The following is a 144,179-nucleotide window of genomic DNA, read 5'->3' as shown; positions in this document are numbered from 1 at the left end:
CTGTTAGATAGTACCCAAGGATGACCATTATGCATAAAGGTTCTAGCAGCCCCCTGTGACATTCTCAAAGAAGCTGAAGAACTTTACCTTAGGACAACCCCCCACTGTGCACACACCACACTATGTACTGCCATTGTTAGAACAAAAAGGTGGATATTGGCTCACTGCTGGATGGTTAGGTAAATATCAAGCTATTCTACTAGATAATGCTAACATCACTCCAAAAGCATCTACTTTAAACCAGGCTACCTTACTTCCAAGAAAGGAAGGGGAACCTGTGCATGACTGTCTACAAATAACTGATGAAATCTATTTTAGCTGCCCAGATTTAGTTGCTCAATCTTTAGGATATCCAGACTTTGAGATGTATACTGATGGAAACAGCTTCATGGAGAGAGGACTTCAAAAAGCCAGTTATACAATGGTAAATCTACAAACAGTACTGCAGAGTGGGGCCCTTTCACCTAGTATGTCCTTACAATAGGCAGAACTTATTGCACTCACCAGAGCTCTACATCTGGGAAAAGAACAGCAGATACACATATATACAGACTCTCTAAATATGCTTTAATATAGTTCATGCTCATGGAACCATCTGGAAAGAAAGAGGACCCTTAACATCTGGTAAAAAAGATATTAAACATGCAGACATAATCTCAGCTTTATTAGAAAAGTGGTGTTGCCTAAACACGTTGCTATAATACATTGCCAAAGTCATCAGAAAGAGAAATGGACTATATAATAGGCAATAGAATAGCAGATCTAGAAGCAAGAGCAGCAGCCAAACTGAACCCTCCATCCTTTTCATGGTACTTTTTTAGATAGTAGATACAAACTAAAAACCGTTTCTCCTCAGTATTCCGCCCATGATGTGTTGAGAGCAAAAGAGTGAGGCTTTGACTTAGAAGAAACAGATGTTAATTCTCAATCAAACATTCCACACAAAAGAGTGGAAGAAGGATGTATTTATAAGGAAGATGGAATAATTCTTCTTCCTGAACACTTAATGGCAAGAGTTCTTATTTATTTACATCAAAGCACTCATTATGGGAGAAATGTCATGTATCAGTGGCTGAAAAAATATAGGACCTAAGATGCAAAAAACCATTCAGAAAATAACACAAAACTGTTAGGCTTATGCTAAGAAAAAAAAAAAAAGACAAAAAACAAAAAACATGGGCCTCCGCCCCCTATAAAAGGAATGTTAGCGAAAGGCACAGCACCAGGTAAGAACTGGTAAATAGATTTTACTGCTGTAGTGAAAGCATATGGAAATTGCAAGTATCTTCTTGTTTTTGTAGATGCTTTTACAGGATGGGAGAGGCCTTTCCATGTACGTCAGAATGAGCCTCAGAAGTAACTAAGGCACTCCTGAAGGAAATAATCCCACAGCTTGGACTCCCATTTTCAATACAAAGTGAAAATTGGGGGAATGGGCTTCTAATAAAAAATTTAACAGGAACTCTCAGAAGCACTGAACATACATTGAAAATTACATGTGTCTTGGAGACCACAGTCTACTGGAAAAGCAGAAAAGATAAATTATACCCTGAAGATGATAGTGAAACTGCCAAGAATCTAATCTGTCAAGGGAAAAGGTATTTCTGGTGACTCTGATGTGGGTAAGGGCAGTATCTAGAAGTAGATTCATTTTGAGCCCATTTGAAATGGTACATGGGAGACGATTCCTAAAACAAAGTGGTATGGATAACTGGACTGAACAAGTCCAAGAATGAGAAATTAAGAGATGTATTCAGTCCCTGGGAGCCAAATTAGAGACAATTCACTGCTATGCCTCAAGACAGCTCTTTTCCTACATATGTTCCCTTACAGCACTTTAAGCCCAGAGACCAAGTTCCTTTTTAAAAATGGAAGAATCAACATCTAACAGACCTGTTGGAACCAAAATGGGAAGGCCCCTATGAAATTTTATTAACAAGTCACTCTTCTATCAAATTGATGGGAAGTGAGACCATTGGTACACCATAGTCAAGTAAAAATAGTACCCTCTTCTCTCTTAGACTCCTTTGCAGATGAAATATTGAGAAGAAAACTGTCAGGAAATCCAAAGAAGGAGAGGAAAACAACAGGCAGATATCAATGCAAACCCTTAGGAGACTTAATATACATCTTCAGGAAAACAGATAAGAGGTGCTAAATATTAGAATATTTATTTTATCTGAATACCATTAAGTACATGTGGCCAAGCAGATGGATTACTTTCTAAATTACCAGACTCCTCCTAAGACATGCATTTTTGGCTTGTTTTGTATCTCTGCTGTAGTGTAGCCCAAGGAACTGGTGTATTATCAAATACTAATGTTCTTTATTACAATGGATGCATTCCTATGCATCTTCTATGAATCAATCAGATTGTTGGGTATGTGGTCAATTACCCATGTCTAGTGTTTCTCGGTTACCCTGGTGGATATAATCCCTCCAGGGAGCTATCTGGAAGAAACTAAGAAAATTAATCAAAAAGATGCAAGAACAAAAAGGGATTCTAGATAACATAAACGTAACTATTGCAGATTTGAAGAAATGGCCAACTAATTTAGAAACCCCAGGGCACTGAATTTCTTTTTCTTATACTATGACAATGGAGAGAGCCATCTGATACATAAAACAGTTAGACAGTAAGGCAGCACATTCAATTATTGGAGAAAAATAGGGGCATTTACAACTCTGCAACTGCATGGTATGGCTAACACCTGGATATGGTAGATTAAGCCAGACAGCCCCTCCCTGTGGGGAATGGAACCACTCCCAGAAACATGGTCCCTTCAATTAAAGGAAAATGGGATGGCTGCCTCCAGAACAATGTCTCCAAACCATTATATTACAGGAGAGTGACTGGTTCGGGACAGATTGGGTTAATAGAGCTGATGTTGCTGGGTAGCTCCAAAGGGAACTCAGTGGTTATACAACTCTGCAACTGCATGGTATGGCTAACACCTGGATATGGTAGATTAAGCCAGACAGCCCCTCCCTGTGGGGAATGGAACCACTCCCAGAAACATGGTCCCTTCAATTAAAGGAAAATGGGATGGCTGCCTCCAGAACAATGTCTCCAAACCATTATATTACAGGAGAGTGACTGGTTCGGGACAGATTGGGTTAATAGAGCTGATGTTGCTGGGTAGCTCCAAAGGGAACTCAGTGGTTATATGGCACCAATTTATGGCCCTGGTTGCCCCCAGATTGGATAGACAGATGCACTTTGGGATTACCCTGGGCTCAAGGAAGTATTCAGAAAACTCTACCATCAGGAGCAAATCAACCATTGTTAAAAGCTTCATGGGCCAGATCAGTATTTCACTGGTATGATCACCTAGCCACTATATTTTTGCTTTCATTAGGCATTGAAGACATTATAGTTGGGATAGAGGCACTAAACAATTTTACACAATAAGCTTTAACTGATAGCCTCAATAGTATACCTTTGGTGAGGTCACATTTCATGATTTTTCCATGTGAGTATCCCATTATGACAACACCATTTGTTAAATTTTTGTTTGTTTGTTTTTGCTTGTTTGCTTATTTTGGGGGGGGGGAATCCATGGACTGGGAATTGAACCCAAGTCTCCTGCAAGGCAGGTGAGAATTCTACCACTGAACTACTCTTGCATCCCCAATAGAATATCTTTTTTAAATGCTGAAGTGACCCTAATGTGTAAAGCAGTACTGTAAAATCAAAGGGCTTTAGATGTCTTAACAGCTTCACAGGGAGAGACATGTGCTATAACAAAAACTGAATGTTGTTCCTATATACCTGATGCATCTGATAATGTAACTAAAGCATTAGAAAATATGAAAAATCAAATTAATACAATAGACACTGTACCTACTTAAGCATATTCAATTTATTTAGTTGGCTTCCTATACAAATTTGATTTTGGTTTCATTCAGTATTATAAGCAGGATTTATGATATTACTACTAATCATACTTATCTTTAATACATGTTTCTCTCTTATCCCAGCCCTGCCGTATCTAAAATACTGTAAAAGCCTTAATACTCCAGGAAAAAACTGAAGTTACAGAACTAAGAAGTTCCATTCCCTCAACCCCTAGGGTCAACATTCTTTCCCAGCTTGAAGAAGTCAGAGTGGTTGTCACTCAGATATCCCTCAAGATTGGAGAATTATCGAATGACAGGGAGAAATTGTATCTGAGGAATTAGGGTTCAACGAATGATTATGATTACTGAATTATCACAAATATATCCCTTTTTTCTTTCTGATATACTACAGTAGGCATAGGTGAAATCCCTGAAATTTCTAAACAGTAATCCAGTTTGCCCTGATCCCTGAGAATGACTGTAAAAGTCCTTATCTTGTGCCTTTGTCCATTTTTTTTTTTTAAATTTAGAAATCTGTAAGGGCAAATGCTCTAAAATAAATGAAAGAACTTGAGTCAGCCATTCATTGGTTCCAGCCCCAGTTTCACTCCTTTACATTTATAAATTGTTTCAGTTTATATTTTGCCATTGAAAAAATAATTCTGTCTCCCTTCCTTTCAGCTTAGACTTGCTACTTGAAATTGTAATGAGTTCATCACTCCTTGTTAGAACCCATAAAAACCATGAACCCCTTTGACTGGGGGAGACAGATTTTGGGCTGCTAGACCATCTGCTCTCCAGTTTCATGCCTAGCAGTAAACTCTTTCTGTCTTTGAAACCCCAGTGTCTCAGGAATTGGTCATTTGAATGCAGTGGGTGCAGAATTTACCGCCTTTGTCCCATATCACCAGCCACTATGTAAGAGATCCATGTAGCTGAGCTCATGCTGTGAGGAAGCCCAAGATAGTAATGAGTCTACACAGAGCACTAAGCTCAGCTGTTCCATCCATCCCAGTCGAGGCACCGAGCATGTGAGTGAAGAAAACACTTGGTACCCCCAACATATGTGATGTAGAGAAGAACTGAGGAACCTGACTAACCGTTCCATATGGTTCTAGTTGAGCCATCCTAGCCATCTAACAAGATATGACTTTAGACAGACCATTCAACCCATCTGTGCTACAGTTTAGTTATCAGTGGAATGAGAAAATGATGGCTATCCTTCTTAGGTCTCCATGTATACTGGAATGAAGAAAATATCGCGTATAGAAAAGAGTTAACATAGCAGGTCTGAGACCGATATCCTTAGAAAAACCTGCTTGTAAGATTGGTCCCTGGCTGACATCTGGGAGCTTGGCTGACATCTGGGAACTTGGCTGGTAAAATGTTCCCTACATAGATATAAAACTCCCTAAATGAGAAGGGTGACTCGTTATTGCCAAACTGTTTGTGCAAATAGCATGGTTTATGCTGAACACCTGTTTTCCTTCTGGGAGTTTGGAATTTTGGTACGCGGTAGGTAGAAGGTGTATTTGTGACCTAACCCCAATAAAAAACTTGCACTGAGTTTCTAATGAGCTATCTTAGTAGACAATACTTTGTATGTGTTGTCACAATTCACAGTTGGAGGAATTAACATACTCCTCTCTGAGAGGACTCTTCTATGCTCATGCCTTGGTTTCCCCCTCACTTTGGCCCATATACCTTTCCCCTTTTCTGATTTTGCTTTATATCTTTGCTGTAACAAATTTTAGTTCAGAGAAAAACTATATGCTGAGTGCTTTTATTTTTATTTATTTTTTATTATCAAACCAAAACAACATACAAACATGAACATCCTTAACATACAAACATTCCATGAATGGTGTACAATCAATGGCTCACAATAATCACATAGTAGTATATTCATCACCATGATAATTTTTTAGAGCATTTGCATCACTCCAGAAAAAGCGATAAAAAGAAAAAAGGAAAAACTTATACATACCACACCCCATACCCCTCCCTGTCATTGACCGCTAGTATTTCCATCTACTCAGTATATATTAACTTTTGTTCCCCCTATTTTTTCTATACCCCTTACCACTCCCTTTCATTGTTCATACTATTTCAATGTACTCAGTTTATTTTAACATTTGTTCCTCCTATTATTTATTTATTTTTAACCTATATATTTTTACTCATCTGTCAATATTGTAGATAAAAGGAGCATCAGACACAAGCTTTTCACACTCACATAGTCACATTGTGAAAGTTATCATTATACATTCATCTTCAAGAAACATGGCTACTGGAACACAGCTCTACAGTTTCAGGCACTTCCCTGTAGCCTCTCAAATACACCTTAAATTGAAAAGGAGATATCTATAAAATGCATAAGAATAACCTCCAGGATAACCTCTCCACTCTGGTTGACATCTCTCAACCACTGACACTTTATTTTGCCTCATTTCTCTCTTCCCCCCTTTTGGTTGAGAAGGCTTTCTCAATCCCTAGATGCTGAGTCCCAGCTCATTCTAGGATTTCTGTCCCACATCATCAGAGAAATTTACAGCCCTGGGAGTCATGTCCCATGCAGAGAGGGGGAGGGCGGTGAGTTTGCTTGCTTGTTGGCTGAGAGAGAGAGAGGCCATATCTGAACAACAAAAGAGGTTCTCTGGGGGTGATCCTTAGTATGCTCAGTGCTTTTAGCCCTGTTAGTAAATCACTGACCCTGGGAGTGATCTTGGAGACCCCAGTTACACCATGTTTTAAAAACTGAGAGAGAAAAATTTTGAGAGAGGAGATTACTCTTTAACTTTCTGTTTATAAAAGGAGGTACACCTCCCCGATTTCGCACCTCTTCCTCTCTTCTTCCTCCTTCTCAAAATATACATACTGAACTTCCCCATTCATTCCAAGTCATTTCATGATGACATAATTGTCAGAGATAACACTGTTTATTCCTCAACACTAGAGAAGCTGTATAACTATATATGTTCTGCATATAAGTAAGTGCAACAGTGTGTGCCTGCTTTTTACTTTTCATCCAGTTATATTTGCATTGTGTGGGTGTAGCGGCAGGGCTTTTGTATTACTGAGCTGCAGATATCATTGAGATTTTCTTTTAAAATATTTACCCAATGACTAAACTGGTAATAAAAGCATTTTCTTTACAATTACATGGCAGGACTTCATAAATTTATGGTTAGTCACTAAGTAACCTGGCACCAGGATGTCATCATGAATTTATATACACCACATAAAATCTTTGCCCATATCCTGTCTCACACTGTTTGATCTGCGTGAGTCACTTTCAGATGGTTTTCTTGATAAGGTTTGTGATTATATTTTGACAGTTCTGAATATCATTTATTTAACTTTGTTGGAGAATGACAAGAGCTTAAACACCATGATGAGCAAAGTTCTTGGATTTAGCTCTAGAAATCAACCATGCATAATATGTTTTAAAAATTCACATAAAGCCAGTAACCACTGAGTATTATTATGTGCAGTGACTCCGATAAGCACTGTAAGTCATACTGTAGACATATGACTGAAAGTTATGCGACCCAGTTCTATTCTGGTCTATTTCCTAAAGATATGGCCATTGCAAATAATTTATCCTTACTAGGCCTCTGTTACATCAGCTCTAAAATCAGAAGGTACAAGTGTACTTAAAAGTTCTATGATCCAATGAAATATGAAGTCTAAGATAAGTGCCAATTGAGACGGAATAAATGTATCTCCCACAAAAAAGTGGGAAAATTTAATTGACCAGAAAAGAAAGAAAAAAGGCACTTCTATCAGGGAAATGGCTCGGGGCACGGTATAGAGATAGAATCCATTCTGAACAATCCTGGGAATATTTTAATATGAAATAATGATAATAGTTAATCTTTGTTGAACATTTACTAAGATCAATTTGTATTATCTCATTTAATTCATATAATAACCCTAGGTGTTATTACTTCTACTTCATAGAAGAGGAAACTGAGGCATTGAAGAATTCAGAATTTGCACTAGGTCACACAGCAAGTCATAGAACCCAGATTTGAATCCAAGCCATCTGATACTGCTAAGAATAGCTTTAGCCATTGCTACAGCCATCACACATGAAAGTCAGGGGTAAAATACTCCACAGAAGTACCAATTTAGGTATAATTGACTAGAAAACTAGTATAAATAGAAAATGGTAGGCCATCATCAAGATTAAGAACCATATTTACCTTTATAAAGTGCCAATTGTATGCTTTTCAGACATTAGCTCTAAGCTTCACAGATGTTTTATTTTTGTTTTAAATTACCATGTTACAGATAAAATCATCTGAAACTCAGTAGGTTCATCTTGTCCAATGTCAAAAGTTGGTAGGAGATTTGGGACTCAACCTTTGGTTTATCTGACTTCAGAGACCCTATTTATTCCACTATATCATGCTGGACTCTTGGCAAAAAAAGAAACCAAACCAAACAAAACTATTAGCAAATATTAAAAACAGCTGTATCCTACTGTATGATTTCATTTATGTGAAATTTGAGAACAGGGAAAACTAATCTGTATGACAGAAAGCAGATCAGTGGTTGCTTGGTGAGGAGGGGATGAGGGAACTGACCACAAAGGGACACAAAGGAGCGTTTTGAATGATAAAGATTTTATATCTTAATTATGGTGACTATCACATTTACATTATATTTGTCAAGACTCATTGAACTGTATATTTAAATATGTACATTTAATTGTGGGTAAATTATTCCTTAATAAAGTTGTTTTAAAAACACCAGCAGGGGGTGGGCCATGGTGGCTCAGCAGGCAGTGTTCTCACCTGCCATGCCAGAGACCCGGATTCGATTCCCAGTGCCTGTCCTTGCAAAAAAAAAACACCAGCAGAATCCAATATTTGATTCTCTAGATGTTGGTTGGGGATACTGGTATAATGTGTTTTTTCATATGCTTGGAATCATCATGGTGGATAAGAAACACTGGTTCTTACCCATTCCAACCACATTCTATGGTTCCTTCCTGTACAAGAGAGGCCAAAAAGTTCAAAGTTATAATTTCTCTGACTCCCTTTATAGTTAACATTCTGGTTGCAAGTTAAGTATTACCTTCAACTGAATAAATACACTTGAGAGATTTGAAAGGCAGATGCCTGACCAGGGCTTTCTGCTTGATCTGATGTTGGTTCCTGCTGTCAAGTGGGGTCAGGCAGGCACTTGAGGTTTTTGACAACACCATTCCTATGTCCAGGTCCAGCTCCATGCCTGCTATGAGTTATTTGCTGCCACGATGATAGTGGTTTCCTGAACCCAGATTGTAACTATGGCAGTGTGTTCTTGAATTTTCACATATTTTCTTGGCAGCCTTTTGATTTCATATATCTCTGTAACAGAAGCTACAGCTCCCCTGGCTAATCAGTTTTATGGTTCTCTCCTGGGAATTATTTCTGGAGGCTCAGTTTAGAGGCCTGATCACCAATGATTTTGCAAGCACCTTTATTAAATCCTGTGGTGATTTGGGACTATGTACCCCAGAAAATAGGTTTTTAAACTTCATCTATTCCTATGGGTGTGGACCCATTGTAAATAAGGTTTCTTTGAGATGTTATTTCAGTTAACAAATGAATCAGGTTAGGTTTTTATCTGGATTGCTGGAGCCCTTTATAAGCAGAGTGAAAGTCAGAGACAGAAAATCCAAAGGAAGCAGCTAAAAGCTGAAAGTCAAGGGAAACTGGAAGACAAGGGAAAGGCCAGGAAAGGCTGCCATGTGCATTATCATGCGACAAAAAGTCAAGACCAAGGTCCCTGAAAACTAGCCCCAGAAAGCGAGTCTTCAGGAAGTAAGCATAACCTTGATTTGGACCTCTCCTAGCCTCAAAACCATGGGTCAATAAAGTCCCATTGTTTAAGCCAACCCACTACATTGTATTTGCGTTAGCAATAAGGAAACAAAAATAAATCCCTTTCAACATATAATTACTGGAGTGATTTCTGTTGCCCTGGGATTATATACTGGCATCACCATGAAAAATGATGTGAGTTTCTTCAATCATAATGACAAGGAAAATGATTACCAGCATCATCATATTAATAGGAATTTTACCAAATACTGACTTTCTTCCAGTCTGAACTCAATAAGGTGTGTGCAGAGACAGTTTAATTCTTCTTTCCATTTCCCTCAGACTCTATGGGTAGATTTGACCTCCACTCCATGAACAAAATGAAGCAGGTCTTACTTTTTTCAGTCTTTTTAGATCATAAAAAGTCCTCCAATTCACTTCATTCCCAAGAATGATCTCATTTCAGTCATTAAAATGTCCAGTTCAAGGTCGTTATCAATCACATAGCCCTATGTTCAAGTTTAAAGCTTATTTGCACCCCCATCTTGAGCATCCTTTAAGATGGAAAGCCTGGCATGATTGGCTAATACTCCTGTTTATCTGTAAGATCATTCTCAATTCCCCTTCCGTCTCTTGCAGCCTCCTCCTCCATAGGCTGCTTCTCAATACCTCTGGGGTTGGGGTGTGGTTGAGAAGAGATAAAACAAGGGAAAAAAGTCTTTAAGCTTGTCTGCCTGTATCTGAGCATCAAAACCTCTGAGTATAGCAATTTCCAAGGCCAAGCCCCTCCCTGCAGCCTTCCGACTGCAGTTCCTTTCTGGGCTGGCTAATAATAAATACTTCCATAGTTTCTGACTCTGGTATACTCCAGCTTCTTTTTGGAGGCCTTGACAGGAAGCCCCCTTGGGCAGTCTTTGCAAAATGGCTCCTGGATAGTTCTGACATGCAGGCCTAAAACTTTGTGTCTTCATTGCTCTGCTGCCAATGGGAGGGAATCAGGGCCCCTAAAGCCACCAAGCAAGAAACTTCAGCCACAGCTTCCACCTTTAGTTTCTTTGGTGTAAGTCAAAAACCAGTTCCTACGTCTTTTAAGCTTTTAGAGGTCTTTTAAGTTCCTCACAGACTTGAGGCAAGGGAGAAGCACTCCCCTCCTCTCCAGCATGGGGAACAGGAAAAACAACTCTCTCTAAAAAAAGTCCTCTCTTCTGGCCTCATCAGCCTTTACTCCTTTATTGGTAGATAGGTGATTGCTAAAGCCGGCCCCAACAATTTCATACTCTTTAAGAAAGTCTTGCAGAGGTGGCTAGCAACTCACCTTAGAATGTGGTGGTTCTTTGTATTTAATTATATTGGTCTTTGAGGCCATGGACAAAATTGAAAGAATCCCACTCTAGTTTTGTGTTATACATATGCTATTTAATCATTGCAACAACCCTACAAGGTAATGGTTATTGACCCCACTTTAGAAATAAGGAAACTTAGGTTCAAATAGCAGTGTATTAATCAGGGTTCTCCAGAAAAAAGAGCCATCAGGAGATAGATAGATAGATTAGATAGGTAGATAGATAGATAGTTAGATAGATAGATAGAAATATTAAGAGATATATTATAGGAATTGGCTCACAACCCTGGAGATTGGCATGTCTAAATTCCATACAACCTTGGAACTACAATAAAGATTTTAATGAATTCCCCAAGTGAGGTTGGCTGGGCTGGCGCTGAAGTAGAAATAGAAATCCTTCTTTCTGACTGCTGGAATTCTCAGTTCTACTGTTAAGGCCTCTAACTTATTAGTTGAGGAGATTCTTTTCATTGCTGAAGGGAATCTCCTTTGTTGATTGTAGATGTAATCAACCATTGATGCAAACAACTGACTCATGATTTAAATACACAAAATACAGTCACAGTAACAATCAGGCCAGTACTTGCTTGACTAGACAACTGGACACCATAACCTAGCCAAGCTGACCTACGAACTTAATCATCACAGACAAGAAACTGGATTCCAAAATAAATGAGCATGACTCGAAGGCCTCTGCTAACCATTGTATGTATATATTTGACGCTGCAGATATGGACATCTGTGTGATGGAAATAGGACTGAAATTTCAAGAAATATGCACTGTGTGAAAGAGCACCTTTACTGTTCAGAGAGAAGGAAAGGTAAAGGAGCATCCAGAGCAGGGCCTGGTATTTGTCCAAGTTGAATGACAGAAAATTGGGTTGGTCATTAGGGACCTTTGGTCAAACTGTTAAGTATGAAGCTTCTAAATTAATTCCACTTCCTTTGCAACAGAGAAGGAATGCTGAACTTATTTTGAAAGACTTTTAAAAAAAAAAGCCAGAATTATAAATATTTGCTTCTGGGAAGGACTGGAGGAATTTAGAAATGGTACACATAGGAAGTTGTACCTATATCCGAATGTACAGAACTAGGAATAACTGAAAAGGTAACAAAGTAAAGACATATTTAATATTTAATATTCTTAGGCTTTGAGAATAGGAGTGATAAGATACTAGAATGCTTTTATTGGAATTCACCTATACATCCATGGAACCTCCAAACATATAAACATGTATAAATATTTTCAAATTGTAATTTATCCAGAGTATGGAGATATTTGCATGTTCTAAGCCAGATATACATGCACACACATATGCAAGTTGTTGTTGAGATTTTAGGTTTGCTTGATTTCCAAAAATTTGGCTCAAATTATATGCAATTAAATATTAATGCTATTTGCTATTATCTCAAAAAGTCTCAGTGGTTTATCACAATAAACATTTATTTCTTGCTTACATCACAGTTCCATGTGGGTCAGATGGGCCTTCAGCAGCTTGTAGTTCTGCCATCTGGAGCGCTTGGGCTCTGAGGTCATTGCTGCAGGGGAAGGAAGAGATAGAGAATTACCTCAGTCCAGAAGAGACACACGTTATTTCTGCTCACAGTTCACTGACCAGAACAAGTCACATGGCCCCAACCTAACTGCCAGTGAAGCTGGGTAATGTAAGAGAATACTTGGAATATATGGGGAGCATTAAGTGTCTTTGCCATAAAAACGTATTTCCATACACAGAATAAATGTAATAAAATACACAACCCCAAAAGGTTAACTGTTTGTAAGATGATAAATCCAGTGGGAATCTGATCTCATTAATTTAATGAGGGGGCACCTTGTTGTCCATTTATCTATATGAACATTATTATAGCATGGCTTAATTTCTAAAATTTAGTCCTGCTTAACTGTTCTCCATTATTTCTGGGAGTTCCCCCAAAAAAGTGTCTCATGTGTGTCTCCTAAAAGCTAAGTTGCTCTACTTATTAAACATAAATTGGGGGTTTTAAGGGGCAGCCTGGGAGTAAGGAGGCAGCAGTAAGAGTCCCAGGACTTGGAAGAGAAATAAAAAGATAGAGAAGAGGGTCTCCACAGAGGGAGGGAACAGTGGCCAGGCTACAGCCCCTGTGTCAGGCCAGTGATGTCTAATATTCAGTTTTGAGCTCACTGTCTATTCCTTCCTGAGCTATAATCCTGTCTATCACCCTTGACAATAGCAGAAGTTTGCTACCCCAGAGAAAGGGCCTGGCCTTCAAGGTTAGAGAGGTTTAGAACAGCTGCAGAGAACTTAATCCCATATTTTCCAGGGCAGGCTCATGATCTGGTACTATAATTTAAAAAACAATCTACTTGTACTGCTTGGACCTTGTGTTCCAATTTTTTTTTCAAAAAAAATATTGTCCCTGTAGAAATCATCCCTATGGGAAAGTAGAAAAGAAATTTTTTCTGTGCAACAGGGAAGGTCCCACAGGGAGCAGACAGCACAGATTTGAAAATGGGCCCAGGTAGCATATTATGTTCAACACTAGAAAAAAATTTTTTTTTATATTTCCATTTAATTATATTTGCATGAATAAATCCTGGAGGGGTTCCAAAGAAGCTAATAAACTACATACTTAGGGTGGGGGAATGGGGAAAATAGGGAAGAGGAGGGTAGGCTTGGAGTGAGAATTTTTGCTTTATATCTTTTTACATTGATTTTTTGCTTTATATCCTTTTACATTGATTTTTGAACCATGTGAAAACATTGTCTATTCAAAACTTCAGAAAATAGTCTACCAGCCATACCAAGCTGTGTTGAAGCTAGTTTGAGATTATAAAAGGACAGGGGCGGAGCTGACCACCAGCAAAGCAGTATAAATGTGGACATCACCATGGGCAGAATGACAATGCCAGCACAGCGGGAATGGGGAGCAGGAGGTGACAAAGAGAACTGAGAGCCTTGACTCAACAACCCCTTCCTTGAAGCTCCAAGGTCAGCAGGGAATAAGGATCAGAAGGGCAATGTTGAATGATTTCCAGGCAATGTTGAATGATGGCTGGAGGTTTTTTAAAAGTTTGTATAGTGTGCACGGGCGGTTCAGTGGTAGAATGCTCACCTTCCATTCGAGAGACCCAAGTTCAATTCCCAGACCATGCAACCCCCCCACCCAAAAAAAAGTTTGTATATTAGAGGAAAGGGTGACTTGAGGAGTCTGGGGGACTTGGGGACATCCAGGAGGCAGACTTAGATCATACTAACTTGGCATTCAATACTCTTGGCAATTTGTCCTGACCCTTTCTGAATCTCACTTCTCTCCTTTCCTGCAGCATTTTTCTCATTAAGAAACAGCCAGGTTAAATGCTGGGGTCATGGGATAAATAAACAATTAAGGAGCCCAAAATCTGGTTGATGAAAACTGACCTAGAAACAACAAAGTGTTACTAATGCCTTCGTAGGAATGTGTACAGTTTTAGTGGGGGCACAAGTGCAGAGTGGTCAACTGTGACTGAGGGAGAATAGGAAATGTAGCTTTGTAGTCAAAGTAAAGCTTGAGCTAAGAATTGGAGGATGAGCAGATGTGCTACGAGTTGGGAGAGGCAAGGAGGGCTGAGGGGTCAGTACAGAGGCATGGAGGGGTGATACCAGAAGGGTGTAGGGAGCTGCAAGTGATTCCACGAGGTCACAAGGTAAGTAAAGGAGGTGCTGAGAGATGTGGCTGGAGAAGCAAGAAGGGAGGCCTTGTATGTCATGGGCTTTATCCTATAGACAGTGGAGTTTTATGAAGCGGTATGCTGTAGGTGAGTCCAAGATCCCATACACATTTTATAGCACTGGCTATTAGTAGGGAGGATTGATTAGATCTACTGAAAGGATACAAGACTGTAATTAGTGAGATGAGTTAGAAGACTATGGCTATAGAGAGAATAAACTTGAAGAAAACCTTAATGAGACATCAGGGTTACACTTTACCATTCTGTTGTGACTCTTACTACCTGTGAAGGCTGGAACTAGTTGCTTACCATGTCCGATGTTTAGCTTTCTCATCTGCCAAGTTACCTATCTTACAGGATTTTCATGAGTATAAAACAAAAATCTATGTGAAGTGTCAAGCACATATAGAGCACTTGATTGATGGTAAAAATTATTATTCCCCAAGCATGCTATAAACCAAAGACCTGAATATCCTTGCTTCTTCTGGGAAGCAAAGGTACATAATGGGTGTTTCAATTATCTATCACTTATGCAACAGATTACTGCAGAACACAGTGGTATAAAACAATAGCCCTAAGTCTGTGGGTTGTCTGGGTGGTTCTGCTGGTTTTTCTGGACTCCCTCATGGGGCTGCTTTCAGCCAGTGACTAGGCTGGACTAGAAGGTGGTGGTGGGTCTTGTACATGTCTGGGGCTTTGGCAAGGATGGACGGAAGCTGGGACCACACTGTCTTCACATGGTCCTTCGTCATTGCATTATCTGCGCTTTTTGACCTGGGCTGGCTTCTAAGAGCACGGAAATGGGAGCAGGAAGTCCTCTTATGTTCCAGGTACCTATTGCTGTGAAACAAACCACCCCAAAATTTAGTGGTTTAAAACAACTCAGCAAGTTATGTGCTGTGATTCTGCAATTTGGGCAGGAATTGGAATGGACAACCTGCCTCTGTTGCATGAGGACAGCTGGATAAAGGCTGCAGGATCCAAGATGGCTCACTCACATGCCATACACCCCAGCTGCATGACTGAAATGGCTGGGGTCTGGCTGCGTTCCTCTTTCTTCACTTGGTCTCTTCTCATTCAGTAGTTAAGCCTCAGTCTTTTTGCGTGGAAGCTGTCTCCAAGACACCAACAAAGGAATCTGCAAGACCTCTCAAGGCGTAGGCCTGCAAGTCATACAGCATCATTTTCACCACATTCTAGTGGTCAAAGCAAGAGGCACAGGGTCAAAAGGCACAAGAAATAGACTCTGCCTCTTGAAAGGAGGAATACAGAAGTCACATTGCAAAAGGGTAAGTGGAATGGGTGGGATTGCTGTAGCCATCTTTAAAAATTATCTACTCTAGTGGGAAAACACTAGTCTGGGAGATCCACACACTTAGCTACAGATTCTCACTCTACTACCCATTAAAAGATTTTCTCTAAAAATTTCTGGACTGCCTTTCTAAGTATGGGGAATCTCCCCTTATTAGCACTATCTTTTATAATGCACCATATCCCTCCTATCCAGAGTTTAGCATGATGCTTGGCACTTAGTAACAGAGTAAAGCTCTCAGCAGTGTATGTTGAACTAAATAAATGATTATATGAGTTGTTTACTGGGCACCTCCTATGTACCAGGGACTGTTCTAAGCAGTTTATACGTACTGATTGATTCCAATTTTTTTTAAGCTAGAACCAAGTTTATTAATGACAACCTTTATTACAACCACTCTCAGTGTAAAAAATAAAGGGCAATTGAAATTTAAAATTCATTTGTACTTGCTGGTTCGACTTTCCCTGGATATGCCAAAGGGTGGAGTTATCATCTGATTCTGAATCACTGGAGAATGAAGTAAAAAACAAAAAAAGATGAAAGTGCCCATTGGAGAGCTCAAGTCTTCTCCACGTTGGAATGACATTACAAAATGACAACTGTAGTGGGGGCAGAGATGAAATAAGATAATTTTACAGCTGGAATATGGATTAAACATCTATAACTATACATTGATACACACACATATATGCACCGTCAGACCCACACACAAACTGTGGAGACTAGATTTTAAAAGAATTGTTATCCTTTATCTGAACACAGTGACACAGTCATCAGCTACCAGGATGCCACATAGGGCTGAAATGGAAAACTGCTGAATTTCCGCAAGTATGCCCCTAGCTCCTTAGCTTTGTGTCGTAAAATATGCTGTGGTTTTCCCCTTTCCACAAACTAACATCTGCTCCCCTGGTAAGCAATATCTGGGTAGACGTATTCAGGGATACCAGTTAGAGGAAAATGTGGGGGCAAATCAGGTCTTTCCCACTGTGTGGGGACAGTTGGAGCAGCACCAGTGCCAGTACCAACAAGTGGTTTCCCACCTCACGTCGCAGACATTTGCCCTGGTTTAATGCACTCCCCTCCAAAATGTTTGTGTTTGTTTCTAATCTGATGGTTAGTCTGTGATAGGAAAACAGAAGCAGCTGGGGTCATGTGGTCTTTTCTTTAATAAAAGCAAACTAAAACAGGAAAGAAAAACGAAAGAAGTGTTCTGATGATTCATTTAATTTTTACAACCCTATGAGGAAGGCACTATTATTCTCAATTTTCAGATTAGGAATCTGAGGCACAAAGGACTACATAGGTTGTTCAAGATTACACACCAAGGATATGGTAACCAGGATCTGAATCTAGTTGGCCCAGCTCCAGAGCCTGTGCCCAAAACCCGCAGGCTTGGCTACTTTAGAGAAAGGATAAATAACTGCAGTGAAGATAGGCTTGAACACTGAAGTTAGAAAGGGTTAATTTTCCAAACCATGAATATATACAAGTGTTATAGTGTACTGGTTAACAGTAGAGACTCTCAAGTCAGAAAGATACTGGTTTGAATTTTGTGTCTGTCAAGTACTACTCTATTACCTCAGATGGGATGTTCTTCAAGATTCAGTTTTCTCATCCGAAGCATAAGTATAAGGAAAGTACCCATGTCATAGGACTTTACGGAGGCTCAAGTGAGAGAGTGTGAGTACTATCCTTCTCTTAATGCCTCATGCATAATGAATGTTAGTGAATAGTTACTATTAATCACACAAGTAAGGCTTAGGGAAATGCAATGCTTTTTTTCTATTAAGGCAATGCTTAATAGAAAAAAAAGTACATTTACACTGCACATGGTAAAATTTCCCCATGAAAATATACTTTTTGCATTTTTTTAAATACAAAGAAACCTGAGAAGTTGGAAAAGGAAAAACAAGCTAGAAAGACAAGAGAAGAATGAACATTGAAAGTGGCACTTGAGCAATTTTCTCTCTTGTCAAGAATGCTGTGTTAAACTTTTTTGAAGAAGCAGAGCCTATCAAAAAAAAGTTTATAAAGGGCTATTACAGGGAGAAAAAGTCTAGGTAAAATACTAAAGCATGGTATAAAATACTAAAGCATTATATGTCTCCAATCAGGAGGACCACCCAATGAGCAAAAACCAGAAAATGATTGCTCTCTGTAAGAGAGAGAGAAAGAAAAAATACCAGCATGCTAAAAAAAGTTAATGTCAGTTTTGAAATTACAGTTCAAAACACTATAAAGAATCACTATGTAATAACTAAATAATGAAAGGTTAGAAACCAATTACAACATTTTTATTAAAAGAAGATCCTGCCTGATAAGTTGAATAAGCCTGTTATTGATATCTGATGAAAGAAAAGTCACAGACACAGTCACTGTGGTTGTCTATTTAGACAATTATTTAATTAACTTTTTTTTGGCACACCAATGAAGGCTTTACTTGAAAATTAACAATAACTGCTGTAGACAGAAAAGGATGCATCTCAGATTTCATGGGTAAAGATGACAGTTGAAAGTTTCTGCCTGTTTTCTTTCCTCACTCTACTTTGACTTGTTCTTCTCCTTTGTCCTTCCCTTCTCTCCCTTAGGAGATGGTGGGGGGGTAAAAGAAGAATTTGACTAATAGCAGTGGCGAGGAGAGGAGGTAGTATAAGCTTCTGACGTTACTACTTCCTTATTCTATCACATGTGCCAACAAATAAAAAATGGCTTGTTTTTCCATGTAGAAACTGGACTCTTTTTTTTTTTTTTTTTGCTTCAAATTGAAAGAGACTTTAAAATACATACCTCTTTCATAAGATGGGCTTTCATAAAATAAATGGTTCTACAAGGCTCTGTAAGACTGGAGACTACAAGGTTTACAGTGTTCCTTCTGTACTCACATATTCATTATGCATAATGGTAAAATATAAATGATGCAGCACTCTAAGAACTTTTTAGAAAAGAGGCAGAAAAGGAGGATGGTATAAGGCAATATCTATTTTAGGGATAACAGTATTTTTAGAAAGGCAAGATAAAATTATACACAAGTCAAGCTTAATTTTACTGACTAAAACAATGGGATTCATTCTCTCATTCATTCAGCAAATACTTGAGAAATGTAAAATATGTGCCAGGCACTGTTCTAGACACTTAGAGACAGCAGAAAAGTTTCTGCTCTCTTGGGCCTTGAATTATAATGGAGAGAAACAGACTAAACAGAATGTCAGGTGGTGTGCTTAGGTATTATGAAGAAAGATAACAGGATAAATAGCAGATGGGAGAAGTTATAAACCTCTTTGAGTAGGGTGTTCAGGGAAGGCCTTCTGCTGAGGTAACATTTGAGCAGAGACCTGAATAATGTGAAGGAATCCGATAGCCGTCTGAGGAGAGCGCGTCCAGACAGATAATATGCCAAGTTCAAAGGCCATGAGACAGGGCAATTTCATGGGGTCTACAGCCTGTGAAGTCACACAAGGTCCCATGCTAAGAGCTTTAATACTCTGCAGGCCAGAGGCCCCAACTTGTCGTTTTGCAATGGACCCTGAAAATTATGTAGCCAATCTTGCCATGGGGTGGGAGTAGAGTTGGCATGTTTGAATAGTAAAGAAGCAGCCTGGATAGAGATGAGTGAGCATATGAAGAGTGGGGGAATGGAGGAGTGGGCAGATATGATACTAGAATAATACTGGCAATTCATAATCTAACAAAATTCCAGATGGTTATCTTGGTGTTGATAAGATACTCAAAAGATATGTTGCCTGGTAAATAGATCACTGATTTTAGATCCATAAATTCCTTGGCTTCTGCTACAAATTACACCACTAATGGTACAACACTGCAGATGGGATCAAACACTGAATGCCAAAGCTTCTTTCATTTCCTGGAAACAACAAATTTGGAGGCTACTTTTAGAGACACTTCTAAATTAGCTTAGTGACTGTAATGTAAAAAAGATGTCCTTGGTACAGAAGCCCCATGCCTGGCTCTCTCTTTAGTTAATCCCATAAACAGGGTGTTTTCTGGTGAGAAGGTTTATCAGTTTGCATTTTGGGTCATAAAGATGCTGCCCCCACTTCCATGAGCTGTTTTACCTGCCTGACAGGCATACCTGATGGTATCTATCTGTAAACCAATGACGAGCTATACACATTTCTATTTTCTTTCATCCAAAAATCTCCCTTTTTTCTCCCATATGTGACTCTATTGTCACCTGTGACTGGGGATGTTTAGCCACATCTGCAAAAGCCAGCACTGAATCTATATTATTACCATTATATTTAAAAAATCACTTGCTTAAAAATAAGGTCATTTGCTTTCAAAATATCATGTAGCTTCATAACATAGACCCAGAGAGCTTTAACAAAATTATAGTTATTCTTCCACTGAGACAGTTACTTTACTCATTTAGCCTGATTGTTTCTTAGATGTTACAAATGACCTTTTAAGACCAACTAAAAGTTGGTCAAACATTCAAGTCTAGGTTACTCTCCAATTATGAACACTTTCCTTAATCTTATTGTCAGTTTTATTCTTGACTTCAAAGAGGACCAGTTGTAAAGATCATGTCAAAGTGTATTGTGTTGGTTCTCTCAGTAGAGGGAAGACGCTTGGCTCAGGCCTCGTGCATCATGGACCCCCAACTTTTCTTCCCTGGCCCCAGAGTTTGGCTGTTTCAGTGGGAACTCTGCACGTTGCTCTTCATGGGTGTCATGCGCTGGACGACGGCTATTATAGGCAGTAGTTCACATCTTCATTCTGGTTTAGCCCATGCTCTCAGATCCTTTTAGATTTCTCACCACTCCTGAGCTGGGATTCTGCATAAGTTGCTGACTAATAATTGCAAAGAGTTTCTCTCCTCCCCTTTAATTATATTCAGCATTATTTTTGTTTAGGTCCTCAGGCATTTGGAGCAGCTCTGATGAAAACTGAGATTGCAACAAGTTGTATGTTTGTAATTAAGAGTTTCTCATAGGAATTATTTGAACTTTATTAAAGTATTTGATTTTACTAAAGCAGTTTTGTTATCAGACAGGTGCCCTTTCCCTGCTATTCTCCATCTGATGTATAATGATGTACCCTATTCTGCCCCCAAAGTCCCCTGGAATGACAGGAAGAACTTTGTCCATTCACACAGCTTTAAATATCATCTATTTGCTGGTGATTCCCAATTTATGTTTCTAGCACAAGCTTACCCCTGAACTTTAGACTTAAAAATTCAACTACCTATTTGACATCATCCACTGCCTGTCTAATAGCCGCCTCAACCTAACATGCCCTAAAACAAACTTCTAAGTTTCACCCAAATGGGCTCCTCCCTCAGTTTCCCATCCCAAGAATGAAATCTTATCCCTCCAATTATTCAGGTAAAAAACCATAGAGTCATCTTTGACTCCTCCTGCTCTTAAATACCTCACATCCAATCTATCTCCAAACCCGGATGGATTTGACTTAAAATGTGTATAGAATCCAATGACTTCTCATCACTTCCTCTGGAACCACCCTGGTGGCAAGATCACCTTACCATTTACAACAGCGCTCTAACAGAACTCCGTTTCTGTTCTTTTCCCCTTCAGAGTCATATCATGTCACTCATCATCCCCAAACCCTCCAAGTTTTCCCATCTCACTCAGAGCAAAGCCAAAGTCCTTTCCCCAGGTGCCACATCTCCTTCTAAGTGATTCCTTCCTTATTCATGTTGCCATTCCCCCCAAACATAGGACATGTTCCTACCTCAGGGCCTTTGCACTTTCTGTTCCCTCTACTAAGAATACTCATCCCTGAGACAAGCAGATTGTGCTTTGTAAACTCCTTTAGGTCTTTGCTTAGATGTTGCCTTCTCAGTCATCACCCTATTTAACACTACAAGTCCCAATCCTAGCACTCCCTATCCCCTTTCTCTGCTTTATTTTCTCCATTGCAAGGATCATCATTTGACATCCTAAACATTTTGTTTGTTTTTCAGATGATTCCCCTCTATTAAAATTTAAGCTTTTTGAAGGTGCATCTCCAGTGTCTGACACCTGGCACAGAGCAAGAACACAATAAATCTGTGTTGAATGCTCCCAGAGCTGTCAGTGATTGCTGGTGAGCATGAGTCTGCAGGGTGTTTGCTGGAGAGCATGCTAAGATGTGACAGGTAATAGGGACCAGTGGAACTGCAGAAGCACCTTTGAAGAAAACATGAAACTTCTGAGGGTCCTCCTTATGTGATACCTGAGAATTAGGGAGAGCAGAATGGCAACCCGCCTGGTAGTCATCTTCCTCTCACAAGTGACCCCACAATTGCTCAGCTGGTTGGGCTTCCTCATCTCAGCACTACACTGGGCACTGAGGCAATGCTCAGTCATAGGAGTTCTTTTCACTGGGCTCAGATTCTGACATTCCTGGACTATACGGTACTCCCAGAGTACCACCTGCTCTCCTTTGGACACTTGGGCACAAAAAGCCCCTTATGCTTCTCTGAAAACAAAATTCAACTGTCTTTACCCAAAACTTAGAAAAGCAGATGGGGATGGGGGTAAGAGGCAGAAAAAAGAGCCCAGATTTAGAGACTTTGAAGCACAAAGACCTTGAGAGCATATTGTGTTTGTGTGTTTGTGTGTGTGTGTGTGTGTGTATATACCTTTCATTCCTCTCCCAGGAGTCACCTGCCCCTCCCTTCTTCACTTTGTCACCAGCTTGCTAATCCAGTTATTTGAACACTGGGGGAAACTGAAATGGTTGGAAGACAAAGTGATATTAGCTGAATCAGGTTTTTCAATATACGACCGCAATGAGAAAAGATTTTGTTTTGGACCAAGGGCCTAAGGGATAACTAGGAAGATCATCTTTAATCAATCATAAAGTATATAACTGTGTCAGAGCAGAGTAACTAGACGGACGCTTTCAGGAACAAACATGTTATTTCTTGAAAGTTCATGTTCGTTGAATGTGACAAGATAAATGGGTTTTTACTAATTGAAGAATCAATAACTCCTGTTTCTAAAAATGGATACTATTATTAAGATGTTCATTGCACTAAAACATATTTTTAATGGGCACTTCCTCTGAGAGAAATACGGAGACAAAGTACCATCCTTATATACAAAGGGCAAAATGAGTTCACTGAATGTTATGATCAGCAAAGGTAGAACTTGGGAGAAAAGAAACAAGGTTATCTCCAGATTTAGGAAGCAATATAAAGGTAACCAAACAAACTAACTATGATATAATAAAGTCATAAAGTGAGTAAAGATTAAGTATCTACAAAAGCAATTGCTTAAGGTGGAGCAAAAAGGATCTGAGACACACCTACATGATAGCAATGTATTATTAGTTAGATAACAAAAATCTTTGCTGTTCAAATATGGCAGTAAAACATACTTGAAATCACTGTTCTGCATATCTCTGTTGCAATTTTGAACTACAATAGAAGAGAAGGAGGAAAGGAAAGATACAAATCTAAACTCATACAAATTCAAAACCTCTCCCAAAAGCACGGAGATGGGCATTATCGTATTCATATTTTATATGTAGTAAAATTATCTCAGAAACAGGCCTTGTAATAGATCCAAGATCACAAAAGAGCAAATGGCCTTACTAGGAATTTTTTTTAAGTGCATGGTCCAGGAATCGAACCGCAGCGCTAGGATTTGAACCCAGATCTATGTGATTCCAAAACTGTTGTTTATTCCTCTCCTTATGTGAGAGTTTCCTTTATGTGAGAGGGCCTGCCTGTGGAGTGGAACAGGACTGAACTTGGGCTACAAAGATAAGAGCCACAGGATATCAAGTAACAGTAACAATATATGCTGGATACTAAGCCAGAATAAATAGCCAAGAAGACGTTTAAAAAGTTATCAAAAGGACGTCAATCAAGATATGTGGGCCCTATTCAAATGCCCTCATTTAACAAACACCATTCTTTTAAAAAAAAAAAAAAAACCTGAAACACAGAGTGGAATCTTTGCTACCCAGAGGGGCAAGGTGGTACAGAAGAAAAAGCACCCATCAACTATAAATGGATGAGATTAGACAATGGTGAAGCCATTGTTCAAATATATATGGGAAGCCAGCATCAGAACTGGGGCCTTCTCATCTGTCTCATGAGATAATAAGAACAGCAGCATTTACATTTACATTTATTCAGGTCTGTCAATAACTATGTTAAGTACATTGCATGCATTATGTAATTAGATGCACTGATTCTCACAATATCCCACCAAGGTGGGCATTTTTGTGATTCCTCTTTTAGAGAAAGAAAACTGAGGCTTGTGGAACATTTTAGCTCCCTACCCTCAGTAGGGAAATTCTTACTTTTACCACAAATTTTACTCCATCTCTTGACAAATACCCAGGTTTTGCTATGCTGAGACCTTGTCTCTTTCTTGCCACGAATTACATAACCAAATATTTTACACTGATTTGATAATAAAGAAATCCAGGCCCAAATCACTTCTCCTTAGTCCTTAGGAAGATAAGGAGAAGAGTCTCAATTCAGTCGAACTGAATTTGCTTAAGTTCTCAGAGCATTCTATGAGAGGAGAATTTTAAGTAACCACCTTAAGCAAAGCCATATAGGGAAACGCCAGAACAAAGTGGCAGCAGAAAGAACACAGGGGTGAAGAGCTGAGTCTAACAGGCTGCCTAAGTCAACTCCAGCTCTTCTACTTACTAACTTTAAAACCTTCAGCAAGTTACTTATCACTCTGTGTCTCTGCTTTCTCACCTCTAAAATGGGAATATTAATAACACCATGGTAAGAACCCTCTAGTATGGCCCCCAATGATTCTCTACTTCCTGGTATTCATACCCTTTGACAATACCTTTTCCTGTGGCTCGGGCCTAGTGACTGGTTTCTAAAGAGCAGAATACAGCCAAAGCAATGAGATATCACTTCCAAGATTCCAGAAAAGACTGGCTTTCATCTTGGGCACTCTTTCTCACATTCTCTCTTAGGTCAGCAGCTGCATTGGAAGGACTGACAGCCTCTGGTGAGGCCCACAGGGCTGGAAGCCAAGGCCCTCCAGCTCACACAGGATGGGACCAGACCTTCTGAGGCCTGCTAGCAGCCACGTGAATGAGCTTGGGAGCAGATCACGGTTCCCAACAACCAGTCAAGTCTTCAGATGAGACTGCAGCCTTGGTTGACACCTTGGTTGCAGCCTTATAAGAGACTCTGAGCCAGAGGGACTCGGATAAGTTATACCTGGATTCCTAGCCCAGTGAAACTGAGATATAATAAAATGTTTGTTGTTTTAAGTTGTTAAGCTATGGGGTAGTTTGCAGTGCAGCAATAGATAACTAAGGAAAATACCTATCTCATTCAGTCTTCATAAGGAGTTAAATATGTAAAACACTTAAATTGACATTCAGCTCAAAATTACACTCGGTAAGTATAAGCTATTATTGTATCTCCTGCACTTCCCTTTTGGGTCTGTTTCAGGTTTCTTTTTACTATTTGTTCTCTTTCAATATTTACATGATTATCATTTATGTTTGCATATAGCTGGAGAAGATTCCTCTTCAGGATTTCACAATTTCAATATTCAAAAGCTTCATTCTGCTATATAAGCCAAAATACATTCAAACTTTAATTCCCCTGAATGATTGTTCATTTTATTTGTCAAATTGAATAGATTACAGTGTCAAGTTGTTTGTCCAGACACTGGCCTACATGTTCCTGCACAGGTATTCTGTGACTGGGATTAGCATCAACAAAATCAATTAAGTAAAGGAGATCACGTTCAAAACTGTGGGTGAGCATCATCCATCCTGTTGGAGGCTGTAAGAGCAAAGGACTGAAGTTTCCAGAGAGAAGAAATTCTAACTCAAGGCAGCTCCCTCTGAGAAATGTGGACTCAATATTTCAATATCACTTTTATCAGAATTTCTAGCCTCCAGCCTGTCCTACAGAATTCAGACTTGCTAGCCCCCACACTCATATGAGCCAATTCCTTAAAATAAATCTCTTAACATATATTTACAATTCATATGTATATATATACACACACACACACAGGTACACCTGTATCCTACTATATCTTATAATCTGTTGGTTCTGTTTCTCTGGGAACCCTGCTTGATACACCCCCATAGGAAAATAAAATTTTTGAAACTAAGAAGTTAGAAAATGACCAAGAAAATGTTAAAGGATCTGTAGGCAGAGAAAATCTATAGCAACATGAAACCAAGACGCAACATGAAAGATAACTTCAAGATGATCAGCCATAGCATAACATACCAACAGAGGATAGAAGTCATTTAAATAAAAGGTGGGGATCCAGGTCTTGGGAGCAGAATCTTCCTATTAGAATGGGCAAAAAAGACACAGGCCTATAAGCATTTGAAGGGCATGAAAAATGGTCTGATGCCTGAAAAATAAAAAGAAAAAAAAGGTATTGGGTCCTCAATAAAAAGAAAAAGAAAAACTTGAAAATAAAAACTATCCAACTATGTTTATAATTACAATGTCTACAATGTAATATTAACTCAATTCCAACTAAACCTTCATTTTTTACTATAAAAATCATATTTTCTGTGAGAATTGGCCACCTTTTAATATGTTTGATATGATGTGGGATGGGACCAACAAAGGAAGAAGGTGTGAGGGGCTCCACCTAATCTCTAAGATGCCAGGATGGTGCTGGTCCTTTGGCTTCCCCAGCCTTCTCCACCCTTACATAATGAACAGGAGGCTTCTCTCTTCCCCAGAGCCATCACCCATTATGGCACCTCCATCAGAGGTCTGGCCTACAAAGTCAAACATATTGGTTAACAAACTCTTCCAGTGTACCTACAACAGCTACTTTTCCCTAGACACACTGCAGTTCTCTCCCTCTCTTTCTTCCTCCAACTTTCTCCCACCCAAGGAAAAACCTATCTTAAGTAACTGCCTTCAGATTTTAGGAGGTACTAATTAGTTATAAGTGATCAGCTTGAAAAGTTTAAGATTTATTTCAACCAAATATAAAGGGAGATCATAAATGAGGGACAAACAAAAGTTAAACCATTTATAAATGACATTTGATGAATTTGCTTTTGATGAATCAAAATCATGCAATGCTCAGGGATATAAAATACAAGGTAATATTAAATTTACATTTTCATTGATATAAAATCCATTTTAAAGTTGTGTGTGTGATGTGGTTCTGTATTTATTTATAATGAATAATGCTCATGATATATTTAGTGAAAAAGGTTACAACAACGCGACTATATGATTCAATGGCTGATTGCATTTATAATCAAAAATAAAGGTGATTTTCCTCAGCAATGCTAGAGTTCTACTCATCCAATCAATTAGAGTTATTAAAATGTCAGAAGTCAGAAAGAAGACGGTCAGCCAGCTTCCTCTGGGAAATCTGGACTTAACTTCAGTATCACCTTTATCAAGTTTCCAGCTTGCAGCCTTAGAGTTTGGACTTGCCAGGCTCCATAATCACATGAGCCAATCCATTTTAATAAATCTCTTTTTATATGTATATCCAACTGGTTCTCTGGAGAACCCAGATTATTACACCATCCATCTATCCATTTGCTAAACTAGTATTTATTGGCAAGGTATTATGTGCCTGGAGCTTAGCTGAGGCTCCTCCTAGTATTTCTCAGTTGTTTGAAGCTTGTTTTCTAATAGACTGCTCAGGGAGCAATAATATACATGAGCGTTTGCATGTATACAACTGTTCTGTTTTTCTGTAGCTCTTATACTTAAAAGTAAATTTGGAGGGTGCACAGGTGGTTCAGTGGTAGAATGCTTGCCTTCCATGTGGGAGACCTGGGTTTAATTCTCAGACCATGCACCAAAAAGAAAAAACAAAAACAAAAGCAAATTTGGGTGTGTATCAAATCATTGTTTCACACTTTTTTCCTTTGCTATCTTAAATATGTCAACCTCTTTGTCTTATGCTGTGGAGAACTCAGATGAAAATATGATTCTATTTCCTATTTATTAGTGAATTGGTCTTTATGGATAGATGCCCAAACTGTGTTTCCCTTTATTATCCAGTTGTACTGAAGAATTGAGGTTTTTTATTTTTAATTTGAAGAAAATATTGTTATGGAATTTTGAATTTGGTTTGTTCCATTGCTTTGATTTTTCTCTTCCAACCTAAATTACACTTATGTTGGCTCTTCTTTTCCTGCCATCTACATCATTTTCCTCCTGAATCCTTTCTCGTTCTTTAATTTTTAAATTTTCCTCTTTTCTAAACTGTACTTCCAAAGTTCTATTTATGACAGTGTTGGATTAGGTTGTTTCAAAACAATATGAAGGTCAGCGAGAGGGACGTAAGAGGTATGGGATATATGTTATTTTTCTTTTGTCATTTTATTTGTTTTGCTGGAGTGATGCAAATATTCTAAAACTGGTCATGGTGATAAATGCTTAACTGTGTGATGATATCATGAGCCACTGACTATATACTTTGGATGACTGTTTGGTACATGAAGATATCTCAATAAAAATGTTTATTTAAAAAGATCCATCGTGATTGAGGTGGGCCCCATCTTAAACACACACACACACACACACACACACACACACACACACACACACACACACACAACAATGTGAAGGAATTGGAGAGCCACGTACATAGTGGAGATGTGTGGGGCCACGGTCAAGAAGATAAAGGAATCCCAGAGAACTGAACCTGACATTCGGTGCTGCATTTAGTCTTAAAGCATTTGCCGATTTGAAAAGAGCAGTTGAAAGGATGAGAATTTGAGCAGAAGTTCTGATAGAAAATAGGAGTTCAGGGCCATCTGGGGAGGAGGGGATCTGGCAACCACCCTAGGCTTTCAATTAGGGCCCCAAAGAGACACACTTTAAGAATAAAGGTGAACTGGAAACAGTCCAGTCCTTATAGTGACTGTCCATTTACGAATTTTATCAGTCAATCCCTGAGTTATATTTATCTATCCTGTTCTAGTTTGTAAGCTGCCAGAATGCAATATACCAGAATTGGAACAGCTTCTAAAAAGGGGAATTTATGAAGTTGCAAGTTTCCAGCTCTAAGGCCTAGAAAATATTCAAATTAAGTCAAGGGTATGAAAATGTTTAAATTAAGGTACCAACAAGAGGTTACCTTCACTAAAGAAAAGCCGATGAATTTCAGGGTTTCTCTCTCAGCTGGAAAGGCACATGGCAAACATGGCAACTTCTGCTAGCTTTCTCTCCAGGCTTGTTTCATGAAACTCCCCTGGGAACATTTTCCTTCTTCATCTCCACAGGTCTATGGTTGGGTGGATTCTAAAGCTTTTTCCAAAATAGTTTCCTCTTAAAGGGCTCCAGTAAGCAATCCCACCTTGAATGGATGGAGACACAACTTCATGGAAGCCATCTAATAAAAAATTACCACCCACAATTGAGTGGGTCACATATCCAAGGGAACGATCAAAAAGCTCCCACCCAGCAATATTGAATGAAGATTAAAGGACATGGCTTTTCTGGGGTCCACCATGATGGCATATATCCCTTTTCTGAGTTTTCTAGTTTTAATAATGCTGTTCTTTTAGAACGTGCATTATTTTATTACTTTCTTTTAGCTCAGTTTGTCAAATGACTTAGTTTTCATCTACTTTTTGATGATATTTTCTGGAATAAATTAATTATCCATTGTTTAATTATTTAATTATTTTTTCTAATAGTATATTTGCTTGGTGTTTGACCATTATCTTTTTCTATTGTTTATAGATAAATAAAATCAGGGAGTTCTTTGCTTTCAGGAAGAGGGTCCCGTGTAGGGATAGACCATGGTAGCTTTCCTAGTGTCACTACTTGAGAGTTCCCTCCTATTACCACAGAGTGTACAGATAGAGAGAGATATAGATGTAGATAGCCTCTCTGTGTAGTTACACCCACTGTCCTAACAACTGCCTCCTCTGGAGTCTTTCCTTCCCTTCTAATGTTTGAGATTTTTCTCTCCTTTACCCTCAAGAGTTCCTGTCCTGCTCAATTAGAATTCTCTTCACAGCAGCATTTTCCTCAGGAAAGGAATGTTGTTGGATATTTCTGAGTTCTTGGAGCACTTAAGCCACCCCAGTACCTTCTGATCTCTCCATGGTTCCTTAGTGTGCTGGTTTGAAAGGAAATATGCCCTCTAAAAAAAGCCATGTTTTAATATAAATCCCATTTCATAAAGGTAGAATAATCTCTATTCAACACTGTATGTTTGAAACTGTAATGAGATTATCTCCCTGGATGGTGTGATTTAGTCAAGAGTGGTTGTTAAACTGGATTAGGGGATGACATGTCTCCACCCATTTGAGTGGGTCTTGATTAGTTTCTGAAGTCCTATAAAAAAGGAAACATTTTGGAGAATGAGAGATTCAGAGAGAGCAGAGAATGCTGCAGCACCACAAAGCAGAGAGTCCACCAGCCAGCAACCTTTGGAGATGAAGAAGGAAAATGCCTCCCAGGGAGCTTCGTGAAACCAGAAGCCAGGAGAGAAAGCTAGCAGATGATGCCGTATTTACCATGTGCCCTTCCAGCTGAGAGAGGAACCCTGACTGTGTTCACCATGTGCCTTTCCAGATGAGAGAGAAACCCTGAACTTCATTGGCCTTCTTGAACCAAGGTATCTCTCCCTGGATGCCTTTGATTGGACGTTTCTATAGACTTGCTTTAATTGGAACATTTTCTCGATCTTAGAACTATAAACTAGCAACTCATTAAATTCTGCCTTTTAAAAAGCCATTCCGTTTCTGGTATATTGCATTCCAGCAGCTAGCAAACTAGAACAGATTTTGGTACCGGGAGTGGGGTGCTGCTGCGGTTTGCAAATACCAGACCTGTTGGAACAGTGTTTTGGATGGCTAAGGGGAAGACTTTGGAGGAACTGTGAAGAGATTGATGACAAAGTCCTGGAGTGTTTGAAGAGACTGTTGGTGTAAATGGAACTACTACCGATCTTGACAAAGGAGGACACAAAAGGGAAAAAATTGGAGTTTGCAGAGTGAGAACCATGGAAGCTCAGGTCTGAAGCCAAGAAACCTCGGCCAGGAGAGTGGACCCACCCATATACATGGAGAGGGTGAGTTTACCCTGAAAGGCAAGGATGAGTCTCCCCTCTCATTGCAGTGGAAGAGTTGTGCAGCCTCGGGCCTTGGAAAAGGCATGTCATGCTCCTTGGGGGACTGGGAGAAACTGGCTGCCACCATATGGAGGGGTTGAGCATGTGCCCCAGAAATGGCAGAGAGCCCAGGGGTGGCCCTGATGCCTGGAGAGAGTGGAGACCAGAGGTGGTCTCCTCAATGTTCCCTGAGGCTGATTTGGAAAGAAGCTGTCCACTGCATAGGCCCTTGTAAGGGGTGGGACTGCCACTTTCTACAGCTGAAGGATAAATGACTTTCAGACTTTGAAATCCAATGGTGTTTGCCTGCAGGTTTTCCTTCCAGTTTCTCCCTATCCTCCTTTGCATATTGGCATCAGATAATTTGTTTTGAGATTCACAGGCCCACAGCAAGAGGAGAAGTTTTTGCACCTGTTTAAGGTGATGCTTGAAGTTGCCAAGTTGACAAGGGGTGGACATGTGTTAGCTAGAGTCAGTTGTCAACTTGGCCAGGTGAGCATACCTAATCTTGTTACTGCGGACATAAGCCAACAGTACGTGAACCTCATCTGTTGCCAATTACATCTGCAGTCAGCTAGGAGGCGTGTCTGCTGCAATGAGTGACGTTTGACTTAATTGGCTGGTGCTTAAATGAGAGAGCGCAATGTAGCACAGCCTAGCAGCTCAGCATTCCTCTTCTCAGCACTCGCAGCTCAGCCCAGGCCTTTGGAGATGCAGAAAGAAGTCACCCTGGGGAAAGGTGTTGGAACCCAGGGGCCTGGAAAGACCAGCAGAGACCATCCTGTGCCTTCCACGTAAGAAAGAAACTCAGTGGAAAGTTAGCTGCCTTTCCTTTGAAGAACCAACAAAATAAATCCCCTTTTATTAAAAGCCAATCCATCTCTGCTGTGTTGCATTCCGGCAGCTAGCAAACTAGAACACTTAGTATGCAGCTATGATCTTTTTATTCTACTCACCCATTTATTCTCATAATATTCACTTGCTGAGGATTGTACTCAGATTGGGATCATCTCTCGCTCTCTTTTTTTTTTTAATGTTTCCCTCCCCCTTTTTTGAACTTTTTTTATTGTATAATATAGCATATATATATACAAAGCAAAGAATGAAAAAAGCAATAGTTTTCAAAGTACTCGTCAACAAGTAGTTACAGGACAGATCCCAGAGTTTGTCATGGGCTACCATACCATTCTCTCAGATTTTTCCTTCTAGCTGCTCCAGAATATAGGAGGCCAGAAGCAATAAATATTTTTTTATCATCACAATCAACTTTTTCTCTTTTGTGAAAAATAACATATACACAAAACAGCAATAAACCTCAAAGCACAGCGCAACAATTAGTTGTAGGACATATTTCAGAGTTTGGTATGGGTTACAATTCCACAATTTTAGGTTTTTACTTCTAGCTGCTCTAAGATGCTGGAGACTAAAAGAAATATCAATCTAATGATTCAGCAATCATATTCATTTGTAAACCCTACCTTCTCTGTATAACTGCACCATCACCTTTGATCTTTCTGGGGTCCTCTCTTTTTGAGTATATGTTGGGAATTTCTGCAACAGTGCTCTTGGGACCATCAGAACTCTCTTTATATCCCCTGAACTGCCTCTTCACATGACTAAACCTAGGCATGTCCTGAGTAAGTCTGGTTGTTGACTGTGGTTTGGGTGGGGAGTACCCACTGAGTTAGATGGAAGATAGATACTCAAAGGGATGTCTTGTCAGTTGATTTTCTGGAGGATGTTGTAAATAAAATTTTTCTTTTGCTACTCTAGTTGTTCAGTGTTTTCTTTAGGTAAGGATTTGGAGAGATTAAAAAACTATGCATCATAATTTTGCCATGACCCAAAGTCAGGGTAGGCTATTTTTAAACCATAAGCCTGTCAAGCAAGGCAATACAGGCACTGATTCTGCATTATTCCATTGCCTTGGCTGGTTTCTAAGATCACAGTAACTTCCAAAATAGTTTCTGCCCAATTTAGGTAAGTATTTATTAGCTTCCCGAAAGTGATTCTTTTGAAGTACTATCATCCTCCAACTAGAGTTGCCTACATTCTGATATTGCTATCATTTTCTCCATCAACCTCTTGTAAATTACAATCTTTTTCATTAGCTAGCTTCAGTTGGGGTATGTACATGAACAATTAGAACATTTTATTCAATCAATGAGATTACTTTCTTCAAACTTCATTTAAGAGCTGTCCTCATGCAAAATTTTTTGTATTTTCCTCCTAGGCTTGTTTCAAATTGTTCTTTTTATTTCAGGAGCCTCAGTCAGAATGCCTCTTTTAATGTTCAGAGTACTTGCTAAATCTAAAATGGTTCCCTCAAGTTAATATTACATTCACTTTGCAGTACATTCCTTCTAAATAAAAATTGGCATAATTAAGCCTGTTCCCCTCACACTGCTAGAACTGACATATTTCTCTGATGAATAAAGTAAAATTGATGTATCACTTTGCATTTTGTATAGTCCTCCCTAATCTTCAGAACTTATCAGAATGCTCCTTTCTTTTCTCTAAAGGAAAGAAATAAAATGTGGTTGGGGGTAAAGAGAAGCAGTCTCTGGTTTCCGTGATATATTGCAGGGTTCCATACTTGACTCTGTTCAATTTACTTAAATCAACATACCAGGAGTACCTCCTATTTGTGCAGTTTTGTTAACTAGAAAAGATAAATAATAAGTCATCTTCTGAGAAGGCAATTGGTGGTGGGTAGCAAATAGGCTTTGGAATTGGGTAGAATATGAGTCAGAATCTTGATTCTACTGCTAATTAGTAGGTGACTGGAGGTAGCTATTTGATCTCTCTGAGCCTCAATGTCTATATTGGAGTATAATAATTTCTATATGATGCAGCTGTTGTGAAGATGATATTTATATATATTTATATATGAAGATGTTATATATCTGAATATTTATATATATATGAATATGCACACACACACATATATAAAACTAGCATGTAAGCGGTGCTCAATAAATGTTTGTTCTCTTTAGGATAATATTTCAACTTACTTTGATAATTTGATAATATTTCTTCTCCTTTTTCTTTCCCAACCACACACACACATACAATGGACATTATATTGCCTAATAATTTTATTTTCTTAAAAAATGGACTTAAAGAATGTTAATGTAACAAAGTACAAAAAGTTCATTGATTAAGGCTTTGAATTCCACATTGCAACTAACCTTTAAGACACTCCCACTTGCCAAGTTTCAGTATTGTATTAAATATTCATAATTATCTAAAAAGGTTGTTAAAATGACTCCTCCCTACATATCTGTGTAAGACCAGATTTACTTCATAGACTTTAACTAAAACAACATAATGTCAAAGATTAAAGAAGCAGATATGAGAATTCAGCTGTCTCCTATTAAACCAGACATTAAAGAGAATATAGAAATGCAAAGCAATGCCACTCTTTTCCCCTTTCTCCTTTGGCAACTATAGTTACTTTACATCACAAAATTTATTTATATTAACATAATGGGTTTGTAGTTTTTTAATGAATTGAAGATATTTAAAAAATTCTTTGGCTTTACTTTTTAATATGGTGGATATTGATAGACATAACCCTCATAAATCAAGATCTTTTTTGACATATTCAATAATCCTTAACATTGTAAAGGATCATGGGACTAAGTGGTTTGAGAATTGTTAGATGTAGTCATTGAGCACCAATAGCTGTTACCAATAAACAGAGAAACAATCAGACAGTATATGTTTCCTGATAAAAGAACACACCACCATTCATAGTTTTATCCAAGGGATAGAATATGAGTCTGACAAGGCTTCTGAATCCACCTGCCAATTTTCTGGAAATACAAAGAAAAAAGAAACATGTTGAACTGCATGATTATGCAATCTGTAAAAGCCACATTCCAGGAAATTATATCTGTCAAATGCTCTGGGTTCTTTAGTCAATGTATTGAAATGAAATGAAAGTGACAGAGGGGAATCTGTGGATTAAGAGAAAACTAAAATACTCAAAAAAATTTTAATGGGCAAGCTATAAACTATAGTATCTATGAATGCACATTTTGGTATGAAATATTGTAAGGAAGTGATTCCTATAAGAATCAAGATAGTAATTACTTGGGGGATGGGGTTGGGATTATTATTGAGCAGGGTAAATGGAGTAGCTTCCAAAGTGGCTTGCAAAGTTCTATTTCTTGATCAGGGTGGAGGTTACACGAATGTTCACCTTAAAATGATTCATTAGGATGTGTATATGTATCCATATAAATACATATATATATTTATGTGCATGCATTCCTGTATCTTCTATGCTATTTTACAATGAAAAGGTCAAACAAAATTAAACTAAAGCTAGGCAGTTATAACTACAGAAAAAAATTTTACAAGAAAGGAAATTTAATCACAGTGTTCAACACAGGCCAGTAGTAAAAAGACATTAAGCAAAGTAAGATAAGGCTAAAGTAAGCATTAAGTGCTGATTTAATAACAACTTGTGATTCAACTATATAGAGAGAATGGAGAAGTGTATATACATATATAAAGTGGTATAAGAGACCTAATTGCCTTCTTGGAGATCACTATATACTTTCTTAGATTGATAAATAAAGAAGAGCAATACAAGATTTTTTTAAACTTTTTATTGTATAGTTTAACATTTATACAAAACAAAGACATAAAGCAATGCTTTTCAAAGCACTCTTCAACAAGTGGGTACAGAACAGATCCCAGAGTTTATCATGGGCTACCATACAATACTCTCATATTTTCCCTTTTAGCTACTCTAGAATATAGGAGGCTAGAGGGCTTAAATTTTTTTATCATCACAATTGATTTTTTTTCCTTTTTTTTGGTGAAAAATAGCATATATACAAAAAAAACTATAAATTTCAAAGCTCAGCACCACAATTAGTTGTAGAACATACTTCAGACTTTGACATGGGTTACAATTCCACAATTTTAGGTTTTTACTTCTAAGCTGCTCTATAATACTGGAGACTAAAAGAGTTATCAATTTAAAGATTCAGCATTCATATTCATTTTAAATCCTACCTTCTCTGCGTTACTCCACCATCACCTTTGATATTTCCATCCCTCTCTTTAGGAGTGTTTGGGCTATGGCCATTCTAACTTTTTTCATATTGGAAGGGTCTTTCACTAACATGAGGTAGGGAAATGGAAGTATCTGATGTTCTGGAGAGGCTGGGATAGGCTTCAAACTTATCTGGACCAGGGACCCATCTGGAGGCTGTAGGTTTCTGGAAAGTTACTTCAGTGCATGGAACACTTGTGGAATCTTATATTGCCCTAGGTGTTCTTTAGGATTGGCTGGAATGGTCCTGGTCATGGGTTGGCAGGTTATGATAGGTAGCAAGGTCTACCTGAAGCTTGTGTAAGATCAACCTCCAGAGTAGCCTTTCAACTCTATTTGAACTCTCTCTGCCACTGATACTTTATTAATTACACTTCTTTCCTCCCTTTTGGTCAGGATGGAATTGTTGATCACACAGTGTCAGGTCTGGATTCATCCCTGGGAGTCATCTGCCATATCACCAGGGAGTCTTTCACCCCTGGATGTCATGTCCCACATAGGGGGAGGGCAATGATTTCACTTGCAGAGTTGGACTTAGAGAGACTGAAGTCATATGTGAGCAACAACAGAGGCCCTCCAGAAGTAACTCTTAGGCATGCTTATAGGTAGTCTAAGCTTCTCTGCTACCTTCATAAGCTTCACAAGTAAGCCTCATGATCGAGGGCATGGCCTATTGATTTGGATGTCCCTGAAGTTTGACACCATATCAGGGGATTACCCGATGGTAAGGTTTAATAGTCCCATAAACTATTTTTCCCTCACTCAGGGGACTTTGCCAATCATTTTTGATTATCTGCTTAACATACTTTAGGATGTTTCCAGGCATTACAGTAATTTATACAGAAGTAAAGGACCTCTTTCTTATTATGGGCTCCCTGTGTTTCAATTGTTTAAATGAGCTACACAGATAGGTTGACTCAGATTACGCACTACAAAAAATTTCAGTTCCAGATCAAATAAAACTTTCTTCCATTGGCCTCAAAGAGTATGTGTGGTTCTACATTATAGACACTGTCTTCCTTGCCCCTATGTTCTGAATTACTTTAACCCCAGCCTGTTCAGCTTCATTCTTATCTCTAAACATCAGATTATATATATATATATATAACAGCCTCCTAAAATCCAGAAATAATAATCACCACTCTGGACTTATGTGTCTGCTCTAAAAGCATACAGTCTACACCCCTGTTTTCTTTTAAGCATTTTCTAAAGGTCACCATACCATTGTTGTTCTTTTGTTTCTGGCTTATTTTGCCTCATTAAAAGTCCCACATATTCATTCACATCGTTGCATGCCTCCCATCTCTGTTCCTTTTTGTAGCAGCACCACCTTTGTTCATAAGTATACACCATCATTCACCAACCTACTTCTCCATCAGTGCATCCTTCAGCCACCTGCATTCATCAGGCATCATGTAGAAGGCCCAAAGTCCACCGTCCATCAACACTCTCAATTTTAGATCATTTCATTGTTCCCAAGAGAAAGAAAACCAATAAACACACCCTTGCCAAATAGGAAATCTAAACCTCCTCTTAACTCTTGTCCCTCACCCCCTTATTTACCTCTGCTGTTGCTGTGGTAGTGCTGATGGTTTCCTTTTGAACATATCTCATAACATGCAATAGTACTTCCCCCCTATATCCTGGACTTATACATTCTTTATACAATACCATATCTTTGAAGTAATTCTTATGAGAACTAATTCATATTTCTAATGTGAATCAGTGGGACATGCAATTCCTTTCAATCTAGTTCATCATCAATATGGTAATATTACATCTAGATCCACTAGAGGATCACCATCACTCCTATCTATTCCCTTACATTGGAGTTCAACCTCATTAGCTAATGGTTCACCCATCTCTAGCTTCTATGTATCTCTAAATTCTCTATATTCTGTATTATAAGCCTCTGATTATACCTTTATGCTGGTCATAAAAGTGGAATCATACAGAATCTATCCTCTTGTTTCTGCTAATTTTGCTCAGCATTATGTCCTCAAGGCTCATCCATCTCATCAAGTGCTTTGGGACATCATTTTGTCTTACTGCTGAATAATATTCCATCATATGTATATACCACATTTTGTCGATCCAGTGGTCTGTTGATGGGCATTTGATTTATTTCCATCTTTTGGCAGTTGTGAATAATGCTGCTATGAACTTCGGTGTGCAAATGTCTGTTTGTGTCGTTGCTTTCAGCTCTTCTGGGTATATACCAAGTAGTGCTATTGCTGGGTCATAGGGCAACTTGATATTTAGTTTCCTAAGGAACTGCCAAACCATATTCCATAGTGGCTGCACCATTATACATTCCCACCAGCAGTGCATATGTGTCCCAGTTTCTCCTCATCTTCTCCAACATTTATAGTTTCCTGTTTGTTTAATAGCAGCCATTATCAGGTGTGAGGTGGTATCTTATTTTAGTCTTGATCTGTATTTCCCTGATGGCAAGCGAAAATGAGCATCTCTTCATGTGCTTTTAAGCCATCTGTATTTGCTTTTCAGAAAATGCCTATTCATATCTTTAGCCCACTTTATAATCGGATTGTTTTTTCTTTTGTCATTGAGTTGTATGATTTGTGTATACAGGAAATCAAACCTTAGTCCGATATGTGATTTCCCAATAGTTTCTCCCATTGAGTTGGCTACCTCTTCACTTTTTTGACAAAGTCTTTTGAGGTGCAGAAGTATTTGATTTTGAGGAGTTTCCATTTATCTACTTTTTTCTTTTGTTGCTTGTGCTTTGGGTGTAAAGTTTAAGAAGCTATCTCCTATTACTAGGTCTTGAAGATATTTCTCTACATTCTCTTCTAGAAGCTTTATGGTGCTAGTTCTTATATTTAGTGTTTGATCTACTTTGAGTTAATTTTTGTGTAGGGTATAAGATAGGGGTCCTCTTTCATTCTCTTGGCTATTGATATCCAGTTCTTCCATGCCCAAATATTGAAAAGACTATCCTGTTCCAGGTCAGAGGATTCGGAGGTCTTGTCAAAAATCAGTTGACCGTAGATTTGGTGGTCTATTTCTGCACTCTCAATTCGATTCCGTTGGTCAATGCTTCTGTCTTTGCACCAGTACCATGCTGTTTTGACCACTGTGGCTTTATAATAAGTTTTAAAGTCAGGGAGTGTTGATCCTCCCACTTTGTTCTTCTTTTGTAGGATGCTCTTAGCTACTCAGGGTCTCTTTCCCTTCTAGATGAATTTGGTAATTAATTAGCTTTTTCAAAGCTTCACAGTGGGTTGTTGGAATTTGTATTGGTACTGTGTTGGATCTGTAGATCAATTTGGGGAGAATTGACATCTTAACTATATTTAGCCTTTCCATGCATGAGCAGGGAATGCCTTTCCACCTATTTAGATCTCCTTTGATTTCTTTTAGCAATGTTATGTGGTTTGCTGCATACAAGTCCTTTACATCCCTAGTTAAGTTCATTCCTAAGTATTTGATTCTTTAGTTGCTATTTTGAATGGAATTTTTCCTTAACTGACTCCTCAGCTAGGTTATTGTTTGTGTATAGAAATGTTACTAATTTTTGCACATTAACTTTATATCCTGCCACCTTGCTAAATTTGTTTATTAGCTCAAATAACTTTGCTGTAGATTTCTCAGGATATTCCAAGTATAGTATCATATCATCTGCAAATAATGAGAGTCTTACTTCCTCCTTTCCAACTTAAATACCTTTTATTTCTTTGTCCCCCGATTGCTCTAGCTAGAACTTCTAGCACAATATTGAATAATAGTGATGACAGTGGGCATCCTTGTCTTGTACCTGATCTTAGAGGGAAAGCTTTCAGTCCCTCTCCATTGAGTACCATGCTGGCTATCAGTTTTTCATATATTCCCTTTATCATATTGAGGTAGTTACCTTTGATTCCTATCTTTTGGAATGTTTTTATCAGAAAAGGATGCTGAATTTTGTGGAATGCTTTTTCAGCATCAATTGATATGATCATGTGATTTTTCCCTTCCAATTTGTTAATGTGCTGAATTACATTAATTGATTTTCTTGTGTTGAACCATCCTTGCATTCCTGGTATAAACCCACTTGGTTATTGTGTATAATTCTTTTAATGTGCTGTTGGATTTGATTTGCTGATATTTGATGGAGAATTTTTGCATCTATGTTCATTAGGGAGATTGGCCAGTAGTTTTCCTTTCTTATAGCATCTTTACCTGGTTTTGGTATTAAAATGATATTAGCTTCATAAAATGAGTTAGGTAAAGTTCCTTTTTCATCAATTTTCTGGAAAAGTTTGAGAAGAATTGGTATTAGTTCTTTATGGACTGTTTGATAAAATTCCCCTGTGAAGCCATCTGGCCCTGGGCTTTTTTCTTTGTAGGCAGATTTCTGAGGACTGATTGAATCTCTTTACTTGTGATTGGTTTGTTAGATCTTCCATTTCTTCCTGAGACAGTGTAGCTTGTTTGTGTGTCTCCAAGAATTTGTCCATTTCATCTAAGTTGTCTAGTTTGTTAGTGTATAGTTGTTCATAGTATCTTCCTATGATTTCTTTTATTTCTTCAGGGTCTGTGGCAACACACCCCTTCTCATATCTGATTTTGCTTATTTGCATTCTCTCTCTTCTTTTCTTTGTTAGTCTTGCTAGTGACCCATCAATTTTATTGACTTTCTTAAAGAATCAAGTTTTGGTTTTAATGATTCTTTCTATTGTTCTTTTGTTCTCCTATTGATTAATCTCTGCTTTAATTCTTTGTTATTTCTCTTCTCCTATTTGCTTTGGGATTAGTTTGCTATTCTTTCTCAATTTCCTTCAAGTTTGTGTTAAGTTCTCAATTTTTGCTCTTTCTTGTTTTTTATTATAGGCATTTAGGGCAATAAGTTTCCCTCTCAGCACATCCCGTAAGTTCTGATAAGTTATATTCTCATTTTCATTCCTCTCCAGCTAGCTACTGCTATCTCTAGCAATTTCTTCTTTGATCCACTGGTTGTTTATGAGTGTGTTATTTAATCTCCATATATTTGTGATTGTTCTCATTCTTTGGTGGTTATTGAGATCCAGCTTCATTCCATTGTGATCAGAGAAAGTGCTTTGAATAATTTCAATATTTTTAAATTTATAAAGACCTGTTTTGTGCCCCAGCATATGATCTGTTCTGAAGAATGTTCCATGAGCACTAGAGAAAAATGTATAACCTTCTGCTTTGGGGTGCAATGACCTATATATGTCTGTTAGGTCTAATTCACTTATCAAGTTATTTAACTTCTCTATTTCCTTGTTAATCTTCTGTCTTGTTCTAGCTATAGAGGAGAGCATTATATTGAACTCTCCTAGTATTAATTGTTGAAATATCTATCACTCCCTTCAGTTTTGCCAAGGTTTGTCTCATGTACTTTGGAACTCCTTGATTGGTAGCAGAAACATTTATGATTGTTATATCTTCTTGGTGAATTGACCCTTTAAGTAGTACATAGTGTCCTTCTTTGTCTCTTATGACGTCTTTACATTTAAAGTCTACTTTGTATTAGGGTGGGCCATGGTGGCTCAATGACTGAGTTCTCACCTGCCATGCAGGGAACCTGGGTTCAATGCCCAGTGCCTGACCATGCAAAAAAAAAAAGTAAAGTTTATTTAGTCTGATATTAGTACAGCTACTCCTGCTTTCTTTTGGTTACAACTTGCATGGAAAATCTTTTTCCATCCTTTCACTTTCAATCTATTTGTATCCTTGGGTTTAAGATGAATCTCTTGTAAGCAGCATATAGCTGTATTATCTTTCTTAAACCATTCTGCCAATCTGTATCTTTCAATTGGTCAGTTTAGTTTATTAACATTCGAAGTTATTACTGAAAAGGTATTTCTTGATTCCACCATCCTATCTTTTTAATTTTATTTGTCAGATCTCTATATTCTTTTCCTCTTTCTCTTTATATTCTTTAAATTACTCTTAGTGGTACTATTCAATTCTGTGCCCTTCTCCAGATCTCCCTCTCCTGTCTTTTTTTTTTTTTTTCAGCTGGCAGAATTCCTTTTGGTATTTCTTGTAGGGCCAGTCTCTTGTTCAAAAATTCTTTCAGGACTTCTTTGTCTGTGAAAACTTTAATCTCTCCCTCAATTTTGAAGGACAATTTGGCTGGGTACAGAATTCTTGCCTGGAAGTCTCTCTCAGGATCTTGAGTATATCATACCACTGTCTTCTCACCTCCAGGGTACTAGTTGAGTAGTCTGAACTAAGTCTTATTTTATTTCCCTTGTATGTACCAGATTGTTTTTCTCTTGCCACTTCAGGATTTTCTGCTTCTCTTCAACATTTGACAGACTGATTAGTATGTGCCTTGGGAAAGGCCTATTTGGATTTATTCTGTTTGGAGTTCTTTGGACTTCTTTGACTAGTATATTTATGTCCTTTATGAGGGTTGGGAAGTTTTCCCCCATTATATTCTCAACTACTCTTCCTAGCCCTTTACTCCTTTCTTCTCCTTCTGGGACACCAATGATTCTTATATTTGTATGCTTAGTTTTGTCTATCATTTCCCTGAGTTCCCATTCAATTTTTCCATCTTTTTTGCCATTTGCTGTTTTGAGTCTTCAAAGCCAATTATCCTATCACTTATTCTTTCTTCTGTCTCTTCAAATCTAGTGTTGTGTGCCTCTAGTATGTTTTTTATTTGGTCAACAGAGTCTTTAATCTTTGTGATTTCCACTCTTTTTCTATTTATTCTTTCAAGTTCCTCTTTATGCTTTTCTACTGTCTTCCTGATCTCCTTTATGTCAATTTCTATCTCACTTATTTTATTAAGTAGAGTTGTCTGAACATCTTTGATTAGTTCTTCCAATGCCTGTGTCTCCTCTGGTGTTTTAATTTGGTCATTAGGCACGGCTATATCTGTCTTCATTGTGATATGCTTAGTGAACTTCTGCTGCCTTCGTGGCATGTAAATATCTTGATTGATTCACTTTGGGAGTTGATTTCTTTCAGTAGTCTAAGGCCTTCCTTGTGTTTGCAGGATGGTTGTACAGGAGGGATCAGGGCATGGGGTGGGTATACAGTGCAGTGATTTGTTTCAGGGCAGGTATAGGCACAGGTTGGGGATGTTACACTGATGCTTGTGAACATAGGTGCCCTGCGGCCAGGGAGGATGTCGCTGTGTGGATGCATCTGTCTGAGTGGTGTACCCCTGCTATGCACTGGTCTAAGGCACAGGGCCCTTTGTGCACATCCATAGAGCTGTGGCAACAGGTCGGCATTATGCCTTCGTGGATTGGGGGCAAATGTGATGGCTGCGCAGGTCAGCACTTTTTCAGAGCTGGGAAGTGTGGCTGAGGGCTGTGTGCATGTGCAGTTCTAGTACTGCTCTAAAGTGTAGTTCCCAGAGCTGAGTCACGTGACTGGGAGCCATGCGCTCGTGTGGGCCTGGGAGTGCTGTAAATGAATGCGCACAGCTCAGGTGGGGTGGAGTGAGGCTGTGCAACACTATTGTGGGGATGGGGGAATGGGGGGCAAGGATAGCCTAGGTATGGAGGTTAGTGCCCGCAGTCTTCATGCACTGGCAACAGTCTGCAGGGAACAGGGAGGGGGAGGTAGTGCTCAGGAGGGGTGCAGGAGACGTGGGTTGGGCTGCACTTGGGGTAGGGGTGGGGGGCAGGTACATGCATTGGGAGCGGGTGACAGGGATCCAGTGCATGGGGTGAGTCACCTGCCAAGGAGCTGCGCTAGTGAGGGTAGCACACCTAAGGAACGCAGCCTGGTCTACCTCCCAGTCCCAGGCTCCTGTCCTCGAACTCCCGTGGGCTCCATGTCTCCACAACTCTGCGCCAGGCCCCAGTCTTCTGCCTCTCAGTCCTTTGGCCTCTGCAACCAGGGCTCCGTGTGTGGTGCAGAAGGGTCTCCCAGGTCAGTCGCACTCCTGAATCGCCACCTCAGTCGTCCTCCTGTCCCTTCTTTAGCTTTTCCATGGAGCAGGGCTTATCTTGATCTACTCTATCTTCCTGAAAGTCCAGTTATATAAGACATTTAAAAACACGTTAATCTTATTAATTTTCTCAACAAAAAAAATGAATTAAAATGGATTGTTCTAGGAATATTTTAATATACTCCTACTACCTCAAATTGTGTTATATTTGGGAATGTAATGAGTCAACAAGCAGCGTTCTTAATCTGAGGTGATAAACTCCCAAGGAGCTCAGGGAGCTTTTGAATTTTCTGTAAGTTCAAAATGATATGCAAAACAGGTATGTTTGTGAGTCAGGCATTTTGGGGGGTACCAATTCATTGCTCTCTGCAGATTTTTACTGGGACTGGAGAACATATATAAAGAGGGTGTTATAAAAACACATCTGGGACTCACAATAGATTTATACTTTTGGAGGTCAGAAATTGTCTATGTAATTTTCTTTTTTACAATGCTTGGCACAGAGCCTGAAAAAGTTAAGAACTTAATTTTTTTCATGACAGTAACAGTGGTTTTCTTTTTTCTACTAGAAGGAACAGGCATAAAAACAAAGAAACAAAAAATAAAAAGGAAAAGATTGTAAGGAAGGAAGGTCAAATTCTGAGAGAGAGAGAAAAAAAAAAGGAAAAGGAGGTAGGTGAGGGGTAGAAAAATAACATATGCAAAGAAATAGAAATAGAATTGCAAAGTAGAAGAAAAAGGAAAAGAAAGTGGTATGTTTGTTGGACTACTATAGGGGTTTGTTCCCCTTCCTCCAAATAATCTCTTCTTGGCAAAGGCTCATTAAAGGTCTAGTAAATAAAGAGGTTCTGTAAACTTAATGACTATGCACGAAATTCTAATTTTAGCTTAATATGATTGTAATGTTGGCAAAGTCCTTGTTTTTCCATCTAAATTTTCTTTACCGGTAATCTCTAGAGAACTAATAATAAAGTAGAAAAGAGCTCCTGTTTTCATGTGAGCTGTGTTCCAAAAATTCATTTTAAAAGGTGAGTCAGGATAAGAATGCCTTATCCTTTAGAAACAGTTACAAACTGCATTACAAAAACTCATAAAAACATAGTTAGCATGTAATGGAAGAAAAGAAAAGTGGCCTTTCAGCCCTCAGTGAGGAGCTTGGTAAACTGGAACACAGTAACTCCTCTCATTTCCTTTCTCACACCCAAGGGAGTCTTGTATCCACCTGTTTTCATACATTGGAGATGTGTCTGTACTTCAAAGATAAAAGGTAACAACACCATAAATGGCCATTGTATATGAAAAGGAAAACTAGTTAAAATTCCTGATCCTTATTCCCTCACTCAACTCTTTTCTGTCCTAGATGTGTGTCTTTCTTATCCCTTGTACTGCTCCACTTTTTATCTCAAATGCAAATTCCAGCCTTTCTCATGGAACTGAAGTTCTGGACCTTCTGAACTCTGGAAGTTTCTTACTAGTCTGTTTCTGTAGACTTCACCATCCATCTGGATTTTTTTTTACTTCAACTATAGAGAGTTACTTTCCCCTCACCCCCTACCCCCACCTCCAACCTCTAACCTCTGCTATTTCCCTAAACAGTATATCCTTGACAAAAGTATGACATATAGGGGTGATGGTGATAGTTATCTTGATTGACAACAGTTGAAGTAGAGCAGGGAAAGAGACCAAAATGCTACCCTGTTTCCTATAAAGGAGGCTAAATTCCTCTTTTTAGTCAGGAAATAGTAAGACTGATACAGAGAGAGATATTTAGAAGGAGAGGGATGGAAATAAAGGTGGTCTTGTGTGTCTGATAGCCTGGATCCATCCACTTCGTAAATTGAAGGCAAATTCAGCTCAAAGTAGAAGGTTTGACTTCAAATGGGTTTGAAAGGATGTACATATACATACAACTGATGCCTATGTTACAGAAGATAAAATGGAGGGCATGTGTCCAAGGACATGTCAAAGGAGTGAAGAAGCTGCAGGAAGTACATTAGGGGAACCATTTGCTGAATCAATGCTAGCAGAAGTCAGAGGGAAAGTAGAACTCTTCTGTTCTAGGTGGGCAGAACTTCTTCTGTATAGAAAAACAATGCTAACTAGCAAAACTATTTTGTATTGAGAGAAAAATGAGCCATAATACACAATCAATTTAAAAAGAGTTTGTGCTACTGCAAGTCTAGGTTAAAATAATGGAAAGTGATGCCCATTTTTTATAGTAATTTAATTGTGCTTGACTACTTCTATACTGACAGGTATTTTGCACAAACAGTGGTATAATAGATTGAGAGACTAAATTATTTGCAAGCCAACTATTAGTCAAGAGAACTTCACTACAGCTGTGTTGACATGCAGTCACCTTCAACAGAAAGAGACTCAATTTTCCAGAAATAGTTACTTCTATTTTTGGAGGATCATTTTAATCCATAGATTCATGAGACTTTAACAGCTATAAGGGATCAAAGAAATTACCTAGTCTATCTCCTTTATTTAGAAATAATTCCCTTCGGATGAAAAGCACTTACATACATTCAGTATAAACAACTTTATAGTGAATATCTGTATGTTCAATATTGAATATTTGCTGCTATGAGACTAAAAAATGTGACAAAAATGTTTAAATAGTGCTTGAAATAATTTCTTTGAAAAAAACTTTGGTCAATCCACTCATTATCATTACTGTACTTATCTTGGGTTTACATGTTTGGATTAGAATTTCAGTGTTCACCAGACAGTAACTAAGGCCTCTCTCTCTTTCCCAATTCCAAAATTCCAGTGGGGGGAGTCTGGTTGACTCAGCTTCCTTCAGGTACACTTCCCTGTCCAATCAGCTATGACCAAGAAAGGAGACAGGTTCTCCCATACAAACATGGCTAAAGGAATCCAACCTGAACATGAAAATTGCGGGGGGGACAAGGAAAGGGTGCATCACAAAGGAGAATGGACAGAAACCCAAAAAGGTATCCATCTTTTGGGATTTAGAAATAATAGCTTAAAAGAAAGAATAAAAAGTAGTAGGTCACATTGGATAGCTAAAATTGTCAGTTCTTTACATTAACAGAGGCGGCATACACATTAATAAATATTCCATTGCTTAGGGATTTTAAACTGAAGCAAGTTTCACCTATTCCATTTACAACAAATGTTTTCTGCTTTTGTTGAGCCACTAGGGGAAACAATTAAGGAATATTCTGATTCATATTCCAGAGAATTGGAAGAACACAGAGTAATCCCAGGGAGCCCAACCTCATAAATTGAGAACATTTCTCTAGATGACACAAGTTCTTCAGCACACACATGGCAATCTCTGCTTTCAAGCTACTATGGAGTGAGTCACGCTAAGTCCTCTTTCCTTAAGGCTAAAAGTATTTCCTAGACTTTTCTTTACCTACCTTCTCCTCTGCTCCATTCTCTATCTTTACTCCCCTCGTGTGTAATTCAATTCAGAAAACAACACCAGCCTTTCCAACTGTCTCAAAATCTTGGCAGAGTTTGTAAAGATGTAGCTAGAAGGAATAAACACTATTTGGAAAACGCCTTCTTAAGTTCCATAGGGTGAAATTACTTTATCCTGACAGGTATTTTCAATGTAAGATAAGATGCTCTGTTGAAAAACACACTGTCCCCAGAAGGATTTCCCTCATCTCTGTTTCTTGGTATGTATGTTTTCATTTACTTCCCAATTTGTTATTGAGAAAATGGAGCACATGAAGCTCTGTCCATTCTTTTCTAGGGTTTTTCTTCTTCTTACTCAGAATAATAAACAGCATGGGTAGTAGGGGTTATCTATCCAATATCCAGTTAAGCCATGGTTTCAAACTGATTTGGGGTTAGGGTTGAAGAGCAGAAGGCAAAAAACAACAACCATATAACAACAAAAACCAGGGAAGCTGGATATCCATTCACTACACAATCAGGACTTGACTCTTAATCTAAGGCTTTATCTTACTCAGTCTCACATATTTACCTCTGGGGTTTAGCCATGCCACCAAATTGTGCATTGTCAATAACTACATAATCTCTAGCCCTGACATTCCATTATAAAAAGCATACTCTCATATCACAAATCCTCTTTTCTGAAAAAGACATGCATTCTACTATTTATTTTATTGCTATTAAGTGCAATTTGCTCTAGGATGAACTATTAGAATGAGACCAAATTACTGTTAAATATATGTTTATTACTAAGTAGGTTTAACTACCACTGTTACTATAAAGAGGAGTAGTCACCCAGCCATAGTTATAAATTAATTCACAAAAAGAAAAGGGAGCCACTCATAATTATGTATTCTTTTTAAAGTGCAATAAATTTACAATGGGCTAATAAAATGAGATCTGACACATAATAACCTACCATCCTGTCATATTCTTAAATCCCAGCTGCTAACTATGAATGATGCCAATATTTTACAATGGTACACAGTAAGTAGGTTGTCACTATTTGAAAGAAAAATCTTCACAGGTTTCATAGATAAAATATTTCATGCTTAATTGTTTAAAAATAAAATACGATAGCTCTCATGAGTCTAATGTAATTAAAAGGATGCTAATGCTTTACAACTACACTGCTGCGTACAACCTTATTGACCAGCTTTTGAAGCAGGTTGCGATTATTGTCCATATTTTATGGAGAGGGAAATAGAAATTTAAAGATTAGGTGATTTGCCTTAGGTCACACAGATACTCAGTGATTAAACCGGGAATAGAATTCAAGTGCAGAAAACAATTGTTCTATTTCCCAAATGTTACTTCAAGGACTGTCAATGTCCAGATCTCCAAGAAATTCAAAATTAATCTTTCCTATGATTTTGTAAGAAAATCCTTACATAATGTAGATGCTAGGAACCAAATAAAATACCAGCATTGTACAAAACTCTTTAAAGTGAAAAAGATTTAATTTTGTGAAAAAGTGAAGTGATGTGAATTTTGTGAAGTGAAAAAGACTAAACATTTAATTGTTTAGTCACTCAAACAGCATATAATTGAACACCTTACTTTCCACAAGTTAAAATGAGGTGAGACATTCTGGGTTTTCTGTTTTTGTTGTTTTGTTTTCTATTTGGAGCACTGCCTCTGGAAGGCTCTCCTTTCCTTTACAGTGGTTCTGAAAGGGAAGAGGGTAAAGGTGGACAAAAATTTTACACAGGTTGGGGAGTAGAGAGGAGGATGGAGGTAGAGATATGAGCTAGAGAAGTCTCCAGGCCTGGGCTGGGGAAAGAGCACTACTAACTTGGACATCAGGATACCCTGCACTTCTAGCATGGGTATATCAGTTTATCTTTCTGGGCCTATTTTCTCATCTGAAAGAGAGATTTGGATTAGAATCACCAGACGTACATTTTAAAATTCTTTTACAGGTTCTTTTGGATCTATTGATACAATGTCCTGGCAAACTATATAAGAAGGGAACCTAAGCAAATTAAAGGGAAAATAGCAATAACTTACATGCGTTGTCTAATTTCAGTGGCCACATTCTTAACTCCTATGCTATAGGACACTAAAGAACTGTCTGACGAAGGCATTTTGAAAAACCAGGGTAGCTTTCCCACACTTGAGCTCGGCCTTGCTAGATCAGTGGTTAATGCCTAAGGCCTAGACCTCCCCATCTCCTCTCCTGTGGTGAGGTTGCCTCAGTGGGTCACTTTTCTCCATTTCAAAGGCAGCTTCCTCATTCATAACGGTTTTTCCAACAAACGTGGAGATGAGTTTTGCAAAGCCCTGAGGAAGCTCTTCCTGCCATTGCCTGGAGTACTGACAGAAGCGAAGACCGCGTGTGCCTACTGGCAGCTTTGTGGTATCACTATCTAGATTTTCAGTCCTTCCTGGCTCACACATCTGGTTACCCTGGCATCCGTTTGCATACCTCATCTTGCCGTAATTCTTTTCATTACGAGCCTTCGTCTCAGTGAGAGACTATGTTAAGAGAGGACGGGGGAAAAGAATAGAAAAACTGAACCGGTTTTGAGCTGGTTAAGAGCCAAGGGATTCTTGTAGGGTTAGCCACTGTCCCTCAGGCACCTACAGCTTCGGTCTCCGCTGCTTCCCTGCATTAATCCCTCTCAAGGATCTAGTACAAGAACCTGCGGCACAATCAGAGGCAGAGACCTGAAAAAAAAGAAACCGCAAGCTAGCTGCAGCTTAATCTACAGCTCTGAGAAGACCCCGACTTCCCAAACCCCTTCGCAGAGGGCGGAGCGTGCGCTCAGCGGCCAATCCCCGCGTCCGCACGTCGCCGTAGCCCCGCCCTACCCCCGCCCGCCCCGCCCATCCCTGGGGCTGGAGCGGCGGCTGCGACGTCCGCACTAGGAAGACCCCTGGGTGGCGGCTGCGCCGTAGGCGGGCCACGAGCTTGGACGCTCTGCGAGGAGGGGCAGAGCGAGTGAGCCGGCGGGCGCGCTCTCAGGGCCCGCCTCGGCCGCCGCCGCTGCCGGGGAATGATCTGGGCGGCAGGAGGCGGCCCCAGCTAGCGGCCCTGAGTCACCTCTGCGACCACCGAGAGGAGGGACGGTCGCCGGATCCGTGTCGTCCCCCTCTCCGCCCCGAGGAGGGGCGAGAGGGAGCCGCCGCTGATGTCAGGTACGGGCGACGGAGGCGCCCTCAGGCTGCGGGTCCCAGGTCTCGGCTCAGCTCGCCCTACCCCCCTTTCTGAATGTGTGGGGGTGGAGCTTGGCCGGTGGGAGCAACCCACCCCTCCCCCCCCCGTGGCCAAACAGGTGTCTCGGGGTCGGGGCCCCGGCCGGGTGAGGCAGAGAGGCGTCCGGGCTTCTGAGGGAGGCGCGGGCACTTCCTGCTCCGTGCTCCTTGGCGAGCTGCCGTAGGGGCCGCGTGCCCATTCTGACCGCTATTCTGTTGACATGTTGCATGCTCTTAACCGTGGGTCCTCCCCGCCTGGCCTCTCGCGCCAGTCACCTCTTCCTCGCGCGCTGCCTGGCGTCAGACGAGGGCGGTGAGGCGCCAACTGTGCTCCCGTGCTCGTGCCGGACCTTTTAGCGGTCCTGTGCTTCCGGGCCCGGCCCCCCACTTTGGTTCTCTCCGATCCCCGCCCCACCTGTGGGTCAGGCGGGACTTAGAGCTTGGTTGTTGGGCACCGTCCCCGAGAGCTGCCGGGCTGCCGTGCCGCCCGAACGCCCAGCGAGCGGGCGCCTTCCAGAAGTGCCCCGGGACTTGCTCGCGGCGTGCTTGGATCATCAGGTTTGTCTGTAGCTGACTTTTATATTTTTAAGTTTCTTTTTCGCTGGTAGAGTGAACAAGCTAAGTGTGTTTGGGACACTTGCTGCTTGGAGGAGGAGGAGGGAAGGAGTTGTGTGCGTGTGTGTGTTTTAATATATCACATCTTTCCTCTTCCCTCTATTCAAACAAAGTGTGATGGGATTTTAGTACATGCCGACAAGTTGTCAATACGGTTTTGAATATGGGTAAATTTTATACTCTTAAAAGATAACTGTAATTTAAGGAGAATTTAGTCTTCCCTACCCATTACCTTCTCCTCCTCCTGTAAATAAAACAGCAACAAAAAACATTGCACATCTGGAAAGTTGACCAGATTTATAGTCTAGTCCTCTAAATTCATTATAAATTTTGCACTATTTTCTCTTAACTCTTTTAAAATTGTCAGCTATTATGCTGGTTTCACTATGAATTAAAATGTTGGTTATAAAGTTAGAACTTGCAGGCATCAGAGTGAGTCATTAGACCACTGTGTTAGAGACAGATATGTTCACCTACTAAAAATTGGATGTAAAACATAAATAACTCTGCCTAGTTGCCAGGAAAAAGTGTTATGCATGATTTCAAGTTGTTTTAGTTCTAGTGTAGGTTGAGGCAGTGGGAATCTGAGTTTTTAGAAGGTTTTAATGACAACTTTCCACTCCTTTATCAGATAAATGTCAGGTGAACCTTATGCAAATGATACTTTTGTATTAAGTATTGTATATAGTAAATGATATTTCACTTTTTTACAAGCCTTCATATATATTGACTTAGAAGTTAAGTGACTACAGAGTATCTTTTCACCATATGTTAAATGATACAGTGATTCAGTAAGAAAAGTATGACATTTAAAATTCTTCATAGGAAAGTATGTACTTATGGAGAACTATTAAATGCCTCTTTAAATTTGCCTGGAATTTGTGTTTTCCTGTATCTTTTTTTATGTAGGAGTCAGCATTAAAAAACATTCTGTTTACTATCCATTTAAAGATGGCTATGCTTTTTCTTATGCTTTTAAAAATTATTTTTATACTAGTCTATATTTTTGAGTAAATTCAGTATCAGAAATTCTTATAATTTTGCCACAAACTTATTTAGAAGTACATATAACTAATTTCATGTTCACCTCATATAAGAAATACAAAAGCGTGTCACTAGGCATGTATCTCTTATTTGTATATTGATTTGTGCTTAATTAACGTAAAAATTGCATTTTACAGCTTAGAAACTTCAAAAACTAAGATAATTTAGCCTCTTGTCTGAAATTACTGATCGGAATTCTTTGTAACAGTACAGCTATAAATGAAAAGTAAATAGAAAATGGACAACTTGGTGTTGAAATTCAATTCAGATGCACTTAAAATTTTAAGCTTCTTAACACAGCCGTCTTACTTTAGAAAGATTTGTTGAGGTTTGACTAAAGAGATTGGTTTACATGCTATAGTAAGGTTAAAAGAAAGATATGGCAATATTCTTTTTACCCCAAATTAGTTGAGATCAAGGTCGTTCTTTAAAAGAAGTGGGGGGGGGGGAGTGAAGAATTGCTCCATAAAAAGGGAATTTATCATTTTATTTTAAAATCTGGTAAGAAGATATTCCTGAAGTCTGAGAGAATGAGCAAATGAGAGGGAGGAGAGATAACTTAGAAATTAGGATTTAACAAACGATTATGACTACTGACTCATTACACAGATATTTCTTTTTAGTTTTTAGTGTATTAGAATAGCTAGAAGGAAATACCAGAAAATTTTGAACTAATCCAGTAGCCTTGATCTGTGGTAGTGATTATATAACTGTATAGCTTTTATTGTGTGACTGTATGATTGTAAAGGCCTTGTGACTGGCACTCCCTTTGCCTGGTGTCTGGGTAGGTAAGTAATAAAATAAAGGAAAAAATATATATATAATGGGGGGATAAGGGGCTTGGGGTGTTTTAGGTGTTCTTTTTATTTCTTTATTCAGAGTAATGAAAATGTTCTAAAATTGATTGTGGTGTTGAATGAACAACTATATGATGATGCGATGAGCCATTGATTGTATACTTTGGATAAATCGTGTGAACGTATATCAGTAAAATTTCATTAAAAAAAGAAAAGAAACATGGTCTAGCAAGTGGAAGTGCTAGAAATAAATTTTAGGTTTTTCTCACTTCGTTGTTTGTAAACTCCACTCTCTACTGCCTCCCATTGCATGATGAGTTGGAAATATGGACATATTCTTAGATGTCCGAAGTTTAATCAATATTTTTCTAAACTGTTGTTTTCTTAAAAAAAAAAAGTGATCTGGGAGACTCTTCTGAGTACTGCCAGGTAGTTTCTGTTTGTTGCATGCAGTATTATCCTTGAGTTTGTGCTTGCCATCACTGTAACAACAAAAAATTACTACTTTAATCGATGAAATCTAAATATAAGAGAGGTGGGCTGAATATAGATATATACTGGATTTATTTTGAGGCAAGAAAACCAAATCAGTGATTTGTAGTGTGGATGAAGGTTTTGCAGCCATCAAAAGGAGAAAAGCCACAGGAGGACTGAGACATTGGAAAATATACAAGTTTGGTACAGAAGTGCCAAACTTCAAAGAACCTATACTGTAGCAGTTGTATTATATTTATGTTGCAAGTGGGGATTTATTCTCAGGAAAATGTCATTGCCACATTAAATTAATACTCTTAATTAAAGAAAAAAAACTGGTTAGAGAGGAACCCTAATTTGTACTTGAACTTAGGCTTTGCATCTAATTCAAACGTCCAAAGGGAGGATAACATGTCAAAATCTGTAATGTGAAAATAGGAAGCATCCCTTCCAGAAGAAAATATTACAAAACCTGTATACCAGAGCAAGGAAAGCCCATACGGAGGTGAAAGAGACCAAAAAGAAAATCTGAATGTTATCTAACACCAGTGTATGAGCTTCTATGTATTAAAGTACATTTAAACTTTTGAAAGTTGAGTAATAGAAGATTTAAAATTATATACAGCTTGCTGTGTCATATGCATTTTTGATCATATAATTTATGTTATATAATGTTTCACAAATGTCTAGCATTAAATTATTGAATTAGAGGATACAATGGAAGCAGAGTGGAGGGCATCTGAATTTTTTCTCGTATTTGAGTGCCTGTTAATGTATCAGCAGTGAACAAATGAACAAAAATATCTATCCGTCATGGAGCTAAACATTGGTTTAGCTAAACGTCATGGAGCTATAACATGATATAACCATGTATATTCTAAACAATGGTTCTTAAAATGTGGCCTCTGGATCCTCAGCATCAGCATCACCTATAAACTTGTTAAATACAAATTCTCCACCCTAGACTTCATGAACTGGAAATTGTTTACTAAGCCTTGCAGGTGATTCAGATGTAGACTTAAGATTTGAGAACCACTGATTTAGATGGAGAAGAGTGAAAATAGACCACTGATTTCAATGGAGAAGAGAGACAGTATAATATACAAAACATTAGCTATTGATAAATGCTGTGGAGAAGAATAGAGTGGCCAGGTAAGGACTGCTCACCCTTCCCGCCTCCACCCCGCACCCTCAGCTCCTCAAAGGTAGGTAGAGATTTAATGGAGTGAAGGAATGATCCATGTAAGTATCTGGGTAAGATGTGTTCACAGCAGAAAACAGATGTAAATAACCTGGCATGTTTGAGGAATAGCAAGGAGTTCAGAGTTACAGAGCAAGAGGAACAGGTAGTATTAGGTTTAATCCTATAAAATTACTGCTATTTATTCTTTTTTGACCTAGAAAAACACCAAATACTAAGAGGAGAGATCAGAAAGAAAGGGATGGAAGTAGGATGCACATTATCTGAAAGTGATCTTAAGGTTTTGAATTTCTCTCTGATGGAAAGACACTGGAAGGTTTTAAGCAAATGAGTGACATGATCTAAGTTTTAAAAAGGATTGCTCTGGCTACTGCTCTGATAAAGAAGGAAAGAATGAAGGAAGGGAAAAACTTGTTTAGGAGACTGTTGCAGTAGTTGAGGAGAAGAGAAAGTGGTGACTAGGACCAGGGTGGTGGTCATGGAGAGGTTAAAGGAGGTACAAGACTAAAAACACACACAGAGGATCTAGTAAAATGCGAGTTTTTTCCTCAATTAACCAGTTTTCCTCCTCAAAGGCAACTACTGTTATAACTCGTTTTATGTATTCTTCCTGAGATATTTTATGCATATGTGTTAAGCTATTTTTTAACGGGTTAGTGGAGTGGTTCTCAACTGGCAATGTTTGGAGACATTTTTGGTTGTCACAAGTGGGTTGGAGTGGGGTTATTACTACATACTACTGGTAGGTAAGGGTCAGGGATGCAGCTAAACATCATAAAATGAAGAGAACTCAACAAAGAATTATCCAGCTCAAAATAGTAATGAGTGTGTTTAGCAATATGGAGATTGAGAAACCCTGGCTTAAAGGGATTTACATAGAACTGGGCATAAATGGTGGCGGGAAGAGGGCATTCTAGATGGAGGTGACAGCAGTAACCACTGCATTGATATGTGTGGGGGAACTACAGATCAGGATTGCTGAAGCATAAATTATAAGGCACAGAATAGGAAAAGATGAGTTTGGAAACCTAGAAAGAGTCTGTATCGAGGCTAACCTTTATATGTCATATTAATTAAAGATGTGTAATTGTTGTCTCGTATGCAGTGGGGATCTGTGGAAGGACCTACAGGGTGACATGGTCAACTTTGTGTTTTAAATGGGTCATTCTAGTGACAGAATGGGGATGAGTTGAGGGGAATCAGCACTTGATACAGGGAAATAGGTTAGATATTCCAGTAGCCAGGGGAAGAGATAAAGGTTTTAAGTGGGACAAGCAGTACAAATAAAGAGGAACAGATGAATTAGAAAAATAAGATATAAAATTGGCAAGTTTTGGCAGTTGGATGTGGGGTGAGGGTAAGTAAGAGTTGACGCTGTCTCTGATTTCTCATTTAGATAATCAGATGGCTTTGAGTAAAATGGGAAGCCATTGGTGGGTTATTTAGGTAATCACCTCAATTTAGGTGAGGTGAGCAGGTTTGAGGATGGAAAATAATAAGTCACTTTTGGAGATGTTGACATGCCTATGGTTCAGGTGGAAATGTTTAACAGGCCTTTGTGTATATATATATATATTCAGAAAATTCTGAAAATGATCGTGAGATACTTTTGGGTAACAAATGAAGGGAAATTAATGCACATTGATTTTTTACTACATTATTTCACTATAGATAAAATAGTCTAGCTTTGTTTATTTTTTTTGTCAGAAAACCAGTAGGTGTGTATATGGTAAAATCAAGCCATCAAAAGATTACAGAATTAAAAAAAAAAGTTTTTCTTATTTTTGCCAGCTGAACCCATCTTAGTTCCTGGATTTAGCCCTTGTTAAGTATCTGGTATATAGATCTTTCCAAAATTTTTTGTATGTACAGAAGCGTTTAAAAAGCTATGCAATTATACTATAGGGACTTTTCTTTTAAAAAAAACTTTTATTTTGCTCATTTTTTTAAGTTAATGAGCTATGGAAAAGATAAATGAAAGGGTAAGGTAGAGACTAACGGATAAAGCAGGATCTCTTCAGTGTAAGTTAAAAGATGCATGTATACATGCTGACATAAGCATTACTTTTTTGTTAAGGATATATAATAAACAATGAACTGTAGTTACGTTTGAGAAGAGCTAGGATATTCTTCTGTATGGTTTCAGTTTGGATTTTTCTTTGCATTTCTCCGCATTAAAAAAATACCCAGTATACCTTATTAATGTTAAAAAGTAATAGCACTTGCCAATGGTGCAAATATTTTCTTGATCAGCACATATAAATAGATCATTTGTGTGTGTGTGTGTGTGTGTGTATGTGTGTGTGTGTGAGGTTATTGTTTTTAACCACTGCATTCTGCTGTGTGGATGTACCATAACTTTTTATTTTGCTATTACAATAGGATTAAAAATATTAATCTGCTTATTTGATTTACCTTTCTTTATGAGTGGAATTGAATATCCTTGACCATTGTATTTTCTTTTTCTGTGAGTCCTTTATTTTTATATTGGGTTATCATTTGTAGTTTTCTTTATGTATGATACTTTTTTGTATTTTAACATTTTTTATTAAAAAACATACTTTGAACCATCAATTTCACTACCAGGAATTTATCCAGTGAATAAATTACAATTTTTGTAGAGTCAAAGCTTCTGAGTTTAGAAAACATTTCAATCCATGAGATTATACAAATGTAATAAAAGGAGGTGTTTTCTTCTAGTTTTGTTTTAATTTCAGATTTTTAATGTTGAAGCTTTGGGAACATCTGGAGTTGTTATAAGAAGAACAGTAGGAAATCCATCTAACTAGTTGCTTTTTACTTTTCCCCAAAATGTTAGCTAACTATTTCAGTTGAAGAAGCCATCTTTTCCTTTCCAATTTGAAATGCTATGCATATTATTTATTAAATTTCCATGTGTACTTACTTTTTTTTTGGCATGAACAGGCACCAGGAATTGAACCTGGGTCTCCGGCATGGCAGGCGAGAACTCTGCCTGCTGAGCCACTGTGGCCCGCCCTGTGCTTGCTTTTAATATAGACTATTTCAATCTGAAAAGTCCTTTTAATAAAACTCATTCAAGAGAGATCACCAGGGGCACACCCTTAGTCTAACACAGTTAGGTTAATTTGCTGCTTTGAGGGAGATTGTACACCAGAGGAACTGTCAGCATTTTCACCAAATAAAAAAGGGGCAGAGTTATTATAGAATTTCAGAGAAGGGTAGAGTTCAGGCAACATTTGAATCAAGCAGTATTTGTTAGGTTTATAGAAAACCAGAACTGTGGGTCAAGGTGTTAACATCAGGTCTGGGCAGAGAAACCAACTCAGGCTCCTGTTTTTTTTGGAGATTACAAAGTTGAATAACTATGGAATGTTGTCTCTGGAAACCCATTTTCTGAAGCTCTGAGTTGAAATTGAGGATACTTCTCTTTTTTAATGATCCACATGTCTCACATTCATGCAAAAGTAGGATATTTGTTTCAAACAGTGTATTTTCTGACAATTTGTAGTTGTAGAGATCAGAGTTTCTCAGCTGTCTTTAGTATTAAATAACTTCTAAAAGCATTTTTTAAAACATCATTGATCTAATCTGTTCAGCCTCAATATGAAATTACTTTAACTACTATACCTCTACTTATTGTGGGTTAAATATTTTATAATCTGATAGGCTTAGTCTGCCCATCCCCTGATGCCCGTTTCCAGAATTTTCCTTTTATATTTACATGTTTATTTTTCCAGCAACAGTTAGAATAATGTCTACCAAATAATTTAATTTTTAGAAATCTTTTTGTGTTTTGATTGGAATTATATTATGTATATATAGGTTAATTTGGAGAAAACTGACATCTTTACCATATTCAGTTTTTGTATCCCCAAACATATCTTGTCTTTCCATTTATTCGGGTACTCTTTTACATCTGTCAGTGAAACTAATTTTTTTTGCCTTTTTTTTATATGTAGAACTTGTACATTTCTAGTTACATTTATTTATATTTTTTGTTTGCTGATACAACATGATCTTCCATTATTGTTGCTTATTATCTGTTTACTTTAAAAAGTGGTTTCACATGTTATTTTATAAATAGCTGACGAGTAAATTGTATGTTTTTTTCTAATAATGTTTCAATTTTTTTCCAAAAAAAGTGCATATGATGATTTTGCCACCTCTTTTCTAATACCTATGCCTCTTATTTGCTTGTCTAGTTGCATTGGCTAGTTTTACCAGTGCAGTGTTAAATAATGATGGTAATAGCCTGCACATTGTTGGTACTTAACTTTAGAAGGAAAGCTTCTAAAGGAACTGATGCATAAAACACAACTGATAATATTAATCTATGTTCCACAATTGTAGTGTCTCCTTAGTGGATGTTAGCACAGAAAGAGAAGAAGGTATCCTCAGATATGGTAATTTCCTTGGGCTCAAAAGATACGCTTTCTTCTTAGGAAAATAGAAATAGGGACAAGTAGGTCATAATCTAGAAAGACACAAAAGAAGTAAATATTTCAGAAACAATCAGGTGTGTCTGTGGACTTCCTACCTATGGAATTGAAAGATAAATGAGCCATAACTATTATTCTTGAGCAGCACATAGTCCAGTGGGAGAGAGGTATGCATATACTTAATTATCATGCAGTTTGATAAGTGTATTTTAGGGATATGAATGAAGGAACAAGGAAACACTTGGTGGGAGGCAGTTAATTTGACTGTGGGGTTTGGAGAGGGATATCATGGAAAGCTACAGAAACTAAGATAACTTTGAAAGATAATTATGCATCTACCTAGTCAACAAGAAGGGGAGAGGGGAGCACTCCAGACAGAAAGAATAGCATAGCCAAAGTCTATATGAAAGGCCATGACAGACACTGAGAATTTTTGACTTGTAGGCTATATGGTTAGTTGATATTACAAATAAGAGTACAAGAAAGCAAATTGGAGCAAGATTTTGTGTACCAAGTTAATTCAGCAGTATGGATTTCATCCTGTGGCATTAGGAAGTATTATGTTTTTTAAACAAGACTGCTATAGGGAGCCTATATGAAGGTGTTGGCAAGGTGAAGTAAAAGAGCTGAGCTCAGGGGCAAATGGTCAAGGAATGGAGGGAGGAAAGTATTATTGCAGAATGGTGAAATAGAGATATGTGGAGATATGATCAGATTTGCTGGAAAGGAGTGGTGAAAACAATGAGATGTTTTGCCTTCTCATTTCAAGCCAGCTAATACTTATTACACTAGTATCTTGTGAAAAGCATAATGATCAGCAACTTTAATAGGCAAGACAGTATTTTTTTCTTTTGACACTTTTTAATAGAGATGTAATCACATGCCACGGAATTCACCCTTTTAAGTGTGCAATTTGGTAGTTTTTAATATAATCATAAAGTTGTGCAACTATCACCACCATGCAAGTCCACAATCTTTTCATCACCCCAAACAGAAACTCCATATCCATTAGCAGTCATTCCCCATTCACCCCTCCCAGCTTTCTGTCTCTATGGGTTTGCCTTTTCTGGACATTTCATATAACTGGAATCATGCACTATGTGGCATTTCACTTAGCATAATATTTTAAAGGTCATCTGTGTTTTACCACGAACAGTACTTAATTCTTTTTTTTTAACTTTTTAAATTGTATAATATAACATATATACAAAGCAAAGAAAGAAAAAGCAATAGTTTTCAAAGCACTAGTCAACAGGTGGTTATAGGACAGATCCCGGAGTTTGTCATGGCATACCATGCCATCTTCTCAGATTTTTCCTTCTAGATGCTCCAGAACATTGGAGGCTAGGAGGAATGTATTTTTTTATCATCACCTTTTTTTTCTTTTTTGTGAAAAGTAGCATATATATAAAAAAAACAATAAATTTCAAAGCACAGCACAACAATTACTTGTAGAACAGACTTCAGAGTTTAGATGGGTTACAATTCCACAATTTTAGGTTTTTACTCCTAGCTGCTCTAAGATACTGGAGACTAAAAGAAATATCAATATAGTGATTCAGCAATCATCCTCGTTTGTTAAACCCTGCCTTCTCTATATAACTCCATCATTACCTTTTGTCTCTCTCCCACTCTTTAGGGGTAGTTGGACTATTCCCCTTCTACCTTTTTCATGTTGGAAAAGCTTTCAGTAATAAGGGGTTGGGAAATGAAACTAGCTGATGCTCTGGAAAGGCTGGCCTCTAGGTTTCAGGATTTAACTGGTTCAGGGACCCATCTGGAGGTTGTAGGTTTCTGGAAAGTTACCCTAGTGCATGGAACCTTTGTACGGATTGGCTGGAATGGTTCTGTTTGGGGTTTGGCAAGTTATGATAGGTGGCAATGTCTAATTGAAGTTTGCTTATGAGCACCCTCCAGAGTAGCCTCTAGACTCTATTTGAACTCTTAGCCACTGATACCTTATTAGTTATACTTCTTTTCCCCCTTTTGGTCAGGATAGCATTGTTGATCCCACGGTGCCAGGGCCAGACATATCCCTGGGAGTTATCTCCCATGTCACCAGGGAGACTTTCCTCCCTGGATATCATGCTTCACGTAGAGAGTAGGGCAATGAATTCACTTGCAGAGTTGGGCTTAGAGAGAGAGAGAGGCCACATCTGAGCCACAAAAGAGGCCCTCCATATGTGACTCTTAGGCACACCTATAGGTAGGCTAAGTTTCTCCACTACATCCATAAGTTTCACAAGAGCAAGCCTCAAGATCAAGGGCTTAGCCTATTGATATTCATTCTTCTTTAATAGCCAAATAATATTACATTCTGTGGATGTACCACATTTGGATCATCTGTCAAATTGATGGATATTTCAATTGTTTCTATCTTTGGGCTATTATGAATAATGCTGCTATAAACATTCATGTACCACTTTTAGTGCAGTTGTATATTTTCATTTCTCTTGGGTATGTATACCTAGAAATTGTGAGTCCTATGATAAGACCGTATTTTTTTTGCCTTCTGGGAATTTATACCCTGAATAGAGGAAAATATGCAGTGACTATATTCTTAGTTCCTAGGATAGTATTTGACACATAGAAAGGTGCTCAATCAGTAGCATGTTCCAAGATTACATAAAATCTCACAATCAAGTTAAAATCAAGTTGTGTAAATCTCAGATTATAATTCTATTTTTAAAATGATCCCATTAAAGCATCAAAAGATGAGCATATCTTTTTGTTCCATGATTCCACAAATAATTTCTGGTTAGTTTCATATTACACTGCTTTATCATACCCAAATGAAGGGAGGTGGGAAGAGAGCATGCCATATAGATTTCCCCTTATAGATGCTCCTTAGTGCCTAACACTCAGACTGTAGGATTTCCAAGCCTGGGCATACCAACCAGGAATCTAAAGAAGATTGAACCTGAGCCAGATGAAAAGAGCACTGAATGAAGGAAAAATTTGCTTCCCTGGTTTAAGTATTGCTGCAAATTTGCGTGAGGATGAGGGTTGAACATAACATCTTCCCATTTGAGTTCTAAGTACCTTGAAATTAGAGAACTTTCAAGCCTTCCTCTTCCTTTTTCATATCTGGCAAGCTTTGAAAAAAACTTCTTTGGTCAAAGTAATGCATTGATTCTCACAGTGTGAGCCAGGGAAACTGAGGTCTCTCAGACCCTTTCAAGAGGTCCACAAGATCAAAACTATACTAAACTATACTAAGATTTTAGTTGCTTTTTAAACTCATTATTCTACAAGGGTTTAGTGAAGTTTTCTAGAAACTACATGATGTATACTAATGCAACAAATTAAAATGCAAAGGAAATGTGAAACTCCAGCTATCTTCTACCAAGCCAGATAATCAATTGATATAACCCACATAAACAAAAACTATTTGGGGTCCTCAGTAATTCAGATATTAAAAGAATTCTGATGCCAAAATTTTTAGAGCTGCTCAGTTTGGAAAAATATCTAAAGAAAAATGATCACAGCTGCCCCTAATCCAACCACTGAAATTAAAATCACTAACATCATTGTATGTTTTTCCTAGTCTCTTTTGTTAAAAGCGTAGCTTTTTTTAAGTACATAGTTATTTTGCATCTTTTTTTTTTTTGGCTTATGTGGTAACTACATTTGTGTGGTGCATGATATTCTATTTAGTGGGTATACCTTAGTTAATATAATTTTCCATTTTGTTGATTCTAATTTTGGCTATAAATCTTTCATTTATTTGAGGAAAATGACTTTTAAAAAAATAAAGATGACTCCTTACACTAGATTTAGAATTGAGTTGCTGAGTCAGAATCCAGCTGCGTTTGAGGGCAAAGAGTATAATATGGTAAAAAGAATTTTTAATTGTCTTTTGGGTTTTTGATATTAGCTGTTATTTTAAATTTTGAAATGGAACTGTATAGATGAACAACTCTGAATTATTTTCCAGGCAACAGACCCATGCTTTGAAAGGCTTCCCTCACGTTTCTGCTTCAGTGTTCCATTGGCACTTTAAAGTAGATACAGTATGATGCACTGAATGTTGATTTAACCAAAATTATAATACAACCATGAGACTTTGTCGTGTCATAAGAGTATCTTTTACCTCACATTGTTGGATAATTTGACTGGGCATAAAATTCTAGATTGGAAATCACTTTTCCTTAGAATTTTGAAGAAGTTCCTCCTCCATTGCTGTCTAACTTCCACCATTTCTGTGAGAAACTTCAGACCCATTAGACTCCTAATCTCTCGTATGTGACCTTTCCCCCTTCTCTCTGAAAGCTTGTGGGATGGTTTCTTTGACCCACATGTTCTGAATTTTGTGATAATGTGTCTTAAAGGAATTGTTTTGTTCACTTGTGCTGGTTACCATTGAATTCTTTTGTTCTGGAATCTTCCTTGAAATATTTGGTTAATTTCTTCCCTTCTCTTTTGCCTGGACTTTTAAACAAAACTGATTTTTGATTATATGTTTTCTCTCTTATTTTCTATCACCTTGTTTTTTTACTTTGCTTTTTTTTTTTTTTTAACTTTTTTTCATTGTGAAATACAGCATATATACAAAAAAACTAAAACAAAAAAAAAAGCCCAATACATTTCCAAGTACATTTTAATAGGTAGTTATAGAACAGAGTTTAAAGTTTGGTAGGAGTTACAGTTCCTCGATTTTTCATTTTTTCTTCTAGCTGTTTTAAGACACTGGAGACGAAAAGAAATATCAATGTAATGATTCAGCAGTCATACTCATTTGTTAAATCTTATCTTCTGTGCTATATGCCTCCTCTCTCTTTTTTCTTTTTTGTATAAAATAACATATATACAAAAAGCAAGAAATTTCAAAGTACATTGCAACAATTAGTTGCAGGGCAGATTTCAGAGTTTGGTATGGGTTGCAATTCCGCAATTTTAGGTTTTTACTTTTAGCTGTTCTAAGGTACTGGGAACTAAAAGAAATATCAATATAATGATTCAGCAGTCATACTTGTTTGTTAAACCCTACCTTTTCTCTATAACTCCACCATCACCTTTGATCTTTCTCCCACTCTAGGAGTATTTGGGCTATGCCTATTCTAACCTTTTCATTTTGGAAGGGGCTGTCAGTAATTTGAGCTGGGGGAATGGAACTGGTTGATGTTTTGGGAGCCTGGCCTCCTTGCATTTCAGGATGTGTCTGGTCCAGGGATTCATCTGGAGGTTGTGGGTTTCTGGAAAGTTACCCTAGTGCATGGAACCTTTATACAATCTTATATATTGCCCTAGGTGTTCTTTATGTTTGGCAGGAATGGTTTTGGTTGGGGTTTGGCAAGTTATGATAGATAGCAGTACTGAAGCTTGCATAAGAGTGACCTCCAGAGTAGCCTCTTGACTCTTTGAACTCTCTTAGCTAGTGATACCTTATTAGTTATATTTCTTTTACCCCTTTTGGTCAAGATGGCATTGTTGAGCCCATGGTGCCAGGGCCAAGCTTATCCCTGAGAGTCATCTCCCACACTGCCAGGGAGACTTTCACCCCTGGATATCATGTCCCATGTAGGGGGTAGGGCAATAATTTCACTTGCAGAGTTGGGCTTAGAGAGAGAGAGAGAGGCCACATCTGAGCAACAAAAGAGGTCCTCCCGAGGTGACTCTTAGACATACCTATAGATAGGCTAAGCTTCTCCGCTATGTACATAAACTTCACAAGAGCAAGCATCAGGATGAGGGCTTGGCCTTTTGACTTGGATGTCCCTAATGTTTGACACAGTATCCGGAGTTTCCCTGGTAGTAACGTTTAATAGTACTTTGGTTTCCTTTTGAGGAGATTTTTAACTTCTATTGGGATTTGAAGTTTTCTTCTAACATTTTAATGTGTAGGGGTTCTTTTTGTTTTCTGGTTTTCATTAAAGAAACTAGTATCCTTTTGTTTTTACAGGGATGCAATATTACCTTTTGTCTCTTAGCAGGATATTAATGGTAGTTGTATTTTTGTGAGGTTTCATCGCATTACAGTTTCTTCCAAGTTGCTTTAAATTTGACTATGTTGGTCATTATCTTTTATATTAAGAGGCTTTCCTTAAAATGTGTGGTGAGCATGTCTGGGTATTCATATTTTAGAGTGGATACAAAAAACTACTTCAGGAGGTGAGGCAAGATGGCAGCATAGTGAGGTGTGGAATTTAGTTCATCCTCCAGAGCAGCTAGTAAATAGCCATGAACGGTACACAGCAGTTGCTAGGGGAGCATCCATGATTGGCATGTAGAATACACCAGTCTGGACAAGCAGGACTGGCTGTGACCCCGTACAGAAGTGTAAGTGCCCCAAGCTGCCGAAGCCAGTGCCCCTCCCTCGTGGGCACAGCAGGGTGGTCCCTGAGGGAAAAGGAAACAGACTTCACTAGCAGTGTACTAAACCAAACTTCAGTTGCAAAATTAATTTACACATTCTCTCTACTGAAAACAGGCCCCCAGCACAGGTAGAACTGGAATAAGCACTAGAGGAACTAAGAGTTTTTGCCCTGGCATAGAGTGTGGAACTGATGGGCAGAAAAAAAAAGAAAAAAAAAAAAAACCAGAGGCCTTTTGGCTTGGACAGCACAAAATACTGGAAGGGGTTGAACCTCCAAGGAAAGGGGACACATACAGCCTGGAGATACTTAGAGCCATGTACTAACTTAAATTCTTGAGTGACAAACCTGAGGAGCAGGGATCCGGCTTTTTTTTTTTTTTTCTTTTTTCTTTTTCTCTATTTCTTAATAGCTTATTAGATAGAACTCTAAGCACTCTCAAGATCCAGTATGGCCCCAGGCAAGTGTGGAATTAAACTAATCTGAGAGACAAAGTAACTGGTCAGGTGAAAGGAAAATTGATGCTGGCTACTCTTTCCTCTTGAGATGTGGGCCTGTCTGGTCTGGGAAAATCTGACTGGGGTCTATAATATCTGAGGAGAGTGTCCTCAAACAAACAAGCAAAAGGGTCCATATAGGCAGGGCAAGAAACAGGAAAACAAGAACTGAAAAATTCTGATCAGTTAAACAGAACATATGCTAGAGCTCTAGAATAAGTTGAACTGAATGTCAAAGAATAGATAGAGAACAAAGCTATCAAGCAAGAAAATCCTAGGTGAAAGAGTGAAAACAACCTCTGGAATAAACTAATTAAAGAAATAAAACACCTAGAAGCCAGCAAAAAATAAGAAGTTATATCTCGAAGCTATGGTCCAGTGAAAGGAACAAACCAAAAGAAATATAGGGAAAAGAATGAAAAAATATGAGCAGAGTCTCAGGAAATTGAATGACAACATGAAGTGCATGAACATATGTGTTGTGGGTGTCCCAGAAGGAGAAGAGAAGAGAAAAGGAGGAGAAAGACTAATGGAAGAAATTATCACTGAAAACTTCCCATCTCTGTGAAAGTCATAAAATTACAGATCCCAGTTGTACAGCATATCTCAAACAGAATAGATCCAAATCAACATACTCCAAGACACTTACTAATCAGATTGTCAGATAGCAAAGACAATGAGAATTTTGAAAGCAGCAAGAGAAAAGCAATCCATCACATATAAGGGAAGCCCAATAAGACTATGTGTGGATTTCTCAGCAGAAACCATGGAGGTGAGAAGACAGTGGTATATTATATTTAAGATTTGAAAAGAGAATTCTATAGCCAGCAAAATTGTCCTTCAAAAATTGAGGGGGAAATTAGAATATTTTAGACAAACAATCACTGAGAGAATTTGTGACCAAAAGACTGGCTCTGTAAGAAATACTAGCGAGAGCACTACAGGCAGATAGGAAAAGGCAAGAAAGAGAGGTCTGGAGAAGAGTGTTGAAATGAAGACTATAAGTAAAGGGAAAAAGAGAAAAAAAATAGAAATGACATATAAAATCCGAAAGATAAATGGTAGAAAGTACTGCCTTTATAGTAATAACATTAAATGTTAATGGATTAAACTCCCCAATTAAAAGACATAGACTGGCAAAATGGATTAAAAAAAACAGGACCCATCTATATGATGTTTACTGGAAACTCATTTTAGACCCAAGGACAAAAATAGGTTGAAAGTGAAAGATTGGAAAAAGATATTTCTTACAAACAACAATCAGAAAAGGAATAGCTAAACTGATATTTGACAAATTAGACTTCAAATGTAAACAATTAAAAGAGACAGAAAAGGATATTATGTATTAATAAAAGAAACAATTCAACCAGAAGACATAACAAATATATATATTTATGCACCGAGCCAGAGTACTCTGAAGTATATGAGGCAAACACTGACAACACTGAAAGAAGAAAAACTAATTGGAGCTTGTATACATGGGTGGGTTTTATTACCAACAGTTTTCACTGTAGGGTGATCTGACTGGCATGAGTCATTGATGAGCTTTTGGGAATTCCTTAGAATAAATCCAAATCAAGTGAATTTTGGCTTCTATCCTAAAACAACAGATGATGCCAGTGCACTTTCTGCATCTCCTTACTGCTCACAGGCTCTTGGTGTGTTTTCATGTACAACATGTAGCTCCAAACGGGCTACCCTCAAATTGCCAAAGCCAGCTTTGGCCTTGTACAAGCTGTGGAAGTGTCTAAAAAATTTGTTTCCTGGGGACAGCTCTTAACCATTAACATAGTGTGACTTTATACTTTCTCTAGAGCTCCCCTGAAGTATTCAGCCAAAATCACCCTCATTAGGTAAAAAGTACCTTACTCTTGCTTGGATTCCTGCTTTTCCCTCTCCCTACTCCCTTACAAGTTTTTTGAGGAAATAACTTCTAATAAATTACTTTAACACAAATATCTCATTTCAGGGTTTGTTTCCAGGGTACCCAGCATAAAATAACGGTGATATTTCTTCTGCATTCTCCTTGATAATATAATATTTTGGAGTGAGATTGAGATTTTCTATGCTCTTTGTTTCTGTGCTTTCTTTGTGAGATGTTGGTATCAAACTTTTACTTTATTTTAGGAAGGATCAGTTAAGTGCTGCTACTTAATTTTCTGGAGTGATTTTTTCCTAGTAAAAAAATCATGGTGTTTGAAAGATGGAAATATTTCATCTGGGAAAAGCCTGGACACCGTTTGCCTTTTGAAGTCTGGCCTCTTGACAACGTTTTTTATTTCTTCTGTGGTTGCATTTCCATGTTTAATAGTAACTATACTTATTGTTATATAAAGTGTTCTGTGTTTTTTTCATTTATTATCTGAATGTGGATACAGTTTGAGTTCTGATTTGAACAAACCAACTGTAAAAAGACATTTGTGAGCTAATTGAAGAAATATTGTAACAGAAGACAGTTTGAGGAAACTTGGATTATAGACCACAGGTTAGGTAAATTCAAAGAACTGTTAATATTGTTAAGTTTGATAATGGTTGTATAACATTACAGCTATATAAGAAAAATACCTATTTTTTTAGAGTGGTTTACATAAGCGTGCAAAGGTGAGATGACATGATGTCTGAGATTTGTGTTAAAATACTATAATTGATAAAAAGGAAAAAATAAATGAAGTAAATATGGCAAAATTTTTATTATGTGATTTTATATGATGGACTTATGGGAATTCATTGTTAGAGTCTTTTTTACTTTTGTGTTTGTTTCAAAATTCTTGTGGTTAAAATTTTAAAAAACAAAACCATCTTATTTATCTCTGTGATGAATTTAGAACATATATTCCTTAGCATAATCTCCCATTCCCACTCCATTTTAGTTGGCATAATCTGCCATTTTTACCTAATTCTTTTATAAATTACTATTACCATTTTATCCTATATCACTTTTCTTTACTGAATAATTCTCTCTCTCCTCTACTTTGTTTCATAATTACCACACACAGTTACTTCACAAGTTTATGTTAGAAAGGATTATGTGTCTAACTGCCATTATTTTAATTGTATGATTTCCTCATTTTTGATTTTTTAAAGTTTAGATTCATCTCTCAACTGAATTTATCTTTTTTTTTTTTGTATACTGTATGGTATGAGTCACATTTCACTCTTCTTCTATGTGAGCATCCCATTATTGCAGCACCATTTGTTGAAAGAAAAATTTTTGTTTTGGGGGGCAAAGTGCATGGGGCCAGGAATTGAACCTGGGTCTCCTGCATGGCCTGTAAAAATTCTACCACTGAACAACCCTTTCATCCCCTGAATTATATCTTTAAGTAGATCGTGTATCAAGGGTATATGGGTTCAGGGTTCTTGCATATTTGAAGATGTCTTCCTGTTACTTTGATTTTTTGTTGTTGTTGTTGTTACTTTGATTTTTGAATGATGTCTTGCTGATTATTTAAGTCTATAGCATATGCTTCCCCCTCAAAACTTAAGTTTTTGTAGTCTTTCATTGGCATATAATGATGCAAAGGAGAAAGCTGACTGAAATTTTTTTTCTTTGTAGTTCTCCCTTTGCCTTGTGTGTTTGTTTTTCCCTGGATACTTACAGAGGGTTTTTTTGTTTTGTTTTAAGAACAAAGTTCAGGATGTCTTTCAGTATTTATCCATCTGTATTTGATTTCTGTGGGTCGTCTGTGAGACCTTTAAATATTCAGATGCAAGGCCTTTATTTTAGTGCATTTTCTTTTATTATATCTGATTTTTTCTTTCCTATTTCATTTGTTCTGTTATGTTTTGGGAAATAAGTTATCTCTCTTTGTTCTCCATTGTCTTTCATATCTGTCATCTCCTTTCTAACTGCTTAAATCTCCAATTTCTAAGGGCACAAAGCAGTCCCATATAGTTTAACACTTTCTTCTTTTTTTATGGAGTAAAATACTCACAACTGTGATTTTCACTTTTGCATCCCATGTTTCAGTTTTTGACATTGCAATATTTTTTCTAGGTCTCATCTATTTCTGCTTACTCATTAAAAAAAATAGAGTCAGTTCTAGCTTATCTAGCTTAAAAATTGTGTGGGTAGAATTTTCTTTTACAGCCTTCTATGTTAGACAATTGTTGTTTGCACCATTTGGATCTTTCACATAACATTTTAGCTAGAGAGAGATTTGGGCTGTTGCTAGTTTCTGTCCTGTACTTAGCTGTCTGAGAGAGGTAAATAGATTGATCCTGGGACCTTGGGCAGCTACAAGTAGAGATTTTTGTCTCAGACTTTTTCCGTGATTTTTTTTTTTAAGGCTTTGGAGGTGGGATGCTTCACCAGGTTGGGAACATATCATTCATATTTGCTTGGTATTTTCCCCATTTTGTCAGGGTGAGTAGTTCACTTTGATAAGAAATTGTATTTGTTTGATGCATAAACACATTATTTCCCCTTCATAGTAACCTTTGGTCCATACCAGCAAAGTTGATTTGTTTTCAAATCTCACTCCTTGTTGAAAAGTAAGGCCAGAAGAAAAAAATGGTAAATCTTCATCTTCAGTGGTACTACCAAATTCTGCGATAGAGGAATGGAGGAATGGACTCCAACTGAGAATTTCTACCTTGTAATAGCACCTCATTCAGGATTACAGCCTTGGACCCTCCTGGTCAAATGATTTTAATGAGGCCCATCAGAATGGTTTCCTCTTAACTTCCAACAATGCTTTAAGCTTGCTCTCAAATTATAGAATTTTATATTGCCTCCTGGTTCAAATTCCATTAGCCTTGGCAAACGTCTAAGTTTTTGGTAGAAGTTGAAGTCATTTTTCTGGTAGGTGATATATTCTTCTATTTTGCAATCCTCTGTGTGTTTATTTTGATTATGGAGGAGGTCTTCCCCTCTCTCCTGTTTTTCCTTTCCTCCTGGCTTACCCTTCTTCTTTTTTCTTCCCTTCCTCTTTTCCTCCTGTTCCTCCTCCTCTCTCCCTCTAAATGCTGGTAAGTGTATGTATCTATACTTCCACCCTTCCTAGAAGCCTGGATTTATAAGTATAACCTTTTACTATACAGTAAATACCTGTTGTAATATAATCATGATTATCTGTGGTTATCAAAGTGTCTCTAATCTCCTAAAAGTATTTTTGGCGGCGGGGGTGGGGAGGTGAACTGTCTGGGAATTGAACCCAGGTCTTCCCATGGAAGGTGAGCATTCAACCACTGAACCTAAAAGTATTTTAAAATATTTGTTTTCTGGTATCATAGTTATCCTTAGGCAAAAAGATGAAGGCCTTACCCCACTAGAACAAACTAGAGGGATAGAAGGTCAATAACGATAAATAATAATTTTTTTACTCTTTAGATGTATGCCTTTGCTATACATATAATACATGTTTTATGCTAAAAAATTAAAAAGTGTATACTAAATGTTAGAACATGAGCCATTATTTCAGACTGGGTAATCTAGGAAAACTGCTTGGAGTAGTTTGTACAGGAGTGATATTTTAACACCTGAGCTGTAGAAAGATTACTTTACCTATATCTACAGAAAGTCTTGCTGGGATTTCTGTAGGAATTGCATTAAGCCTGTATGTCAATTTAGGGAGAACTGACAGCTTTATTATGTGGAGTCTTCTACTGTGCAAGCATAGTACATGTCTCCATTTATTTAGGTTTCTGATTTCTTTGATCAGTGATTTTTAGCATGTATGGCTTATGCAAGTTTTGCTTGCTAATTCTTTATTTGTTATTGTTTCATTTAGTGATTGTAATTGGTATTGTATTTCTTAAATTTGGTGCCTATATGTTAGTATATAGGAAGTCTATGTTTTTTAAATGCTTTTATTGTGAAACATAGCATATATACATAAAAAAGAAAAAGTAATAATTTTCAAAGTACATTGTAGCAAGTAGTTAAAGAAAAGATTTCAATATTTGGTATGAAAAACCATTCCACAGTTTGAGGTTTTTCCTTCTTGCTGCTCCAAAACACCTGATGTTAAAAGAAATATCAGTATAGTGATTCACCAGTTGTAGTCATTTGTTAAATCTATTTTCTCTGTTATAACTTCTTCTCCTTTGATCCTTCTTCCACTTTTATAGGGATATTTGAGCTATACCTATTCTAGCTTTTTCGTATTGGAAAGGAGTGTCAAAAGTATAGAATAGGGGGATGAAATTAGTTAATCTATGAGAGGCTGGCCCCTCTGTTTCAGGATTTATCTGGCCTAGATAAATCTTCCTAGATAAAAACTTCCAGAGACTCTGGAAGTTACAGGTTTGGGGAATGTAAACTTAATGCATGAAACTTTTGTAGTGTGTCAGTTAGAACCCTAAGTGTTCTTTAGGGTTTATAGGAATGATGTTGGTTGGGGGTTGGGAGACCATGGCAATTAGCAATATCTAATTGAAGCCTGTGTGAGAGTAGCCTGCAGAATAACTTCTCGACTCTATTTGAACTCTTTAGCCACTGATAGCTTGTTTGGATAGATTTCTCTTCCCCCTTTTGGTCCATGTTGTAAGGGAGACTTTCACCCTGGATATTATATCCCATGTAAGGAGAAGGGAAATGATTTTCCTTGCAGTGTTGGGCTTAGAGGGAGAGGTTACATGTGAGAAACAAAAGAGGTTTCCTGGAAGCAACTCTTAGGCCTAATTATAGGTAGTCTTGGCTTTTCCATTAAAAAAAAGTTTCATAAGGGCAAACCTCAAAACCAAGTGCTTGCCCTATTTTCTTGGAAGTCCCTAATGTTTGAGAAGAGTAACAGGGGCTTCCCACACGGGAAAGTTTAATAGTTCCATATTTTTTCTCCCATCCCTTAAGGGACTCTACCAAAACTTTTTAATTATCTGTCCAGCATAGTCTGAGGTATTACATTAAGTATACAGAATTACAAGACTTTGTGCCTGTTCTGGGCTCCGTGTGTTTGTATTATATAAATGAGCTAACCAGACAGGTTGATTTCAATTGTGTGTTTACAGAAAATTTAGGTTCTCCATATGAGAAACCTGTTGGCATTTGGTTTTGTTTAGTAGGTGAAGCTCTAAAATGCATACACTGTCATCCTTTGTCTTGTATTCTGATTTACATTAGTCCCAACAAGGTCAGCTTTGATTTTATCACTAATTGACTCCTGATCTCTTTTTTGGTTACATTAATGGTTATTGTTTGTAGCAATGCTGACTTAAGTATTTTCTAAAAGAGAGCATACCATACTTGTTCTTTTGTTTCTGGCTTATTTGGCACAATACATTGTCCTGAGATCATTCACTTTGTTGCATGCCTCATGACTTTGTTCCTTTTTGTAGCCACACCATATTCCCTTATGTATATACCACAGTTTGCCCTTCTGCTTCTCAGTCATTATACCCCTCAGCCCCCTGTATCCATTGGGCAGTATGGACAATGTCCAAAATAAACAACCCATGTTATATGTGTCCTTACTTTATTGTACAGTCATCAGCACTCTGAATTGTAGACATTTTTCATTGTTCTAAAGAGACAAAAGCCTATAAACACAGCCTTACTAAATATGAAATCTAAACCTCCCCCATCTCCTTCTCCTCCCCCCTCCCCAATTACTTATTCCTGGTATTGCTGTGGTACTGTTGATGTCTTCCTGTTAAATATAGGCTATATATGCAACAGTAGTTTTCCCCCATAACCTGTATTATTGATTCTTTGTACAACATCAAACATTTGAAGTAGTTCATGCAAAAAACTATTTATAATTGTAGAGTTAATCAGTGGCTTTATATAACCACTTTCAATCATATTTACCTTCAGTATGGCAACTTCATTTATAATCCCACTAATGAACTATTATTACTTCTAGCTATTCCCTTTCCATTTAAGTTCAACCTCATTGGTAACCATTCACCCATCTCTAGCTTCTGTGTACCTCTAGGTCCCCTGTATTCTACTTTTATAAGCCCCTGGGTTTACCTTTGCCAGAGGCATAGTAGCAGAATTAAACAGTATCTCTTCTTTTGTATGTAGTTTATTTTACTCAGCTTTATGGCCTCAAAGTTCATCCATGTTGTCATATGTTTCAGTACCTCATTTTAACTTAGTGCCGCGTAATATTCCATCCTATTTCTATATACCACATTTTGTTTATCCATTCATCTGTTGATGGGTACTCGATTGTTTCCATCTTTTGGCAATTGTAAATAGAGCCGCTATTAATGTAGGTGTGCAAATGTTTGCTTGTATCACTGCTTTGAGCTCTTCTGGGTATATACTGAGTAGTGGTATTGCTGGGTCATAAGGCAGCTTGATATCAGAATTTTTGAGGAACTGCCGAACTTTGTCTTCCACAGTAGCTGTACCATTATACATTCCTACTAGCAGTGAATAAGTATTACAATTTCCCCACATCTTCTCCAACATGTGTAGTTTTCTTTTTCTTTACTAGCAGCCATTCTTATGGTTTGAGGTGATACCAGTTGTAGTCTTGATTTGCATTTGCCTTGTAGCTAATGAAGATGAGCATCTCTTCAAGTGCTTTTTAGCCATCTATATTTGCTCTTTGGGAAAATGTCTATTCATATCTTTTGCTCATTTTATAATTGTTGTTTGTTCTTTTTTTTGCTGAGTTGTATGATTTCTTTAAATACGCAGGATATCAAACCTTTATCCGATGTGTGGTTTCCAAATATTTTCTCCCATTGAGTTGATTTGGCTGCCTCTTTATCTTTTTAAAAGTCTTTTGAGACACGGAAGCTTTTGTTTTTAAGGTGTTTCCATTTATCTATTTTTTTCCTTCTTGCTTGTGCTTGGGGTGTCAAGTTTAAGAAGCTACTCTTATTACTAGATTTTGAAGCTATTTCCCTATATTTTCTTCTGAAAGTTTTATGGAACTGGCTCTTATATTTTAGGACAGTAATCAGTGTGTGAAACTTGTATAAGCTCAGATAGAGCCCTACATATTCTTTCGAGTTAACAGGAATTATCTTGATTGGGGTTTGGCAAAGCATGGTAATTAGCAATATCTGGTTAAAGCTTGCCTAAGAGTAGCCTCCAGAATACCCTCTTGACACTATTTCAACTGTCATAGCTACTGATACCTTCTTTTGTTAGGGAAGCGTTGGCAATCCTATGGTGCAAGGGCCAGGCTTGTCCCTGGGAGTCATGTCCCACATTGCCAGTGGGACTTTCACCCCTGGATATCATATCCCATGTAAGGGAGAGAGTAATGACTTTCCTTGCAGAGCTGGGCATAGAGTGAAAAGGGCCACATCTGAGCAACAAAAGAGGTTTCCTGGAAGTAATTCTTAGACATAACTACAGGTAAGCTTAGGTTTTCAGCTACAGAAATAAACTTCATAAAAGCAAGCCTTAATATCAAGGGTTTGGCTTATTGACTTGGAACTCCTTAATATTTGAGACAGTATCAGGGATTTCCCCAGCGGAAAAGCTTAATAGTTCCATATTTTTTCTCCCATCCCTCAAAGGACTTTGCCAATACTTTTATTATTATTAGTAGTAGTAGTAGTATTAAAATACTGAGTTTATTTCACATGTATATTTTTGTCTCCCCAGATTTCCATTTGTCTGACCATTGCTACTGCTATGTCCTATCATAACATTCCATACATGTTTAAAACCAAGCAAAGGGTGGAGTTCCATCTTTAAAAACTTAACAGGCATTTTGGACAACACATTCTTGGCCAAGGAACCTGGACAACATTTATCAGACACGGTAGGGAAAATTTTCACTCTGCATTATAAAAAGAACAGCCAGATATCAACTGTTACAGAAGTGAAATCAGACTGAAAATTTTTACGAACTTTTAAAACTATTTTCTTAAAGAGACTTCTGCCACTGCCAAAGATCTTGAATAGCCTCCTGGTCAGTCATCTGGAAGCAATTCTTCATGTAGTTGATGAACTTGGCTTCCACTTTGAGAAGAGAACCACCTTTTTCTATACTTGCATTTTTGCTTTCATGTCTTCTACAGGACTAGGTCCTTTCGGGGTTTGAGGAGTTTTTCTCTTGTTTTTTGAGTAGTTTTTCTCTTGTTTTTTGAAGGATTCTTGCTTGACCTTTTGATCTTGGTGTTGATGGTTTTGAGTTTTTTATCCATTCTGGTTTGATTTGTGTACATTTTTTTGCTGGAGTATCTCTTGTAGATTTCTTCATTGGAACTTTTTCTTCCATTTCCTCCTCCTCATCATCATCATCATCTTCATCAGCAGCAAGTTTTACTTTTTTCTGTGGAACCTTGCTGCCACTTCCAGGGGCAGATTGCTTTCCTGGTATACTTAAGAGTTTCACATCATCTTCTTCTTCATCTTCTGACTTTGCATATTTCTCCACAGCTAGTGAATGCTGTCCACTAATATGCACAGGCCCTGAACCACATTTCAACCGTAAGACTGCAGGTGGTATTATTTCAAAGCCTTCGAGGGAAACCATTGGCTATACAGACATTTTCAAAGTTGCCAGGGTTACTTTAATTGAACTGCTTTCATAATTCATTGCCTCTACTTCAACAATGTGCAGTTCATCCTTTGCACCAACCCCTAAACTGACCATTCTTAACAATAACTGGTGCTCATATCATTATCCACCTTAAAGCGATAATCTTTGCCAACCTTTAATTCACAACTGGAAAGATAGTTTTGGGGCCTTTTCTTCCTTTTTAATACAGGCATTTGGGGCAATGAATTTCCCTTTCAGCATTGCCTTTTCTGCATCCCATAAGTTCTGATAAGTTGCATTCTTATTATCATTCATCTCCCGATGTTTATGAGTTTCTCTAGCAATTTCTTCTTTGACCCAGTGATTGTTTAAGAGTATGTTGTTTAATTGCCAATTATTTGCATAAATTCTGGTTCTTTGGTGGTTATTGGTTTCCACCTTCAATCCATTGTGGTCATAGAAAGTGCTGTGGATAATTTCAGCCTTATTAAATTTATAAAGACCTCTTTTATGTCCCAGCTTATGACCTATCCTGGAGAATGTTCCATGAGCACTAGAGAAGAGTGTATATCCTGGTATTTGGGGGTGTAACAGTCTATATGTCTGTTAGGTCTAATTCATTTATCACATTGTTTAAGTTCTTTGTTTCCTTGTTGATCCTTTGTCTGGTTGTTTGTTCTATAGAGGAAAGTGATACGAGGTTTCCCACTGTTACTATTGAAACATTTGTTGTTCCCATCATTTTTGCCAGTGTCTGCCTCATGTACTTTGGAGCTCCTTGATTGGGAGTATAGATGTTTACGATCATTTCTTCTTGGTTATTTGTACCTTTTGCTAAAATACATAGTGTCGTTCTTTGTCTCTTACAGTGTCTTTACATTTAAAGTCCGTTTTGTCTGAAATTAGTATAGGTACTCACTCCTACTTTCTTTTGGTTACAGCTTGCATAGAACATCTTTTTCCATCCTTTCAATTTCAATCTGTTTGTATCCTTGTGTCTAAGATGGATCTCTTGTAAGCAGTATATAGATGGATCATATTTTTAACCTATTCTACCAATCATTATCTTTTAATTGATGAGTTTAGTCTGTTAACATTCAAGTTATTAATATCCAGCAGCAGTCAGTGTTCTCAGCACTGGAATCAGCGACCCAGCTGCCTCCTGTGGCAGGAGCGTGGGTATTTTAGGTCAGATCAGATGTACTGAAACAATACCTGAAATAAACACTGGCAATCTCAATGAGCAAGAAGTTCAACTTCTGACAGAGATGTGTATTATTATTATTGATGAAACTGACAATAAAATTGGAGCTGAGACCAAAAAGAATTGTCACCTAAATGAAAAAATTGACAAAGGATTATCGCATCAAACTTCTAGTGTCGTCTTATTCAACACTAAAAATAAACTCGTACTTCAGCAGAGATCAGATGCTAAAATTACCTTTCCACGTTGTTTTACCAGTATTTGTTGCAGTCATCCGTAATAATCCAGGAGAACTTGAAGAAAATGATATAATTGAAGTAAGACAACAACATAGAGGCATTTAAAAGCTTAAGTAGGAATTCCCATGGAACAGGTCCCACCAGAAGAAATTAATTATGTAACATGAATTCACTACAAGGCTGAGTCTGATAGTGTTTGGAGTGAACATGAAACTGATTACATTTTGTTTATGAGGAAGAATGTAACTTTGGATCCAGATTCTAATGAGGTTAAAAGCTTTGTGATGTGTCAAAAGAGCAACTAGAAGAATTTCTAAAAAAAAAAAGCAGCCAGTGGAGAAATTAAGATAATTTCATGTTTTAAAATGATTGCAGAGACTTTCCTCTTTAAATGGTGGGATAATTTTAATCAGTTTGTGGAACATGAAAAAATATATAGAATGTGAAAGCAGGAATGGATAATAGTCAAATACTGAGAATTTCTATACAGTAAACTTAGAATAATTTTTTTATTTGGTTCTCTGTGTGGAGCACTCATTGGATACACTGATACTTTTACAACTAGAATTTGAGTGAAAAAACCATTGAGTTCTTTTATTTCTTATGCTCATCAATATACATTGTTCTTTATAAAAAAATAAAGACATTTATGAGACTTTACTGTGAAATAGAATAGAAATAAATTTAACCTGTTGAAAAACATGCTCATGACGAATTTGAACAAGTAAGTTTTTACTTCTAGTATGGTTGTAACGAACATTTTCAGAATACTTGGATAGCACCTTGCTATTTGCCAGTGCTTTATGTTTCACTGATTTCTTTTTTAAAGTCATGGTTCTAAAAAATGTGCAAAGATGCTATTTGTGTTGATACCTCAAAACAGCAATTAAGTTTAATTATTAAGGGATTAAACAAGTGGAGCAGATTCAAGGGAAATTAGATGGTATATGTCCTAATCCTTATCATTGTATGTTGATTTTGTGGTTTAATCATTCTGGAATATCATTTGAAATTTAAAATAAAATCATTGTTTTTGGCAGTAGGCATTTCTATAGATTAAGTTAAATCTTTTAATAGTCTTGGCAATTAGTGAAGTATATGTTTTCACAATTACAGTGGACAGAAAGGCTATTCATAAAATGGAAATTGGGTCATACTCAGTAACAGGGTCTTAACCTTGGCACTGTTGACATTTGGGGTCAGATAATTCTTTGTTTTCGGAACTGCCCTGTGCAACATAGGACGTTTAGCAACATCCCTGGCCTCTAATCCTCTGGGAGTCAAAGTTGCCTGCAGACAAGAATCTCTGCTCTACAGAGTCAAGACATATTATAGGACAGATGTTCAAGTTGAATAGATTCAGATTATGGAATATGTGTATATTAATATTTAAAAGTATACCTTAACTAATACAGTTTTTGAAACTTAACCATAGATTCTTAGGTTTGAAATCTTAAGACATCTTTATAAATGCTAATAATAAAAAAATACTTCTTACAAAGCTAAATGGTATATACATTCAATAGAAATATTCGTTCTTCACCCCATACAGTGTATTTATAATTTTAGGCAAGGACTGCTTTATGTAGCAAGTATTTATTATATTGATAAGTAAGAGCAATGAAAACTTACCACATTAAAAAAAAGCAAGTTGGGTGGGCCACGGTGGCTCAGCAGGTAAGAATGCTTGCCTGCCATGCCTGAGGACCCAGGTTCAATTCCCGGTGCCTGCCCATGTAAAAAAAAAAAAGAAAAGCAAGTTATTACTGAAAAGCAGTTCTTGAATCTACCATCTTATTCTTTAGTTTTTATTTGTCAGATCTAATATTCTTTTCCGCTTCACTCTTTTTATCCCTTAAGTTGCCCTTACTAATACTTTTCAATTCTGCTTCTTCCTCCAGACCTCCCTCCTGTCTTTTTTTTCAGCCAACAGAACTTCCTTTAGTATTTCTTGTAGGGCAGGTTTCTTCTGAGGCTTTGTTTGTCTGAGAAGAGTTTGATCTCTTTGTAACTTTTGGAGAACATCTTGGCTGGATAAAGAATTCTTGGCTAAAAATCTTTCTAGTTCAGGATCTTAAATATATCATACCATTCCCTTCTTGCTTCCATGGTGCCTGTTGAGTAATCTAAACTCAGCCTTATATGGTTTTCCTTGTTGTAGTGAATCACTTTTCTTTTGCTGCTTTCAGGACTTGATGCTTCTCTTCAACACTTGAAAATCTGATTCATGTGTGTCTTAGAGTAGGCCTTTTTGGATTTATTCTTTTTGGGGTTCCTTGTGCTTCTTGATGATTTACATATTTGTGTCTTTTATAAGGGTTATGAAATTTTCCCCCATTATCTCCTCAACTAGTCTTCCTAGCCTTTTACTCTTCTTCTGGAACACCAGTGATCTTATATTTGTGTGCTTTGTGTTGCCCATCATTTCCCTGAAATCCATTTCTTGCCATTTGTACTTTTGTGTGCTCGAGTTCAATTGTCCTGTCTCTTAACTTGATTATTCTTTCTTTCACCTCATCACATCTGCTGTTGTGTGTCTCTAGTATGTTTTTAATTTTGTCTTCCTTATCTTTCATCTTTGTAGGATCTGCCAATTTTCTGTTTATTCTTATAGATTCTTCTCTATGCTCTTCCAGTGTTTTCTTGATATCCTTTATGTCATTATGAGCATCCTTGATTAGTTCCAAATTCCGTGTCCTCTGTAGTGTTGTAATTTTGTCACATCACTGGGCCATATCTACCTGAGTCTTCATGTGCTTTGTGATTTTCTGCTGCATTCAAGAAGACATTAGGTTATCTAATAAGGTTATTTTGCAAGTTGGTTTCCTTCACACATCTGAGGTTTTGTATTCACTTAGGTTTGTGTTGAAGGTCCCCTTTTGGGCTTAATTTTGTCGTAATTCTCCTTGCTGGTCTTTTAAAAGCTAGATAGATAGGCAATTTGCCACACTGCACTTTCCACTTCTTTCCAGAAGATGGAGCAGTTGAGACATCTCTTAACCTCAGACTCACTTTTCCCCAGCTGATGTGGCCAGCAGATCGTGGTGTCGACTCAGTGTGTTTCCATTCAGGGCTGCTGGTCTCAGGGTGTGCTGAGAGCTGCCAGCCCTGGGTCTGGGGATTGAGCAGTATGCACCTCACTGGAGGCGCCGTTTATGCACCTGATGGGTCTGGCGGTGCCCGGGCTTCTGCTTGGGATGACCTTGGGCTTGGGGCTGGGTATTTCAGGTGGTCCTGGTGCAGGGCGGGGTGGCCAGTCCTTTAGGGCTGTTGGGTGTACTTCTGGGTTCCCCATTGAAGCTCCCAACTGTGGAGCTGTGCATGGAGCTCTCCCAAGTTAGCTGTGGGGGTAGGCTAGAGTGGAGGGATGTTTCACTTCTTCAGACACACACTTCCCTGCATGCTGCCACCTGTCCTCAGTGGGGTAATGGCCAAACGCACACACTGTTTTCTCCATTTCAATTCTCTGCTTTTTCATCCAGGAGCCTCCCTGTGTGATATAGATGACCCTTCTGTGATGACTCACACCCTGGGACTGTAGTGCCAGTCGTTTTTCTGTCCCTTCTCTCATTGTTCCACAGAGCCGGGGTGAACTCGGCATATCCTATCCCATCATCTTCCTGGAAGTAGGTTACATATACTCTTAAGGCTAGTTTTTTTCCTTTATACTTAGTAATTAGGCCTTTTCCATCTTACTAATGTTACTTACATTCTTTCTTTCAAGACACTGTGTTCTTAACACTGCACATAGGTGAAACAAACTATAGGGGATATGGAAATCATGGGTTCTGGCTGCTGCTACTGAACTCTTGACTATGTTTTTTTTTGTATGTTTATCTTGTATCCTGCGGCCTTGCTAATCTCACTTATTCTAGGAATTTTTTTCATTGAATCCTTGTAATTTCTACGTAGACAATCATGTTGTTTGTAAGAGGGACAATTTTATTTCTTTCAGTCTATATGCTTTTCATTTTCTCTTTCTTTTACATTTTTCCCTGCCTTATTGCACTGGCTAGAATTTCTAGTAGCATTTTGAATAAGAATGGTGAGACTGGACACCTGTGCTTTGTTCCTGATCTTAGGTCAAAAGCATTCTGTCTTTCACCGTTAAGTATAAGCTTATATCGGATGTAAACTAAAACTCAGTTAATTATAAATGTTCTTTATCAAATAAGTAATTCCCTCTCTTTATTTTTGTGAGGGTTCTTTTTTCATGAATGGGTTTGGATTTTATCAAATGCTTTTTCTGCATCAGTTGATATAATTGTGTGATATTTTACTTCTTTAACCTGTTAATATGGTGGATCACATTGGTTCATTTACAAATATTAAACCAGGCTTGTATTTTGAAATAAACCCTAATAGGTCAATATTTCTTTTCATATATTGCTAAATGCTATTTACTAATATTTTAGTAAGGATTTCTGTGTCTGTATTCATGAAGAATATTGGTCTGTTTTATTTTTTTGTACTGTTGTCTGGTTTTGGTATCAGGGTAAAATGAATTGGAAAGTGTTTCTCTCATATTTCTTTTAAATATTTGGTAGAGTTCTCCAGTCAAACCATCTGGGCCTGGAGTTTGGGGGGTGGTAGAGAGGAGGGCAGGAGAAGAGGTTAAATTATGAATACAATTTCTTTAATAATTTAGAGTATTCAAATTATTTTCTTCATAATGGATGAGTTTTGAAAGTTTGTGCTTGTCTAGGAATCGTTCTGTTTCATTTAAGTTGTCAAATGTTTGTGTATAGAGTTGTTTGCAGTATCCTTTTATTTTTATTTGATGTCTGCAGGAACTATAGCAAGGTCCCCTGTTTCTTTACTTATATTAGTAATTTGTGTCTTCTCTTTATTCCTTTGTCTGTCTTGCTAGAAGTTTGGTCAGTTTATTGATCTTTTGAAAGAACCAGCTTATTGTTTCATTGGTTTTTCTCCATTGTTTTTAAATTTGCAATTTAATTGATTTCTGCTCTTTCTTATTTTTTTCCTTCTTTTTACTTTGGGTCTATTTTACTCTTTTTCTTGATTCTTGAGGTGAGAGCTTAGATAATTGATTTTAGACTTTTTCTAATTTAGTGTGGTAAATTTTCTTCCTAGCACTACTCTAGTGGGTGTTTGTCCTGCTATTGTTTTAAAACTCTTAAATTCCTGTAATTTTTTTTATTTATCTGTGTAATTACAGGACTGTAAGCTCCATGAGAGCAGGAAAAGATACTTTGTTTTAACATATCCCAGCACCTAGCCCACTGCTATATATTTGTACTTGACTATTTAACTTCTGAACTTATACATAGTATTTTTTATAACCTTCAATTGGAGTATCTTTTAAAACCTTCAATTGGAAAGAAACTAAATCAGTGGAAATATTCCTTAAATGTTATATCAGAGGATAATTGTAATCAGGATGTTACTGCAAATAAACTTTTAATTCTATTTGAAAGAATTGTTGTTTAGTGAGAAATATATTGAAAACAATATATGGATTAAGTCTGAAGCCATGTTTACCCATTGTGTTTAAGAATTTATATTTAAAAATCTGGAATTTTATTAGCAACACTACCATAATAGAATAGAGTCATGAAAATTTAATATGAAACCAATTTCACTTTCTCAGCAAATAACCTTTTCAGAATCCATTCCTGGAGTACATGGACTTTTCTTTTTTGATATCTCCTGACCATCTTAAGATTTATAAATAGAGGAAAGATGGTTTCTTGTTGAACTTGATCATAGCATTATTCTTTTCATCTTCCATATAAAGATAATTTTAGAACGAAACATAGACAATATAGAAAATTAGTAGGTTGCTATTTTGAGAGTGTGTTATAATAGAAAAACCAACAGACATTCAATGAAATGTGAGTTAGAGTCCCAGCTCATCATGTTGAGTATATGCTGTAGATCAATTTTATTAACCTCTTTTAATTAGTTAATCAGTTTCTCATCTGTAATATGAGGATACATCTGTTAAGTTTTAAGGCTATGGGGTTAAAGAAAAAGTACAAGTTTTTATCACAGTGCCTTTCATGTGCTGTATTTGATATGTTTTGAGTTCATTTTTGTATAAAGTATGAGGTAGGGGCCCTCGTTCATTCCTTTGAATATGGATATCCATTTTTGAAGAAACTATTCTTCCCAGTAGACTGGTGCTATGTTGAAACAATTGGGGATAAATGTGTGGGTTGATTTCTGAATTCTCATTTCAGTTCTCTTGATTAGTATGTCTATCATTATACCAGCACCGTGCTTTTTTGACCATTGTAGCTTTGTAATATGCTTTAAAGTCAGACAGTGTGACTCCTCCAGCTTCATTCCTCTTTTTCAAGATATTTTTTGGCTCTTCAGGGCCCCTTACTCTTCCAAACAAATTTGATAATTGGTTTTTCCATTTCTTCAAAGTAGGACATTGCAATTTTTTTTTCCCAGAGAAATAAGAATGTTCTCATATTGATTGTGGTGTTGGAGGCTTTTGGAATTTTTATTGGAATTTCATTAAACCTGTAAGTCAGTTTGGGTAGAATTGACATTTACGATATTTAATCTTCCAGTCCATGAACATGGAATGTATTTCCATTTATTTAGGTCTTCTTTGATTTCTTTTAGCAATGCTTTATAGTTTTACATATTTAAGTCCTTTACCTCCTTGGTTAAATGTATTCCTAGATTTTTCCTTTTAGTTGCTATTGTAAATGGAATTTTTTCTTGAGTTCTTCCTCAGACTACTCATTACTAGTATATAGAATTACTGCTGATTTTTATATGTTAATCTTATATCTTGCCACTTTCCAGAACTTATTCATTAATTCTAGGAGCTTTCCTAGAGTCTGTGAATGCTAGCATTTTTCAGGACTTTCTAAATATGGGATCTGTCACCTGCAAGTAGTGAAAGTTTTACTTCTTTCTGAATTCGATGCTTTTTAGTTTTGTTTTTGTTTTTTGCCTGATTGCATATGTAACATTTTTGCATTTAACCTCTATTTTGGAAGAGGTGGGGCCAAATGATGGTATAGAAAGATATGGAATTTAGTTAGTCCTCTAGAACAGCTAGTAAAAAGCCAAGAACTGTCTGGGACAGCTGTTTGTGGGATACCCACGAACAGACCCACATCATACACCAGTCTGGAATAGGTGGAAGGGCCAAGATCACAGCACAGGACTTATAAATAAAGCCCCTGACCTGCCTCAGGCTGCTGGAGACACTTTCTAGTATGAAAAAGAAGCAGCCCCTCTACCAGGAGCAAGGGAAGGAAGCTCACCCAAGCTCTGGTTGTGAATTTAATTAACAAATTTGAACTGCTCAATACAAGCTATAAGCACAGATAAACCCAGAGGAAACAGGAAAGTAACCCTCAGGTCCTCTCCTGATAGAGGGGAGGTGGGGCCGAGAAAGGAAAAACAAAACAAAACTAAAAATGGAGGCTCCTGTAGTCAGACAAGCTCAGAATAGTGAAAAAGGGCAGTGCCCCTTTATAGAGCCAGACACCAATTCCGGCTCTTGACTGGCAAACCTTGGGGGCTGGGGGCTGGCTCTGAAAAGAGATTTTATTCTATTTTTTCTTTTTAATTTTTTTTTTCATGTTTTAAAGTATTTTAAGTCAATTATTAAAGTAAGCCTCAGGCATTTTCAGTTGTCAGCCCTGACCCAAGCAATTGTGGAGTTAAGATAGGTCTGGGAGACAAAGTTAACAAGTCAAATGAAGGAGATAATTTGCCTAAGGATATATCTTCCCCAGGAAAAGGGGGGTGTGGCTCAGGTCAAGTGGTAGACTGCCTTCAGAGAATTCAGACTCAAGGGGCAGTGAGTTGGAAACAGCTTAATCTGGCCTTCCACTTCAGCCTCTTGCTCAAGCATGTCCTTGGCAGACTGACAACTGCCACCTTCTGGGCAGGGTAGGAAAAACACAGAGTCTAGAGGCTGGTCTGGAAAGTCAAGACAACCTGCTGGGTCTCATCCTCACAGGAACTTGATACTGATTACACCTTTCTCCTGAGACCTGGGCCTGCCTGGTCTGGGAAGATCTGATTGGGCACCATCATATCTGGGGAGATCCTCCTCAAAGAGAAGTTTCCATATAGACAGGGCAAGAACTAGAAAAACAAGAGGGAAAAATTCTGAACAGTTAAATAGAAGCTGTGTCAGAGGTCTAGAATAAGTTGAACTGTACGCCAAAACACAGATAGAAAACAAAACCAAACAATAAGAAAACCCTAGGTAAAAAAGTGAAAACCAGAATAAAGTCATGCAACATGTAGCGATGTGGATAAACCTTGAAAACATTATGCTGATTGAAATTAGCCAGAAGCAAAAGGTCAAATATTTTATGGTCTCACTGATATGAACTAACATTAATGAGTGAACTTTGAGAGTTAAATTTGAGAACACAGATTATCAGGAAATGGAAAGAGGTAGAATTTGGGCATTTGATGCTGGAACAGCCCAGAATGTTCAACAGGGCTGATTTAAAGATCCAGAAATGGATGGCACAATACTACCTGATAGTAGCACAATATTGTTACGTACAATGAACAAAGCTGAGTATGAGTGTAAGTTGGGAGAGGAGGGCTGGGGGCATATGACACCAGAAGGAAAGATAGAGAATAAGGACTGGAATGGTATAACTTAGCAATACCTAGAGTAGACAATGATAGTGATTAAATATACGTATATAAGAATGTTTTTGCATGAGGGAGAACAAATGAATGTCAACATTGCTAAGTATTGAAAATGAATGGTATATGGGGGAAATACAATCAATGCAAACTAGAGTCTGCACGTAGCAACAACATTGTAATATGCTTTCATTGAATGTAACAAAGGCAATATGCCAGAGCTTAATGTCAGTAAGTGGGGGATATGAGGGAGGGATATGGGATACTTGATGGAAGAAATGGAAGTGTCCTCATATAGATTGTGTGGTAAAGGCATGGCTATGTGATTATACTTGTAATCTTTGATGTTTTACCTACGTTTGTTTGTATAATGTGTGAATACAACTGTTTACAAATGAACAGAGAGCGCGGTGCAACAGTGGCTCAGTGACAGAATTATCACCTGCCATGCCAGAGACCCCGATTCAATTCCTGGTACCTGCCCATGTTAAAAAAAAAAAAAAAAAAAAATGAACAGAGAGATACGAGTGCTGGAGAAGATGTGGAGAGAGAAATGTATGTAGTTATTGTTGGTAGGGAAGTAGAGTCCTGCTGCCCCCTCTAGAGGGCAGTGTGGTGGCTCCACAGGAGGCTAGGGGAAGGGTTGCCATATGATCCTGCAACACTGTAGTAAGGTGTATACTTGGAGTGTTTATGGTGGCAGTGTTCGTATTTCCAATGAATGGAGGTGACCTAAGGATACATCGACTGAGGAATGAGAAGGGAAACTGTGGTGTATACACACAGTGGACTACTGAGCGGCTGCAAGAAGGAATGAAGTTGTGAGGAATGCAACCAGGTGAAGGTTGAGGAATTAATGTCCTCAACCAAGCTTGAGGACATTAATTGAGTTAAATAAGTTGAGTTAAATAAGCCAGAAATGAAAAGTAGTATTTAAACATTATAGTACGAACTATAGTGTGCAAACTCTGAGAATTGAATTGGAGAGCATGGTTTGGCAAGTGAATGCCTATTGAAAAGGTTCCTAAATTGTAAGCTCTTACAGCAGTCACATTTATTCAAAAGTTATTGTTTCTAAATTCTGAGATGCTGAGCTCTTTGTGTATAACCTGGTCATTCCCTGGAACTTTGGGTATTTGTGTGATACCTGAGACTTAGAGCTAGAGTTCTACAGCTATGAAAATCAACATTACCCCATATAGTAACTGTGGAAAACACTGAAAAAGTGATCAGACTTCACTTAGAGATATGACTGAAGGTGATGGATGAGATTAAGGTAAATCAGACTAAAGGGTAAAGGATGATATTAATTGTATAGTAGAACTTCAACTTGTGTGTGAGACCAAAGAAATAGATGTTTATTTGGTACAAAATTTATATTTTTGGTAGCACACAAACTTAACTTTTATGGTCACCTTATTCGAACACTGTAATTACATGGAATTTTAAATAGGAAGTAAGCTTTTGTTAGTTTGTCCAGGTTGGTGTGATGCCCTGATACACCCCAGAGTAATCTTGACAGAAAATCAAAAAGTATTTGAAGGATTTGGGAAAAAGGTGGAAATGTTAAACTGCCCCACCTGCATTAGACTTGCTGTTCTCACAAGCACTGCAGATTGCCAATGTGATGGGCCAGGCCCTCGATTTTGGGGCTTGCCCTTATGAAACTTATTCTTGAAGAGAAGAATCAACCCTATTTATGATTATACCTAAGAGTCACCCCAGAGAACCTCTTTTGTTGCTCAGACATGGCCTTTTTCTGTAAGCCAACTCTGCAAGTGATCTAACTGCCCTCCCCCCTATATGACTCCCTGGGGTGTAAATCTCCCTAATGATGTGCGGACATTGCTCCTAGAGATGAGCCTGGTCCTGGCATCATTGGATTAAGAAAGATTTTTTGACCAAAAAGAAAAAGAAAAATGAAATAAAATAAAGCTTCAGTGACTGAGAGATTTCAAATGGAATCTAGAGGTCATTCTGGAGATAATTCTTATACATTCTATTAATATCCCTTTTTAGTTTTTGGTGTATTGGAGTAGTTAGAGGAAAATACCTGAAACTGTAGTCCTTGATTCTTGAAGATGATTGGATAACTATAGAGCTTTTAAGGTGTGCTCATGTGATTGTGAAAACCTTGTGACTGACACTCCCTTTATCCAGTGTATGGACAGATGAGTAAGAAAAAAAGACAAAAAAATAAACAGTAGGGGTGTATAGGGGATATGGGATGTTTGGGGTGTACCTTTTTACTATTATTTTTTTTTTTTTTTGAGCAATGAAAATGTTCAAAAATCCGTTGTGATGAAGGCACAGCTATATAATACTATCAACCACTGATTGTACACTTTGAGTGATTAGATGTTATGTGAATATATAATATATCTCAATAAAAAATAATTTATTTTGTCCAATATTAGTATAGTTACCCCTGCTATTTTCTTGTTGCTTTTTGCATAGAATATCTTTTCCCAGCCTTTCACCATCAACCTGTTTGTGTCCTTGGATCTGAAGTTTAGAAGGTGACTATGCAGATACTCAACCAATACTAGAAAAATCTGACATCTTTCACTCATCCTTCCTATAATTAATGAATGCTCTGGCTTGCCCGAATGTTAGCTTATGAAATCACACTTTTAAATGTAAAATACACCTATTACATTTAAAAAGAAATTATACCCATATTTATTTACTAGCATTGTTAAACATAACAGAAGACATTCAAGTGGAAAGTGATTATGTTTCAAGCCCTTGCAAGACAATCTGAATTTATTGAATTAATGATGCCAAGATATACAAAATTGTGGCACTTTAATTAAGGCTTTTAGTTTACATTTGGCCACCTCAAAGTAGTTGTTAGCGTTAGGTTGGTCAGCTATGTGTGATCTGCTATTAAACTGGTTGAATTAATAATTTCAGTTTAATTTTCATTTCTAGTTTTCATGGTTTTTGTATTTTCACTTTCTGATTCTGCTTGATTTCTTAATTTCATCATTGAATTTCTTGTCTCTTTTAAGCATAGTTATTTTAGAGCTGATAACTGGAAAGTCCATCATCTGAATCTCCAAGCTGTTTCTAGTTTCTTTACTTTTTTTTCCCCCTGCATTTTTTATCAACTCTTTCATTTGAATGCCTTGTTATTTTTTTATTGTGTTGGATATTGTATATCACTAAGGGGAAGAAACGTAATAATTTGAGGTTCTTAATGACTTTATATTTCTCTAGAATAATTTTTTACTTCTTGTAGCCTTTTGGTTTAGGGGCACATTCATCCAGTCAGTGGTTGAGACAATTCCAGCCTGAATTTCAGTCCTTGTGAAAGTTGGTGTAAGTAAGAGGCTTCAAAACTTGAATGTTAGAGCAGGGGATCAGAAAACTTTCTGTAAACTGTCAGATAAGACTATGGAACATATTCCCCCTGTTGTAACTACTCAGCTCTTCCATTATAGTGCTAAAGCAGTTACAGACAGTACATAAATGAATTGGCTAGTTTATGTTCCAGTAAAACTTTATTTACAAAAACAGGTGGCAGGCTGGTTTTGTCCTTGTAGTTTGTTAGGCTGCTGAGAACACATACCATGAAATGCTTTGGCTTTTACAATGGGATTTTATTAGTTTACAAGATTACAATTCTGAGGCTGTGAAAATATTCAGATTGAGGTATTATGAAGACCATTACCCTCTTCCTGAAGACCAGCTGGATTCCTCTGCCACATTGCAAGGCACAGGGCAGTGTCTATTCATCTTCCCCTTTTCTTCCAGATTTCCTTGCCTCCAGCTTCTTGCTTCTGTGGCTTTTTCTCTCTGTTTTAATTTCATTCTCTTATAAGGGACTCCAGTAAGAGGATTAAAACCCACCCTGAATGAGATGGGTCACATCTTAAGATCCTACTCACCAAAAGATCCTATTTACAATGGGTCCACACCCTTAGGAATGGATTAATTTTAATCCATTTTGAGGGTATATGCAGCTTCAAGCCATCACAATCTTTTGGGTCCCAAGACCTTACTGATCCTAGCCGTCTACAAGTTAAGAATATTTTTTACATTTTTGAAGGATTGTTAACAAAAAACAAGTACGCAACAAGAACCATATGTGGCCTGCGAAGACTAAAATAGTTGTTTTATTTCTAATTCTTTACAGAAAAATATTGCTATCCCTTGGGTTAAAGAATAGAGTAGGTGGTGATTGCTGCCATAGGGAAAAAAAAAGCAGATGTAAATACTCAAGAGTCAACAACAAAGAAGGAAAAGAACATCCCAAACAGGCTTGGGTACACAAAGGATCCTGGTAGTGAAGAATACCCCTAACAATGATTATCCTAACTACTACTCGTCTGTTTTACTTAATTGTCCATAGTGTGCTATTTTAGCAGCAGATAGAGAAAGAAATTTATAGATTATCAAAAATTAAATGCTATAGAAATGTTCTTCTATAGGAAGGAATTAACATCTACTATAACTAAAAAGTTATCAGATTCTCAGTATTATATATTGCTTTGTTATTTTATAACATCTGCTAATTTTATTCTTACAGAAAAACACTTTTGGGAGATGGCCTCTAAATCCTGGTTGAATTTTTTAATCTTTCTTTGTGGATCAGCAATCGGATTTTTTTTATGTTCTCAGCTATTTGGTATTTTATTGGAAGAACAAAGTGATACTCAGCCTAATATTCTTCATAATGATCCTCATGCTAGACATTCAGATGATAATGGACAGAATCATCTAGAAGGACAGATGAACTTCAATGCAGATGCCAGCCAACATAAAGGTATGGTTTACTTTATTAAGGAATAAACTTAAGTGGTAATTAAGTCTTTGTAACTGCTGGGGCAGATTGAAAAAAGTTATGGCTATGAATTTTGTTCTATCACTATCCATATCTGTTGAAGAAAATGAGTTCTGTATCTCAGACATTAAATGACAGTAGTTCTTGATTTGCCTCAAAAGAAAGAAATTGCTAGAACCCAGATTTATTGCGGAAATAAGGCATTCATTTTGAAGTTATTTTTAAGTAGAAACTGAATTAGGGAAAAACAAACCTCAGATTAGCTTTGTCTCTGAAGGTTTTTCTTTAGGTCTAATTTTATCATGGTTTTAATCTAGGTCTCTGATTTTTACTATTATATTGTTTTGGTTTTTAGTTTTTGCTTAGTTTTGTTTTCCTAGAGAAACTTAAAAGAAATATGTATAAATCTCAATTTATATTTTTAATAAGTAGTTATTATAAACAATCTTCTATCCTTTTGAGAGGCATTAGGAATTACAAAAGTAGAAAGCTTAGGGATGTTCTGAAATGACTCCATTATCCCCTAGCCTCTTTTCCCTAACCCGTTTTCTTAATTTAATGAAACCAAAGCCATTAAATTTTGTTTTTCTCCAAGTTTCTGTCCTTTGCTCTCTCTTTCCCTGCTTGATATCATCAACCCCTGTGGGGGTTGCTTTGTTATCTGGCATAAGCCTCTTATTTCTTTGAAAACTGGTACTTTAACTAACACTGCTCTGACAGACAGTCTTGGAAAAGTCAGTTCTCTAACCCATAGTTCTATTCTATTTCTTATTGGTAGATTTACATTTTGGAATGAGTTATATTACTATCAGAAGTTATTTCAACCCTGTCTTAACTCCTTTTCTTCAAACTGAAGTAATTATGAAAATATTTAAGGCCACCTTAAATATTTCTTGTAGAATTTCATGGGCGTGGACTCTTGTGGACTCTGAAATGATGAAATAGATAACTACTGCCACTTCTGCATCTTGTTTATCTTGTCCTGAAGAAGCTCTTTCAGAGTGAAAAATTCTTGTCAATGTACTGTTGAGAATCAGCTGAGGCTTTCTTTGTGGCTTGAAGTGAAAAGCAGAGACTAAGGCAGTGCTTAGTCGCATACAAATTACCAGGAGAACTTATTAAAATGCAGATGATGATTCTGTAGGTCTGGGGTGAGGGCCTGAGATTCTGCATTTCTAACAAACTCCCAAGTGGTACCAGTGCCGTTTGGTCAGTGAACCACAGTTTGAGTGGTAAGATTTTGAGTTATAGTAACAACTCTTGTTAGCTCCAGTGATCCTCTGGATTAGACTGACAGAAAACCAATAAATCAGAATGTCGGTTCCCATTAGGTTGACTTTTGCTTTTTTTGTTCAGCTAAATCACTGTTGGTAGATGGGTAAATAGGAAGGGATGGTCTTTGAAATTGTTTAAGAAAATATCTTCTTAAATTCAATGTATTCAGAATTTTTTCTATGTAAATATATATATTTTTTGTTTAATAGATGAGAACACAGACATCGCTGAAAAACTCTATCAGAAGGTTAAAATTCTTTGCTGGGTTATGACAGGACCTCAAAATTTAGAGAAAAAGGCCAAACACGTCAAAGCTACATGGGCCCAACGTTGTAATAAAGTTTTGTTTATGAGTTCAGAAGAAAATAAAGACTTCCCTACTGTGGGATTAAACACCAAAGAAGGCAGAGACCAACTATACTGGAAAACAATTAAAGCTTTTCAATATGTTTATGACCATTATTTAGAAGATGCTGACTGGTTTATGAAAGCAGATGATGATACATATGTCATACTAGACAATTTGAGATGGCTTCTTTCAAAATATGACCCTGAAAAACCCATTTACTTTGGGAGAAGATTTAAGCCCTATGTAAAGCAGGGTTACATGAGTGGAGGAGCAGGCTATGTATTGAGCAAGGAAGCCTTGAAGAGATTTGTTGATGCATTTAAGATGGACAAATGTACACATAGTTCTTCCATCGAAGACTTAGCACTGGGGAGATGCATGGAAATTATAAACGTAGAAGCAGGAGATTCCAGAGATACCACTGGAAAAGAAACTTTTCATCCTTTTGTACCAGAACACCACTTAATCAAAGGTTACCTACCTAAAACCTTTTGGTACTGGAATTATAACTATTATCCTCCTGTAGAGGTGAGTTTAGAAATTTTATTACTATGTAAATACTTAGTCTGATTTAGATGTATTTACTTTTTTTACTAGCCAAAATGTGTGTTTCTTTAGTACCAATGACTAAGAATTTCCCTTTAACTTTTTATGTAGAGTGGCAGCATCGCAAAGTAGATGAGAAAAAATATTTGTTGATACTACCGTATATCGGGCACTGAGAATGTAGTATTAAGGCCAATTTCCAGTTCTTATGAACCTTACATTGTAGTTGAAGAGACACACAATAAACAGGTTAACTAATCAAGATGTAAAGCAATTTTAGGTAGTACCAAGTTCCATAAAAATAATAAAACCAGGTCAGCGGATGAAGAGTGGCTTAGAAAAGGGCAGGATGCACAAGTTTGGGCAGTTAAGGAAGGCCTCTCTAAGGTGACTTTTTTTTTTTCTCTTAGACTTTTTTTTGTATAATATAACATATATGCAAAGCAAAGAAAGAAAAAAGTAATAGTTTTCAAAGCACTCTTCAACTAGTAGTTACAGGACAGATCCCAGAGTTTGTCGTGGGCTACCATACCATCCTCTCAGATTTTTCCTTCTAGCTACTCTAGAATACAGGAGGCTAAAAGGAATAAATATTTTTTTAATCATCACAATAGACTTTTTGTGTGTGTATATGAAAAATAACATGCATACGAAAAAGCAATAAATTTCAAAGCACAGTGCAACAATTAGTTATAGAACAGATTTCAGAGTTTGATATGGGTTACAATTCTATAATTTTAGGTTTTTACTTCTGGCTACTCTATAAGATACTGGAGACTAAAAGAAATATCTGTTGAAAGATTCAGCAATCATATTCGTTTGTTAAACCCTACCTTCTCTGTATAGCTCCACCATCACCTTTTCTATACCACTATTTAGAGGTATTTGGGCTATAGCCATTCTAACTCTAAGGTGACTTTGAACAGGAACCTTGAGTGAGGTTAGAGAGCCCAAACTGTGAAGACCTGGATGAAGACTCTCCTACTTATCAGGGACAATACATGAAAAGGCTTTGAGGTTCAGAAAGACCTAGGATCAAATCCTTGCTCTCTCCCTTAATAGTTGAGTGAGTTTGGATAGACAGAATTTGCTTAGCTTGCTTCCTTACTTGTAAAATAGACATGATTTACCTATCTCACTCAGTTGTGATTATACTGTTGTAGTACACTGCCTGTCACACAGGTAGTACTTACTAAACCATAGCTCTTGTTTGACACCTTAGCTTACATTCCTGAGAATTTTTTCTAAGGTACATTATTTTATGAAATATTTCAGGTGTACAGACAAATATTTGAGAATAATATGCTACCTTGTACCTACCATCCAGATTTATCAAATATTAATCTTCAACCACATTTGTTTTGATTTTTTTTAAAGAAAAAAAAGTTATGTAGTTGAGGCCTATGTATCTTTGCCAAACCAATTCCCTTACCTCCTTCCCTAGTTATCCACTGTCATGAATTTAGTATTTATCATTATCATGAATATTTTTTTTTCCTAGATGCTATGTATCCTTAAAAATGTATAATATTAGCTGGCAAGTTTTTAAACTTTAAGTGAGTAGAATTTATGCCATATGTATCCTTCTACAATTTTGCCCTTTTCACATAATGTTGAGATTTATCATTGTTAATATATGTACATGTTTCATTAATTTAAACTGGTATGTAATAATCCACTGTATGAATATACTGTAATTCAACCATTCTCCTGCTGATAAACATTAAGTAGATTATTATTTCCAAGTTTTCAATATTTTAAGCATTGCTGCAATGAATAATTGAATGAGACCAGGAAATAAGGCTTAGCTTTTAGACTCAGTTTTGTTACTGACTAATAATGTCTTTAGGTAAGTCATTATCAGCTCACTGTGCCTTCATTTCTCTGATCCCAAGTTATAAATAATACACTTCATAGTTCAGTGCTGTTATTCTTTTCTTCACAAGCCATACTTTCAAATCATTGTCTCGAACAGTGATTCTCTAACAGGATAATTTTGCTCCCCAGGAGCTATGCAATGCCTGGAAACATTTTTTGTTATCCCACTACTGATATCTAGTAGGTAGAGGCCTAAACATCCTACAATATACAGGCTAGCCCCTACAACAAAATGTCAGCAGTGTCAAGTTGAGAAACCTGGCCTAGAACATCTGACCCAAGCTTTAGGTAAATCAGCTTTAATTAAAAGCAAGGTTTGAAGGCATATCACTACTGTTTCCTCTTGTCAACCATTGTGTTCTTTTTTTAATTTTTTTCCAATGTGTTCTTTGTACTTACACAGATTAATAGCCAATCCTTATAGTAATCCTGCATTTAATAGTTGACAAAACTGAGACTCAGAAAAATTAAATAACTTGCCTTTCATGGTAAACAGTCTAGGCAGTGTTGCGAACCACTCTGATTCCAGAAGCTCTTGTTACCTCTCTTATACTGCCCCGAGCACCTCTCTATGATTAATGGGAAATGTAAAAAAAGAAGGGTTGGAAGGAGATAATGTTAGAATAATATTCAATTGTTGGGGTAAAATTCCACTTTAATAAGCAAACATATTAATTTTCAGTTCTATATAATGAGGCTGTTTGAAACCTCATCCTAGTATTTCATTGCTATTGTAAATGTAACAATTTCTTTGACTGTAAATCAATGTATTCCCAAATTTGCCTTTGATGGTCCTGTTTTTTTATTTGGTTTTGTTTGGGTGAGGTACTGTTTTTTTCAATGTCAGTCTTTCTTAATGTTTTTGACTATTCCAAGATGACATTACCTCTTTCCATTTTAATTCTACATCTTTTTCCATGCAAAAATGTACCTAAACTCAAGAAGTACATTTCAGTGCATATAATGAGTATATAAAATGCATATAAGATTTTACTTAGAGTATCTTGTATTGGGTACACATACAGTAATAACAGAAAGACATCATTATCATTTTGTAACCAGTAAAATATCCTTCCTTCTCTTCAGAGGACTGCCCACACTGATTTTTCAAAATTAACAACTAATTTTTGCAGTACCATTTATTAAGAGTCTTACTTTCATTACTGATTTGAAGTGTCCCCTTTATTGTATACTTTAGCATTATTTGTAGCAGGCTCTATATCTGAAATTTCAGTTTTGTTTCATTATTTGATTTGATTTGGACCCAGTGCCATATTGTTTTGAACCTTGTAGCTTTACACTATTATTAATACAAGAGTGTGTCTTCCTCCCCTTTATTTCCCTCTCTCTTTCTCCCTCCCCATCCCCTCTCTTTTTTCTCCAAAATCATCTTTGCAGCACTCATCTTTGTATATGAACTCATTAATTTATGGGGCAATGCACATCTTTGCCTAGGATTTTTTTAAAATTGTCTTTTTCGGGGGGGTGAGGGAATACATGGTCCAGGAATCAAACCCGGGTCTCCTGCAAGGAAGGTGAGCATTCTACCACTGATTAATTGTCTTTTAATCCCTTCATTTTGCAGTGTTCTTTAGGTCCATTATTATTTCTTGAATATCTTTCTAGATTTTTAATATTTTTGTTACTTTCTATCTGGCTTCTTTTTACATATCATTATCTTTTTAGCTGGTATGTATGAAGGCATCTGTTTTGATTTGCTAAAGCTGCCAGAATGCAATATACCAGAAATGGGTTGTCTATTACTTACAAATGTACTGTTTTAAGGCTGTGAAAATGTCCAAATTAATGCATCAACAAGACCATACCTTCTCTGAAGAAAGGGTGCCTGCATCTGGGACACCTCTGTCACATGGGAAGACACATGGTCGGTGTCTGCTGGTCTTTCTCTCCCAGGTTTCGCTGCTTTCAACTTCTGGCTTCTGTAGCTCTTTCAGCTTCTGTGGGTCCTTGTTTGCTTCTTGAGGGCTTTTCTTTCTAAACTCTCTTGTTTTTTTCTGCCCTTTATCATCTCATAAAGGACTCCAGTAAAAGAATTAAGACCCACCTTGAATGGGGTGGGTCACATCTCAAATTGAAATAACATAACCAAAAGGTCCTACCTACAACAGGTCTGCACCCACTGTTACTGAATTTTTTACTTCTGATGATTTTTTTCATTGACTCTTGAGTTTTTTATGTAACCATAATCGTCTACAAATAATTTTTTTATTTTCTTTCTAATAATTATGGCTCTGTTTTTTATTGTCCTTTCTTGCTCATCATGATAATGATATCCTGGTCATCCAGTAAAAAATGATTGTGTAATCAAGTATAACATAATTAACACAGTAACTCAAAAAAAATTATAATATGTAAAAGTCATGTAAAAATTGTTTCCACAGATGATCTTTTTTTTATTAGAGAGGTTGTAAGCTTACAGGGAGTTCCCATATACCATCATCAATTTTATATTAACTTTTTCTAGTTCTTTAGTTTAATATGTCCTATCCTGTGTAGTAGCCACTAGCCACATATGGCTGTTGAGATTTTGAAATGTGCCTAGTCCAAATAGAGATGTACTCTTAAGTATGAAGTACTTACCTGATTTCAAAGACTTAGCACAATTAAAAAGACTGATTTTATTAATAAACTTTAAAATATTGATTTCTTGTGAAAACAATATTATGGATTTTTTAGGTTAAAGAAAACATTAAAAATAATTTCACCTATTTTTACTTTTTTTAATGTGGCTACTAGAAAATTTAAGACTGTATTTTGTGACCCATTTCTATTATACAGAGCTGGTTTAGATCATCAGAAGTTGACATACTGATGTAATTTTTTTAACTTGTAATTTTTAAATACTTTCAAACTTACAGAACAGTTACAAAAGATTATATAAGCCCTATACAGAGAACTTCAGAATACCCCTACCCCAACCCCCAGATACCTAGATCTACCAATTTTAATATTTTGCCACATTTGCTGTATCGTTCTATCTATCCATCCACCTCTGTCAATCCATTTTCTGAAGATGCTCTTTGAACATGCCATGTACATTTCCCAAGAACAAGGAAATTCACTTATGTAGCCGCTTGAAATGGCTCCTTGACCATGCTCCTTGACCATGCTCCTTGAAATGCCATGTATATTTCCTAAGAACAAGGAAATTCACTTAGGTAGCCACCTTAAGTGCACATATCAAGTTCAAGAAGTTTAACATCGGTAAAAGTTTACAATCTGTATTCCATTTGTTTCATGTGTTGTAATAATGTCCCTTTGAGCCTTTTCTGCTCCCTTGCTAGATCCTCCCAGAATCATATATTGTGTTTAATTGTTCTTGTCTCTTGAGTTGCTATTTATTTTTACTTTGTGTGTATGAACATATATACAACATAAACTTTCCCATCCCAACTTCTCCCACGCATGCCATTCAATGGGATTAATCACATTCACAATATTGTAGTACCCTCACCACCTTCCATTATTAAAACTTTGTCATTTTCCCAAACAAAAGCCCTATATCCACTATGTATCAACTCCCCATTCCCCTTGCTTCCTTTACCCCTCCCCCAACCTGTACTCTACTTTCTGTCTCTGTGAGTTTGCATATTCTGTATTCTCTTGTACTGTGCGGCTTAAATTTAACATCCTAAATCTATAACAATCTCATTTACTTTGATATCAACTTAACTTTAGTAGTATACACTAAGTATGTTCCTATACCCCTATGCCTGCCATCTTTATGTAGATCTTCTCACAAAGTACATATTTTTACATTGTGTCCAATACCACTGATGTGTCATTACATTTGATGCATTTGCCTTTTTGATCCTCTAGGAAATAAAAAGTAGAGTTACAAACCAAAAACAATAGTACTGGCATTTATATTTACTCTTTTGTTACCCTCACCAGAGATCTTTATTTTGTCATGGAGCTTCAATCTAATGTCTATTTTAACCTGCAGAACTCTCTAGCATTGCTTGTACTGCCGGTGTAGTAGTAGTGCTTTTGTCTAACTAGCAATGTTTTAATCTATCCCTGATTTTTCAGAAATACTTTTGCTGGATATTTATTTCTTGGCTGACAATTTTTTGCTTTCAGCACTGTAAATATCTCATTCTACTCACTGCCTACTTGCCTCTGTGGTTTCTGATGAGAATTGGGCACTAAATCTTACTGAGGTTTCCTTGTATGTAACATGTTGCCTCTTACTTGTGGTTTTCATAATTCTGTTTTTAATCTTTGGCATTTGAATGTTTGATTATAATATACCACGGTGTGAGTCTATTTGGTTTTATACTGTTTGGAGTTTGTTGAGCATCTTGGATGTGTATATTGATATGTTTTGTTAAATTGGGGGAAGTTTTCAGCTATTATTTCTTTGAATATTCTTTCTGGTCTTTCTCTCTTCTCTTCCTGGGATTCATACAATGCATAGATTGGTACCCTTGATGGTAACCCACAGGTTCTCAGGCTATATTCACTTTTCTTCATTCTTTTTTTATTTCTGCAACTTAGACTGAGTGATTCAATTGTCTTTTTCTTCAGGTTAACTGATTCTGTCTTCTGCTAGCTCTAGTCTGCTTTTTCACCCCTCTAGAGAGTTTTTAATTTTTATTACTGTGGTCTTCAGCTCTATTTGCTTCATTTTCATAATTTCTTTCTATTGACTTATTTTGTCCATGTTTTCCTTAAACTCTTTAAGCCTATTCGGGACCATTTTTTAAAAAGTGTTTGGTATATCCCCGCTTTGTTTTAACTCAGTGATGGTTTCTAACTCTTTAATTTTTTCCTTTGCCTGGGCCATTGCTTCCTGTTTCTTTTGTGTCTTGTATCCTTTCGCTGGAACCTGGACATTTTGATGTTTTAATTTATATGTTTATGGGTCTTGTTTTTCTTCTCATTATTATTAGAGAAGTTGTAGTCATTGAATGCTCCCCAGAAGTAACTCTGGGAGGCTGGGCCAAGTAAAGTTTTTTTTTTTTTTTTTACATGGGCAGGCACGGGGAATTGAACCCGGGTCCTCGGGCATGGCAGGCAAGCATTCTTACCTGCTGAGCCACCATGGCCCGCCCCCAAGTAAAGATTTTAGTGAGAAAATTATAAAGATAAAGCAAAACTTGGGAACATAGAGACCTTTCGTTTCTATAGCTGCTGCTGTCATCTGAAGAAATCTTAAAAACTTTTTCTGCTAAAACACTGAAGAGTATGAGAGAATATTATTGCAATTAGAGATACTTCAGCAATTTCATGTTTGGTTTTTAAATCATTAGGACCTCTAAGAACTCTGCTCTAGTGTGCCAGCATTGATGTTTGAATCTTTTAAAATTAATGTTTCCTTTTTCATTATGTGAATATTTTATGTTAACAATGTTCACTTATTAATAATGCCTATTTCCATTACTTTTTTAGGGTCCCGGATGCTGTTCTGATCTTGCAATTTCATTTCATTATGTTGACCCTCTATCTATGTATGAGTTAGAATACCTCGTTTATCATCTTCGCCCATATGGTTATTTATACAGATATCAACCTGCCTTACCTGAGAATATACTAAAGGAAATAAGTGAAAGATACAAAAATGATGATCCAAAAGTAAAATTAGGAAATCGTTGAAAGGAAAACATGAATGAACAGAGGTAAAATGTCACATTGCACTGAAGAAGGACTTCTGCATTTCTCATATAGAATACTGGAATCCCAGTGGGGAATTCTTTCTAAATGAACATTCCATATTAGAAATCTTTCATATGAATGACTGTAAACTGAAGCTTTAATGAGCTGTGAAGTCTGTTAAAATGTGTTTTTGATACAGTAATATATATATATGAAGAATATATGTTTTTAAAATGGTGGTCAGGAAGAGGGACTAGAAAAGAGATTTTGTTGCCAGTTCCTGACCACAGGTATTATTATCACTGGGAAACTAAAACAGTGAAATTTGCTAAAACTACACTGCACCATGTTAGTAACACACACAATGCTAAAAAGATCTGCCTTAAAGAAAATTTTAGAAAAAAAATTGTTGTTCAGTGTTGTTTGTAAACTTAAGACGTGAGTTGGTATTTGCATTATGACATAAATGAAACAGCCCTCCCTCCGCTGCCACACACGCACGTGCACACACACACACACACACACACATAGAGTTTGTCTAAATAAAATTTTCCTGTGATTATTTATAATTAGCAGTATTTCCTCCAGAAAAAGGTGGCATATGAATGGCACTTATCTTTAAGTGCATTAATAAAACCATACTTTGAAATTATCATGGGCCTTGACTATATTATATACTTCTAATTAGTGGTTAATCATTCACTAAAGTGAATTTTATACACCAAGTTCCTATTGTGTCTCTTCTAAATATGTTTAATTACTCTTGAATAACATTCTCCACTATTAATATTTATTTACTCAAAGCATTAACAGCAATCTGTAAACATGCATTTTTAAATATTTTGTCCCCCAATTTACCATCATTAATTATGGTTAGCTAATAGAAAATGTAATGCTCCTTAAGGATGCTTTTCTTATTATATTTGTACCATACTCAGGAATTACTAAGTAACATTTTTAATTATTTAAAAGTCTTTCCAACTACATAATTCTAGTTCCTTCTATCCTCATCCTGTTGAAAAAATGAGAACTTGTTTGTGCCTTTTATAACTTGTTGTACAAAACAGTTTTTAAATTCTTCATTTTTCATCATCTGAGGCAAGATAGTTTGAATGTAACACCTTAACCAGAATTAAGAACATTAGAATATTGAGTGTTTAAACAAACTAAAAGATATCATACATTAAAAGATCAAATACTTAATTTATGAGTTACAACCCGAAGTTTGATGCTGGCTTTTGCTATATTGAGGTGATTGTTTTGCCAGTGTAGCAAAGTAAAAGATCGATTTAAGACTGTCTTCGAAAACACATTCATAAATGTCTCATTCTAATTTTAGTAATCCTCTGTTTAAAGAGTTTCTAGAAGGAAAGAAAAATTTTAGTTCTCATTAGTGTAGCAGTAGTATCCAAGTATATCATAACAATATATTTTACAGACTTTTATGAGATTATCTTTAATGTTAAAAATGAATTACATCACTAATGTTTATCATTATGCTAATTTAACATGGCTGTCCTGCCATTTACTATGCTGCTTAGCTAAAGGATTTATATTTATTGTGCCAAAAGCTGTCAAAACCTTGACCTCTCTGGATGGGATTTTTGAGAGAATGATTATTTTTAGCAGCTAATTATGGATTACTCTCTCCACATAGTGAAAACACTCCCCAGTATTTATTCTTAAATTTTGTTGTGTTGTTTTTATGGTTATGTCACCTGCCAAAATTTCAAGGGATTCATTCTATTTTTTTGAACAACTGTTCACCTTTCTGTGGATGTGGATTTATTTGCAATCCATAATACTATTTTCCTTTTATGATAAACATCCAAAATCCTTAAAATTTGCTCATAGGAAATTAACATTGTGGTGGCTTCTGGGCCCTGGAATCAGACTTCCTGAATTTAAATTCCTGCTGCATCACTTACTAGTTTTGTAAACCTTGAGCAGTTTACTTAATCTCTCTTTGCCTCACTTTCTTCACTTGTAATTAGAGATAATACTACCTACCTCACAGGAATTTTATGAGGATTAAATGAGTAATATATGTAAGATTCCTAGGACACTGTCTGACCCAGAATTAGGAGCAATAAATATAAGGTTTTATTATTATTCTATTACCTTTGGGTGTAAATATTTAATTTAAATGAACGAAAAATCTACTTTGATTAAATTTGTACTGAAGGAATATTTCATACCTTTCTTATGCTAATAAGTAATAGCTACTATGTGTCAGCTGCCAACTGTATGCCAGGCATCGTGCTTAATTACTCTGTGTACGTTAGCATTAATCCTCACAAAATTGTGTTATTTCCATATTATGGATGAGAAACAGGCTCAGAGAATTAAAGTAACTTTCCTAGTGTCGCAAAGCAAATAAGTAACAGAGCTAGGGTTTACACCCTAAAGCCTCGTGTTTGCACCATGCCAGATTTCAGGTTAGTCATTTAACATTATTTCCACTTTCACAAATGTGAGACATTTGATACATTGGCCAAATTTACCTGCCATTTTGCCATAGTGGTTCTCAAATTATGATTCTCACACTCTGCTAGGAATTTTATTAAAATGCATATCTTAAGACCCTAATCGCAGAAATTCTGATTCTAATATAGGGCCCAGGAGTATGCATTCTTGCCAAGTAACCCACAACTTAATGTTGTGGTCCCAAACAACAGCATCGGCATCACCTGTAGACTTGGAAATACAATTTCTTGGGTACCACCCAAGACCTACTGAATCAGAAACCCTAGGGGTAGGCTCTAGTAAACCCCAGGTGAATATCATTCATCCTGATTTTTAAGAACATACCCTTAGTACCTTTGTAATTCTGATGTAAATGGCTCTTGGAGCACACTGAGGATTACTGCCCCAATAAGTAAGATACTTTTTTAGGCTTAGATAAAGCATATTTTAAATCAGTCAATTCCATGGTCATACTATATTAAATGTAAAAGATGTAAAGGGCCAATGGATCATTTATTTTGGCAAAATTCTTTGGCTTCTCTGATGTGATTAATACCAGGGCCTGCAATAAAATATGTAATTCTCCAAGTTTAGTAATTTAACACTGGGGCAAGAAGAGTTCTTTAAGTACTAAGTACATATTAATTTATTTAAAGTGTACATAAATGAACGTCATCAAAAATATCTGTAATTATTAGTAAAAATTTTAAATTGAGGTTGCAAAATGCTGTTTTATAACATCAAGAAATTTTTTTGCTGCTTTATGAGTTAGAACTTCATTACTCTAAAGAATCAATTGACTGTCCTATATGACCTAGTAACGCAAAAAAGTTCTTCAGATCATTGATAGAGTACATAAAACCACGTTTCATGTTGGCAGTGATTTATTCATCTTTTAGGTTAAGACCTTTGATGTTTGGAATTTAGTAATTTAGTATGGTCTCAAGACATAAGGCTTTTGCTGTCTTATGTTTACTATATGTTTATCTTTTCTAGTGGTAAGTCCTTATTTACAAAGCAGGTTATTGGCTTTCAAATACCTTAAATTTCAGAGGAGTTTTTGTTAGTGGTAATAAGACTCAAAAATAAATCAGTGACCAATTTTTGATATTTTTTGAAATATGGTAATTGGATTTGAGCATTAAATTTGCTAACTGGTTATTTTCATAATTGTTTTGGGAGTATTAATTTTTCATTTCCTTGAGCCTATAAACTATATTAGTACCAAATTGAGATACTATTGTGCTCAACAGAACCCTCACTTGAGCAGGTTTTCTCATGTCTAGTTTTTTATTCTTCATTTACAATTTCAGTTTATTAGACTTATTTTCTTTGACAGTTTCTGCTTCTTTGTGTTTATTACCCTTTCTTATTTCTTTCATAAGCCATCCTCAATACTGCTTTCACAAAGTTAATTTGGCTGTTACTAGTGATTAGAATTTGTGTATCACTTACTGGTAGTTTTATACCTATTAACTTTAGGTTTCCCTATGAGACTGAGTAAAAGTCTGTATAAGAATTAAGGCCTGCTGGCTTTCAGAATACTTGCCCCACTTAAAAATCTACAATTTTAAAACTAATTCTAGATCTGTGATTATTAAATGAAGTAAAAGAATATTTGGATTCCCTACCTCTTCTTTGAACCCCCCCCTTCTCTCTCAGATAACAACAAAAGAACCTCATTTGCTTCATTTCTCTACTTCTATACTAGGCATGACAGAAATATATTTAAGAAATCTTGGACAACCTGTGGTTTATTTTATGCTAAATTTAACCTCTGTTGATAAAAAAAAAACAACTTATGTTTATATATCACAGTTGAAATAGAAACTTTAGCACAGATTGGAATAAGAAATTTTGCAAATTTTAGAGAAACCATCTCTAAAACTAATTTTAGAGTTGAACTGTGCTCTACTTCAACTCCCTAACCTCTCTAGTATTCAGTTTATATTGGTTAAGTTTAAATAACTTTACAGGGCCCTGCAAATTAATAATCAGTATGAATTATATTATTAGAGGGAAACTAATCTTACTGCTAAGCAGTGTGTTTGTTGTATTACACAGTGATTGTTGTGTTTTCAAGTTTAAAAACTATGTAAGGTGATAATGTCATGAATGGTTTAAAAGATGTCTGGTGACTTGCTTATTTTAAGTAATCACCTTAAGTCAGAAAAGTGTATTTTTAAATACATTTTTAAAAGTGCCTTTGAACATTTTGAATAATGGATTTAAACAACTGCGTAAAAATAAATTGCCATCTTCAAAGCTGTTTCATCTGATTATTTTTAACTGATGCAAAGTTGGAGATAAAACTTTCTTTTATGGGTAGTTTTTGGATTATTTTCCCCAAAATATTAATTTAAATTGTTTTCCCATCAAAGTTCTTCAATTTTAATAGGCTTAAGTCATTTTACTGCGTAATTAATCAATTTTAATTGATAATTAGGATATATTATTTACCTTAAAGCAATAAAATAGTGCACCTCTGGTTTAGAATAATATGCTTTAAAAAAATAAGAAACGTCTACTTTATAATGCAGGAAAATGTGAGTGTGTGTGTATAAAGATATATATGTGAATATGTATATAGAGAGACTGATTTTCTGCTTCTTAGTATATTTTGCTCTGTCATGTATATTGAGAAATTCATTTATTCAACAAATTGTGCCAAGCTTCTGTTAGAAATATAGTGGTGAGTAAGACATACAGGAGCCATGTTCTTATAGAATTTTAATTCTAGAGCAAAAAGATAGATAGTGAACAAGTTAATAAATGAATTAACAAGATATTACAGAGGTAGTAGAAATATAAAGCAGAATGAAGTGATAGAACAGTTTTCTAGGTGAGTCAAGGAAGACTTTCTCTGAGGAGATAACATTTGAACTGAGAACTTAATGACAAACATTTTGTATACTTCAGGAGTTATTACATATTTACAATTCTTTGCTCCTAAGTATGTGAAAAAAAAATGTTCCCACCTTTGCTTAATCATACTTTGAGCATATGTGAAGGCTAACTGAAATGCAATCTATAGGCCAAAAAACTTTTATGTTTTTAGGCATGTTTCATCCAGAGCTCAAGTCTTTTGATATTAGATCTACCTGGGACTTAGGATACAAAAAAAAAAAAATTAACCTAGTAATCTTTCTCTTCCTTGACAAATCATTGTGATGTTTATAAGGCTCTGATTCTAGCCTGTCTGCCTTAGTTTTCTCAATAGCCTGCTATTCAGTCTGTACCCTATAAGCATATGTTTGTATGTCTATAAATATGTGTATATACACTGCCATTTTTATTAGGTAACTTTAGAAAAGCCGAGAAGGTTGTACATGCCACTTCATATTGCTTTAGTAGCATAGTTGAACAATTAAACATTCTGATAGCATTTCATTTCCAATTAGCTATTTTTAGTTGTACTGCTAATTGATAACTCATTGGTTTATTTACCTAAATATCTACACATTTACAACTTATTTTAAGTTTTCCAAGGCATAGCATCATGGTACTAGAGAGGATTAGGAGAGAGTATTGTTGAATTTATGCCCTTGCTAAAGACAAGGGCTCTATTTAAAACATATTTTGCATCAGGTCACGTAATGCTGGCAGTGGATGTTGTCTAAAGAAAAACTTCTTTTATGGTTAATTAAGACTGAATGAATATTTAACAACAAAAGTTCAGCAGCATTGGCCTTCTCCAGATAAATCTGTAAGTATTGGTAAAACTTGGAAGTGTACTTTCTTTTGCCTGGGGTTGATTTGTTGCTAATTATGAATTTAGTATTCCTGTCTAGAAATTTAACCACTGTGGTTCTTAAAATTATTTCTGTGTTGCCTCATTTCTTCTGCCAAAAGAACTATTAGTTGTTTATGTTGGTATTTTCTTTATTTTATTATTGATATTTTTTGCTTTTTTCCAGAAATGGAAAAAGATATTTGTACTCTTCTGTATATTGCAATTGAATATGACGTAGCTTACTTAGCAATTATGAAATACACATTTTTTTAATGGCATTCAAGACTTCTAATTTTCTAACAAATGAGCTAGTGAAAGATTGACAGCACTTCCTCATTTATAGAACTGCCAGGTAATATGCCATCTCAGAACTAATTCTGTAGGTGCATTGTCTTAGTTTTAACGACTACTCTACACTACAAGATTTAGAAAACAATGGAAAAGAAACAGGATAAAGAATGAACATAACTTCCACCTAGTATGTCTTCCTGTTTGTCAGTATCTGCCCCCTTCCCCAATTAAGTTTTTCCACACAGAATGATGTCAGACTCATCTTTCTGCTGACCTGTCAGAATCTTACTTGTTAATAAAAGTTTGATTATTTGGCACCTCTTCCATAAATCCATCCTAGGACACCATAGCTAGAAGTTATTTCCTTCTCTATTTGGCAATCATCTCTAAAGTGAAATGTATGAAACATTTTACTAGTATGTGGAGAGATTGCTAACTTTTTATGCTTTATATTTCATTCTCTCTTTTTTTTGCTTATGATTTGATCAGTATAATATTGGTACTCTATTATTTTGGGGTGCATAATCAAAAACATTTTACTATAGACATGTACAATCCAGAAAGTTGGAGACTTATTCCTTCCAGACATCTTTCCTACTAGTCTACTCCAAAGGCAACATGCACTCAGAAGTTAATAGGTTTGTTTACAAAGCCTTGTAGTCAGAAATTATTTTCATATCTTTCTTAAATTTCATCTCTGACTTAAGTCTTATTCTCTTCTTTTTCATCTGTGGACAAGGAAGGTAATGGATCCTTTCCCACATAAAAATACAGGACTGATTTCTAGGGTCAAGACTTAAAAATCCCTTGTTGTTAAGATCCAGAAAGATTAAGAAAATTTACCAAGATGACACAGTTAATAAATGATAGAGCTGGCAACAGAACTTTGTTCTTCTGACTCCCAAGTCAGTGGTTTCTGTGCTAAATTGCAATTCTCATCATTCCTGAATAAGTTTAGCTATATACCTTTAACAACCTAGATTAAAAAAAAAACTCAAATATATTTGTCTTTGAATTGTCCCTCCTAAGAATTGTATACTTAGGTTTTCTCTAATCATTACAACAGTATTATAGATAGTAATTGCCTCTTCTTACAGATCAGAAAATGAAAGGTCCAAGAAGTTGGGTTTCATGCCCTTTGCCACGGAACTGGAAAGTGGCCATGAAGGCATTCAGCCTACAGGTGTCTTGACTCCAAAACCCTTGGAACCAATAAAGAACATTCAGTGGAATGATTTTGTGGTCTGCTTCCTGTAATATGTATTCTGCCCAGACTAGGAATCCCCCTTTGCCAAGCTCACCACCTATGTATGCAACGTTTAAATCACAGATTAAATAAACATCACTTCTTTTAGAAGCATTTGCTGAGGAACATTCTCCTACTCTACTTCCCCTTTCAGCACTTAGCTCAATGTTTTATAATTGCTTTTTCTTTTATAAGTGCTTTTTAAACTGTTTCTTTTGCTGGACTATAAGGCATTGGTAGAACAGAAATTATATTTGCCTTTGTTTCCTTTTGTGCCTGGGGCATAGTAGCAGTTTCATAAATATTTTTCTGAAGAAATAAATGATCAGCTCCCTGCCTGTATTTTTCAGACTGCTGTAGTCCCCTACCTTCTGTTCCTTTGTTATGGAGCCCTCTAAACAAAACACTTTTCTTGTGAGTGCAAAGGAACCTCTAAACAGATTTTCTGCTCAAGAAAATGTTGGTGTGAACTTCCACATATCATGCCGTTAGGCAAAAACCTTGCATTTATCTTAGAAGAAGATAGAAAAAGAGAATAAAACCTTGGGTATAGGCAAAAGGTTTTAAGTTATTTTGTGTTAGAAAATTGGGCTCCTTTTCTCCATAATAACCATTAGACTTTCCAAAGCATTATCACTTGCTATGTCTCAAGAATTCCTGATTACTAGAGCATGCTGTGGTACCAAAAGAAAGGTGAGGTGGTTCCTAAGATGGTAAGGAAATACAGTGTGGAGAAAACAGGATGTAGAGATAATTGTAATTTATATTTCAACTCACAAATTTTATATGCTATTTATGTGCTATTACAAAAGGTTTCTAAAGTTCAATAAAGCAATAGATCTTTATTCCCTCTAGACATTAATTCATCAGTATATTTCACAAAGTCTGTTTGTTCTTGTTCTAAAATAAATCACATATAAGACAGCAGAAGCCAAATCCAAGTGAGGCTGCACCAGGTTCAGTCCTGTTTCTTTTCAGTCTCACTGCATTAAATGTTCAGACCCATCTTAAATCTAGTCTCAGCCATGGTCACCTTGTTACTCTAATCAGCCTTGAAGCTTAACAGAATGTTGTCTTAAAATGTCACTCATATTGTGATACTTTAATTTTAACATGGCTACTTCCCAATCAGTCTTCATCCTCTTTAAAATATCGAAATTTTTGAGGTAGATGCAGAAACAAGAGGTGGGAAGATAAGTGAAATCTCTTATTTCCTTAGTGATCATAAGTTAGACATGTGATGAGCTATTTCTGATATCCTTAAGTAATCATAATAATTGGTATTTTCCTTTCTGACAGTCTCATAATCTTTACCAGGTTAGCTTGTTATTATAAGTTTCATTGTACTTAGACCCTCTTAAGACTACTTGGGCAAATCTTCAAAGTTACCAAAGGGAAACTGGTGGTCAGAGGTCAGGTGATTCAGAAGTGAGAACAAGTGAAGAGGAATTGAGTGGTGAAATTTAACCCGAGTCTGAAGTTTCAAAATACATCAATATCCAACTTCTTTATATTTGAATAATATACTGACTTAGAAGGTGGAAAGGGATGAAAAACTGCTGGGTGCGCATACGTTTTAATTTAGGATCATAAATGACCTCATATGGCTAATCACTTCATAATAATATAAATTAGTAATTTAATATATAATTTTGACTATATACTAAGCAGTAAATATTAGCTTGTTTGCCCTCTTACTAGTTTAGTGATCTTTACAAAATTTAAAGAATGTCTAAATTTGCTCTTTGAGAACTCCCTCCAGATCACTACATAGAATTGTTTTATTTTTTATTTTTAAAAGATTTTTTATTTAGATGTCTTCACGTGCATACAGTACATCCAAAGTATACAGTCAGTGGCTAACAATATCAACATATAGTTCTGTATTCATTACCATGATCATTTTTAGGACATTTGCATCACTCCAGAAAAATAAATAGAAAGAAAATACTAATACATCCCTTACCCCTTACCCCTCCCTGTCATTGACCACTAGTTTTTCAATCTACCCATTTTTTTTACCCCTTATTCCTCCCAATTGTGTGTTCGTTTCTTTTTCTTTTTTTTTTTTTTATTCATCTGTCCATACCCTGGATAAAAGAAACATCAGACCTAAGGTTTTCACAATCACATGGTCACATTTTAAAAGATAAATAGTTAAAAATCATCTTCAAGAATCAAGGCTGGGCGGGCCGCGGTGGCTCAGCGGGCAAAGTGCTTGCCTGCCATGCCGGAGGACCTCGGTTCGATTCCCGGCCCCAGCCCATGTAAAAAACAAACAAACAAACAAAATACAATAAAACAAGAAAATGTTTAAAGATGTTTCCCTTCCTTCCTTCCATCCTTCCTTCCTTCTCTCTGTCTTTCCTTCCATAAAAAAAAAAAAAAAAAAAAAAAAAAAAAAAAAGAATCAAGGCTGGGGCATGTACGAAACCAGAAGGGAAGATAGAGGATAAAGACTGAGATGCTATAATTTAGAAATGCCTAGAGTATATAATGATGGTGATTAAATATACAAATTAGAAAATGTTTTTGCATGAGGAAGAACAAAGGAATGTCAATATTGCAGGATATTGAAAATAGGTGGTATACGGGAGAAAATACAGTCGATGTAAGCCAGGGTCTGTAGTCAACAGTAATATTGTAATATGCTTCCACTGAATGTTAAAAAAGAATTATGCAAAAGCTAAATGTCAGCAGGTGGGAGGATTGGGATGGATTCTTTGTGGAAGAAAAGTAAAGGTCTTCAGATAGAGTATGGTGGCAAAGGCATGTCTATGCACTTAGACTGGACTGTGTGATGTGTGAATAAAACTTTAAAAATGAACAGAGAGAAACAAGTGCTAGAGAAAATCTGGAGAAAGAGATGTACCAATTCATTGTCAGCAGGCAAGTGAGAGGTACAACCCCTTGGAGGGCAGTGTGGTGGTTCCACAGGAGGCTAGAGGTGGGTTGCCATATCATGTTGAAACCCCATTGCTCAGTATATACCTGGAGGAACTGACTGTGGGGACAGGAATGGACATTTGCACTCGTGTTTCTGGCTGCAGTGTTGGTGATTCACAATGAATGGAGGTGTCCTAAGGGTACAACGACTGAGGAATGGAAGGGGGTAAATATGGAGTATACATACAGTGGACTAACAGCTGTAAGAAGTAATGAAGTTGTGAGGCGGGCAACTAGATGAATCAACCTTAAGAGCTGTTTGTTGAATGAAATGTCAGGAACAAAAAGACAAATATCATGCCTCACTCGTATGAACTAACTATAATATTAAAATTTGGTGAACTAAAGTCAAGAGCATGGTTTATCAGGTTGGGGCATATTGTAAATGATCTAGATTGCAAACTCTAACAGCAGTTACCTATATTCAGGAGATGTAACTGTTAAATTCTAAATTCTGAGATACTGAGCTGTTTGTATATAACGTGGTCTTTCCAGAAACTTTGAGTATTATGTGACACCTGAGACCCAGGGTTACAGCTCTAAAGTATGAAAGACAGCAGTACCCCATAGAGAAACTGTTTAAAAAGTTGCAAAAGTGATCAAACATCAAGTTAGAGATATGAGTGAAGCTGATCTGAATAAGACTAAAGTAAATCAGAAGACAGGATAAAATATGATAATCCATATTTGAAAACTTCAACTTCTGTGTGAGACCCAAAGGGAGAGATGTTTATTTGGTGCAAAATTTATATTTTGGGTTGTGCATTTCCTAATTTAACTTGTATGCTCAGTTTAGTTGAATACCATAAGTACGTGGAATCTTGACCTAGGGCATGAGATTTTGTTGGTTTGTCCAGGTTAGTGTGATGGCCTGATAAGTCCCAGAGTGATATGGACAGTGAATAAAGAAGTATTTGCAAAGTCCCCTTGGGGGAATGGGGAGAAAGAGGGAAATATTCAACTTCCCCATTTGGAGAATTTCTGATATTCTCGCAAGCAGTGGGGACAACCAAATCAATAGGCTGAGCCTTCCATCTTGGTATTCTTCCCTTGCAAAGGATAGGCTAAACCTACTTAAAATTTGGCTTAAGAGTCACCCCCAGAGAACCTCTTCTTTTGCTCAGATATGGCCTCTCTCTCTAAGCTGACACAGCAAATGAACTCACTGCCCTCCCCCCCCCCCCCACGTGGGAAATGATTCCCAGGGGGGTAAATCTCCCTGGCAATGTGGGACAAAAATCCCGGGATGAGCCATGACTCGGCATCAAGGAATTGAGAAAACATTCTTGGCCAAAAGGGGGAAGAGAAAAATGAGAAAAAGTGTCAGTGGCTGAGATTTCAGAGTTAAGAGGTTATCTTGGAGGTTATTCTTATGTATTATATAGATATCCCCTTTTTAGTTTATGGTGTATTGGAGTGGCTAGAGGGAAGTACCTGAAACTGTGGAGCTGTGTTCCGGTAGCCTTGTTTCTTGAAGATGAATGTATAATGATACAGCTTTTACAGTGTGACTGTGTGATTGTGAAAACTTTGTGCCTGGTACTTTTATCTAGGGCATGGACAGATGAGTAAAAAAATATGGATAAAAAATAAATAATGGGAATGAAGTTTAAAATAAATTGAGTAGATTGAAATACTAGTGTTCAATGAGAGGGAGGGATAAGGGGTATGGTATATATGAGTTTTTCCTTTTTTCTTTTTTCTTTTTCTGTAGTCATACAAAATGTTAAAAAAAAATATCATGGGTGGGCCACGGTGGCTCAGCAGGCAAGCATGCTTGCCTGCCATGCCAGAGGACCCAGGTTTGATTCCTGGTGTCTGCCCATGTAAAAAAAATAAAAAAAATTTTAAAAAATATCATGATGATGAATACACAACTATGTGGTGATACTGTGAGCCATTGATTGTACACCAATTATGGAATGTTTGTATGTTAAAAATGTTTAAGTTTTATCAATACAAAATTAAAAAAAAAAAAAAAGGATCAAGGCTACTGGAACCCAGCTCAACAGTTTCAGGTACTTCCCTCCAGCCACTCCAATACTCCATAAACTAAAAAGGGATATCTATATAATGCATAAGAATAACATCTTGACTCTATCTGAGATCTCTCAACCACTGAAATTTTATTTTGTCTCATTTCTTTCTTCCCCCATTTGGTCAAATAGAATTGTTTTAAACATACTCTTTAGGTTGTCCTCTTAGAGAGTTTTCATTTTTCCTCTATGCATTTAAAACTTCTCATGTAGTATTACCTAAGCTTCTTGTGGCTATGGAGACTGAAATGAGTGAAGCATGGGAAAATAGGGCTCTGAAAATGTAAAATAATGGCTGTGCCCAACAGTACAGTTGTCAGTATCCGTGAAATTATTTTTTTTAATGAAGTTAAAGAAGATTGGTTTCCTTTAACTGACACCATTTTACTTCAGACTCTATGTGACTGGATGGTAGTTATTTCCTCTTTAAAAGATTAATTGTATTTTTCACGCCTAAAAATTAATATAGCCTCACCCCATGGCATGGCATGTTAAAAGTAGGAGTTCTCATGGTTACTTCATTTTTCACCTCTCCCACAGGTTATTCTTCCCAAGATTCAACCCAAGCTATTCTGCACACACAAGGTCAGCAAACATTTGTTTTATTTTGTTAGCTTTAATATAAACCAAGATCATGTCCAGGAAGCCTAGGTGTGGTAGTACAAACATCAGGTCTCCTAATACCTTTAGTCTAAACTAGAGTAGGTCAACACCCTCTTTCATATGGGCTAGAATGACAAAAACTATTTGAGAGGTAACAATCAGGCTTCTAGAGCCAAGGACTATTATGGTTTTATCTTGACTGCTCCTTACAACATTTCAGGGCTGTCTTTTAGAGATACTAACCCACATTTAAAAATCAAGGGATAAAGCTTATTCCTTGGGGACGGACCTCACTCTCCACTTAGTTCAACAATTTGGGTGTGAAAGGAGATGTATCTTGTGGGAACACAAGCACAGTGATCGTTTTCCACCCCACTATGTTGCACATAAGAATAGATCAGGACCTTGGTTGACTGCTTCTTTCTGCCTTCGCATTTTAGTCTGGAAGCAAGGTAAATAAAGAGTAATATACTTCAATTGTGTATTATAGTCCTGCCAATTTCCTTCCTATTGGGTAAAATTTAGCCATAGGTTTATGCTATCAGCTAATTATGAATAAGATGATTAGAAAAGAAGAAAAAAAAGACCAACCCCCCTACTCCATTACCACCAATCATGTCTTCGGTGAAATCTTCCACTTTTTATTACTCTCACAAAGAATAAACACAATATCTATCAATAATGAGAAGATCAAATTTTGAAGGAAGGACCAGCCAGACTGAAGGTAGTACAGAGCTGTCAGGGGAAACACAGGCAGAGGGAACTACCTTGAGAGAACAACTTCCAAGTGTTGCTTAGTTCAGGTGTTGGCCTAGGGTTTACCTTTTCAAAGTCTCTCATTACGCTTCTCTTACTTTCCATGTTCTGTTCTTTAAATCTAATTCTTCCATTCATATAAATGACTATTTTTGTCCCCAGATTCTGTGCTGGATCTGGGGTTGCAGAGAGGAAAAGACACAGTTCTACCCCTAGGAGCTCCATGTCTGGAGAAAGCTCCTAGTTTAACTCTTACAGTACTAATGATACTTTTAAGTAGCCAAAACAAAAGCAGCAGTTAAGGTTAAGGACTTAGAAGTAAAGAATAAAACTCAAGGACAACAATTATCAATTTGCCTAAGAATAAAGCCCTTCAAGGTGAATTGTCTAGCGCAAATGAGATTTTATTGAGTTCTTGGTTTCATTCATCAAATTTTTCAATTCTAGGATTTCCATTTGGTTATTTATTTATTCATTTAGTTTCCAATTCTCTGCCAATGTTTTCCTCAAACTTATTTTTTTTTTGTATTTCCTTAAACATATAAAGCAAAATTATTATATAATCCAGGTCTGATAGATAACTCCATTATTTGATTCTCCTATGGGTCTATTTCTTTCAGTAGTCAGTTATGTTTTCTTGTCTTGTTACTTTTGATTGAATACCATCTTTAGCAAGAACATCACCTGTGTCAGTAGGCTTTTGAATAGGGCAAGTGGATTTGTACCTTACCTTATGAAAATCACAGCATCTGTGCTACCCACAGACTTCCAGTGGCAATGGTATATATGTCAACTGTCAACCCAAGAACCCCACCAACCTTCTGCTGACTGACTTCCTAGTGATGTTACACAGATAGCACAGCAAAGGATTGTCCTTGGAACACCAGATGAGAGAGGGTGTAACCTTGATTCCTATGATGTTTATAATTCCCACACTAATAATTAGTACAATAAAGTAATAAATTAGTGATTTATTATTAACTTAATATCTTTTTTGACTGGAGAAAGGGGATGGACTTACTTCATTTTAGACAAAGATGAGCAGACACACGTGGTCATAAGGGAAGAAGGATAAGTTTGTATTTAATTCCTTAGCAAGTCACACTTCAGTTGAGTGTTTGTGAATTCAAATTTAGAGAATAAACACTGAGGGAAGTATCTTGTATTCCTTAAGCATTGTTGTATCTTAGAATCAAGCTGTGCATTCCATACTTAGCTGACCTGTATTGATCAGCAGCCACATGTAGGAAAAGCATGCAAGTCTTCACCTAGATAGTAAAGGCTAAGGACTGGACTCTGTGCACTTCTGGATAGGTGCTGCCTAGTCTCCAAAGGAGTTTCTAAAGCTGGACATATTTTTAGGGGTCAGTAAGTTCTTAAATTTTAAAGTTAAGACTTAAAATATAGAGAGATAGCAGGTATGGACTCTTTTTTTTTTTTAGCTGAGAGCATGAATCTTAAGGTTGTGCATGTAGGAATTTCCTCCAATACTTAGTGGACTGGGACCTCCTCATACCAGCAAATCAATTATTCTCTGGCATATTGCATGTAGAGTATAAGCATAAATATTGTGAAGGTATTATTTTTGTTTTTTATATAAAAGCCACATGTTTGATGTGATTTCTGTTTTGATATTCACCAGTTCACCCATCCACGAGCCTGGTCTTTATTCTAGAGAAGTAGGAAGATGAGTTTAAAGCAAAAAATAAAATTACTAGTTGGAAATTTTGTGAACATTATAAATGGCTTAGAGGAGGCCATCTTTCATGAAAAGCTATAAGAATAAAAACAGAATTTGGAAAAGATTAAGTTAGATATTTAGTTAAAAATTCAAAAAGTTTAGACTTAAAGAGGTTTGCAGAGAGTTGATCATAAATATTTGATGAACTACAGGGATCTTAGACACTGACATTGTTGCTTAAATTTTATATTATTTCAGATCTTGTAATCTGGACATAAAATCACTTCATTGATGAGGTATGGGAGATACGTAGTTCCAACATGCCTGTCTTAAAATTTTATGAAAGCATTTACTTTTTGAAGTGTTAATATATTTGTATGGTGCAAAATTCGAAAGGAAAAGAATGCAGTAAAAATATATATACCATTTTCCCCTATCTTGTTTTGATTTTGAAGGATTTGATTTGAACAGGATTCAACAGGGAAAGGTGGTGGACATTACACACTGTATGTTCTAGTTGCCAGCAGCCAGAATGCAATATACCAGAAATGAAACAGCTTTTAAAAGGGGGAATTTATTAAGTTGCAATTTTACAGTTCTAAAGCTGTGGAAATGTGCGAATTAAAGCAAGTCTATAAAAATGTCCAAATTAAGGCACCAACAAGAGGTTACCTTCACTCAAGAAAGATCAGTGAAGTTCAGGGTTTCTCTCTCAGCTGGAAAGGCACATGGCAAACATGGTGACATCTGCTAGCTTTCTCTCCAGGCTTCTTGTTTCATCTCCAAAGGTCTCTGGCTGGGTGGGCTCTTTGCTTTCATGGATCTAGTCCTTTCCAAAATGGTTCCCTCTTAGAGGTCTACAGTAAGCAACCCCGCCTTGAATGGGTGGAGACAACATCTCCATGGAAGCCATCTAATCAAAAGTTACCACCCACAATTGGGTGGGTCGTATATCTGTGGGAACAATCAAAAAGCCCTCACCCAGCAATACTGAATGAGGATTAAAGGACATGACTTTTCTGGGGTCCACAAGAGATTCAAACTGGCACACTGTAGTACCCTAAAATGGGGGGTAAAACAGAATGGAATGTGAATATTAAGTGAGTTGTTTTTTTTTTTGGAAGGTTTCTTTTTTTCTTTTTTGCGACTTTATTGAGATATAGTTACCGTATATTCATCCAAAGTGTACAATCAGTGGTTCACAGTATCATCATATAGTTGTCCATTCATCACCACAGTCAATTTTTGAGCATTTTCATTACTCCAAAAAAATAATAAAAATTAAAAATATACATCCCATACCTCTTACCCCCCCCATTACTTATTTATTTATTTTATCCTTATTTTTTACTCATCTGTTGATACACTGGATAAAGGGAGTGTCAGCCACAAGGTTTTCACAATCACATGGTCAGACTATAAAAGCTGTGTAGTTATACAACTGTCTTCAGGAATCAAAGCTACTGGATTACAGTTCAACAGTTTAAGGTATTTTAAGTGAGTTTAGATACATAGTAAGAAAAATTAAGTGGACAAAAGCCAAGCTCAGTCTGCAAAGAAAATGTTTAGGATAAACAAAATTAATAGATTTTTATATATGGCCCAATACCTAGTACTAGATACCGAGCATTTGCCATGTATTTATAGTGAATCCTCACAATCACTCTACAAGATAGGCATAATGATCCCAATCTACTAATAACACTGAGGTTAAGTAATTTTCTTGGGTTTGAATCTCAGTTCCACCTCTTACAAGCTGGGGAGTCTTAAATTTCTTAAAAGTTGTAACCCTCACTTTCCTCATCTATAAAACAGGGATGGATAGTGTTGTGAACGTATATGTAAGTTACTTAGCATAATGCCTGAGTCATGTAAGAACTTTATTATTTGATTTTTATCATTGTGTGCTCAAACCAGTCAGGTCTATTCTGGAAAATAGCAAATTAGAAGGAGCCATACTTTAGTTTCTTTTATTTTCTTTCTGAAAAGCCAACTATACACTAAGCCATCTCTATTCTCATCCTACAACTCTGGGTTTTATTTCTTAGAAATTAAAATGGGGCCTGAGAATCTCACTTGATAATGTAAATTATTTCTCCTTAAGTCATTAACATTTGTATTCAGTCTCCAAGGACATGTACTTAGATTTAAAAAAAAAAAATAGAACAGACCCTCGGTTTCCATTTCTAGTCCATGATTTCCTGATTCTATGATTACATGAGCCTCACACAACCCTACACTACCCATAACCCTACGGAATATCAGTTATAAGAGTTGGTAACCTTCTATTGGATGTTTCACCACATTTTCTTCTCACTAAACACAATTAACGTGTGGTCATCCAGGTAGAGGAAAAAACCTTTCTAAGGTCTAGAAAAGCCAGGATAGGTCAACTGGACATCAAGCAGAGGCACCAATTTATAGGGAATACAAGGCGTTCTGGAAATATGGTACTGTCATGAGCACTAAGAGAATATATGTAGGGAATACTCTGATAGACTGCTTAGGATGAGAACTCAGAGCTTCCAGGGAACATTCTGGAGAAACACCCAGTGTTCACTGAATTACCAACTGTTGCCTCAGTTAACTGAATTTCTACTGTTTTGCTACTGTGGTATGAAAGATTGAGGCCTGAACTGGGTATACCAACTATCAGCATCTCATCTTCTCTAGTCTTTCTCCATGCAAAGCTTAGCCTCACCTTTAAAAAAGGGTTGAACATATTTAGAGATTCAAATTTTGGGTATGCATGTACTCTCAGGTCTTGATTTTTATAAAATATTTTTTATTATCACCTAAGATGATGCACATAAAATCTACACTGTATCCTGTTGTTGGATGTTACATTTCAATCCTCTACACTAGTGATTTTTATTGGCACTGAAAAATGGACTTTCTGGAAAAGGATAACATGCCTGACTTCACCATCCAGAACAGAAATTCAGCCCTAACAATGGGATTCATTGGCCTCACATCTTGCTAGTGCCCAGTTCACCAGTGTACAGAGCTGTGTCAAGCACAACTCTTCTATTAATTAAAATATAACAAAGCAAATGCCAGTAATAATCATAGTCATGAATTGATTCCTTACATAAAGCTGTTCTGTTTTGACTTCATCTGTCTTGCCACATTGTGGGGTATTTCTTGATAAATATGTAAATAATGACACATTAGCAGCATAGAAAGCTTTCTTTAAATAGCTAGCCATTAACTGCTAATATGTCAATTACAGTTTATTCCATGACAGAATTCCATATCTTTGTTAATTTTTTGTGCCATATCACATAGACACAAAAAAATTCAACTTCACTTGTGCATTGGAGAGTGTACTGTATAACTTGTGATTTCAAGTACTAAAACTAAAGAACGATACTTTTTGTTTTATAAGTGAGGAGATACACCGTGTTATCACTAATGCACAAGGGAGTGATTTGATCATAGCAAAATCTTGAGGACATGTGGGTTTGGGTGACTTAAGAAGCTCTAGGTAACAAACATCCTATCAGATAGAAAATTCATGTGCCAAAGATAAGAAGGTCCTGTAATGGGTAAATTTCTAAGATTTGGAAATGCTTTATAAAAAAAAAAATGTTTTTTTTTTAAAAAAAGTTATAATGAAAGATGATGTATCAATGATGCTTTTGCAGGTCCCATTGTCTAATTATAAGATCCACTCTAAATTTGATGTGATAAACCAGGATATCTTGGAGCAAGTTATAGAAAAATGCAGAGCTATCCCTTTTAAAGTAGGTATTCAGCTGCACAAGTCAAGAGATATTAATGGCTGTTGTTAGCAGTTGGTATTTTTGCAGTATGCAAAGGTGAGAGAATGTATATGAATTCTTCTTTTGTGAACTCCTTCTGTTAACTATGAAAAGAATCTATCTGTTCAATCTCATCAGAGATTTTTTTGAACCACGAGCTAATGCTTGATGAATGTAAATCAATTTGTACTGATGGTACCCCTTACTATGCTTGGTAAAATTTCAAGCTCTGTTGCCTATTGAAAGAAAGGAGTAGCTTATTTGTATTATGCATTGTCATGTACTAGTTGCAAGAAATTTGGTTGCAAAAGCAAAGAGTGATCTGTCTTCTTTGTATATTAACAAAAAGTTCACCAAGAGATAAAGATCTTTACCTCTTCTATGATTTTTGTAAAGCAATTGGTAGCCACCGCATCATCTATTTACATATAGAAGTGAAGTAACTTCCGCAGCAATATGCTTATTTTGTAACAGAGTAGAATTATGAAAATTAGTAAAGGGCTACTCTCTAGTGCCTCTCTGAGAGGGTGGCCCATCTCCAGTTGACCTGACTGCCCATCTAATTGAGGGTGGAGGGTGAGTGTAGTAGTGGAGTTTGGGATTTATAATCAGAAGGAATGCAAAATAAAAACAAATAAACAAAGCATTGTATATTATTTAGATTCTGGCATGGAAAATAAGATTATGCAAGGGAAAAAAAAAAAGATTTCCAAGTAAGGCTATCGCCTTGAGAGAGGATTTTCCAAATACTGTCATCTCCTCTCTTTAGTATATCAATCTCAACCTGGGAGAAGCAACCTGGGAGAAGACTTGTGGGCCAGAGAAGAAACTTTTTCTGTCTACAACAGCATATCTGGGAGACTTGCTGCTGAATGGTAGAAAATGCAATATGAGCAAATAAAGGACAATCCACCCATTTTTTTCTAGTGGGAAGAACGAAGCAGGATGGAGAAAAACGACTAGAAAAGCAGAGTTAAAGAGATGTCTGACCCAACTCCTCCCACCCCCAAATACACCAGCTTAGATAAGTAGGAAAGCTCAGTGAAGAAAACTCAGAAGTAGAGGAGGATTCTTACCACAACTCTCCACTCTGGTCTAGAAGGGATTGCCTCAGAGGCTGTTCCACACCAACCTGGAGAGCATCCACTTCTCTTGGCAGTGTGGAAGGTCAGGAAGAGATTGTATTTACCCCCAGTGGCCTTAGTACAGACATGGCATAAATAGGATCAGGGAATTGCTGAGTCTGTGGTGGAGAGCTAACCACAGGGAATTGCTATAGTGAGATGGGATGCTCCATAGAGAGGGTTCCAGGGTAGGTTACCAAGCCAGGGACTCCGAAGTGCCTGCAGTCCCTGAGGATCAGGGTAGAACTAAGTCAAAGAGAGACCAGGCAACAGAAGACCCAAAGTACCTCTAATAAGCCCATGCCCCAAGAACAGATGACAGAAACTGCTCTCTAGAACTGCTTTAATGATTCCTAACATGACACTGAAGAAGAGGTCCAGAAGAATATGGAGAACACTCAAAGCCCGTGGATAATGCCTAACTAGCACACATCGGGACTCTGTGGTCCTCTGCATAGAAGGGTAGCTGCAGAATTTATCCACAAGCGTCAGTTGGGCAGGTAAGAACTAAGTGAACCAGATCTGTCACCCCAAAGACCACTGTGTCAAGAATCTTCCCCTCCATACAAGAGTCCTAAGAACCCCATCTATACGCCTACATCCTCAGAAGTCATCTTAGAGAGGAGTCAAAGACATGCAAGATAAGAAATCTGGAAGACTGGTTTTTGTTTTGCTTTGTTTTGTTTTCCCAAAAGCTGAGCGTTGACTGAAGGGATTGTTTCCTTTATTAGTTTGAACTAAAATTTCAACCAGATAGGGTTAAAAATTGAGGATTTTTACCCCCACCACTTGGGGTCAAGGAGAAGCCCGGGATGTTTATAGTTAAAAATAATAGAACTATGTACAACTCAGTTGTAGTGTAAATTAAATTTGCAATGCTATCACATTTATTTTTGAAAGCCATGAGAAATAAAAGTCCACTTAATTACAACCAAAGTAATAATACTTTAGTTGACTATTTAAAAAACAGAAAGTTTTTCCTTTACCTAGCACATGCAACAGCTATGCTCAAACACGAAAATGAACACAATTAATTCATCTAAATAGTGCTTAATAAGAACATGATGTGGCCAAAGAGATACTTGCTAATTGGAATAAAGCAAGTTTAATAACTTTCCTTTTCCTGAGGAAACAGTTTTAGAAAATAAGGAACTGACCATTATAACTGACATGAGAGTATATTTCTGACAATTGAGTGACTCTTTTCATGGATATTTTTTCCAAAAACAAAACAAAAAATAAGGATACTGGTGTCATTAAAAAAAAAATCTCAATTACATCAATGATAATCACTTATAGAAAAGATTATTTTGAGTTATGATGCAGTGACTATTATAGCAATATATTATTATATTTTATTGTACATATATTTATTATTATATATCTATATTTTTATATATAAGCTTGGGAATTTCTGGTGAACTTGCCTAGCATATCCTACAAATGGCAGAGAGCAATGGAGATTTTGTGATTTTTGGATTCTTCTCATTTTTATCCATCAAAATAAGGACTAGAAAGTGATGCAGTTGTTCCAGGTAATATGTCCTTATTTCTCTAATATCTTTGAACAAAAACTACAAAAGACTGTATTGTTTAAATATGGCTGTCATTCTAATGGATTCCTATTATTCAAGATTATAATAAACTATAATTATATTTTCATTCTATAGTTATAATTATCTAAAACTGTATTATCCTGTCTCAGAGATTTGTAAGGCATGGTATAAGAGCATATTTTGAGAACAAAAGGATTCAAGTTTCCATAAGGTTAAGGACCTGGATTCAAAATCCAAACTGTCAGCACAGCCTTCCAAATCTGGTGCTGGTGTTTATGTTCCAACAGCAGCAGCTCAACACAAAGCCCACTGCCATGATCTAAATGTAACTGAAACCTAATGAAGGCCTCCATTTGCTTTTCATTTTCAACCATGTCTTATAGGATTTGAGAAAATATAATGCACGTTAAGGAGCAACATGAAAAGCTGGGACATTATATAATCACTCCTGTTGATATAAAACAAATGGAGTAACTGTGTTTAAATTGTAAAAGCACATGTTAAATATAAACTCATTCCAAATAGGCATTCTTACCATGAGCTATTGGATCTTGAAAGCTCTACTGGCCTAAGTCCCATGTATTAGCTCAGTGTCTTTTCACTTTCCTCTCTTAATGTTTCACCAGTTGGCACCCCGTGCACACCCATTTGCCAGTAAGAGCCCCCTTCTCTTCTTCAATCCCAATTAGTCTTATTTGAAAATGATGGAGTGTCCACCTTGGCATCTCAGCTTTTCTTTCTTCTTACTATCTCTCTTGTCCAGGTATTATATTTTCTCATGTTTCAATGGGTCACCAGGATGCATTTTCAAGGTCTCTGCCATGAAAGGATGCAGGTAGTGTAGAAAATTCTTCCAAATAGTTTTTTATTAAAGGGTGCACTGCTTAGGGTTGTACAATTAGAAAGACCGTCCACAATCAAAGTCAGTTTTGTTGCCCCAAAGAGTCTACCTTCAAAAAGAAAGTCTGTATTAAAGATTTACCTCCCCAGCTCCCAAGCTGTCTACCTGGAATGTATGAGATTGCTTCTTGGGAGCGTTCTCCCAGACTTCCCCAACTACTGCAGATGGCATGAAGTTTCTATCTGCTGACATTAAATTTTCATTACTGTGTGTGTCTGGTGTGTCAGCATCTCAGCCAACTGCCCCTTCCTACCTCCAGCAAGTGCTCAAAGTAGATTTAGTGTTGGATGTGTACATTTTCTTTTCACAATTTCATCACTAAATCAGCAGTGTTGCAGCATGTTTACAAATGCTGCAAAGGCAAGTCTTTATATAACCCTTTTCAGCCCTCAGACTGCCTAGTTCCTGCCAGAGTCTCAGGGTCTCTACACTTCATTCTACCTGTCTGTACTATGATCTGCTTCTAGAGCCCAACAATGTTACTTTGGATCCCCTGAGCTCCCACCCCTCAATCAATAACAAAGACCAGCCTGAGTGTCATCCCTCTGGGGAGGAACTCCTGGCAAATTCATACTAATTTTATAGATGTAAAGCTTTACAGATATAAAAATGCCTGCTAAAAGTCTGATGTTTAATGAGAGTCACAGGAGACGATATATGTGAGTTCACTTCTGGGTACATTTTTGGCAAACGGAAGAATTTTAGATCACGAACGACTCATGTTGGGATGCTTAGAAAAAAGAAAAAAAAAGAAGCAAAGTGATAGAAAAAGAAGGCAGAGAAAGTGTCAGAGAAGGAATAGAGAGTCTTAAACTGAAATCCTGGAAAGATCAAAGAAGAAAACTGTTAAGTATCCTGAGGTCTAAGAACTGAAGTCTGCTGCAGTTTGAGTAGAGAGAGGTATTGAAGTGACAGAAACTGGGAGATAGGAGACAGAAGTCAACAACCCCAGAGTTAGAAATTCAGAAAGATATTTGTAGTAAATATGACTAGTCACCTACTGCATCTCCTTCTTTGGAACTAACAAAAATGCTCATTTGTTTAGGGTAGAAATGTCCGCTGAAAACCTTACCTTCCTAGACGCTCTTTCAAATCAGGGTAGCTCTTAACACCAATGAGATATTAACAGATATCCCTGGAGAAGTCTTTCCTTCCCCAGTAAAAGACAAAGCCCTAGGAAGAAAGTAATTTTTCTGTTTCCCTTTGCTCTTTCTCTTTGTGAGTGGTCTTGATGCTTGCAGATGCAGCCATCCTGCAATCATGAGGAAGAAATCTGAAGTGTTTCCTGAGTGTTTTCACTAAGGCTGGAAGGAGCTGAAAGGTGGAGGGATGTTTGATGAATGCCTTGAGCTGCTGCATTCTTTTTTTAAACCACAATGCATTTCTAATAGATAGAGTATAGTATATTTGAGAAGAGACCTGCCCAGCGGAAAAACGATACTTCTTCTGTAGATATGATTTGTCACAAAATAAAACTAAATTAGATGCTTCTTAATGAAATGGTGAGGGAGGGCCAGGAAAAGTCCAATGAGAAAGGAATGATAAATACAAATTAACTGTACATTACTCAACATTGTGCCTGTGGAATAATATGAATATCAAATTCTGTTCAGGGCTCTTTGTTTTATTTAGTCTAAGTTTAGTCAAAAACAATCTCCCACATCTTCTTATTTGTTTTCTATACGAGGTTTTCAGTTCATTGATCTCAAATAGTACTTCCTTGGGTGTTTTCAGAAACCTAGGTCTGGTTGGGGAAGAATTACTGTGTTATAATCCTTTAGGACTTTGAGCCCAGGGATATACACATCCCATCAATCATAGTCTTAAAGGTACTGGTTTGTCCTTGAAACTTTTGGAGCTTGGGTGGAACTCTTAGAAATCAAAATAATAGCTGGATGAGAAACACCTGCAACAATGTTATTCACCCTGTGGGAGCCTTAAAAAAAACCACATTATTGTTTGGACAAATCCTAAGGATATGCAGGATATATACCCCAGGTGAGTTATGGAAAATAAATTACAGACTCCCAAGAATCTAAGAATGGGCTGGCAGACATGGCCCAGTTGTTCTGATCCCTAAATTATGCTGTTTCATAGTAAGCATAATTTAGGTAAATTTAGTGTTTATTTTTGAGAATGCAACAAGTATGAACATAGGACATACTTCCATGTGACTTCGTTAAGAACTTTTGGTATATGTTTGCTAACAATATGTAGCATTAAGAATATGCCTTTTAGAATCTGGACAGCAAGTTTGAAAATTTATATTTCTGGTCTTTGAATAAAAACCAAATGTATTTAATGTATGTACATAATCCACAGATGGATAAAAGTAATTCATCAGAAGGAAAAAATTATGATTCGATTTAAACCACCTGTTTCAGAATCACATTATTCCAAATCAAATACAGGCATTTTCTATTCAGAAATATATTAAGTCAACTTAAGTTCTACGTATTACAGCACAATTACCAGCACCTTTGTTACCCAGTTTGGAAGAAAGGACATGGATCAGATGTCAGCTCCACCTTAAATAAAGTATATCATTTTCTTCCATTTTAATAATTGAAATATAAGAAAGAAGATGGAACTGATAGGGAATAATCCTCAGCAAATGATTCTACCAGTAGGAGAAGAACATGTTCCAAATGGCAGTCTCCAAGGAGACTTACAAATTTTTTAGTCCAAGGGTTGGCTCAATACATTGCTACCCAGAATGTATGTCTGAACAGGCAAGACCTTCAGATCTTAGCTCCGACATGGTCAGGGGAATGCTAATGACCATCTGACAGCTTGTCACAGACACGGATTTTTTTCTAGCATCACTGGTTGGTTTTCCTTCTATCTGGCAGCTGTGATGGTGCAGACTGCCAGCAGGCACCATCCTGACTATCCGGAGAGGATTTTATTTCCAGCAGCCTTCTTTTTATTGTCATTTCTATCTTATATCTCTATTCCAGGTCTCTCTAGAATTTATATCCCTATTAAGTAAGATTTTGATGTGCATTTTTTGTTATGCTGCTTTGCGTGACTCCTTTTTATACTTCATGAATCTATCTAATCTCCCCTTTACTTAGTCAGGGGCCATGCCTCTATTAGTATAAAAAAAAAACAAAAAAAAACATAGTGCTTTATAGCAGTTTTTCCACCCGAAACTCTCCTGCAGACTAGTAATCCACCTGAATTATGAAGCGGAGAAAAGAAGGAAGGGAGTGGGGAGAAAGTGAAGAAGGCTCAGACACGTCACAATACCTGACCCCAAACTGGGGAAGGGGATGTTGGGTGGGAAATCTTTGCCTCTCTGGTCTTAACATCTCTTAAAGAGAGCACTCTACAGAGCTCATCAACAACCAACAGTATTCACTATACTTTTACCTCAGGGTAAAATGATCTTATATACAACTAGCAATGCTTCTCATATGATATATGACACCTAATCAATATCCTCAGATAGTAATAACAAACTAGAGGTGTTACAGGGGAGTGTTTCACAAACATCCAGCTCGGGGTGCAACCTCAAGGCTGTTGCAGTCAGTCTGTACCCAAGTACAGAAGCTAGGGGCTTCACTTCCTCTCCTCCGCTCTCCCTGGGGTGTCTAGACCCATGTGTCAGAGAAGTGATGGTTATTCAGGATTTTTTTAAAAGGCATTTGTCCACATGAGAATAAATCCAATACGGCTCAGAGATGTCATGTCCACAGGGATCCTCAAGGGACAGTACAGCTGGCTTTGGATGGGAAGGAGCACAGCTCCTGTGGTCTCTCAGGCCAGGCATTGGCAGAGGGTAGCAAAGTGTTAAGTGTTGTGGGAGCTATCTGTGGGTCAGTTGTGACAGCGGGTTCAGATAGCAATGTATACACCAGTGAACGCAAAAAGGGGATCATGCCAAAGCTGAGGGTATGTAGCAAAACAAAGGCAAAGCAGCCGGAATGATTAGGCCAGGAAGTCTATGAATGTGGAAAGTAGGGAGTGGGAACCTCAGGCTTCAGGTCTTATTTAAATCCCCAAAACTGCTTGCTGATTGTGCTTCTGGTGCAGAAAATGCATAGGAGTGGATGAGGCAGAAAGTGAGACCATGAGGTTGAATAAGAAAATAATTACAGTATGTCTGAGACTGAGCATATGGGAAGTTGAGATTGAGTGATTTCTTGTCTGCTAATGGCCAGTGTTGGCAGACATGACTGAAATGTCAAAGTCATGCGAAAAAGTAAACCATTGCAAACATGAGTTGAGGGTGCTGGATGATCAGTGCTACCATTTGTAATATTTATCCTCTCATCCCACTTCTGAATATGAGCTGCTTTCTTGTTCACTGCTTTCTCCCCAGCTCCTGAAACAACAGCCTGCAGCATAGCAGATGCACAATCAATATTTGTTGAATGAATAACTAATTAAACTGGCTGGCATTCCAACTCATTCTCTTTACTGGAGAGATGAAGAGGCAACCAGCCTGTAAAAACCCATTCTGGATTTAAAAGCAATAAGAAGCCACGCACTCAAGTAAAGACAGAGGATCACTCTCTGTCTTCTCCAGCCTTTCCCCCCATCCCCAACCCCACTGATTTCTTTTCCCTGGCCTGCACGGGATCTGTTTTGTCCATATTGAGTCCCAACACCAGCCCTCAAAGGGACTCCCTCTACCCACGCCCAACTGTTGTGCCACATGGTAGGCACTGGCCTGCTCCTCCATGCAGGGAACTTTTCTCAGCAGCTATTAAGAAACTGGCTACTGGGAGCAATTCTTCCTAAGACAGATGAAGCCTAGATGAAAAGCAGAGAGAGGCATGGGCAAGAGGTGAATGGAGACTTCCTGGAGGATATATTAGTTATTTCTTCCTGAAGTCACCTCTTAAACTAGGAACCAGTCCTGTTGATTCAATACTTCACAGTGTGGATGAAGTATTGATGGCTGTGTTTAGTAATGCTCTGGAACAGCACAGAGTAAATTCCTGCAGTAACACTCAGTTTTCTCCATGGGCAAATGTAGCCTAGACCCATCATCTGGGTACTTAGAATTCTTTACTACAACAGGGAACGCTTAGCTACTATCTCAAATTACCAGAAACTTAGTGGCTTAGAATAACACAAATTTATTATCTTATACTTCTGGATGTGAGAAGTCTAAATGGGTTATCAGGAGTGTGTTACTTCTGGAGGTTCCATGATTTGGGGATCCATTTCCCTGCCTTTTCCAGCTTCTAAAAGCCTCCGGTATTCTTCTTAGCTCATGGTCTCTTCCCCCATCTTCCAAGGCAACAGCTTCAAATATCTCTCTCTCCCTCTCTCTCTCTCTCTTTGATCTCTGCTTCCATTATCACATTGCTTTCTCTCCCACTCTGATCTTCCTGCCTCTCCCTCTTATTGATTCCACCCAGATAATCCAGGATAATCTCCTCATCTCATAATATTTAACTTAATCACATCTGCAGAGTCCCTTTTGTCATGTAAGGTAATATAGCCACAGAGTAACATATTCACAGGTTCTGGGCATTAGAAAGTGAAGATCTTTGGGGGACCATTATTCTGCCCACTACAAAAAGTGATGATTCCAAAAAAGAATTAGTGAGTATGGAGAATCCACAGTTTGTATGCCTTTTGGTTTCCTGAGGCTCCCTAAGTGACATGGAATTCTTTTAAAATGTAGATAGATTTTGATAACATAACAATCAAGAGCCTATTAAATCACTAATATCCACCAGGTTGCCAATTTTTGAAGCAATTCCTTTTCCCCAAGCCTCATTCAGAGCCAAAATCATGACTTGTTCACAGCCCGCATTAATTAACCAATGAAAACATTCATTAACCAATATGAGAGGAAGTCTTTGAAAAAAATGATTCCTATTTCTCTGTCTAATAAAAGGAAACAGTCTGCTGAACATGTGCAAGTTTGACAGAATTTGTGAATTCTCATGAATATTTGGAAATCTGTGATTTCATTTCCCAGATAAATATAGTGTACTATGATTAGCATTAAATTTTATGCATAGTATATTAGTCAGGGTTCTCTAGAGAAACAGAACCAATAGGATATAGGTATATGTACGTGTGTGCATGTGATTGTGGGGCTGGAAAGTCCAATATCCATAGGGCAGATTGGCAGGTGGAAATACAGAGAGGAGCAGGGGGCAGAGTTTTATGGCAGAATTTCTTCCTCTGGAACCTTAAGTTTTCTGCTCTTAGGACCTTCAACTGATTGGATGAGACCCACACATATTATGGCTTATCTCCTTTACTTAAAGCCAACTGATTGTAGATACTAATTCCACCCACAAAATACCTCCGCAGGAACATTTAGTCCAGTGTTTGGCATCTTTCTCTCATGTGCTCCTCACTATGGTATCCATAGGTGCTGTTTGTAAAAAAAAAGCTGTTAAAAGTAGAGGAAATAGGGCACCCCTGGTGACGCTAGGGATGATGTGGAAATGCAAGGGAGGAGAGATTTCCTTCTGAATGACTCAATATGATTTGCAAAAGGAGTCTCTCCCATGTGACTCTCTCTCCTCCACTTCTGTCTACTTTGTGTTGGCAGAGGTATTCAGAGCAATATGCAAATGGAGAATTCAGAGGCGAATGTGTCAGAGGAAGAAAGGATACATTTGGGTGTTGCTTTTACACTATTTCAATGAGAACCTGATCTTTCGGTGCTTTACTCCATCCCTGCCTGCTTCTGGAGCTGCGGCCGAGGACTTGCCCCTAATTATAAGATTCTGGCTGTGGAAGCTGCTGTTTATGCCTAAACAATTACTTGAAATATCACTGTAATTACACATCTCCCTTTATGCATTCTTCAAAATAGGAGCACAACTTATGTTTGGGAAAGGTTAAGAAAGTGCTTACTGCTAAAAGGAAAAATGGGATAAAAACTTGCAGAGATTTCATTATAGCTATACATTTTAAGATGATCTGTCCTGCGATAGTAATACCTTGAATTTGTAAAATTCTTTAATGTTTTAATCCATATCATGCCTACTATTTACACTCTGTGACGGGCTAGATGGCAGTCATTACCCAATTTGCAGATAGGAAAACAGAGGCAAAGTGAATTGTCTTGCTCGTGTCCTCTCTCTGTACCCATGATTCCCATGGGAACTCCCCAATCTCTGTGGATTCCTTTATTTCTTACATGTGGGTGAAAAAAAAACAACAAATCATTATCTTCAGCTGAGATTCTCCTTAGAACTCTTTATCCATAGAGTTTCCACAGATACCTTGGAATTAGTATTTGAAAATAGAATTCATTCTTTTAACCTCAATGTTGGTCTTCATTTGTCCTTAATTTTAAAATGGAATTCATTCTCTTAACTCCAATCTCGTTTTTCATTTGTCCTCTATTTATCCAAAATGACCCTGCTACCCAAGCAGTCACACCAACTAGAATCCCCAGCTTCTACCCTCCACCTCTACCCTTTGCATATTCTCTTTAATATCTTCTTTATATATTACCTCCTCCTCTTACTGCCACTGCTTATAAGGATCAGCTTTGCATAATCTCTTATGTGGGCTACGGAAATTATGTTCTGATGTTCTTCCTGCTTCCAACCTAGATTAATCCAAAATGCCACTGCCAGAGTGAGCTCTGTATAAATCACAAATCTGAACTCATTCCTCTCATACAATTCTCTAACAACTTCCCACAGCCTATAGAATAATGTCCATGCACAACCTGACCCTTGTCCACCTCTCTAGCTTTCAAGTCCCCACATACACCCTACACTCATATCATATTTACAGTTCCCTGAAAGAGCATCTGTATGCTTGAATTCGCTCTCCTACAGTCTGAGGCAACAAGAAACCCATAAGATTCCAATTATGTAACATTTTCGAAATAACAAAATTTTAGAAATGGAAAACAGATTAGTGGTTCCCAGGGGCTACGGAAGGGGTGGAGACAGGAGGGAATTGGGAGTAGCTATAAAATGGCATAAATGGTGAGTGATCCTTGTGGGGAAGGGATCTTCTGTATCTTGACTGCATCCACATGAATATCCTGGTTGTGATTTTGTACTCTAGGTTCACGAGATGATATCATTGGGGGAAACTAGGTAAAGGGTACATGGGTATCTTTGTATAACTTTTACAACTGCATGTGAATCTATAATTATCTCAAAATAAAAAGTGTAATAAAAAATAATTGACACAAACATTATAGTAAACATATGTTGGTTCTACAAAATAGTTCCTCAATTACTTAAGACTAAATCCCAGCACTACTATGGTGGATGACAATAGTATTTTATAGCAAAACTTCCTGTTGACGTGCTGAGGCATCACGGTATCTCAAGAATATGCTACTAGGATGCCAAGATATTGGCTGGAGCCCATACGCTGACCCTGACTGGCTTTGAACAGACTCATCTGATTACCCCAGTGTGCCAAGCAATTATTACCATTTTCTTTGTGAGTCATGCCCTGCTTTATACCGCTGCTGCCATTATTAATTTAGATGATCTATATAAAAAGCCCAGCATAGGGTTTGGATTATAAAAGACATTAAAAATAAAATTTATTGTTTTGTAAATAGATTTCTTTTCCTCAAAGGAAGATACTATCTCATATTTATTGGGAGCTTACTATGTTCCAGGCACTTTATATAAGATACTTTACCTCATTTAAATCTCACAATGGTTTTATGAGCTAAGAGTATTATTAACCACAAAACAATGGAACTCAGTTTCAGTGAAACTTGCTTATAATATTAAGCAAGTCAATGAACTTCTCTGAGTTTCACTGTGCCCGTGAAGGGTTAACCCAGGGATTTTCATGCCAGAGTCCAAATTCTTAACATGGAGCAATCTTATCATACTTGCAAGTCCCCACAGCCTGCTAAGCCCAGAGCTGATGGTGGCTGAGACGCCTTCCCTTTATACCTGTGGAAGAGTCTAAGGGTATGACCTTTGCAGTGTCTATTTATTAATTTTAGATTCTATAATAAATAGTTGTTTGGTATGAGGTAATTTGTCATATTCTTTAACTGGGGAAGAAACTCAAAGAATTCGCAGGTCTGGGGCCCCTATAAAGAAGACAGTCTTGTGTTTTATGCCAGCCTCAGAGTTAAGAGAAACATTTAGAGGGGAAAGATGAAACTCATAAAGAGAAAGTCCAGTAGTCTAGTACCACTTCACTCCTTTTCCTTGGATAGCCAGAATTCTGTTTTTAAATAAAATAGATACAAGGAGAACTGACCACTTTATAAATATTTGTTTAAAGTAGGTGCCATTTCTTTCAATCCCTTCCAACAATCTTCAGTGTCTGATACAGGCTAAATATCAGTTTTCCAATAAATGACATGGAATATTATAGCTGAGATAATAGACAATTATCAAGGGGGGGTCTGTACAGTCTTAAAATGAGAATATCTAAATAAAAATATAATCATGAACTTAATGATGAAGACTTTTTAAAACTACCACATAATGTAAGCAATTTCCATATAATTAGTTGTTGCTTTGGATATTAAATGACTGATCCCTTAGGCCTCTGGTTTCCCTGTAGGTAGAAAACATATTATAGTGGCTAATGTTTCACACACTATCAGTTGCTTCATTTTTTATAACCAGTTTCCTTTCCTTTGCAGTGAATTCAGTATACTTAATGCAACAAATGCTCAATATTGAATACCTACTCAATAATGCAAGACAATCTGTTAGGCCTGAGAAGATAAACAAAAAATAATTTCAATATTTTCTCTCCAGAATTAAAGAAGAATGATGCTTGTGCATAAATTATAATAATCTAAGACAGAGTAAGATAAATGAGTGAACACATCTGGTTGGTGTGGGAGAGTTTTGTCTTGCCTTTGAAATGACAGGGGAGGTAGGAAGGATTCAAAAGACTGAGATAGAGGAAGAAAATTCCAAAAATAGGGATCCATGAGCATCAAGCCATTGAGGCAGGAAATCCCTGAGTGTTTTCAGGGAAGAAGGAGTGGTGTACTTGATAGAAATTTATGGATCCAGGAAAAGTAAAACTAGTACGTGCTCTCCAATATGGTAGCACTTAGCCATATGTGGGTACTGAGCACTTGAAGTGTGGCTGGTTTTTAAAGACATAATAAATTTTAAAGACATAATAAATAATTGATAAAATATCTCATTAATATTTCATATTGATTATATGTTGAAATAGTACCTTGGATGTACTGAATTACATAAAATATAAATAAATTAACTTCACCGGTTTCTTTCTCCTTTTTTAAATGTGTCTACTAGAAAATTTTAAGTTATGTATATGGCCTACATTATTTGTCTACAGGCTATGCTGGGCTAAATTATGGCACATTTATAATATCAAAGTGTTTGAAAGGCACTTCTCCCACAGCACTGGATTTTGGCACTATGAGGTGGTCATGACACCTTCAGATAGGTATGGCACAAGTTGCCATTGTGACAATGCTATCATAATTGGGAATGAGGACCCAGAGTTGGAAAAGGGTTGGTTTATGTACCACACAGCTGCTCTGTTTGAGTGGACAGCTTTGGGTTTTATTCATAATAGAAATGAATGGTAAAAGTGATAGTGTGATAAAGGTGATTATAACAGTGCTGCAGTGATAAGTAAAAGGACAGACAACTATGAAGAAAAACAAGAAGTAATCAAGTACCAGATTTGCTGGGTTTAATCTTTATAGCTCTATACTATTAAAGAAAATACTTTATCATATAAATTTCTGGATAGAAAATATCTGTTATTACTAGTCTGAATCTCTCTAGCCTATAACTTCCATTTTCCGCTTGAAATGATAGTTTTTTAATGGAATTGTTGAAAACCTAAGGTTGCTTAGGAACCCAGTTACTGAGCTTTTTATACTGTCTGTAATTTACTTTAAATATTTCAGTATAGATAATGTGATACATAGGTGCCAGCTAAAATTAGTTTTAATCTATACACAAGGAGATGCTAGCATCTGAAGTCCTGGATTCAGAAATCCACACTTGAAAGGTGGACAGCATGTGAAAGATGCTGTACTCTGGCAGACATTTCTGTAACAGCTTCAAAAATTGCTATCTGAATCCACACTTGAAGATTTGTTAAAGATACAGCGTGGTAGGTTGAACTCTGTACTCCAGTTTAGACATGTTCTTCATCTTAATGCACACTCCTGTGGGTATGAACCCATTGTAAATCTGAGCTCTTGAAGATACTAGTTTTAGTTAAGGTGTGGCTCACCTGAATGAGGCCAGGTCTTAATCTGGATTGCTGGAGTCCTTTATAAACAGAAGAAATTCAGACAGAGTCAGAGAAAGCCATGGGGCAGAGCAGAAACTGAAGTCAGTGGGAATCCAGGAGAGAAAGGTAAGGACACAACCATGTGATGGGAAAGCCAAGGAACCCGAGAATTGCCAGCCAGCCAGGTGATAACAAGCTTGGGAAGACGCAAGCCATTTGCCCTCTGAAACCATGGCCAATAAATTTCTGTCTAAGCTAACCCATTGTAATGGCATAAAATAAATTAAATTTATTTATTTTATTGAATATTTATTGCCTCATCACTTTGCCTAGTCATAAGTTCCCCTTTTGATGATCATCTCCATTAGCCCTTCCCTGCATGTAACTGAAATCAGTAAGGCATGCACCTCCATATGGTGTTGATGATAAGAGCTGCCCTTAGCTTCTCCAAACAGCCTTGCTACTTCTTTTCCAAATGGCCTTTGCTGCTTCTGCCTTTTCACACCAGATAATTTACTAGCGAGCCATGTATCTCTACATGGCTTGGCTAATAAGAGCTGCCCTCAGCTTGTCCCAACAGCCCTTGCTGCTTCTGCTTTTTGCATCATATAATTTAAAACTTCTAATCCCAGGTGTTCTAGTTTGCTAGCTGCCAGAATGCAACACTCCAGAGACGGACTGGCTTTTAATAAAAGGGGATTTATTTTGTTAGTTCTTCAGAGGAAAGGCAGATAACTTTCCACTGAGGTTATTTCTTACGTGGGAAGGCACAAAGCGATCTCTGCTGGCCTTCTCTCCAGGCCTCTGAGTTCCAACGTCTTTCCCCTGGGTGATTCCTTTCTGCATTTCCAAAGGCCTGGGCTTAGCTGCAAGTGCTGAGATGAAGTATGCTGAGCTGCTTGGGCTGTGCTACATTGAGCTCTCTCATTTAAGCACCGGCCAATTAAGTCAAACGTCATTCATTGCAGTAGGCATACGTCCTAGCCGACTGCAGATGCAATCAGCAACAGGTGAGGTTCACATACCATTGGCTCATATCCACAGCAACAAAACTAGGTGCCTTCACCTGGCCAAGTTGACAACTGAATCTAATTACCACACCAGGTACCTGCAGGAAAGCTGCACCCCTCCCCTCTCAGTCACACAAAAAAAGTCCAGAGCCCTGGACTCACATGAATTCTTCCCTACCTCCTCCACAGACCTTCACAGGAGCCTAGGTTAGGTAAGCCCCAGGTCCCTCTGCCACCCTTATTCTGCCCTCCTCTCCTCCAGACTTAAAGCTGTCCTTTCTTGTGTTCTTGGCTGGCTGTGTTTGTACCTCATTACCCATATAACATCAAAAATATCCACTGCGTGATATTTGTCACAGCAGCCTGGAAAACTGAGGCAGTTAGTACAAGACATACTTGCAATAATAACATAAATGATGTTCAAGATATGAGAATTTGAAATTGATTTATACATTCAGTACAATACCAATTAAAATCCCAACAACTAACTTTACAGAAATAGAAAAACCAATAATCAAGTTTATTTGGAAGAGTAGTGTGCCCCAAATACCTAAAAGTATCTTGAGAAAGAAAAATGAAGTGGGAAATCTAGCACTTCCTGATTTTAACGCATATTACAAAGCTACAATTGTCAAAACAGCATGGTACTGGACTAAAGATAGATATACTGACTAATGGAATCAAACTGAGTGTTCAGAGGTGGACCCTCACATCTATAGACAATTGATCTTTGATAAGACAGTCAAGTCAACTCAACTGTGGCAGAGCATCCTCTTCAACAAATGGTGCTTCAAGAATGGGATATCCATATCTAAAAGAATGAAAAAGGATCCCTATCTCACACCTTATACAAAAATTACTCAAAATGGATCAAAGACTGAAACATCCCCCGATGAATCCCAGAATGATTTGATCAGTGACTGGAAAAGTATTTGCAAGCCCCCTTCGGGGAATGGTGAGAGTGGGGAGAAATTCAACTTCCCCAAATTGAATTCTTGATATTCTCACAAGCAGTGTGGACAACCAAAGCTATAGGCTGAGCCCCCAGTCTTGGGGTTTGTTCACATGAACTTAACCCCACAAAGGATAGGTCAAGTTTACTTAAAATTTAGGCCTAAGAGTCACCCCCAAGAGAGCCTCTTTTGTTGCTCAGATGTGGCCTCTCTCTCCAGCCAATATGATGAGCAGTCTCACCACCCTCCCCCTCTCTGCGTGACTCCCAGGGGCGTGGACCTTCCTGGTAATGTGGGACAAAGATCCTGGAATGAGCTGAGACTCAGCATCAAAGGACTGAGAAAAACCCTAGAATGAGCTGAGAATTAACATCAAGGGATTGAGAGAAACTTCTCTACCAAAAGGGTCAAGTAAAATGAGACAAAGTATCAATGGCTGAGAGATTCCAAACAGAGTCGAGAGGTTACCTTGGAGGTTATTCTTACGCATTAAGTAAATATCACCTTGTTGTTCAAGATGTAGTGGAGAGGCTGGAGGGAATTGCCTGAAAATGTAGTGCTGTGTTCCAGTAGCCATGTTTCTTGATGATGACTGAACAATGATATAGCTTTCACAATGAGAATCTGTGATTGTGAAAACCTTATGTCCAATGCTCCTTTTAGCTACTATATCAACAGGAGAGTAGAACATATGGAATAAAAATAAATAATAGGGGGAACAAATGTTAAAATAAATTCAGTTTGCAATAGTGGTAAATGAAAACGAGGGGTAAGGGGTATGGTACGTATAGTTTTTTTTTTCTCTATTATCATTTTATTTCTTTTTCTGTTGTCTTTTTATTTCTTTTTCTAAATCGATGCAAATGTACTAAGAAATGATGAATATGCAACTATGTGATGATATTAAGAATTACTGATTGTATATGTAGAATGGAATGATATTTAAATGTTTTGTTTGTTAATTTTTTTTAATTAATAAAAAAAGTTAAAAAAAAAAAAGACTGAAACATTAGAGCTAAGACCATAAAACATTTATAAGAAAGTGTAGGGAAATATCTTAAGGATCTTGTGATAGGCAGTGGTTTCCTAGACCTTATACCCAAAGTGTAAGCAATGAAAGAAGAACTTGACAAATGAGATCTCTTCAAAATTGAACACTTTTGTGCATCAAAGGACTTTATCAGGAAAGTAAAAAGGCAGTCTACACAATGGGAGACAATATTTGGAAACCACATTTCAGATCAGGGTTTAATATCCAGAATATATAAAGAGGTCCTACAACTCAACAACAAAAAGCAAACAACCCAATTTAAAAATGGGCAAAAGACATGGACAGACACTTTTCTGAGAAGGAAGTACAAACGGCTCTAAAACACGTGAAAAGTGGCTCAACCTAACTGGCTATTGGGGAAATGCAAATCAAAACCACAAAGAGATATCATCTCACACCTATTAGAATGGCCATTGTTCTACTTTGCTACCTGCCAGAATACAACATACCAGAAACAGAACAGCTTTTAAAAAGGGGAATTTACTGAGGGTGCAAGGGTAGGGTAGTTCAGTGGTAGAATTCTCACCTGCCACGAGGGAGACCCAGGTTTGATTCTCAGCCCATGCACTTCCCAAACAAAACAAAACAAGCAAACAAATGAAAAACCAATAAAACAAAAAAAAATTTTCAACAAATGGTACTGCAATAAGGGGACTGTCACATGGAAAAAGAATGAAATACGACCGCCGCCATACAACATACAAAGAAAAAAAGGGGGGGGGTATTTATTAAGTTGCAAGTTTACAGTTCTAAGGACAAGAAAAAAATTAAAGCAAGTCTATAAAAATGTCCAATCTAAGGCATCAGAAAAAGATACCTTGGATTAAGAAGGCCAATGAAGTTCAGGATTTCTCTTGACTGGAAAGGCATGTGGTGAACATGACAGCATTTCCTTGCTTTCTCTCCAGGCTTCCTGGTTTATGAAGCTTGCCTGGGGGCACATTTCTTCTTCATCTCCAAAGGTCTCCGGTTGCATGAGCTCTGGCTCTCATTCTTGTCACCCTGTCCTGGCTCTGCTTTCTAGGAATCTCATCATTCTGAAACTTTCTCCACAATGCTTCCTCTTTTAAAGGATTCCAGCAAACTAATTAAGACCCACCTGGAATGGGTGGAGTCATAGCTCCCACTAATAAAAGGTTAATACCCACAAGGGGTGAGTCACATCTCTGTGGAGATAACCTAACCAAGTTTCCAACCTATAGTACTGAATAGGGATTAGAAGGAACGGTTGCTCCCACAAGACTGATTAGGATTAAAACATGGCTTTTCTAGGGTTCAAAATCCTTTCAAACCAGCACAGCCATTCTCAAAAAAAAAAAAAAGAAAAGAAAAGAAAACAGAAAACTAGAAGTGCTGGAGTGGATATAGAGAAAGAGGCACACTTATTCACTGTTGATGGGAATGTAAAATGGCACAACCACTCTGGAAGGAAGTTTGACAGTTCTTCTGGAAACTAAGTATAGAATTGCCATATGATCCAGCAATCCCATTACTAGGTATATATTTGGAGGAACTGAAGGCAAAAATGAAAACAGATATTTTCACACCAATGTTTATAGTGGCATTATGGAAATGGCCCAAATGTCCATCAAATGAGTGGCTAAACAAGCTATGGTATAAACATACAATGGAATATTATGTCACTTGTAAGACAGAATAAAGTCATGAAGCATGTAATAGTATGGATGAGCCTTGAGGGCATTATACTGAGTGAAATTAGCTAGAAACAAAAGGACAAATACTGTATGGTCTCACTAATATCAATTAACATTAGTTAGTGAACTTTGAGAGTTAAAGTTGAGACCACAGGTTATCAAGAGATAGAGGGTAGAAATTGGACATTTGATGCTGTAGAAGTACAGAATGTGCAACAGGACTGATTGTAAAGACACAGAAATGGATAACTCAATACTCTCTGATGATAGCACATAATTGTAAGTACACTGAAGGAAGTGAGTGTGAGTGTGGTTGAGGGAGGAGGGCTGGGGGCACGTATGACACCAGAAGGAAAGACAGAGGATGAGGACTGGGACACATAATTTAGCGATGCCTAGAGTGGGCAATGATGGTGATTAAATGTACAAATAGAAGAATGTTTTTGCATAAGAGAGAACAAATGAATGTCAACATCGCAAGGTGTTGAAAATGGGGTAGAATGGGGGCGCAGGGAATACAATCAATGCAAACTAGGGTCTACTATTGACAGTAACATTGTAATATGCTTCCACTGAATGTAACAAAGGTTAAATGTCAATAAGCAGGGAATATGAGGGATGGGGAAAAGATTCTTTGCAGAAGAAATGAAAATGTCCTCGTGTGTATTGTGGTGGTGAAGGCATGGCTATGTGATTATACTGGTAATCACTGATTTTTTACGTAGGTTGGATTGTGTGTGAAAGGTGGAGAGAGAGAGATGTACCTATTCACTGTCGGTAGGGAAGTACAGTGATGGAGCCCCACTGGAGGGCAGTGTGGTGATTCCACAGGAGGCTAGGTGTGGGGTTGCCATATGATCCTGCAACCCCGTAGTTAGACGTATACTGGAAGAACTGAGAGTGGGGACATGGAGATTTGCACACTGGTGTTTCTGGTGGCAGTGTTCATGAAATGCATTGCATGGAGGTGACCTAAGGATGCATTAAGACTTGAAGGGGGAACAGTAGTATATACATACAATGAATTATTGAGTGGCTGCGAGAACAAATGAAGTTGTGAGGCATGCAACTAGGTCAAAGAAACTTGAGGACAGTAACTTCAGTGAAATAAACCAGAAACAAGAAGACTAATCATAACACCTCACTAATATGGACAAACTATAATGTGCAAACACAGAATTGAATTTGAGAACACAGGTTATCAAATGAAGGCCTGTTGGTAAAGGTTCCTAGATTGTAAACTCTTATAGCAGTCATATGTATTCCGGAGTTGTAACTTTATTTCTAAATCTGAGATGCTGATCTCTTTGTGTATAACCCAGCCCTTCTCTGGAACTTTGGATATAGTATGACACCTGAGATGCAGAACTAGAGTTCTGCAGCTATGAAAGTCAGCATTATCTCATACAGCAACAGTCACAAATACTGAAAAAGTGATCAGACTTCAATTGGAGATATGAATGGGGCTGATCTGGGTAGGACTAAGGTAAATCAGACTAAAAGGTAAAGGATGATATTGACAGTACTTTAGGGCTATGGCTTCTGTATGAGAACAAGGGAAAGGATGTTTATTTGGTGCAAAATTTGTATTTTCAGTGGCACACTGTCTACTTTAACTTGTATGGTCAGCTTATTCGAACACCATAATTATGTGGAACCTTGAATTGGGGAGTGAGATCTTGCTGGTTTTTACAGGTTGGTCTGATGCCCTGATGCATCCTGGGGTAAGCTGGACAGAGGATTAAAAGATATTTGTGGGGTCCTCTTGAGGGACTGGGGAAAAAGGTAGAAATATTAAACTGCCCCAACTGGGGAAGACCTGATATTTTTGCAAGCAATGGGGACTGCCTGTTTGATGGATTAGGCCCTCAATCTTGGGACTTGCCCTTATGAAACTTATTCCTGTAAGGGAGAAGCTAAGCCTGCTTATGATTAAGCCTAAGAGTCACCCTCAGAGAACCTCTTTCATTGCTCAGACGTGGCCTCTCTCTCTAAGTCAACTTGGCAAGTGAACCCATTGCCCTCCCCTCTTCGTGGGACATGACTCATAGACATGTAAATCTCCCTGGAAACATGAGACATGACTCCCAGGGATGAGCCTAGCCTTGGCATCATGGGAGTGAGAAAGACTTCTTGACCAAAAGGGGGAAGATGAATGAAACAAAATAAAGTTTCAGTGGCTGAGAGAGTTCAAGTACAGTTGAGATGTCTTTCTGGAAGTTATTCTTATGCAGTATATAGATATTCCCTTTCATTTTTGGTGTATTGATGTAGCTAGCAGGAAATACCTGGGACTGTTGAACTGTAATCCAATGGCCTTGATTCTTGGGGATGACTGAATAACTATAGAGCTTTTAAGATGTGAACATGTGAGTGTGAAAACCTTGTGGCTGACACTCCCTTCATCCAGTGTATGGACAGATGAGTAAGAAAAAAAAAATGCACAACAGGGGGGTATGGGGGATTTTTCACAATAGCCAAAAGTGGAAGCAACCCGAGCTTCCTTCAACAGATGAATGAATAAACGAAATGTGTTATATACACAAAATGGATTATTATTCAGCCTTTAAAAGGACTGAAGTTCTGATACTTGCAACAACATGGATAAACCTGGAAGACATGATGTTGTGTGAAATAAACCAGGCACAAAAAGAAAATATTCTGTGATCTCACATATATGAAATACCTAGAATAAGAATATTTCATAGAAGATTATAGATTACCAGGGGCTGGGAATGGTGAGAAAGAGGAGTCATTAATTAATGGGTGCAGAGATTTTGGGGGGGGGTGATGAAAAAGTTGTGGTAAAGGATATTGGTGATGGAAGCACAATATTTTGAATGTAGTTAATACCACTGAATTTTACACTTGAAAGTGGTTAAAATGGGAAATTTGATTTGTATATATGATACTATAGTAAAAGTTAAAAAAATATATATGTCCACAAATTCCTTGATAGTCTTCCCTTCAAGAGATGGAGTCTAATTCCCTGCCACTTGAGTATGGGCTAGACATAGTGACTGGTGTCTAATGAATAAGGTGGTGCAGAAGTGACAGTGTGTGAATTTAGAGTCTAGGTCACAAAAAGCCCTGCAACTTGCTCCTTGCTCTCTCTTGGATCACTAACTCTTGGGGAAGCCAGCTGCCATGTTGTGAGGACACTCACACAGCCTTATGGAGAGGTCCAGGTGGTAAAGAACTGAGGCCTCCAGCCAAAAGCCAAGTGAGTGAGCCATTTGGAAGTGTATCTGGCATCTTCAGCCAAGCCTTCAAATGACTACAGCTCCAGCCAAGACCTTTACAGCAATCTCATAAGAGACCCTGATCTTGGAACCACCCAGCTAAGTCACTCCCACATCCCTGATTCTCAGAAGCTGTGCAAATATATACGTTTGCTTTATCACTACATTTTGCAGTAATTTACTATGCAGCAATAAATAACTAATACCTATAGCTCTCATCCAGTTCTCATCTTTAGAGGTACTCTTCTTTATCAAAAAGGACCTAAGAGATGAAAATGACCTTAGATGAAATTGGCCTAAGTCTGATTGAGCCCAAAGTCCTCTCAGCATAGCCAAAAAAAATTAACTATTAAATTACACTTAATTGTAATAGCTATCACTTACTGGGTATTTAGTCTGTACCAAAGACCTTGCTAAGTACTTCACATATGTTTATCTGACATAATCTTCACAATAAGCCCCGTGAATGGTGGTTCTATCCCTGTTTTATAAACAAGGAATCTGAGAATCAGGTAGGGCAGCCTGCCTGAGTTCCCACAGCCAGGAGGCAGCGAGCCAGCTCTCACCTCTGGTCTGTCTGACATCAAAGCCCACACTCTTGACTTAAAAGAACCCACTAGTGCTTTGCAAAAAGGAGTCCAGGAAAGTGATATGAAGGAAATTTTGGCAAAATGTCATGAAAAATGCAGAAAGGCTTTATCTGAGAGAGATAATACATCTAAGGTTTTATATGCTACTTTTAAACCATATTTTTTTTTCAGAATGGAAAATACATTCACATAATTCAAAAGACGAAATGTATTTCAGTGAAATATCTCCCTCTTCTCCCTTCACCTTACCTGAATCAAGCTGAGAAATGTGTAGCAGGGAGGATTCTTTCCTTTTAGTATTCTTTAGTTTTTGTTCTACCTCTTGGCCTCTTTTGGGTACTGTTTTTGGCCCCTGCAGGAATGTAGCATCAGAGGATTATGATTAAAGGGAATGGGCACAGACTATTTCACTTATGGGGGCAGCTATAATCTCTATCAGTGTCAGTGGGCAGGGTAAAAGCCAAAGCCAACTCCTTCCCTCATCAGCACTCCTGTGGGGTCTTTGATGATTCCCCATCACTGAG

General features: G+C 37.3%; 1 protein-coding gene, 1 long non-coding RNA gene and 2 pseudogenes across 11 annotated transcripts; 2 read left to right on the top strand and 2 right to left on the bottom strand.

Annotated features, from left to right (window-relative positions):
• Positions 1–46,557: 46,557 nt before the first annotated feature.
• Positions 46,558–50,928, bottom strand: LOC143652060 (uncharacterized). 2 transcript variants are annotated; one of them, XR_013160380.1, is made up of 5 exons: positions 50,468–50,927; positions 49,850–50,091; positions 49,217–49,286; positions 48,982–49,090; positions 46,558–47,492 (listed from the first exon to the last, which is right to left on the bottom strand). It is a non-coding gene; the product is annotated as an uncharacterized LOC143652060 (long non-coding RNA). The 2 variants fall into 2 exon arrangements; XR_013160379.1 differs by lacking the exon at positions 46,558–47,492 and having other exon boundaries at positions 48,478–49,090; positions 50,468–50,928.
• Positions 50,273–115,447, top strand: C1GALT1 (core 1 synthase, glycoprotein-N-acetylgalactosamine 3-beta-galactosyltransferase 1). 9 transcript variants are annotated; one of them, XR_013160370.1, is made up of 6 exons: positions 50,276–50,562; positions 90,964–91,200; positions 92,703–93,370; positions 100,682–100,908; positions 106,940–107,057; positions 108,473–108,811. XR_013160370.1 is itself a non-coding variant. In XM_077123128.1 (5 exons), the coding sequence occupies exons 1-4, from the start codon at positions 50,556–50,558 to the stop codon at positions 100,883–100,885; spliced, it is 1,116 nt and encodes a 371-aa protein (XP_076979243.1). In that variant the 5' UTR covers positions 50,276–50,555; the 3' UTR covers positions 100,886–100,908; positions 114,144–114,188. The 9 variants fall into 9 exon arrangements, 8 of the variants coding, with proteins under 8 accessions (XP_076979280.1, XP_076979243.1, XP_076979234.1 ...); XM_077123128.1 differs by lacking the exons at positions 106,940–107,057; positions 108,473–108,811 and adding an exon at positions 114,144–114,188; XM_077123119.1 differs by lacking the exon at positions 106,940–107,057 and having other exon boundaries at positions 108,473–108,794.
• On the top strand, positions 75,663–90,956 carry LOC143652047 (isopentenyl-diphosphate Delta-isomerase 1 pseudogene; annotated as a pseudogene).
• LOC143652053 (nucleophosmin pseudogene) lies at positions 75,762–76,582 on the bottom strand (annotated as a pseudogene).
• Positions 115,448–144,179: the final 28,732 nt, after the last annotated feature.

The sequence above is a fragment of the Tamandua tetradactyla genome, chromosome 1 (genome assembly GCF_023851605.1).
Source record: "Tamandua tetradactyla isolate mTamTet1 chromosome 1, mTamTet1.pri, whole genome shotgun sequence".
NCBI classification, from domain to species: domain Eukaryota; kingdom Metazoa; phylum Chordata; class Mammalia; order Pilosa; family Myrmecophagidae; genus Tamandua; species Tamandua tetradactyla.
The sequence above is the reverse complement of the archived record's forward strand: the minus strand, read 5'-3'. Positions and strand labels throughout refer to the sequence as shown.

Bases quoted from the DNA above. Each gene is read 5' to 3' on its own strand.
- C1GALT1 (XM_077123128.1), top strand. The intron at 91,201-92,702 runs GTATGGTTTACT...TTTGTTTAATAG, and splicing joins AGATGCCAGCCAACATAAAG to ATGAGAACACAGACATCGCT. The intron at 93,371-100,681 runs GTGAGTTTAGAA...TTACTTTTTTAG, and splicing joins ACTATTATCCTCCTGTAGAG to GGTCCCGGATGCTGTTCTGA.